At 27.5% G+C, this 144179-nt stretch overlaps 31 protein-coding genes across 31 annotated transcripts in view; 19 read left to right on the top strand and 12 right to left on the bottom strand.

Moving 5' to 3' along the window:
- Window positions 1-2398: 2398 nt before the first annotated feature.
- GO595_007439 (Autophagy-related protein 18a) lies at window positions 2399-3364 on the top strand (the record flags this gene model as incomplete). Its single annotated transcript, XM_067920903.1, has 1 exon — window positions 2399-3364. The coding sequence occupies one exon, from the start codon at window positions 2399-2401 to the stop codon at window positions 3362-3364; it is 966 nt and encodes a 321-aa protein (XP_067772349.1).
- Window positions 3365-13404: 10040 nt separating this feature from the next.
- Window positions 13405-15780, top strand: GO595_007440 (TKL family protein kinase; the record flags this gene model as incomplete). Its single annotated transcript, XM_067920904.1, has 1 exon — window positions 13405-15780. The coding sequence occupies one exon, from the start codon at window positions 13405-13407 to the stop codon at window positions 15778-15780; it is 2376 nt and encodes a 791-aa protein (XP_067772350.1).
- Window positions 15781-16555: 775 nt separating this feature from the next.
- Window positions 16556-18400, top strand: GO595_007441 (uncharacterized protein; the record flags this gene model as incomplete). The annotated part of the gene is made up of 1 exon (XM_067920906.1): window positions 16556-18400. The coding sequence occupies one exon, from the start codon at window positions 16556-16558 to the stop codon at window positions 18398-18400; it is 1845 nt and encodes a 614-aa protein (XP_067772351.1).
- Window positions 18401-18705: 305 nt separating this feature from the next.
- Window positions 18706-19302, top strand: GO595_007442 (Rpl16ap; the record flags this gene model as incomplete). The annotated part of the gene is made up of 1 exon (XM_067920907.1): window positions 18706-19302. The coding sequence occupies one exon, from the start codon at window positions 18706-18708 to the stop codon at window positions 19300-19302; it is 597 nt and encodes a 198-aa protein (XP_067772352.1).
- A 188-nt stretch (window positions 19303-19490) lies between these two features.
- On the bottom strand, window positions 19491-21731 carry GO595_007443 (VWA domain-containing protein; the record flags this gene model as incomplete). The annotated part of the gene is made up of 1 exon (XM_067920908.1): window positions 19491-21731. The coding sequence occupies one exon, from the start codon at window positions 21729-21731 to the stop codon at window positions 19491-19493; it is 2241 nt and encodes a 746-aa protein (XP_067772353.1).
- An 8410-nt stretch (window positions 21732-30141) lies between these two features.
- On the bottom strand, window positions 30142-31542 carry GO595_007444 (translation initiation factor eIF-2B subunit gamma; the record flags this gene model as incomplete). Its single annotated transcript, XM_067920909.1, has 1 exon — window positions 30142-31542. The coding sequence occupies one exon, from the start codon at window positions 31540-31542 to the stop codon at window positions 30142-30144; it is 1401 nt and encodes a 466-aa protein (XP_067772354.1).
- A 1167-nt stretch (window positions 31543-32709) lies between these two features.
- GO595_007445 (uncharacterized protein) lies at window positions 32710-34248 on the top strand (the record flags this gene model as incomplete). The annotated part of the gene is made up of 1 exon (XM_067920910.1): window positions 32710-34248. The coding sequence occupies one exon, from the start codon at window positions 32710-32712 to the stop codon at window positions 34246-34248; it is 1539 nt and encodes a 512-aa protein (XP_067772355.1).
- Window positions 34249-34689: 441 nt separating this feature from the next.
- GO595_007446 (uncharacterized protein) lies at window positions 34690-35430 on the top strand (the record flags this gene model as incomplete). The annotated part of the gene is made up of 1 exon (XM_067920911.1): window positions 34690-35430. One exon carries the CDS (start codon window positions 34690-34692, stop codon window positions 35428-35430), a length of 741 nt encoding a protein of 246 aa, XP_067772356.1.
- A 789-nt stretch (window positions 35431-36219) lies between these two features.
- GO595_007447 (DENN (AEX-3) domain-containing protein) lies at window positions 36220-37659 on the top strand (the record flags this gene model as incomplete). Its single annotated transcript, XM_067920912.1, has 1 exon — window positions 36220-37659. The coding sequence occupies one exon, from the start codon at window positions 36220-36222 to the stop codon at window positions 37657-37659; it is 1440 nt and encodes a 479-aa protein (XP_067772357.1).
- A 452-nt stretch (window positions 37660-38111) lies between these two features.
- Window positions 38112-38603, top strand: GO595_007448 (uncharacterized protein; the record flags this gene model as incomplete). The annotated part of the gene is made up of 1 exon (XM_067920913.1): window positions 38112-38603. The coding sequence occupies one exon, from the start codon at window positions 38112-38114 to the stop codon at window positions 38601-38603; it is 492 nt and encodes a 163-aa protein (XP_067772358.1).
- Window positions 38604-39192: 589 nt separating this feature from the next.
- Window positions 39193-40368, bottom strand: GO595_007449 (Kelch motif family protein; the record flags this gene model as incomplete). Its single annotated transcript, XM_067920914.1, has 1 exon — window positions 39193-40368. One exon carries the CDS (start codon window positions 40366-40368, stop codon window positions 39193-39195), a length of 1176 nt encoding a protein of 391 aa, XP_067772359.1.
- Window positions 40369-40776: 408 nt separating this feature from the next.
- GO595_007450 (uncharacterized protein) lies at window positions 40777-41244 on the bottom strand (the record flags this gene model as incomplete). Its single annotated transcript, XM_067920915.1, has 1 exon — window positions 40777-41244. The coding sequence occupies one exon, from the start codon at window positions 41242-41244 to the stop codon at window positions 40777-40779; it is 468 nt and encodes a 155-aa protein (XP_067772360.1).
- A 6784-nt stretch (window positions 41245-48028) lies between these two features.
- GO595_007451 (uncharacterized protein) lies at window positions 48029-49147 on the bottom strand (the record flags this gene model as incomplete). Its single annotated transcript, XM_067920917.1, has 1 exon — window positions 48029-49147. The coding sequence occupies one exon, from the start codon at window positions 49145-49147 to the stop codon at window positions 48029-48031; it is 1119 nt and encodes a 372-aa protein (XP_067772361.1).
- Window positions 49148-49436: 289 nt separating this feature from the next.
- On the bottom strand, window positions 49437-50339 carry GO595_007452 (putative NAD synthetase; the record flags this gene model as incomplete). The annotated part of the gene is made up of 1 exon (XM_067920918.1): window positions 49437-50339. One exon carries the CDS (start codon window positions 50337-50339, stop codon window positions 49437-49439), a length of 903 nt encoding a protein of 300 aa, XP_067772362.1.
- Window positions 50340-54805: 4466 nt separating this feature from the next.
- Window positions 54806-55771, top strand: GO595_007453 (uncharacterized protein; the record flags this gene model as incomplete). Its single annotated transcript, XM_067920919.1, has 1 exon — window positions 54806-55771. One exon carries the CDS (start codon window positions 54806-54808, stop codon window positions 55769-55771), a length of 966 nt encoding a protein of 321 aa, XP_067772363.1.
- Window positions 55772-56606: 835 nt separating this feature from the next.
- GO595_007454 (dnaK protein) lies at window positions 56607-58517 on the bottom strand (the record flags this gene model as incomplete). Its single annotated transcript, XM_067920920.1, has 1 exon — window positions 56607-58517. One exon carries the CDS (start codon window positions 58515-58517, stop codon window positions 56607-56609), a length of 1911 nt encoding a protein of 636 aa, XP_067772364.1.
- Window positions 58518-58626: 109 nt separating this feature from the next.
- GO595_007455 (small GTP-binding protein) lies at window positions 58627-59214 on the top strand (the record flags this gene model as incomplete). Its single annotated transcript, XM_067920921.1, has 1 exon — window positions 58627-59214. One exon carries the CDS (start codon window positions 58627-58629, stop codon window positions 59212-59214), a length of 588 nt encoding a protein of 195 aa, XP_067772365.1.
- A 709-nt stretch (window positions 59215-59923) lies between these two features.
- GO595_007456 (uncharacterized protein) lies at window positions 59924-62366 on the top strand (the record flags this gene model as incomplete). Its single annotated transcript, XM_067920922.1, has 2 exons — window positions 59924-61503; window positions 62015-62366. The coding sequence occupies 2 exons, from the start codon at window positions 59924-59926 to the stop codon at window positions 62364-62366; spliced, it is 1932 nt and encodes a 643-aa protein (XP_067772366.1).
- A 399-nt stretch (window positions 62367-62765) lies between these two features.
- On the bottom strand, window positions 62766-64232 carry GO595_007457 (uncharacterized protein; the record flags this gene model as incomplete). Its single annotated transcript, XM_067920923.1, has 1 exon — window positions 62766-64232. One exon carries the CDS (start codon window positions 64230-64232, stop codon window positions 62766-62768), a length of 1467 nt encoding a protein of 488 aa, XP_067772367.1.
- Window positions 64233-64449: 217 nt separating this feature from the next.
- On the bottom strand, window positions 64450-65124 carry GO595_007458 (Signal recognition particle receptor subunit beta; the record flags this gene model as incomplete). The annotated part of the gene is made up of 1 exon (XM_067920924.1): window positions 64450-65124. One exon carries the CDS (start codon window positions 65122-65124, stop codon window positions 64450-64452), a length of 675 nt encoding a protein of 224 aa, XP_067772368.1.
- A 652-nt stretch (window positions 65125-65776) lies between these two features.
- GO595_007459 (exportin1 protein) lies at window positions 65777-68524 on the top strand (the record flags this gene model as incomplete). The annotated part of the gene is made up of 1 exon (XM_067920925.1): window positions 65777-68524. One exon carries the CDS (start codon window positions 65777-65779, stop codon window positions 68522-68524), a length of 2748 nt encoding a protein of 915 aa, XP_067772369.1.
- A 16087-nt stretch (window positions 68525-84611) lies between these two features.
- GO595_007460 (FAM45 family protein) lies at window positions 84612-85598 on the top strand (the record flags this gene model as incomplete). The annotated part of the gene is made up of 1 exon (XM_067920926.1): window positions 84612-85598. One exon carries the CDS (start codon window positions 84612-84614, stop codon window positions 85596-85598), a length of 987 nt encoding a protein of 328 aa, XP_067772370.1.
- Window positions 85599-95049: 9451 nt separating this feature from the next.
- GO595_007461 (TKL family protein kinase) lies at window positions 95050-97034 on the top strand (the record flags this gene model as incomplete). Its single annotated transcript, XM_067920928.1, has 2 exons — window positions 95050-96653; window positions 96992-97034. The coding sequence occupies 2 exons, from the start codon at window positions 95050-95052 to the stop codon at window positions 97032-97034; spliced, it is 1647 nt and encodes a 548-aa protein (XP_067772371.1).
- A 15054-nt stretch (window positions 97035-112088) lies between these two features.
- GO595_007462 (Adaptor complexes medium subunit family protein) lies at window positions 112089-113300 on the top strand (the record flags this gene model as incomplete). Its single annotated transcript, XM_067920929.1, has 1 exon — window positions 112089-113300. One exon carries the CDS (start codon window positions 112089-112091, stop codon window positions 113298-113300), a length of 1212 nt encoding a protein of 403 aa, XP_067772372.1.
- Window positions 113301-113371: 71 nt separating this feature from the next.
- GO595_007463 (ras-related protein Rap-1A-like) lies at window positions 113372-113977 on the bottom strand (the record flags this gene model as incomplete). The annotated part of the gene is made up of 1 exon (XM_067920930.1): window positions 113372-113977. The coding sequence occupies one exon, from the start codon at window positions 113975-113977 to the stop codon at window positions 113372-113374; it is 606 nt and encodes a 201-aa protein (XP_067772373.1).
- A 6878-nt stretch (window positions 113978-120855) lies between these two features.
- GO595_007464 (CCR4-NOT transcription complex subunit 7) lies at window positions 120856-121551 on the top strand (the record flags this gene model as incomplete). Its single annotated transcript, XM_067920931.1, has 1 exon — window positions 120856-121551. One exon carries the CDS (start codon window positions 120856-120858, stop codon window positions 121549-121551), a length of 696 nt encoding a protein of 231 aa, XP_067772374.1.
- Window positions 121552-124580: 3029 nt separating this feature from the next.
- On the bottom strand, window positions 124581-124982 carry GO595_007465 (Histone H2A; the record flags this gene model as incomplete). Its single annotated transcript, XM_067920932.1, has 1 exon — window positions 124581-124982. The coding sequence occupies one exon, from the start codon at window positions 124980-124982 to the stop codon at window positions 124581-124583; it is 402 nt and encodes a 133-aa protein (XP_067772375.1).
- A 149-nt stretch (window positions 124983-125131) lies between these two features.
- GO595_007466 (Histone H2B) lies at window positions 125132-125518 on the top strand (the record flags this gene model as incomplete). Its single annotated transcript, XM_067920933.1, has 1 exon — window positions 125132-125518. The coding sequence occupies one exon, from the start codon at window positions 125132-125134 to the stop codon at window positions 125516-125518; it is 387 nt and encodes a 128-aa protein (XP_067772376.1).
- Window positions 125519-133376: 7858 nt separating this feature from the next.
- On the top strand, window positions 133377-135020 carry GO595_007467 (putative E3 ubiquitin-protein ligase MYCBP2; the record flags this gene model as incomplete). The annotated part of the gene is made up of 1 exon (XM_067920934.1): window positions 133377-135020. One exon carries the CDS (start codon window positions 133377-133379, stop codon window positions 135018-135020), a length of 1644 nt encoding a protein of 547 aa, XP_067772377.1.
- A 296-nt stretch (window positions 135021-135316) lies between these two features.
- Window positions 135317-136432, top strand: GO595_007468 (RIB43A-like with coiled-coils protein 2; the record flags this gene model as incomplete). The annotated part of the gene is made up of 1 exon (XM_067920935.1): window positions 135317-136432. The coding sequence occupies one exon, from the start codon at window positions 135317-135319 to the stop codon at window positions 136430-136432; it is 1116 nt and encodes a 371-aa protein (XP_067772378.1).
- A 7423-nt stretch (window positions 136433-143855) lies between these two features.
- GO595_007469 (p1/s1 nuclease) overlaps window positions 143856-144179 on the bottom strand; it is a gene marked incomplete at both ends in the record, with an annotated part of 894 nt that continues 570 nt past the window's right edge. The window contains one exon of the mRNA XM_067920936.1: window positions 143856-144179. This exon is cut by the window's right edge and continues 570 nt beyond it. Coding sequence (XP_067772379.1) covers window positions 143856-144179 — 324 coding nt within the window.

Genomic DNA, 144179 nt, shown 5'->3' on the forward strand with positions numbered 1-144179 from the left:
AACAAATAGTATTAAAATCAATTCCTATTTGTTCAAGAAGTATTTTGACGATTTCTTTGTATCCTTTTTCTGATGCATATAGAAGTGCTGTCTTAAATATTTTTAATAATTTCCAAATATTATTTTGAAATCCAAAATTATTTTCATAAATTTGATACAAAACAAATGAATATTTTTTGCATTAATATCGATTTCTTTTTGTGCAAGAAGCAATTTGACTGTTTCTATATAGCCATTGTTAGATGCATATATAAGTGCTGTTTCAAAGAATTTAAATAATTTTTAAATGTTATTTTGAAATTAAAAATTATTACAATAAACATGAAATTAAACAAAATAAAGATTTTTCGCATTAATATCAATTCCTTTTTGTTCAAGAAGTAATTTAACTATGTCTGTATAACCACTTCTAGATGCAAAAATAAGTGCTGTATCAAATAATTTAAATAATTTCCAAATATTACTTTGAAATATAAAATTATTAGAATGATTTACATTCAAAACAAACAAATATCTTTAGCATTAATATAAATTCCTTTCTGCTCAAGAATATATTCAACAAGTTCAACATTTCTTGATTCCACAGAGGTAAACAAAGCACCTTTTGGAATTGGATTATTTTGTATAAAATATTTGGTGATATATAGGTTTCCAAGTTTTTCTGATTCGGTTATAATAAAATCATCAATTTTCATTCCTAATTCTTCTAAATATGAAAAAATTTTATAATTCCCATTTTTTATACAAATGTATCCTAAATTAATAGCATAAGTATTTAATTTTTCGAGTTTATTTTCATAAATATATTTAAAGACATCATTTCGATGAAATATAATTGCAGTTTCATATGTATTTTCAAATTTAGAATGATTTTGTTCACATAAATGAATGATCTCTAAGTTTCCACCTGCAATTGCATATTTACATGTATTTTCTATATTAGCACCATTCACAAGTAAATGTTTAAAACATTTAACTGATGAAAAAAATGCTGCATAATCAATTAATGTTACATTAAATTGATTAATAAAATCACATCTTTCATAAAGTGATGGCTCAATTATTTGATTAAAATCAAAATTTGTTTGTGATGAAATTTCTTGAAGTTTTTCGATTTCATCATTTCGAATTATTTTTGCTATTTCATTCGGATTAAAACCTTCTCTAATTAACACCCATTCAATATTATCATGTCTTTCAAAGGTTTGATATGCATCATCAATTAAATTACCAACTTGAATATTTTCAAAGACATCATTTAAAGTAACACCACTAAATTCATCATGAAATTTTCTAGTTCTTACAAACAAACTTACATGAATATCATGTCTTATTTCTTTTGTTATGTTTATATTTTTTTCAATCAAATTTGCAAGAATATAATATGATTCATTTTTGTTTTTTTGAAGAAGAAATTGGATAAAAGCATCAAATATTTTTGTTTTATTATTGTTGGCTTTATCAATTTCATTAATAAAATCCAAATATATATCAAAGTCAGTAATTCTGATAATTAATGCAGAATATATCATTTGGGTAATAACAATGTTAAAAGAGTTTTTAAAATTATCATCAAAGATATCAATTAATGAAAGAGTTGATTGAGAAATATTTTTCTTTTCTAAACTAAATATAATTTTTTGTGCATGCTGAAGTATATTCAATTCATTTGGCTTTTGATTCATGAATCTATTGCAAAACAACTAATGCCACTTTTTGTATTCTGAAGACAAAACGTATTCTAATAACCACATTCTGATTATGAAATTATTTAAAAATTAAAACATGTGGAGTACAATAAAAATATTTTCCCATCTTTTTTACATTTTTTAGTAATCAATCTTTATATGACAATATTTAGATTTAAAAAAAAATTAGATTATAGTTGAAAAATTAAAATAAAACGACAAATGAATTGGAAAATTTCATCATGTTGTTGGAAGCCTTATAACATATGAACAAGATTCTAATTTAAGAAAAAGATTATCACATTAAAATATACAAATATGATTCTAATTTTCCTTTAAAGGATTTTTAATGTATATTCAAAATCTATATCCAAACAGTATTACTTTTTAAATTATTTTTTATTGTAAACGTTAAAATGGAATTTTAGATATGAATTTAAATGCAATCACCACAAAGCGCATACGATATTACTTTTAGCATTGAGTGAAAACAGATCAATTTAAAAAAATATACGTTAAAAAAAGTCGGACACGTTTCCTGAAGACAAATTCAGATTGAATTGGTAATAATTTAAGTTTTTGAATTCTTCTTTAGACACATAGAGCATGAAATATAGATTTTTCTTATCTTTTAATGTTTTTGGATCAATTAATATCTTACACAATTGTACGTTAAACCAATTGACATGTGAAGTAAAAAACTATAACAAATGAACCAGTTTTTTCGTCATATTGCTTTTGACCAAAGAATCGAGCAGGTAGGTGTAACAACTTCCAACGGATTTATGATATTTGAGTGTGCTTCATCAGTTGTTCTGTATGAAGCTAAATTTCCTGATGGTGGTGCTGATCAAATTTCACTTTTAAGTGATTCTAATGTTGTTGTTGTTTCTGGCGATGATTCACCTGATGGTTTTACTAGAAGCACTGTTGTTCTTTGGGATCGAAACATTGATAAAGTCATGCGATTATTTGATGTTGAAACGCCAGTTCTTGGTCTCGTTCTTCGAGCTGATGCTCTTGTAGTTGTTCATGGCGCAACCATTACCTTTTACAATACATGTGATTTTACCCGTTATTGTGTTGTTAATAACCCCACCAATTCCATGAATTGTTTTTCTTTGGTTCAATCCATTGCAGCCAATCTTGTATCTTATCCATCTGATGACGGGAATCATATTAATTTATGTGATTATCATGATCCCGAATATGTCTTAGGAACAATCAGTATTTCTACCTCTCGTGTTGTGTGTGTTGAATTTTCACGACAAGGCGAACTTATTGCTATTGTTGTTGATGAAGGTAAAACCATTCTTCTTTATACATTAACACCACGAATTGAACTCATTGCAACATACCATCGAGGATTTCGTTCTACTGAAGTCACTGGGATAACATTTGACAACTTATCTAATTACTTTTTGCTTACATCTAAACGAGGTACTTTGCATGTGTTCGCCGTGCCACCTGCAAATCAGCCTCCTGCACCGAACGTAACGCGCAAATCAAGTTTTACATTCGAGCTGCCTAAGAATAGCGAAATCCAGTGCCAATTCGATATTGCGGGTTATTTGATAATCGGAATGACTTTGAATGGCGTCTTGAAGCAGATGAGATTAGATATCGAAAGAAAGGCAATTTTGCCTGTGTCAGAAAAGCAAATTGACATTTCTTAGTGTCTTTAGTTTGATTGTTAGTAATGACTGAAATTAAAGAATATATTTTTAAACATTTGTTTTTATATGTGTTCGCTTATCCGTTACTTATTTCAGAATTAATTTTCATTATTTTTTTCTTTCTTTGTAAAATAAAACACTAAAAATTTAATTGAAATACAATATGTATTTGCATATGATTTGGTGTTGTTTGAAGTTACAAAATACTTCGTTAGATAAATCAAATGTTGCAGTATAAACTGAATACCAATTTTTGACTCAAATTTGCAATCGAGCTCGATAAATTTGGAATATTAACGGTCACCAGCATAAAATGGATAAAAATGATGAAAAAGAAGATCCAAAATTATTTCTTGAAGAATTTGTTTCAACATTACATTTAGTTAGTCAAGAAATAAAAGAAAAATCAGAATATTTAATAGAAGAAGAATTTAATGTTGAAAAAAGAAATTCAAAATTATCAAAACAAAATTATTCATATAATTCAACGCGAAAAAGAACTTCAAATATATGCAGACGAAATTATTAATATTAAAAAAGAATTTCAAAAATTAATCAAAACTGAACGAACTAAAATTCGAGAAAAAATTGAAACACTTGAAGAACATCGAAAAGAATTATTAAATCAACGAGAAGAAACACAAGAAAAATATAAATATTATCAAGAACAAGAAAAAGAACTTATTAATATCCAAAAGCAACACAATGAAATCGGAAAAGGAAACGAAACATTATCAATATCTCAAACAAATGAAAATTTCATAAATTTTACTAATATTCAACAACTAATTCAAAAATATTCACGAATGTCAAATGAAATAACAAATCAAGAATATGAATTAAATCATTATGCAAACAAATATAAAGAAATGAAATTTTTATATGAAACTCAACGAAAACGATATGAAAAAGAAAAAGAAAAATATTTTCATGATATTCAAACACTTCAAACACTCGAAAATCACGAAAAGAAATGTCTAGAAGAGATTAATAAACGAAATGAAGAATATCAAATAATAATTAATCACGAAATTCAAAAACTTAAAGAAATGCGAAGAATAATGCGACAAGAAAAAGAAGACATTCGAAAGCGACGAGCAGAAAACGACGAAAAAGAAACGAAAATAAAACGAGAACAAAAGAAAGCACATCAAAACGAAATTGAAAGATATTGTAAAAGATTAATAGGAACGGAAATCAAACGAATTCGAGGATATTTAAAAGAACTCGAAGTAAACAATAAACGACAACAAATCAATATGAAAGCGAAAGAATATTATGATCAGATAAATTTAGCATATTCATATCATAAAGAACTTCAAGGACAACATCGACAACATCTGAAAGAATCGAAAACCAATTTCCAACATGATTCTGAAGAAGAAAACGAACGAAAAGAACTTCAAATGCGAATTCTGAAATTAGATATTGAACGATGTCTATTAAAACAAGAAGAAAATAATTATGAAATGAAGAAAGATATTCTGAACGAAATTCTTCAAGAAGAAGAAAAGCGAAAATTAAGTTGCATTGAAGGACCGCATCGACAAGAAGAAATTTTATATGGGATTGAAAACGTTGTAACATATCAAATGAAACTTTATGAAATTGAAGAAGGAATCGAAACGATTTCAACGAAATGTCAACAATTAATAGGAAAACTTCAAAACATTCGCCGAAGTCAATATGAAGAAGAATACGAAACATATTTACAACATCTTGAAACTAAAGAATACGAAATAATTAATGATAAAACATAATAACACACAAATGAACAAACATTTTTAAATTCACTATAAGTATATTAAATAAAAGTAAAAATGAAACATTTATATTTATACATTTAAGATATTATATGAACATAACAATAAAAATTTTTAACATTTCATTAACCCAAAAAATTCTGCATATAATCGATAACAGAAACATCATTCTCATTAATGAGCGCAAATATGACATTCTGTGTTTGAATCATTGAAATTCATAAAACAGAACTATTGTAATATAATGTAATCTTAAAACAAACTCTACTAAGTGTTCCTTAATATACGGACGAATAAATTCGGTGAATTTCTAATTGCATCAAAAAACAACAATCTTTAAATAAATTGGATAATTTCCTTTCTAACTCAGAATACATACTTCAAAGTTCTTTTTCTTGGAATACCTTGATTTTTAATCTGTAAATGTTAACGTTGGAAAATAGAGATGCGGTACAACTTATGATGAAGACACCAATAAAGTACATGTACGGAATGCAGTCAATTAAGAAAACTTGAACAAGCCAACCATCAGCTTTTAACTAAATCTTTCTCATTATAAATGCTTTAAATCTAAATTTTAATTTTAAGTACACTTTTGTTTGATCATTTACACCATTTTGTAGACACTAAAATGAGAATATTAGAAATACTCACGAAATATCAAAGTTTTTGAAAAGTGTTGCGATTGTTTTTTGCACTAAAAGTGAATTTCTCCTTCGAACAATTATCCAATAATTGGAAACTTAAATGAATTCAAATAAATAATAAAAAAAAATAGGGTAAAATTAATGTTATTATATCTCAATTTTTAATATTGAAACTTTATTGTTTCTTGAGATTTAAATTTAAAAAAAAATTGTAGATGAAAAAAGTGTCATTTAGTAAAAAATGAATAATAATTCTTCAACTACAAATAATATAAAAAGAGATAATATTAATATTGAAAGCCACACCATTAGTCTAGAAGAACTTATTTCTCTCAAACAATTAATATTTAATTTAACAGAAGAGAATCTTGTTTTTTTCAACTCAACAAACAATGAAATTCTTTGATTTAACTTTTCCATATTCATTTAATTATATTATAAGTAATTTAGTTTACTTTGCATTTTATTCACAACATAAAGAAATTTCGATTTATGTTAATTATTTACAATTAATTCAAAACGAAGAAGAAATATATAAAAACATTCCAAAAATCATTGAATTTTTTTGTAAATATATTTCTGAAATTAAATCACAAGAAGCATATTATCTAATTGATAAAATGATTGAATACAATTTAATCCATAAAGATATTATTAAAAGCATTAAATCAAAATATTTTTCACATTACAGAGGAAAAAAAGAAAACAAAAAACGAAAAAAATTTCATGATAAATTTTATAAATATTATAATGATAATTATATCAAACTTTCAAAGAATGATTGGGAACTTCATAAACAATATATTAAAGAAGGTTTTAATCCGAATGAAATAGCAAAAATAATTCGAAATGATGAAATCGAAAAACTTCAAGAAATTTCATCACAAACAAATTTTTGATTTTAATCAAATAATTGAGCCATCACTTTATGCAAGATGTGATTTTATTAATCAATTTAATGTTACATTAATTGATTATTCAACATTTTTTTTCATCAGTTAAATGTTTTTAAACATTTACTTGTGAATGGTGCTAATATAGAAAAATACATGTAAATATGCAATTGCAGGTGGAAACTTAGAGATCATTCATTTATGTGAACAAAATCATTCTAAATTTGAAAATACATATGAAACTGCAATTATATTTCATCGAAATGATGTCTTTAAATATATTTATGAAAATAAATTGGAAGAAAAATCAGACAATGATTTGATCGTTTATTGTATTAACGGTGGAAATTATGAAATTCTTTCATTTTTAGAAGAAAAAGGAATGATAATTAATGATAATATTATTAATGAAACAGCAAAGATTGGAAACTTATATCTTCTTAAACATTTTCTCAAAAATACAAAAATTTCAAAAAATATTTCAATTTTTGGTATGGAATCAGGTAATGTTGAAATGATTAAATTTCTTCTCGAACAAAATGGAATTGATATTAATGCTAAAAGTATTTATTTTAATAATTTAAAATTTCAAAATAATATTTGGAAATTATTTAAATTTTTTCGGACAGCACTTATGTATGCATCTTTTAATAATCATATAGAAATGGTTAAATTACTTCTTGAACAAAAAGGAATTGATATTAATGCTAAAGATATTTATTTGTTTTATTTGATATTTATTTTAATAATTTTATATTTCAAAATAATATTTGGAAATTCTTTAAATTATTTAATACAGCACTTATGAAAGCATCTTTTAATGGTCATATAGAAATCGTTAAATTACTTCTTGAACAAGAAGGAATTGATATTAATGCTAAAGATATTTATTTGTTTTATTTAAAATTTATTTTAATAATTTTATATTTAAAAAATAATATTTAAAAAATTTTTTCATTATTCCGAACAGCACTTACATTAGCATCTGAAAATGGTCGTACAGAAATCGTTAAATTACTTCTTGAACAAGAAGGAATTGATATTAATGCTAAAAATATTTATTTGTTTTATTTAATATTTATTTTAATAATTTTATATTTCAAAATAATATTTGGAAATTATTTAAAATATTTGAAACAGCACTTATGAAAGCATCTGAAAATGGTCGTACAGAAATCGTTAAATTACTTCTTGAACAAGAAGGAATTGATATTAATGCTAAAGATATTTATTTGTTTTATTTAATATTTATTTTAATAATTTGGTAATTCAAAATAATATTTGGAAATTATTTAAATTATTTGAAACAGCACTTATGAAAGCATCTTTTAATGGTCATATAGAAATAGTTCAATTACTTCTTGAACAAGAAGGAATTGATATTAATGCTAAAGATATTTATTTGTTTTATTTGATATTTATTTTAATAATTTGATATTTCAAAATAATATTTGGAAATTCTTTAAATTATTTAATACAGCACTTATGAAAGCATCTTTTAATGGTCATATAGAAATAGTTCAATTACTTCTTGAACAAGAAGGAATTGATATTAATGCTAAAGATATTTATTTGTTTTATTTGATATTTATTTTAATAATTTGATATTTCAAAATAATATTTGGAAATTATTTAAATTATTTAGAACAGCACTTATGAAAGCATCTTTTAATGGTCATATAGAAATAGTTCAATTACTTCTTGAACAAGAAGGAATTGATATTAATGCTAAAGATATTTATTTGTTTTATTTAAAATTTATTTTAATAATTTTATATTTCAAAATAATATTTAAAAAATATTTTCATTATTCCGAACAGCACTTACATTAGCATCTTTTAATGGTCGTACAGAAATCGTTAAATTACTTCTTGAACAAGAAGGAATTGATATTAATGCTAAAGATATTTATTTGTTTTATTTAATATTTATTTTAATAATTTGGTAATTCAAAATAATATTTGGAAATTATTTAAATTATTTGAAACATCACTTATGAAAGCATCTTTTAATGGTCGTACAGAAATCGTTAAATTACTTCTTGAACAAGAAGGAATTGATATTAATGCTAAAAATATTTATTTGTTTTATTTGAAATTTATTTTAATAATTTTATATTTCAATATAATATTTGGAAATTATTTAAAATATTTGAAACAGCACTTATGTTTGCATCATTTAAAGGTCATATAGAAATAGTTCAATTACTTCTTGAACAAGAAGGAATTGATATTAATGCTAAAGATATTTATTTGTTTTATTTGATATTTATTTTAATAATTTGATATTTCAAAATAATATTTGGAAATTCTTTAAATTATTTAATACAGCACTTATGAAAGCATCTTTTAATGGTCATATAGAAATAGTTCAATTACTTCTTGAACAAGAAGGAATTGATATTAATGCTAAAGATATTTATTTGTTTTATTTGATATTTATTTTAATAATTTTATATTTCAAAATAATATTTAAAAAATATTTTCATTATTCCGAACAGCACTTACATTAGCATCTTTTAATGGTCGTACAGAAATCGTTAAATTACTTCTTGAACAAGAAGGAATTGATATTAATGCTAAAGATATTTATTTGTTTTATTTAATATTTATTTTAATAATTTGGTAATTCAAAATAATATTTGGAAATTATTTAAATTATTTGAAACATCACTTATGAAAGCATCTTTTAATGGTCGTACAGAAATCGTTAAATTACTTCTTGAACAAGAAGGAATTGATATTAATGCTAAAGATATTTATTTGTTTTATTTAATATTTATTTTAATAATTTTATATTTCAAAATAATATTTGGAAATTATTTAAATTATTTGAAACAGCACTTATGAAAGCATCTTTTAATGGTCGTACAGAAATCGTTAAATTACTTCTTGAACAAGAAGGAATTGATATTAATGCTAAAGATATTTATTTGTTTTATTTGATATTTATTTTAATAATTTGGTAATTCAAAATAATATTTGGAAATTATTTAAATTATTTGAAACATCACTTATGAAAGCATCTTTTAATGGTCATATAGAAATAGTTCAATTACTTCTTGAACAAGAAGGAATTGATATTAATGCTAAAGATATTTATTTGTTTTATTTAAAATTTATTTTAATAATTTTATATTTCAATATAATATTTGGAAATTATTTAAAATATTTGAAACAGCACTTATGTTTGCATCATTTAAAGGTCATATAGAAATAGTTCAATTACTTCTTGAACAAGAAGGAATTGATATTAATGCTAAAGATATTTATTTGTTTTATTTAATATTTATTTTAATAATTTGGTAATTCAAAATAATATTTGGAAATTATTTAAATTATTTGAAACAGCACTTATGAAAGCATCTTTTAATGGTCATATAGAAATAGTTCAATTACTTCTTGAACAAGAAGGAATTGATATTAATGCTAAAGATATTTATTTGTTTTATTTGAAATTTATTTTAATAATTTTATATTTCAATATAATATTTGGAAATTATTTAAAATATTTGAAACAGCACTTATGTTTGCATCATTTAAAGGTCATATAGAAATAGTTCAATTACTTCTTGAACAAGAAGGAATTGATATTAATGCTAAAGATATTTATTTGTTTTATTTGATATTTATTTTAATAATTTGATATTTCAAAATAATATTTGGAAATTCTTTAAATTATTTAATACAGCACTTATGAAAGCATCTTTTAATGGTCATATAGAAATAGTTCAATTACTTCTTGAACAAGAAGGAATTGATATTAATGCTAAAGATATTTATTTGTTTTATTTGATATTTATTTTAATAATTTTATATTTCAAAATAATATTTTGAAAAAATATTTTCATTATTCCGAACAGCACTTACATTAGCATCTTTTAATGGTCGTACAGAAATCGTTAAATTACTTCTTGAACAAGAAGGAATTGATATTAATGCTAAAGATATTTATTTGTTTTATTTAATATTTATTTTAATAATTTGGTAATTCAAAATAATATTTGGAAATTATTTAAATTATTTGAAACATCACTTATGAAAGCATCTTTTAATGGTCGTACAGAAATCGTTAAATTACTTCTTGAACAAGAAGGAATTGATATTAATGCTAAAAATATTTATTTGTTTTATTTGAAATTTATTTTAATAATTTTATATTTCAATATAATATTTGGAAATTATTTAAAATATTTGAAACAGCACTTATGTTTGCATCATTTAAAGGTCATATAGAAATAGTTCAATTACTTCTTGAACAAGAAGGAATTGATATTAATGCTAAAGATATTTATTTGTTTTATTTAATATTTATTTTAATAATTTGGTAATTCAAAATAATATTTAAAAAATATTTTCATTATTCCGAACAGCACTTATGAAAGCATCTTTTAATGGTCATATAGAAATAGTTAAATTACTTCTTGAACAAGAAGGAATTGATATTAATGCTAAAAATATTTATTTGTTTTATTTGAAATTTATTTTAATAATTTTATATTTCAATATAATATTTGGAAATTATTTAAAATATTTGAAACAGCACTTATGAAAGCATCTGAAAATGGTCGTACAGAAATCGTTAAATTACTTCTTGAACAAGAAGGAATTGATATTAATGCTAAAGATATTTATTTGTTTTATTTGATATTTATTTTAATAATTTGGTAATTCAAAATAATATTTGGAAATTATTTAAAATATTTGAAACATCACTTATGAAAGCATCTTTTAATGGTCATATAGAAATAGTTCAATTACTTCTTGAAAAAGAAGGAATTGATATTAATGTTAAAGATATTTATTTATGTTTAATACTTTAATTCCAAAATAATATTTGGAAATTATTTAAATTATTTGAAACAGCACTTATTAAAGCGTGTGTGAGAGATAATACAGAAATAGTTAAATTACTTCTTGAAAAATAAGGAATTGATATTAATGCTAAAGATATTTATTTATGTTTAATACTTTAATTCCAAAATAATATTTGGAAATTATTTAAAATATTTGAAACATCACTTATGAAAGCATCTGAAAATGGTCGTACAGAAATCGTTAAATTGCTTCTTGAACAAGAAGGAATTGATATTAATGCTAAAGATATTTATTTGTTTTATTTAATATTTATTTTAATAATTTGGTAATTCAAAATAATATTTGGAAATTATTTAAATTATTTGAAACAGCACTTATGAAAGCATCTTTTAATGGTCATATAGAAATAGTTCAATTACTTCTTGAACAAGAAGGAATTGATATTAATGCTAAAGATATTTATTTGTTTTATTTGATATTTATTTTAATAATTTGATATTTCAAAATAATATTTGGAAATTATTTAAATTATTTGAAACAGCACTTATGAAAGCATCTTTTAATGGTCATATAGAAATAGTTCAATTACTTCTTGAACAAGAAGGAATTGATATTAATGCTAAAGATATTTATTTGTTTTATTTGATATTTATTTTAATAATTTTATATTTCAAAATAATATTTAAAAAAATATTTTCATTATTCCGAACAGCACTTACATTAGCATCTTTTAATGGTCGTACAGAAATCGTTAAATTACTTCTTGAACAAGAAGGAATTGATATTAATGCTAAAGATATTTATTTGTTTTATTTAATATTTATTTTAATAATTTTATATTTCAATATAATATTTGGAAATTATTTAAATTATTTGAAACAGCACTTATGAAAGCATCTTTTAATGGTCATATAGAAATAGTTAAATTACTTCTTGAACAAGAAGGAATTGATATTAATGCTAAAGATATTTATTTGTTTTATTTGATATTTATTTTAATAATTTGGTAATTCAAAATAATATTTGGAAATTATTTAAAATATTTGAAACATCACTTATGATAGCACCTTCTTATGGTCATACAGAAACAGTTAAATTACTAAATGAAAAAGGGGCATAAAAATTTTTTATATGAACTGGTTCCATGATCCATCATAAATTGTATAAATGCTCTTTCAAATACCTTATCTTTTCGCATGTTGAAGTTTTTTTTCATGAACAAATAACTATTGGTATCAATATGTTTGTTGTTCTCCATATTTCTTCGATTTTTTGTTTTATTGGATCGAGTTTTTTTTTCTTTTTCTTTTTCTTTTCCAACTTTTCGATCTCATCATCCAATCTCTTTATGAGGTTTAACTTCTTGTTGAATTTTTTTGATTCCAATTTAAATTCTTTGTGCTTTACATGATACATAGTCAATTAAGTTCAGCAACCAATTGAGTAAAATATAAAAATCTGATTATCAAAATTTTCGAAAACCAATTTTCAACATGACTCTGAAGAAGAAAACGAAGAAAATGAACGAAAGGAACTTCAAGTGCGAATTATGAAATTAGATATTGAATTTTTATTCAAATATTAGAAATTTTAACATGATTTCACTCAATTTTAACATAAAAATAAGATTTTTTTGCCATATTTTTCGGCGGCGCATATGATGAGCTCAATTACACCAACGTATATCTTCTTTTGATAATTATAATTATACCTAATCGAAGAAAATAGCTCTCAAAACAATCAATTTTTTAAATATTAATCAATAAATTGTGTTTCTTTCGGCTTGCAAATGTTTATAAATCTATTTCTGATTGGCATTACCACACAGTAAAATACAGAAGAACATACCACTTTTTCATAAAACATTCAATCCAAAAATGCCGTTACTACATGTAATTGACAATGTTTGTTCGATGCATAATGTATCAAAATGAGAAACGAACTCCAAAAGATTTTATCTTCGAATTCGACAGAGTCCTTCACGAGCTCGAGCAGCTTGCAGAGCAGGTAGCGGTGCACAAGAAGAAATTCGAATATTCAGTCAATCAATTTCGACGTTTTCTTACACATTTTACCATTTCCGCACGTTCCACGTCACCGATCACTGCATGCGAAAACAGTGCAATTCACGACATATTTTCTAAGCTCAATGAGTTAAATCGTTTACTTACACATCATCAATCAAATTGTTGGGCACAAACAACACTCGAATATCCAATCAATTCAATACCATTGCAACTTTGTAACATTGCACAAAACCTTCGGAATTCAACTTATCATTTAGATCCAGAAGGATCCTTATTTTTCGAGCCTGATCCACAGAAATGGGTACAGTTTCATATATTAGATCTGAAAGCTATTTCAGTATCATTTCATAATTACATTAATTCCAATGGAAATGAAGATGTTGTTTCATTAATGAATGCACGCTTACGTTCAATCAACATATTCCTCAAGCAGTATGAAAACGAATCAATTATTGCTCCTGGCATCCGAATATTTTCGCCTATTCCAGTCCATTATCAGTCATGGCGCGTCAAATATTCTGACTTTGATCCCAAGGAAGAAATTGGCTCTGGGATTTCTGCTAATGTATATTATGGATTTGATAAACGCACTGGGAATGAAGTTGCCATCAAAAAACTTAAGTTCAAAGAGTTAACGGGCGCCGAGCTAAACGTCTTCCAGCGGGAAGTTATCGTTCTGTCAACTGCCATTCATCCAACGCTTGTCGGTTTTGTGGGTGCCACCGATACGCCTCCATATTGTATTATCACAGAGTGGATGTCAGGCGGGACGTTATATCAAGAATTACAACAGAATAAACGTCTTAACCCTACGATGCGTACGATAGCTGCGTTTGACATTGCACGTGGAATGGAATTCTTACATTCGCGTCATATTATTCATCGCGACCTCAAGTCGTTAAACGTCTTATTTGATTCCAAAGGATTTGCACATATATGTGACTTTGGGTTTTCACGTAATGAAGATGACGTAATGACTGGTAATGTCGGGACGCCCCATTGGATGGCACCTGAGTTATTGGGATGTAGTGTTAATTATACGTCTAAAGTCGACGTGTATTCATATGGAATACTTTTATGGGAAATTGTAAGCGAAAGTTTACCATATGAAGGAATGGCATCGTTACAAATTGTCCAACAAGTTTACATTAATAATTTACGCCCACAAATACCAAAGAATGCGCCAACGGCAGTAAAAGAACTGATCAAGAAATGTTGGGATAGAAATCCAGACGTTAGGCCGACGTTTAAAGAAATTGTTTCAATGTTTCAATCAGGGAAAATTCTATTTAATGGCGCAAATCATGACGAGTTCATGCGATATGTGAATGATAAAATAGGAAACGACGAAAAGAATAATGAAATAGAATTAGAAAATAAGTTAAACAAATCAGAAAGTATAGAAGATATAGTAAAAACATTACAAAAAAATGGAATACCTTCAAACTTACAAGAGAAATGTTGGGAACTAATCGAATGTTGTACCAATTCCCCAGAATATGTAGCTAAGGCTGCAATTTTGTTCTTGAAAACTCCTTTAAAAACTAAAGCGGCATCATTACTGAGATCATTACCAATGGGATCGTTGTCTCCGAAAGAAAGCGCTTCGATTGCAGAGCTAATCCCAAGTGGTTCAGATGAATTCGATGATGATATTGCAATTACTGCTTGTAAAAATGGGGCTGCTGATGCAATAGCTGTGTACGCAGTTTCTTTAATACATGTTAAACTTGCGTTGGAATTGGTGGTAAAACAAGGAGTGGACGTAATGTTGAAAGCTGCCGTTGCCGATCGTTGTGTTCAAGGTGTTTATTCGAATGATGAATCTTTGGCTTGTATATCATTAAGATGTTTGATTAGTATTGGCGAATTTAGAAGAATTCCTTTTAACGCAATTCAAAAGTTCTTGAATACAGAAGATAACGGGTTAAAGGATTGTATATTCACTGCTATAATGGCGGCTTCGAAAGAACAAAATGTTTCAAATGAAATTATGGACTTCTTGTTAAAAGAAGTAGAAAAGAATTCTATAGCTGTCCCCGCATTGTTGGCAATATGTAGAGATGAGAAGGTGGCGTTGTATGTGCTGGAACGAATGAGCAATTATTCATTTGATGAGGAAATCATTTTAAAGTTGATGTTTTTGATGTGTCAAAACCGCGCGCTGCATTCAAATGTATTGAATGCGTTGGAACTTTTTAAATTCAACGATAAAAACTATGAAAATGTTGCGTTAGAGTTAATGAATTATATTAAGTCTTTAACATAATATTTGTTTGTAAACAAAAATAGAAATAGTTTTATTTATTTATATCATATGTATATTTATTTATTAAATAGGGACTAACGAATTGTGATAAAGTTTCGTCTTTCTGTAGAAAATTAATTATGTTTTCCGCAGTTAATGTGCATCCATTCGGTTCATCTGTTAAAATTATTGATTTCTTTAGTATTATTAGAAGTAAATGATAAAGAAATTCAAATAAAGAATGAGTTGCAGTATGATGAATAGATAATTTGATCTGTCGGATTTGTAGCAAAAATATAATTCTTCGTTTAATTTCATATTCATGCGGAAGTCGATGAAGTTCTTTCGATGAATATGTCATTATATCATTGTTCAAAAAATCAGGTGATTCTGTTCGAGGATAAGGAACTTGTTGTTTTGGGTTTATTTTTGGTTTAAATCCTGGTGGTGGAATTGATGAAAAATGTGCATTAAAAATAATTGCTCTAACAAATTCATTATGAAGAAGTTTTGCTTCATTTGTCGTTAAACATTCTTCCATGGTTTCATCAAAGTATTTTTTATTACATTTTCTATGTAGAAAATCATTAAATGTTGTCCAATATTTTGGGTTATCAACCAAATTTAATAATTTTTCTTTTATTCCCAGAACGTCTTTTCGGCAAGACAACAACGCTTGTTGTTCTTTCATCATTCCATTTAAAAATACCCTTTCATCAAGTTCTCTTTTATCGCTCATTGTTTACAACGGATTTATTTTTCAATAGTTTATAAAATGTATTGACGTTCAAAAGTAATGATTGAATTTAAAGAAGCACCTCCTCCAAAGCTTCCAAACAATGTTAAAAATTCGAGGCGAACAATTGCAAACATATACCCAGATGAATCTATTCTTTATACTTTGGTATCTACAAATAAAACAGAAATTCAATTGGTAAAAGCAAATGGTGAAACTATAACAGTAATTTCTTTTAATGCTTACATGGATATTGTCTCAGCTGATTTATCCCCAGATTTTGAACTCGTAACATACACAGAAAGAATCAGCGGTAAAAAAGAAAATAATTTTGCTTTCCGAACAACCCTTTGTCAAATACATTCGTTTGAGAGAGTCAAAGTTGTGGAAAACGCTAATCCTATACATTCTTTTTTCCTTGAAAAAATTAATTTTTTGTATCAAATCGTTACAATAATCGGATCTAAAATAACACATCATCATGTAAGCTTTGTTAACAAGAAAATACGAATTAAACAATATAGAAATAACATCAATTTAGCAGGATGTATGAAATGGTTTTATTGTCAACCACATAATTTCTTTTTTGCCATTTTATCTCAATCCGTAAAAGTATTTAAGCTTGTCAATACAGGAGCCCAAATATTATCTTATCCTTATAATTCTAAAAAATCATCACTTCTTCCAACGCAACTTGCACTCATGCCTACATATCCTAGTAACTTACCACACTACCGTTTTTCCCGTAACATTTGTTATTGCCTCCCATTTAAAAATGATTTTGGCATCATCGAGCAACTTTATTCAGACGAATTCAAAAATTTGACTTTTTCAGTGTCAACCGTCGTGAAGCCGTTTAGTCAAGTCTATGAAGTTGAAGGAGTTGATCCTGGACTTCCTCTTAACTTTATGTGTTATGGTTTATTAGTTTTTCCTTTTGTTGTTAATTCGTTTATATATATGATCAACTTTTCTAATTCACCTCCATCAGTTCATATCCTTCCAAAAGTTCTTGCAAAAGGGCCATCAAGTAATTGTACCATTTCCATTGGCACTTCAAATTACATTGTTGATATTGTTACACGCAAAACGTTTCTATGTAATTTATCAATATGTGATATCAAAGAAAAACTTGACTTTTCAGACAAATCTCTTCTCCATGTATTTGCTACAATATATGGGAAACTTCCCCAGCATTTTTCTTTACCATGGCTTTTAAATCAATTACCAGATGACATTGCAAACATTCGTTACTTTATCAACTCATCCCTTAACATTGGGCTCAAACTAAAGTATTGTCTTCGTAATACTGTTTCCAAACATTCTCATCGTCGTGTAGAAGATCTTCTAATGAGCAAAGTTCCACTCACGGCTTCAGAGATTTCATTTCTCAATAGCATTGATGCTGATTTCCCATCTGCAGGACCTACAAGTCGAGTTGAATCGTTCTATAATTTTCTTGTTTGTTCGAAGCATACAAAAATTCAGAACCCCATTGAAAAAGGTATTCAACTTCTATCATTCCAAAACCGCTTCATAACCGTCGTGCGACAAGGACTTGACGAATGGAAAGAGAAATATAAACCAAGCTTACTTCGACAAATGATCATATACACGATTTTACTTAACGAAACTGAAATGCTTTCAACACCTGCGGTCCCGTGTTTGAAAGAAGAATGTCAGGAACTCGCATATGAGATTTGTACAGATACACTCTTGCGTCAAATGGAAGATAGTGGACTTATCGATAGGTGCTCGGGTGATGCAAGATATTGGACTGGAAGATTGGGCGAAGAAGACGATGAAAGTGTAAGTGAGAATGGATCTCATAGCTCTGAGTCGAATTGGAGACAATCAGAAATATCAAATGATGAAATGTCAGCTTTGACTTCATTCGGATTGTAATTAGTTTCTTGAATAAAATATATACTATCTTTAATTAGAAAAGTAAATTGTTTGTAAACATTAACTTCATGAAACGTTTGTGTAATTCTGGTTTTTAGACATTAATTAAAGTCCAAATTTTGATATCAAAATATTTTTTTTTTTTTGGTAAGAATTTATATAATGACGATAATTTTACAGTGCATTTCTTTTTAATTAGCAAGTAAAGTTATAATATATTTTTAAACAGCTTTTATAAGAACTTTTTTAACAAAGGATTAAAAAACCGCCACATTAACGGTTTCGGTTTGGCCTTCCTTTTCCTCATGTCGATTGTTATTGACGGAAAGGGCCATGTTTCTGGTCGCTTAGCAGGTGTTATTGCAAAGCAATTGCTCAACGGAAGGAAAATCGTTGTTGTTCGTGCCGAAAGTATCGTTACAACTGGTGATCACCGCTTCAATTATCACAAGTACCGCCGTTTCTTAAGAAAGACAACCAACTCAAACCCACGCCACGGTCCATTCCATGAACGTGCCCCAGCCGAAATCTTCGCACGTACAGTTCGCGGCATGGTTAATTATAAGACAGCTCGTGGTGCTGCTGCTTTTGCAAGGCTTAAGGTTTACGAAGGCATCCCAGAGAAGTACGAAGGTGTTAAGAAGCTTGTTGTTCCAACTGCACTCCGTGTTGTTGCAATCCGTACTGATCGCCCAGTTACAACACTCGGAAAGATATCAACAACATTCGGCTGGAAGTATGGACATGTTGTCAAAGCACTCGAAGAAAAGAGAATCGCCAAAGCTGCTGAATTACACGAAGCCAAGAAAGCCGAAAAGGAAAAGAAGCAACGTGCCATTGCCGCTGCCAACAAGCAGCTCGGTGAAGCAGCTGTTAAATTCCTTGAAACATACGTCGAGTAAACTTGCTTGCATTCACCAGTTTTGACACTTTTGGAATGTTTCCACTTTCCGAATAAACAATTCAAAGTCTCTTATCGGCTTTAAACGGTTCCGAAATTTGTTTCATTTGAAGAAATTAATTTTTTTACTGATACGAAATCTTAAAAAAAAAATTTATTTTACAGTAAACAATTTGTTGTGTTTCAGTTTTACATTAATTCTTTCATAATGTTTTCGATGATGGAATCCCAGTCCGTTTGCGGGTCCTCATTGATCAAGTAGCACAAAGCCTTCTCTATCACAAGTTCCCATTTGTCTTCATCGTCAGGTGCTCTTGTTCTGACACATGCGATAATAAATGCTGTGACAAAATGTTCTCTTTTCAGTCCTTTGGAGTCACTTGGTATTGGGTATCCGCACGATGCTTGCAAATTTCTTTCGTTTGTCCACGAGCCATTTGCATTTTGTAATTGCATCACTCGCAACAAGAAAAACGGTTTCTTGCCACTTTTGCTTACAATAACCGTTTTATGTTGCGGCTGTACAAAAGTGTTCAAGTTGACAACGATTGGATTTGCCCTTGCTGTTGCTGTACCAAAGAACGCCCTCTGTCTTTGTTCATTATTTTGGTTTTGTTGTCCATTGTTATTATTTTTATTACTAGAAAATTCGAGAATTACATCGTCACCTTTGAACATGTTTCGCGGTGTTCGCCTTATCGGATTTCTGATCTGGTGAATGCGCCTAAATGGGCGTATAGGGAATGGGAATGGCCGTGGGCGAAGATGAGGCGGCGCCGGCGGTTGTATCGGTAACGGCATCGGTTGCGGCGGTTGTTCTGGCGGTTTCGGCGGTTCTTCCTCTTTTTCACCGATCCAACCGACGCCGTATTTGCTGACGCGCGAATCAACGTGCGAAACATCGCCTTCAACTTCTTCGTCGCGCTCAAAGGTGATAACGGACGCATTGTCGGGCGTTAGAATTTGGTTTGCTATGGAAATTTCAAGCGCTTCTTCCGGTGAAGAATTTTTCATCTTTTCAAATGCCCAAAGACTATGAAGTATTGGAAGCTGCGATTGGATCACTGGCAACGAGATCTCCACGTTGAGGTATTTGATCTTGACTTGCTTGATTTCTTCGATATTGTCTTCGATGGAAAGATATGACGATATGACATCTCCTGGTAAGAATGATGGAAGAGTGATTTCGTTTTCGCCAATGCAGAGCTTGGCATTGTCCAATGGCTTCGAGGCTGTCATTTTGATGATGGAAAGAAGAGATGAAATAATTGATGATTCATCAGATGGTACATAATATCCTCCTTTCACCTGCGCAAGCTCTTTGAACTCGCCGATTGAAAACGTGTCCATAAAGAAATGGATATGATCTGGTGATAGTTGAATATCATCATTTAATGATGAACCAAAAATAATAATTACGGACTCCATGGCATTGCTGTCTATTTTTTGGGTGGCTTTTGTATAGACATTTTCGAAGGTTTCAGTTTCATTTTCCCCACTTCCGCCATGAAGAAAGTCAAGAACGGTTTTGCGGTTTTCGTCGGTTAATTCAATTGGACATTCAAAAAGTTGACGATGCGCTTCGCCAAATGTGGAAATGTTGAAGCGGCAGCCATGCGGAACAGAGAGGACAAAGAACTCGATTGCGCGCATGGCAAGTGACGTTTGCGAGCTGGTCATTTGGAGACCGTTTTCAAGCAAAATTGTAAATTGTGATGGATGACTTCTCATGACACGAGGTGTTGGAGAGATCATTCTAAGGTATAAGCGATTGTTGAAGTGTTGATAAAGACATTTTCCAACTAAGGTTTCAAGTGTGATAACCATGCGTATCGGTTTTAGCATTGAAATTGAATCAGATGTAACAAGACCTTTCGCAACATCAATTTGTGAATCAATGGAAGGAGTTGTTATCGATTTGATTTTTGAATTATCTGTAATATCAAATCGAAGTTTAAGTGGAGGAGGATTCAAGTTAACTTGAAGGTCTTCAGGAATACCAACGATGGATGTAGGTAGAATCATAAGGTATCCATTGTGTGTAGGTGTTAATCCGAATACAAAATAAAGAGCAATCTTGCAAACTTCTTTAGGTGCTAAAGCTCCTATATCAATTCGAATTTCGTTTTTGTCGTTTGCTTGTGCCATTACTGCAAAATCACTTTGTGCCAATGCATCATCATATTCAATTTTTGCTGATTCATCTTTTGAAACTCTTGATGTTATTTTTTGCCCTCCAAAATTGACCTTAAATGATGTGGTACATACTCCAGAAGGAAGAGGAAATGTGAATGATGTTTCAACAGGATGATCTTGTTTATTTTCAAAAGTTCCTTTGAAGGCAGCACGACACACACCATCTTTTATGTGACCAACAAGACGCAGTTCTTGAACTGGTTGAACTTCACCTGTTAACAGAGATGCTTTCATGATGTGAAATGAACAGAAATTTTAATTCAATTTGACAAATTTCTGAATATCTTTGATAAGTTTACGAAAATCTGTCATTTAAGGTTTTCGTGTCTTTTCATCATGCTTGGAATTGCGTTTTAGATAATGATATTTTGTTATTTTTATGGGCAAATGATGAAAGACATAAAGGAATTGTCAATTGAAGAATTAGATGCTAAATATCCTAAACAAATGATTCTTCATAGAAATCAAATTTTATCAGTTAGAAGAGATTCAATGTTAAGAAATGTTGCAACTAGAGGAACTTATAATGGAGATTTACAAATAAAGAATTTATGGATTTTTGGTAAAGCAGGTATTGGAGAATTCTCTCTTCTAAATGGGTCTACCAAGTCTCACCACTGGAGATATACCCAAAGGCATTTAATAAGTGGTGGGACGGGTATATATTGAATGATCATAAAATTGTCTGTATAGATGACTTCCCTTGGAAAGGGGATGCATTAACTCAGCATATAAAAATTTGGGCAGACAGATACCCATTTTTAGGAGAAATAAAAGGAGGATCTATGGTAATTTATCCTGGTACATTTAGACTTATTATAACTAGTAATCATAGTATTGATGAATGCTTCCAAAATGCTTCGGATGAAGATATTCAAGCTCTAAAACGTAGATTTAAATAAGTGCAAATATTGACTACTGACGATTTATTCCTACAGTCGAGGGTAACTTTTGAAATGATCCAGTAATCAATTCATTTGACTCAATAAAGAGCCTCCTAAAAATTACTTTTAGGTACCAGTCACTTTTTGAGTTGACGACCGTTATGAGCAATTTTTTTTGGTGACGGTTGATGATCAAAATGAATTAAATATAAAAAATAAAGTATTCAATCCAAACTATCGGGCGACCGTTATGAGCAATTTCTTGTAATTTTTGCTAGGTAATATAATCTTGCTCAGGTACCACTAACGTCCTACGCAATATGAAGGCCTAGCAAAAATTATTCTTATTTTTAAACGTACTAATATAACGGTCTTTCGAAAAATAAAATTTGAACCTGACCCCCACCTTTAGTACACTTTATACTGTTCACCTGTCTACGCCCTTTTATAAAAAAGTGCTCCGCGGAGTCGGGCTACGGCAGTTTTGTGATAAATGCACTCATTCGCCATTAGGGCTCTCTTTGAGGAAGGGGGTACCTTGGTTTAAAGAAAAAGAAAAAAAGAAAAAAGTTCTCAATTGCCCATAGAGCGAACTACGTTATTATCATATATGTGCTGAGTCGAAAAGAAAAAAACAAAATTAACCAGAAAAACCGATAGGAAAAAGAAATTATCTTAAAATCAATCGAATGGTTTACATTTCACAATTAAAAATTAAATGAATAATTAGAATTAGGAACAATTAAAACACTGGGTGCAGATACTTCAAAATTGGTTTCACGAATATAAAATACAAGAGAATTAAAAAAAAAAAAAAAACCAACTGTACGATTATTAACTGATGGAAAAGTAGTACCAAAATCATATAAATAATAATAATAAGTACCTGAACTAGAAATAGATGATTGATGTAAATAATTGACATATATCTCAGTATATTCAGAATTGGGTTGATTAGGTTCAATTTGAATAATAACATAATAATGTGTTGGATCTATTGTCTGATTTAAATTAGTGATATAAGTAAATTGTGATAATGGAATAAAACCAGGAATATCTGAAATAGATATAAAAGATATTGGTATAATAACCTTAATAGTAGATCCAATTTCATAAGCAATCCTTTTAGTACTAGAACCACCAGGATAATTAACAATGGTATCTTGAATAGTATAATCAGGAATCCTACCATTGTTCTTAAGAACTTCATAAGCACGATTCAAATCATATTTAGTAAGAGGTGGATTAATAGGAGGTACCAACTTACGTTGTATAACACGTCCCTTATTACGTGAATAATAAGATTCACTAATAGGTCCAATACGATGTGGATCAAACATAAAAATAACAGTGGGAAAATTTTTTATTCTGTTATTTTTATGGGCAAACAGAAAACGATCATATTGTTATCAATTTTTTGTTAAATATTTAATCGTCTTATATTTCAAAAAAATTGTACGTCTTGAAACCGTTTATTTGATTTCATTTGTGTGCTACACCAAATGTAAATTTTTCATTATAGTTGTTAAGTAAATTTTGATGATGCAAAGCAAAATCAAGTGTTGTCTTATAACTTACAGTAATATTGCAATCTAAAATTTCTGATTTGATCTCATTGGCTTGAATTCGCTAGTGTTAATTTTATGCGTTTTATGATGATTTTTTTGATATAAGACACATATTTATGATGCCTAAATGAAAAGCCTCTCAACATGTTTCAAAAAAAATTTCTAATAAAAATTAAAAACAAAATAAAGGATATGAAATATAAATTTTTATAAATTAAACGCATTTTTGAAGACATAATTTTTTATAACATCTAGATTCTTTGAGTTAAATTTCTTTTTCGATTTTTTATTGTTTAAGTAATTTAACTATTTCTGTATGTCCATTTTCAGATGCATACATAAGTGATGTTCTAAATAATTTAAATAATTTCCAAATATTATTTTGAAATAATAAATAATTAAAATAAATCTTAAATAAAACAAATAAACACCTTTAGCATTAATATCAATTCCTTCTTGTTCAAGAAGTAATTTAACGATTTCTATATGACCATGAAAAGATGCATACATAAGTGCTGTTTGAGATAATTTTTTTTAATTTCCAAATATTATTTTGAAATTTCAAATAAATGAAATAAATAAATAATATTACAAATAAAAATCATGTTCATTAACATTTGTAACTCCTTTTTTAAGAAGAATTTTGACTATATCGAGATATCCTTTCAAAGATGCCATAACAAGTGCAGATTGAAATGTTTTTAACAATTTCCAAATACTATTTTGAAGTTCCAACATATTAAAATCAACTTTATTCTTAATAAATAAATACCTTTAACATTGATATCTACATCTTTTTGTGCAAGAAGGAATTTTACGGTTTCTTTGTGATCATTTTCCAATGCAAATATAAGATTTGTGTTAAGTGCTATGAATATTTTCCATAAGCGTTTTAAAAATATTAAATTATTGTATTAAATATTGATACTAAGAAATAAACGCTTTTTACTATTATTATCAATTCCTTTTTGTTCAATAAGTAATTTGACAATGTCTATATAACCATATTCAGATGCATACATAATTGCTGTTTTAAATTATTCGAACAATTTCCAAATATTATTTTAAAACATCTAATTATCAAAATAAAAATAAAACAAAATAATTGAATATTTATAGTATTAATATTAAATCCTCCATGTTCAACAAGTAATTTGATGACTTCAATATGATTTGTTTTGTTGAATCCTACCATTGTTTTTAGAAGCTGTTATTAGTGCTATATCAAATTTTAGAAATAATTTCCAAATATTATTTAAAAATCCAAAATCATCGAAAAAAATTTTCAACAAAACAAATTAATGTTTTTAATATTGAGATCAATTTTCTCTTGTTTAAGAAGTAATTTCACGATTTCATTATTTCCATTTTCAGAAGCTCTAATAAGTGCTGTATTAAATATTTAGATTATATTCCAAATATAATTTTAAATCATCAAATTCATAAAACATATTTTAAAAGTAATAAAAAAATATCTTTTTCATTGATATTTATATCTTTTTGTTCAAGAATATATTTTACTAGTTCGACATTATCAGAACAAGAAGAAAACACCAAAATATCTTTTGGAATTCGATTATTTTCAATCAAATGTTTAGCAAGATAAAAATTCCCAGTTTTTGCTGTTTCATTTATAAATGAATTATCAATTTGATTATCTTTTTCTATAAATGAAAAAATTTCATAATTTCCACTTTTAACACAAATGTCAATTATTTTATTAAAATTTTTTTCTCCAAATTTATTTGAAAAATTCGTGTAATTCATTAATTGTGATTGATGTTCATCTTGAGAATCTTCATAAAAATATTTAAAAATATCATTTCGATGAAATTTAATTGCGACCTCAAATAAATCGTCAAATGATGTGTGATTTTGTTCACATAAATGAATAATCTCTAAGTTTCCACCTGCAATAACATATTTACCAATATCATTTACATTAGCGCCATTCATAAGTAAAAATTTAAAACATTTTATAGCAGAAAAAAATGCTGCAAAACCAATTAATGAAACATTTTCTTGATTAATAAACGAGTATCTTTCATAAAGTGATGGTTCAATTGTTTGATTATAATCAAAATCTTCTTGCGATGATATTTCTTGAAGTTTTTCAACATCATCGTTTCGAATTATTTTTGCAATTTCATTAGGATTAACTCCTTCTTTTACTAATTGTTTATGAAGTTCGAAATCATTATTTGAAAGTTTGGAATAACTATCATAAAATTTTCTAGAGAATGGATCATTTTGATTAATATTTTTATTTTCTAATTCTGTCTTATAATGAGCAAAATATTTAGATTGAATATTTGATGTAATATTTTCCATTAATTAAATTTTCCATAATCATTCTTTCTATAAGATAATGTGCTTCTTGTGTTTCTATTTTAGAGATATATTTACCAAAGATATCAAATATTTTAATATTGTTTTTCTTTAATTCTTCTTCTTTCGATTGAATTGATTTTAAATATTTAAAATATAAATCATAATCATTCCTTAGAGAAGAAAATGCTGTATATACTAATATACAAACAACAATATTAAATGAATATACATAATTAGGATCAAATATGTTCATTGCTTGATGAATTGATATATTGAAATTTTCTTCATTTAAGTTAAAAATTATTTTTTCAAGTTCATTTAAAATTTGCATAAAGATGGTTTCAGCTTTAGAACATTCCACTTTATTTTCCAAATGATTTTCTGTCTGTGATGCATTGAATTTTGTTTCATTCTCGCACATATAGTAATGAAAAAGATGAGCCTTTTTTTTATGAAATGGTGTGCCCCAATCATCTTTTTTTTATTTTGTGTGTGTTTTAATCGTCTCCGAGTTCAGACAACCGTTATTTTATAACATAATTTGAAAATTCCAACCCACTTTCGCGGTTTTGACCGTATTTCACTGAAAAAGCTCGACTTTTTCAGTGAAATACGGTCAAAACCGCTTATCACATAAAAAAAATCGTTGTTGCGTTGTATACTCTTGTGTTTTGTCAAAACAAATAGATTACTGAACATTTCAACTTTTTTTCTGCCGAAAATATTGTTGTATTCTATTTGACACCTTTGTGATAATGATTCCTGCATATTCCGATTGTAAACGGTTTTGGAGCGTTCCACAAGAATTCTTGACTTCAGTCTATAACGGCCGCTCGTGAGATGGAGAAAAAAATATGTATTGAATAGTTTACTCATAAATTGGATGATTTTTGATAATTTCAGTAAAAAGCTAATTTACTCCGACTCGTAATGAATTCAGATTTTTTTTTTTTTTCTATTTATATATTTAACCTTTTAACAATCGATAATTTTCGATGGTTTTGTTAGCACTATTCTTAGAATAGTTTCTCATATTTTGATATTATATTTTTTTTATCAGAATCTGGCGTTTTGCTCCTTTTATATATATATATATATATATATATCAAATTTAATCACAGCAAAACGACATGGTTTGTCTGTAGCAAAGAACGATTGGCCTAAACATTCTATATTAAAATTTCATAAAGAATTATTTTTCCAAAACACTGTTTTGTTTTTTAATAAACCAAATCTTGTGAGTAATTCTTCAAAATATGAACTGCAGTAACTTGTTTATTATGATAATAACAAAACTATAGAACGATAGATCACAACTCATAGTTAAAATTATACCGACACTTTTTGAGCGAAGCTCAAAAAGTGTCGGTATAATTTTGATTTTCAGAAAACTATTTGATAATAATTATGTGTAACAACTTTTTCAATAGACCAGTGGTCCATGAGCTACCACATGGATATCAATAGTTTAGTTCAAGCTACTGTATCTGTTGAACAACAAAGGATTGCTGAAAACACACAAAGAACATATAATTCTTCGTTGCGTTCATATGAAAATACAATGAATCAAATTCCTAATGCACCCGAATTATATCTTATTACTGAGAATAAATTACGTGCTTTTTTGAGATCCTATAGAAGTCAACACCCTCAAACAATCTATTCCTATGTTAAATCATTCGTCTCAGCTGTTGTATCTTATTTAAAAAAAATAACTTAGATGATTTTACGAAAACAAATAATTTTAAGTCGTACATGCTTGGCTTGAAAAGAATAATGAAGGGGGATACATCTCCAAATGCGAAAAAGTATGTCACAATACAACTTATGATAGAACTTGCAAAAAGTACTAATCAAAATGTAAAAAATGATATAGAACTTATGACAATAGAAAGTTTGTGCTTCTATGGCTTTTTACGAATTAGCGAGGCGTGCAGATTAATGTGAAAAGATATAACGTATGATCAGGACGGACGTTTGGTATTATTCATTCCTTATTCTAAAACAGATCATACAGGGAGGAGAGTCAATGTGCACGTTTGTCGTTCAAACACAATATATTCCCTTTTTCTATGGTTACCAAAATGGAAAGAATTAAGTTATATAAATGAAGAATCGAATGTCTTTACATTATGTAATAGAACAGTTAGGAGAAAGTTTAAATTGCAACTAAAAAAAATTGGAGTGAATCCAGAGAGTTATTCAACACATTCTTTTCCTAAAGGGGCCGCTCATGAAGCATCATTGGCTGGAATTGCTGATTGCGAAATTAAAGCCCAAGGAAGATGGATTTCTTCATGCTATCAGCGTTATACTTCTATCCAAATGGTTGAGGCTGAAGATGCGATTACAGTAAAAATATAATAAAAACTCAATTTAAATTTGTCCATATAATTTTATATATGAGATTGAAAAAGTTGTTACACAAAATTATTATCAAAAAGTTTTCTGAGAATTAAATGTTTTACACTATAATGATAGATGAAAAATAACCTAAGTTAATTCAGAAAACTAGAGGATTCCGAATGGGTAATAATATTTCTGAAATTGACATCAAAAAATAATAGTTTTAAATTTAAATCGAAGGAATAAAAAAGGAAATAAAAATATGATTATCCCCTGTTTTATTTTTGATTAAATTTTCGAGCATCTCTACTCTTATATGGCCATTTAAATAATCAAAAAGCTATAGCTGATTTCACTGAGATTATTGATTAATATCTATCGTTTTTAGAACTCAATTTCGATTTCCATAATTTAATTCGTTTAACTAAAAACAAATACTTCTCGTAAATTCAAATCAAAAGGTGCAATCGATTGAGTTTTGATACCTCAACATTAATATTACTCCTAACTCAAAAATAATAAATTTATTTCCTCAATTTCTACTTAAAGAAAACACACAAGAATCATTTTATTTACTTAATTACATGATTAACTATAATTTACTTGAATCAAAAATCATCCAAAATATACATAAACCATTTTTTGTTCATATTAATCAAGATAAATTTGATAAATATAAATATTCATTTTATCCAGAAAATATTGCTTGTGAAGAACTTTCAAAGAATGATTTTGCACTTCATAAGCAATAAATGAAATTAATAAATATATGAATTACTACATCTTTCATATTCAAGGATTAAATTAATAAGTTCCAAATTTCCAGATTCAGTCGCAAATAATAAAATATTCTTTGGTATTGAATGATTTTCAAGATAGTAATTAACAAGAAAGAAATTCCCAGCTCTTGCAGATTCAAATTATTCTTTTATTGATATTCATTCCTTCTCCATTTAAAAAATTAAGAATATCAAAATTATTATAATTAATACAAACTTCTCCTAATTGACAAAAATCACGCATTTCAAATACAATTTTAAAATGTATAAAGTATATACCGATGTAGGGTATGACTTTTTTTTATGTAAATATTTTCATTTATAAAAATAATTTGTTAAACAAATATTTATTTTAATTTTTAAAATTTCATTGTTCCAAAAATCAAAGCTTATTTGATAGTTGTAATGCTCATTCCCTCTCCAACTTTATGTTGATATGGATTAACGAAATGATCAGGTGTTAGCATCTAAAAATTTAAAACATCCTATCAAAACCTCATGCGATTGATCATCAACATGGTTAAATATATATAATATATATAGTACTATGTTTCTTTCCATGTAGTCAAAAAAGTTCCTCAAAACTATAGTTTTTCAAATGATTTCTAAAAATAAAAATCGATTTATTTGATATGAAAAAAGCATATAAAAACATGTACAAGTTTTAAAAAATCGATCACCAAATTTTTATTAAAATCACCAAACATATATCAAATTACATCAACATTTAATTTTTTTATTGCTTATTTTGGACAGTACATTTTTCCTCTTTTATTGGTTTCGTACCTTGGAAATGTGATGCCACAATACATTGTCTTAATTTCGATCCAGCAAATATAACAGAATCCGATTCCACAAGACAATCACTTAGCTCTGCTCCTTCTTGAATTGTCACTCCTTCGAACAAGACTGTGTTTGTTATTTTGGCACCTTTTCCAATTTTACAATTTTTACCTATGACTGATCGTTGAATTGTTACATTTTCGTTTGGTATATGAAGGTTATCTCCATATACATTACATGGTAAAAACCTAAATGTATTATGTACACTTATATCTCTCCCAACATAATAACCGTTTGTGTTTTCACCGTGCGGTGTAAACCCTTTCAATTTTTGAGAGCCGCACATCAAATTTGAAAGGAATAACGATGCGTAATCTGTGACACGAAATGCAAAATTGTCATCGCCAATGCAATAGATAGATGCCTTATGGGCTACCTTCCGACGGCTAATGTGATTGTTGACAAGTTGTGATGATTCAACATCTTCACGACATAAATATGGAATCAATTCAGATTCAATAGAATGAATCTTTTGTCCACTGGAAACATCTTCTTTGAGAAGAGCAACACATTTAGGAGATAAAATATAAGCATTTGTTAATTGCATCGAAGAATCGACAATAAGAGATTTGCTATTTCGCAAAAAGATATCTTGGATTTCCATCCCTTCATTACTTTCTTCAAATGAAAATTCTGATGAAGCAATTGACTCACTAGATGAATCTCGATCAATTAATGTCTGTTTTAGAGAAAGATCCAAATCTTCATTAAGAGATTCTTGATCAGAAAGTAGTGTAACCAGTTTTGTAGGCTCATTTTCGGGATAGACAAAATATCTGGTTCCGTATGGATTTCGAACATTAATCATATAGCCCGGAACTTTGGATTTGGACTTATCAAGGCCGTGTTTTGTTGTGATGACAGTGATTTCGGAGCGTGATGAAATATGGAAATCAATAATTTGGGTTAAATTTACGGAAGTTAATAAATCGATTGGAAATATGAATGTATATTTGTCGGCTCCTATTTTACGAACAATATCACCTGTAGTGACAGTACCATCAACAGGAAGAAGTGAAAGATTAATATTTAAATTATTATGTGAGGTATATTGGGCAAGATAATCTTCGTACTCTTTGTTGTCCTTACTTAAGCAAACAAGAGTTATATTCCTTAATCCGCAATTTTCAAATTGTTTAAAAATGTGATGAGCAATTGGCTTGTTACCAATTGTTACACGACCGAAAAGTTTTTCACTAAGTGCTTCTCGTGTAAAAGGTGGTCTGTTTGCCATTATAATTACATTGATATTCGAATAAGGTGATTTATGAAGAACTTGAGGTGTAGGTATCATGTCTTCTGGGCCACGTGTAAAATTCTGAAAACTTCTCCGATAGAAATATAAAAAAATGAAATGTTGGGAATCGGACCTTGGCAAAGCTGAAGAAAACGGTCGTTTTAAACATGCAGGGAAATTTTTTTCCTTACTTGTGATGAGACATTTGAATCAATAAAAAAAAAATTCATTATTAGGTTTGCACAAAAACAAAATAATCGTTTATTTTGCAAGCAAATTCAACTTAAACAATCTTACTATTGACCAAAAAATATTTATGTCTGCTTCAAGACATGAAAACTTTTGGATCACAAACTTCATTTCCCTCCATTTTCTCTGTCGTGAACTTTTTGCTTCTAATTTTTCATGTTATTCGATTTCTGTTCAATAATCAAAGAAGACATTAAATTCTTCTTTTCTTTATATAAAAGAATAAACAAAACAACATACTGCTAAATTAAATGAATATAGAAAAGATCACAAAAAAGTTCGCAATTGAGAAAATGCCAACATTAAAACAGCGTTATTTTTCAATAAAAAGAAATTTTAAACATCTTTATCTCGAACTGTATCAGAAAATAAAATATTCAGAAAATATCCTATGTGATCTCTGATACCAAAATTTCAATTACATGTTGTGCAGCCATATGAATAATATAATTTCTGTAATATTTTTTATTTAATAATATTTTTGCCACTATATATTTATATAAAGCTTCTCTAAAAAATGTGAAGATTTGCCTGAAAAAAATGTAAATATTTTTTTGGATTCATTATTTTTCCCAATATATCCATTCTAACATCTGTGTATATTGTTTCTGTTCATGAGAACATTTGAATATCATATTAAATATTTTGGTAATATTTTATATAAATTGCATTCAATTTGAATTACTATATTATTTAGAATATTTTTGTAAATGTTTTAAAAACATTTGGTTTCAAAGATAAAAGTTATTTGATAAAATTTAATTTTTCCAGAATATTTCACACCATACGGTGTGTTAAGAGATGTTATGTGACTTTACGTTAAATTGAAAGCCACCGGATAATCGATTAATTAATTATTTAAAAGTGAAAAATTGAAATACGATAGAACATAATTGTGAGAGGACTAAAACTTGAATGGACTTTTTCAGCCAAAATTCGGTCGTATTTAAAATTGATTTTTCGTACCAAAACCATATGCCAACCCTCGGAAGCGGAGGAGAGGCTACATACCAGCGAATTGATAACACTCGGGCACGTCCCGAATGTTTGGCTTTAGCTTTGATGGGCATAGTTTTAACAATATCTTTTGGGGGAATTACAATCTATTGGTTTGCTCGAAAACATGGACAAATTCTTGCTTTAAGTTCCTTACGATCAATTAGCCCATTATATGAAAAAACAATACCACCATATTTTATTGCTTCATCAAAATCTATAATTCCAAATATACGAAAATATCAAACAGATTATTCAAATATAACCTCTATCGCTTATGCTTTAGAGGTTAGTTATCGTAACAAAGGACTTTCTTCAAAATATCTTGATGAAAATCAATTTCTTCAACTTTCTGAATCTTCCATTTCCAATATACTTCAAACGTTTTGTAAAAATAACGAAAATAATAGGATGTGCAAAACCAACAACAGTATATTATTTTTCTCTTCACAAACGAATTCATCTTCAAATGTTTATCCAGCATCTTTCAATAAATCCGAAACATTTTCTAAGAACCCACTTAAGTTTAAGACTAAAGATCAAAGTTTTATCAAAGGAATTTCAAAAACAAAGGGAAAACTCATCAACAAAAATCGTCCATTCTTAATCTCATCCCAAATTCCAATGAAACGATTTTGGGCATCATGTGGCTCTTCTACAAGCAGTTGCTGTCTCAGTAAATTGTATCCATGCCACAATGGAGATTTTTGTTATCCAAATAATTTCCAAATGAAATCAGATTTTATTTCAGCCCCTTACCTTCATTCTGTTCCCGGTAATTATAATACTTTTCTTCTACTTGGCTATAATGACAACTTTGATTTTTCCAAAAGTCAGTATATTACAGATAATGGAGGTTTCATTCTTCTTAGTAACTGGGGTTACATTGGGCATTCCATAGATTACTTACTTAGTCTCATATCAATTATGGAAGAACGTCAGATTTGTCCCAATCCAAGCGACATCTCAACTTGGACTCCATCAACGTTTGAATGTGCTGTAAACCATTCAAACAACATATCGTTCTGCAGCGATGAAATCACTCAAAAAATCGGCAACACAACAATACAAGGAAGCATTGAACTCAAGTGCATAGATTCAGCGCATTGTAAAGTCAATAATAGATATGTCATGTTACGTGATACGAATCAATTTGCAGTTACAGAGATTGATGGTATTCCATATGGAAATGTTATTAACCTTGATGAAAAGCGGATAGAAACCATAAAAAGCCTTCCTTTTGATATGCTTGGATATGCATTTGAGCCAGTTGAATACCCAAAGCCTCCAAATGATGACGATTGTGGCTTTGTGCTTATCCCTTATAGTGAGTTCGAATGGGTCGAAATGAACACAGTGAACGGGTGGAACGCATTCGACCTACAAGTGCTATGGGAAGAACAGAGTTTTGACAAACAGAGCAAAGAATTCGATTACACTTATGTAAGGAATTCGCTGAGAGATTTTAATTTTACGACAGCAAAGTTCCTTAAGATGGAAGACGAAATACAGATATAGTTTGTTTTTGTATGTATTGATAAAAAATTGATTATTGTATAAAATTTTTTGCCAACTTCTTTAGAAAGAATGAAATGAGTTTTCAATAGGACTTTTCAACACATTGTTGTTACAATTCATTTAATAGGAATGAAGCTGTTCTTGATGCATAAGTCTAGAACATATGTTTAAAAAGGAAAATTTATACTAGAATAATTGTTTTTTAGGAAAAGGTTGCTGGAGATATGTCTTTCCTTGGTTTTGTTGTAACAAGGTTTTCATTTCATCATTTTCTTGAAATCAATTCAACTTTTGTTCCATATTTTTTTTATTGAAAATCTCCTTTATACGCAAATTTTGCTTTATTACAACTAAACTTTGGCTACCTGAGAAAGATTTTAGTTTTATCCTTGTGAAATTTTGGGGTGCCCTAATGATCACACTAACCGTTGTGATCAGCCAATGGCTGAAAAGCAAACACACGAAACTCAAAAAAGCTTATTCGAAGCAACTGTTCCAATTCGTTTTACTATACAAGAATTAAATGTCCCTTTGTGCTTCAACGCCAACCGTAACATGTCATTAGGATATTTTGTATTTAATTTTTTGGGCAACTTTATTGAAGAAGAAAATTTGGACGACATGTGGTTTTGCTCTGAGGGTAAACCAATCAAATGGGAATTACCATTAGGAGTAATATATGATATCTTTATTCCTCAAGATAATATTTTCACACCATTAACTATCGAAATCCGCTTTGAAGATTTCCCGGAAGACAGGGTACAAAAATGTGATTCGTTACAAGTCGTAAAACAAATCTTCATTGATTCTTTCAAAGAATCATGTTCTCTAACACATGATACTAATTTTGCTCAAGCAAACCCGGACATCCAAGGGAAAATATGGAGGTCTATTGACAAAAAAGACTCCAAAGAGTTTATCTCATCATTCGAATTATATACAAAAGACATCAATAGCTGGAAAATGTGGCCCATCAAACTCATTGACAAAGAACTCAACATTACGGACATCTCAGTTAATGTTGAGGAAGGACAAAATTTCCGAAATTTGTTTGAGTTAAAAGGAGTTAAGGCCGATGCAGTCAAAATACAAGGAATAAATATTCCATTAGAGACACCTCTTAAGAATATTGTGGAAACCATGTTGTATCCAGATGGTTTTCTATATGCGACAATAATTTAATAAAATTTGAAGAAAATCTTTTTTTGTTTCTTATACAGTTCGCGATAAATATGTTAGAAATTTCTTTTCATTGATACTAATTTAAAGTTGTCATTTTCTCTGTTATGAACGTATCAAGAAATGGTAATTAAATTCTAATATTTTTTAATAATTTGAAACAGCACTTCATATAGCAGTTAGAAATAATAATATAGAAATAGTAAAATTACTTTTAGATAAAAAAGGAATTGATGTTAATGCAAAAAATATTAATTTGAATAATTTCGAATATGTTTTAATAATAATAATTACACTATACATTATAATATTTTTACATATTAACAAATATATTTACAAAGCAGAATGCAAATATGAAAATACAATAATATATTATAAATTGCATAATAATAAAAACTTCAACAAAAAATAGTTGGTAACAACATGTCAAAGATCATGCTTGGTTTTTTATAATTATCTTCAGTAAGCGCATAAAATAGACATACATATTCGTTTACCAAAATAAATCTGAATTTTTTGATAACAATTTAGTAGATTTTTTTCTTACCTTTGTGATATTATATTGTTAAATTAAAGGAAAAATAAAACCAAGATAAATCTTAAATGTTATATTCTTGAAGAGGTAGAATTAATTTTTCAAGAAGAACCTGTGATAGGTTGTTTCCACAGATTAACGGTCGAAAAGTGATTAGTCGTTATGGAACAGGAAATTGAATGGTTTATTCTCCCAATCCAATTTTTGCCCATTATTCAATATTGAAATACTTTTTTATTTTTGACTTCATTTTTAAAATGTATGTAAATCATTATGAAACTCAAACACTTATACAACTTTTTAGTCAAAGTGTTCGAAATCCTTCAACTTTCCAGCCAGATGATGCTTTAGAATATATTATCAATAATGAAGAAGTTAATCATATTGTAAATTCAATATTAATTGTTGGATCTTATCCATGGGAAAATGACACAACGCCAAAAATTCTCTATTGTTCACATGAAAATCCCCTTAATGATGTTGAAATTTCATTAGCTTTGGATTGTTTCCCCAAGGGAAAGACAGAAATTTATGATGTAATTATCCCTAAACAAGAACTAAATCCACATGTTATTAAAGAAGTCAAGCTTAATGATTTAGAGTTTTTTGCTATATCATATTTAGCAAATGATGAAGCTCCATATGTTTTTTGTTATGGTTATGACGCTTCTTCATTTACGTTTCCATCATTTGCACATAACTTAACAGCATCTGAAATCGTAAGTCAATATGAAAACGAAATATTAATGATGACCAAAATATTTATTTGTTTCCTCACCAAATTTCCATACAATGATATTTTTAATGAAATTGTATTATGGTTACTTCGAAGTGAACGTATTGGGCGATTCTTTCTTCATGATTATATCATTCAAATCACGTCAACTCAAACAATTTCACATGTTGAAACAGATAATGATTATCCAATAACACAACGAAACAAAATGAAAGAAATTATAACAGAACTTTGTAATAAAGCGCCACCATTGCCAGGACAAAAACTTGAAATCGATCTTATTCCATATCCACCATTAAGTTGGGAACGTCCAATATTAGATCAATCATCATTTCCGATATATACAATGGCGTCATTAATTGAGACAGTTAGGCCACCATTATTTCTTGCAATATTTAAAACGCTTTGTCTTGAGAAATCATTTGTTGTCTATCATAGTGATATAACAAAAGTTTCTAATTTCATTTGGGCATTATATTTCGCATTAAAGCCATTACAATTAAATGCAAAAGTTATTACTGTTCTCTCAACACGTTATATCGATTTTATTGATTCTCCTGTTCCAATGATATTTGGAACAACGTTTAAATTAGAGGATTATAATAATATAATATTCTTCGATCTTGAAAGAAAAGAAGCTAAGGGAATTAAGAATTTTGGTAAATTTGAAATGTTTGATAACTTATTACCAATATTAGAATCGAAATGGTCCCCAGAAAATGCACAGCTAATACTTAAAATGTTAAATGATGTTATGCAAAAAATTATTGAAAGAGTAAAAAAATCAATAATTACAAATAGAAGTGATAATAATGCACATTCAATGTTCGAAAAAAATCTGTTCTTGGGAAGGTTTGTTCATGAATCAAGACCTTTCTTAAATGAAATGTGTAACACACCATCATTTAAACTTATGGTGGAACAGAAATGCAGAGAAAAAAGTGAATCATGTAATCAATGATTAAAAACTTTTTTTTTGTATATGAATAAGATCATCTGTTTATATTAAAAAATCTATTTGATGATTGATTAGTTTGTCCTCATAATATTTAAACTAATATACTGATTTGTGTTTTTAAACACGTGTAGTAATTAAATCTATGGAATGTAATGATGTTAGTGGAAATAAAAACGAAAAACGAGCTTTCGATGATTTTTTCTCTTAACGTTTCGAGTTAAAGGAATATTGCTATAATTCATAACAAATCCACTTAGAAAATTTGTAGAAATGTGTATCGTTGACAAAAATGACACGATGACGACGTTTATAACAATTTGAAATTCTTCAATTAAATTACTACACTTAAGTAATTAATACTTAACGAGTATTTGAAAATTGAATTTTTGAATGGGTAATTGAAATTTATACAGTATAAAAAAAGATGAAATGGAAATTGATTTCATTTTGTCATTATGTTATTTGCATTACTTGCATTAAAGTCCATTGAGCTTCCACCAAAGGGAACCGCAGTACCAACAAGACCAATTTTGAAAACAAATAATGATGATGAAGAACTTGGTTACATTTATGTACTTGTTCCAGATCCAGAACATCCAGGAGAAAACAAATTCAGCCTTAAGAAAGTTGTTTCAACTGTTAAAAAAGTTGTCGATGTTGTTGACAAAGTTGTAAATGATGACGAAGACGAAGATTCAGAATATGAAATCTATTACGAAATTGAAGAGGCTCCAGAATATGGTGAAAATAAATTCAGCTTCAAGAAGATCTTCAAGAAGCTTGGAAAAGTTGTTAAAGTCGTTACTAAAGTTGTTAAAATAGGATCCAAAGTTGTCAGCGCCATCACAAATGATGAAACAGTCATAGCTCATCACAAGGGACGTAACATCTGCAAGTACTACCAAAAGCCCGGCTTCAAATGCCCCAAATTCTGTGATGCCAATTAAATAATGACTAACTGCACCATTTATTATTTTATTGTGAAATCATTCATTGTTCATTATGACTATCTATTAATTGTATTGACAAAAATTTCTTTTTGAATAACTTTCTTTTCCAGTATATAATTACAATACATCGAAATATTTAAAATATATATACGCAGTGAAAAACTGTCTACATTGATAAGAATGTCATTCATAGAAGCTGTTTTCAATATATAAAAAAGCATATATTTAATGAATAAATATTAAATAATATCAAAATATTTCACTCACAATGCCTTTTTGAAGAATGCATTTTTAACGCTTCCAATTTGATGCAATTGTAAAAGTTAAATCTTCTGAATTTTAAGCAGCAAATACCTTTTAATGCATTATTGAATATTTTTTTCCAAGCAATTATTCATAGTTGTATGTAAGTAGACAATTTTATACGTTGTCTTTTCTTATTTAATATTTTTACATAAAACCAATGTTAAAAACCAACAAAAAAGTATCAAATAAGATTAAAAACAAGTTTTGATTTTCCGATATAAAATATTAAATATTTTTATTTTATTAAAACATTTTTATTTTTTTTAATAAAAAAATCGAATTATTCTTCTTGTTGTTGATTTGTAAAGTGAAACATTTCATACAAATCACTTCTAATATGGCAAAAACTCAGCGCAGTGTCAATTGTAATCTTAAACACTGGCGCCGGCTCGATAAACTTCGAACCCATTACACTTACCAAAGCTCTTTGAGCCGGAGAATATATCACAGACGCCGAGTGCTCTCTCGGCAGCATGAAAAGGCCGGAGTTGTTGACGATGCCGTCGTTAGTCGACAACGTTTCGTTATCGGGACGGATGTGGAATGCAAACCACCATTGGCGCTTAACATCGAGCGCAAATATGTGCATATACTTTTGGTTCGATTCGCCGCCGATTAGAAATATATACTCATCAGCTGATACTAATGACGCATTAAGTAAATCGGTGGGAGGCTCAATGCCTGTGCACTTTGGGGCTTCAAATCGATATGTTTTGGGATCAAATGTGGTAATGGCCGTTTCAGAAGATCCGCCAAATATGTAATACTTGCCTTGGTAAAAACACCAGGTGGGAGTGGAGGCACCAGAGTGTGACGTGTTAGCTTTCTGCCAGATTCGTTCGCTTAAATCAACACGGTATAAGCCATTATGAATTCGACCATCATATCCAGACCATAAAATTAAATAATTTCCATACGTAAACAAACATGGCTTAGTACGCGCTACGGGAAGTGTTCCACCGGTTTCAATTATACCAACTGTGCCATTATCTAAATTGATATAATGAAGATCAGAAAAATATTGATTGCCTTCTGCGCCACCAAAAATAACCATGTTGCGACGAACAAGACATGCTGAACAATATTGTCGTGGAGATAAAAGACTATTGTTGATTAATCGCCATTCCATGGTTTTGAGATTTAGGGCCCAACAATCATTCAAACAGTTTCCATTAACATCAGCACCATAGGCAATGACAATAGAATCTGTTACAGGATCATAGACATGACATTGTCCAAGTCGAGCTGCTGGTGCTATGCCTTTTCCTAAATACATGGACCACTTACCATAGTATGCAGTTTTCATTAATGGTGTTGGTAGAGAATTATTTGCAATGGCTTTTATTTGAGTGGAATAATTAGCTTCAGTTCGCTTTGAAGTAACTGGAGCATATGAAAAAGAATCAAACATTTTTGCGTACGTTCTTTTATCAGCTTGGCTATTTGTATTACCCATTGGAATTGCTAAATTTTGAAATGCCAAAAGAGTACGTTAATTTAAACGGGATTTTGCATGATTTAATGTTATTAATTTTTCTTTCCATTTTCTTTAAGTCACAAACAGACGACAAGCATTAAAAACTTGTTTTATCCCAAAAATTCTAAAAATTATAAACTTATTTTCATATTATGGAAAATATGATTTATTTTATGTATTATAGAAAATGCGCTACGAGAAAGCAATATTGCTTTCATAAGTGTTATTAAGCATAATTTTGAACCTTTCTTCGAAAAATTGAAATATCATAAATGTTTATCTTAATGCAATAGGGGTCCTGGCTTTGTTGGTAGCCCTTATGTAGAAATTTTTGAAAATTTCAAATTTTTGAATCAATGTGATAAGATGCTAATAAAATTATAGTGACTATGATACCGCTACATTGCTGCTTGAGTTCTCTTTGATAAAGTCAAGGAATGTCATTAGTTCTATAAAATCGTCGTCATCTTCTTCAACAATAATTTGTGGCGTGATAATTTCAGTAGGTTCCTTTCCACTACATAAAGGAGCATCTAATTCACAGAGGAAATCTGTATCTGCCAAAATGCTATAATATCCATTAAAAATTAAATCCATTTCTATGTTGTCATAAATACCAGTAAACTTGCTTGAATTTGAGCTTTGGTTTTGTTCTGTTTCCAAGCTTCCAGAGGAAAATCTTTGTTGTTCAAAATCATCTATTGATGAATTTAATTCCAAAAGGACATAGTTTTCTTGCTTGTCCAGCTGTTCTTCCTCTTCATTAAAATTTAATGCTTTGATCAATTCTTGTTTTTCTCCCTCGTTTTCCTCCATGTGTTGCACCTCAAACGATAGCTTTTTGATGAAACTCATAGAAAAAATTGAATATAAAATCGTTATTCGCAGCGCATGCAAAAAGGTCTGTATATAAAAATTACAAAGTGGACAATTTTTAATGTCAAATGGAAAGCTTCAACACCAAAAAGACGATCAAAAATTTGGCAAAAAAAGTGGACAATTTCTTAGGTACGACTGGACACTTTTAATGCCAAAAAGACGATCAGATATTTTTGTGGCCGGCACTATAAAATGGATAAGATGGATTTACTCATGTACATCAAGCAAACAATTTTTAAATTAAAAAAAAGAAAATATTCCACAATCAGTTACTTCATTAATCACTAAATTTGATGAAAGCCATATTTATTCACTTAACCTTATTATCAGTCAAATGATATTTGTACTATTTCATATGCGAATCAATAATTACAAAATATATTTTGATTTTTTAAAAGAAATGCAACTTAATGAAGAAAATAATTGCAAATCATCTAAAATTTTTGATGTATTTACAAATCTTTTTGAAAATATTGTTAAAAATCAATACATTAATCCCAAAATTATTCAAGATTTAAATATTCTAATAAATTTTATACATTATTTGTCTGAAGAAGAAATCAAAATGGAAAATTATAATAATTTGATTCGAATCAAAGCAAATTATAATGAACTTTCACAGAATGATTGGGAACTAATTAAAGAAGGACATAATCCAAATGAAATTGCAAAAATAATTCGAAATGATGAAGTAGAAAAACTTCAAGAAATATCATCACAAACAAATTTTGATTTTAATCAAATAATTGAGCCATCACTTTATGAAAGATGTTCATTCATTAATAAAGAAAATGTTTCATTAATTGATTATGCAGCATTTTTTTCAGCAGTTAAATGTTTTAAACATTTACTTGTGAATGGTGCTAATATAGATAACACAGGTAAATATGCAGTTGCAGGTGGAAATGAAGAAATCATTCATTTATGTGAACAAAATCATTCATCATTTGAAGGTGCATATAAAACAGCAATTAGGTTTCATCAAAATGATATTTTTAAATATATTTATGAAAATAAACTTCAAAATTGTAATTTAAATGAATTAGGAATGAAATGTATTTTATATCATAATTATGAAACTTTTTCATTTTTATTCAAAAAAAGAATAAAATTTAATAAAGATATAATATATTTATCAGCAAGAATCGGTAATCTATTTTTAGTTGAATATTTTCTTCAAAATAATCAAATTCCAAGGGATATCATGACTTATTCTCTAACATCAGGAAATATTGATCTCGTTAATTATTTTTTAGATAAAAAATGTTTAGATATTAATCACAAAAATATTTATTTTAATATTTTAAAATTTATTTTAACAATATGACATTTATAAATATAATTTGGAAATTATTTAAATTATTTGAAACAGCACTCATGAAAGCATCTGAAAATGGTCGTATAGAAATAGTTAAATTGCTTCTAGAACAAGAAGGAATTGATATTAATGTTAAAGATAAAATTTATTTGTTTTATTTAATATTTATTTTAATAATTTTATATTTCAAAATAATATTTGGAAATTATTTAAATTATTTAATACAGCACTTATGAAAGCATCTTTTAATGGTCATATAGAAATAGTTAAATTACTTCTTGAACAAGAAGGAATTGATATTAATGCTAAAGATATTTATTTGTTTTATTTAATATTTATTTTAATAATTTTATATTTCAAAATAATATTTGGAAATTCTTTAAATTATTTAATACAGCACTTATGAAAGCATCTTTTAATGGTCATATAGAAATAGTTAAATTACTTCTTGAACAAGAAGGAATTGATATTAATGCTAAAGATATTTATTTGTTTTATTTAAATTTTCTTTTGATGATTTTGGAATATTTCACAATAATATTTGAAACAGCACTCATGAAAGCATCTGAAAATGGTCGTATAGAAATAGTTAAATTGCTTCTAGAACAAGAAGGAATTGATATTAATGTTAAAGATATTTATTTATGTTTAATACTTTAATTCCAAAATAATATTTGGAAATTATTTAAATTATTTGAAACAGCACTTATTAAAGCGTGTGTGAGAGATAATACAGAAATAGTTAAATTACTTCTTGAAAAAGAAGGAATTGATATTAATGCTAAAGATATTTATTTATGTTTAATACTTTAATTCCAAAATAATATTTGGAAATTATTTAAATTATTTGAAACAGCACTTATGATTGCATCTGAGAATGAGAACACCGAAATAGTTAAATTACTTCTTGAAAAAGAAGGAATTGATATTAATGCTAAAGATATTTATTTGTTTTATTTGATATTTATTTTAATAATTTTGTATGTCAAAATAATATTAGGAAATTATTCAAAAAATTTGAAACGGCACTTATGAAAGCATCTAAAAAAGGTCACACAGAAATTGTTAAATTACTTCTTAATCAAAAAGGAATCGAAATGAATTCTGTATAATTATAAGGAAACTAACAATTTTATATCTAATATTTTTATAAGTAAGAGATTTGATAATACAATTATATCAAGAAAAGTTAAAAACCAATTAATTGCATTATTTATTGAAAGATGTTCAACAAATTGTAATACATCTAATAAAGTTGAATATAAAGAAAAAATTTGTTTTTATATTATGAAAATTTAAAAATTTTGATTAAAAGAAGCATTAAGAATTCAAATAATAATATATTTAAAAAAATATGGCAATATGGTCTCAAAAGTATATTGAATATTATAACTATTAAAAATCAAATTAAATTTAAATTGAAAATTGATTTTAAATAAAAGATCAAATATTTTATTTTAATTTTGTATACAAAAATATTTTGTTTTCAATAATATCATTTTTGATATCTTAATTTTATTAATCAAAAATCATAATGCTGCTAATAATATTATATATAAAATATATTAAAGCAGAAAAAACTCAAATAAATTTCACTTATCGAGATCAATCACCATACAGAGAAAGACGCATTTCATGGACTCATTATGGAAATAATGTTTTCTATGAATTATATTTGAAAAAAAATGATCAATGGTATAAGGCGAAAGGTTACGAACATGACAAAATCAAGGTATTAAATATTGTTCCTACAATTGAATATCACATTTTCCCATTTTCTTCCCAAAGAAGATTTTTAAAGTATCTTAAAATATGGATGGAAGGTGGAGAATTACAACTTGAAAATGGAGTAAAAATTAATATAGAAGGAAAAGGAAAAGATATTAATCAAAACCAATTAATAAGCGTAACTCCTATTCCAATGGATATTTTTGAGAAAAATCCAAAAATAATATTCGATTATGATGTTACAGTAATTGCAAAATGGGGAAAGCAGAATTGGGATAAATTTAAAAATAGATATACATATGATACCATCTTAAATTACATTGATTCTGGTAAAGGCCTACTTATTGATTGTTTTGCATTAACAGAAATTTTTCTTATATATATTGGGGCTGATGTAAAAACCCTTAAAAAATTTGGTGTGAATTATTACGCTCCAAAGGAAATGATTAATTCTGATAAAGTAATTCCTGTAAAAAGTAATTCATTAATAACCAAATATCCGAACCTCATTGAAAATGATTTAAATATTCCTTTTGTTAGTACAATTTCAAATTTTTATCATACTGGCGATATATGGTTTTCATTTCCCGAAGGTAAATCTCCACAAAGTAGTTACTTTCTTGCAATTCATAATAATATAGGATTAATACAAACAGGAGTTTCGTTGAAAATGAATGATGATGAAGCTAAAATAATTGCTAATGCAATTTATTATTTAAAAAATAAGGATAACTTTTATGAAGACAAAATTTTATTTAAAGAACCAGATATTAAAACGAAAATTGATGAGAAAAATATGATTATAACTTGGAATGATGTTAGTTATGATGCTTCATATTGGTATAAAATAAGGGCAATACAAAAAAACAATGGAACTGTCATGAAAGAAATCGAAAAACTTTTTTATACTAGTCAACGATTCGAGAAATATTGTTTCTTTATAAGTGAATCTCAATCCCCAATTTATGAAACATATAAATGTGATAATTATAATTACATTACTAAAGAAAAGTCATATCAATACAAAAAACAAGATATTATGAAATATGCTCATATTTATCTTTTAGATAGTTTTCAAAGAAGAGTCGCTGAAACCCATGTTTTAATTCCTGGAAATATAACAAATAATTATATACATGTAGAATCACCATTAACAAAAAAATCATTGCCATATGAAAAGAAAACTATTTTTAATAATAAAATAAATAACACAAATAATAGGAATTCAAATTTAATAAAAAAACATGAAGAACAGATTAAAATTCCTTCTAAAGAATTAATAAAAAACTCACTCAGTGAAACTCATAATATAGTACCTAACAAAACACTTAAAGTTTCATCTAATAAAACATTAAAAATGTCGGTTAATAAAGATCAAAATACATTATCTAAAAAAATATTGAAAGTCTTACATAATGATAAATTAAAATCTTCAACCAATGAAGATCAGATTTCATTTTCTAATGAAACACAAAACACATCATCCACTGAAACAAAGAAAAGTTCATTCAATGAAGATCAAAATCCTTTATCTAAAGAAGCATTAAAAATACTATTTGATGAAACACAAAATAAAATGAAAGAAAAGCGAAATTCATTATCTAATGAAGTATTAAAAACTTCAAATAGAGAAACATTAAAAGAATTAAATAAAAAAAATCATATTACATTTATTAATGAAACATTGAAAACTTCATCTGATAAAATTCAAAATACATTATCCAATAAAACAATAAAAAATTCTACCAACGAAGAACAAAATCCTTCATCCGAAAAAATATTGAATATTTCATTTGATGAAAAACATAATACATCTAAAGAAATGCAAAATACATTGACTACTAAAACATTAAATAACTTGTCTAACAAATCAATAAAAGTATCTGCTAATAAAGCACCACATAAAGATTTTATCCACCTAGCAGAAAAAGCCAAGAGTTCAACAAGCTCCTCTTATTTTATTGTTGTTATTTCAATAATGTGCGTTATAATTCTAATTGTAGTTGTTATTTCGATAAACAAACATATTCATAAAAAGATCACTCAGTTTGAAGAAAGTGCTGAATCAATATATAATTTAGAGACACCAGTAACATATCATAACCCACTTTTTAATCTTCAAGATGATCCATTTGATGAAGATTTTCAGAACATTTCAGAATAGTACATAAGATGTACTAAATTAGGTTGAACTCTTTTATTAAAAAAATTGATTCAAATTTTTTTAATTATGGTTTTATTATTAAGCATTCACCAGAATAATCTGTGTGTTAAATTAAATATATATTTCGTCAGATTTTTTAAGTCTTCAAATATCAGACATGTCGGCTATTAAAAAATCATCAGAGGAAGTCGAAAACTTTCATTATTTTTTAATCAACAATATTTACGTACAAGTGCTTTAGAGAAACAACAATAAAATAATAAATATTATTAATTAAATAACCATTCAATTAATTTAGGTAACAAAACAATAATACAATCCTTTTTTTATTCAAATCACAAAAATTTTACTTTTAATAACAAAACACCATTACACCCAGCTCCTAACAGTATTAGCTTTTTGAATTTATTAAAAAAATTCTGGTGAATGTGGCCCACATATTACACTTCACACTAGTGTCCATGATCTTTAATCTGCTTCCAAAAGATTCTAACGATTATTTTTGATGATTTCCAATCAACAACCATTCAGATGAATGTATTATGAAGTAATAATGATTTGATATTATCGTAATTCACGAAGCCGCAAAATTTTCTCTCTGATAAGTAAAAGCAGATGAAGAATTCCTCAAAATCAGACTTGGGCAATGTTGGCTAATTTCAATTTACGGTTATTGAAAATTGACCAATGTTGAAATAAGTGCCAAAATAAATTTGAAAATTGTTTAATTTAATTAACCGTAAATTGGAGTGGTATTGTGACACTTTTAATCTTAACATATGAAAATTCGCTTCTCATAAGTTGATTCAACAATTTTTTCTTGTTCTGTACGGAAATTCAGAGTGGTTCCGACTCTTGGATATGTCCCTTCAGAAAATTTGTAATTACTTTTTCGAGCATATACACTTAAAATATAAATAAAATCTTATAGTAAAAATTATTCTGCTAGATTCGGATTATTTGAGTATATGACTTTTATTTATATAAATTGATTTATACATAGGCTATTCATAAACAGTCGCTAAAAAGCCATTTTGCTATTTTTCATTGTGTTAAAAATATAATCAAAAACCAATAGAACTATATTCACATGCAATATTCCATTTTGTAAGTGAATTGGGCACCCAAGTGGACCATTAAAAAAGGACGGAGTCAACCAAATCAACGGTCGCTAAATAAATTCAAATAAAACACAAAAATTCTATTTATAAAAGGCTCTCCTTCAAGATCATAAACATTGATAATACCATCATATCCACTAGTTGCAAAAAGTTATGGTGAACATGATAGAGCAACTGCACGATTTTTGTGTTGATTGACGAGCAACATCCCAAAATTCAAAAAATCCTTTAGCTGATAATGCATGTAGATCAACACTAAAATTTATTAAATATGATAAAACTCTGCTTTCCAACAATCTTATACTTTTAAATAACGATCTCAAAGCCATTGTGTTTATGTTGCTAGAAAATGCGCCTTAACTAAAACACATTTTTTAAAAAAATGAATGATTTGAAATATTTAACGATTCACGTCAAACTGAACTCATCTTAAGTAACTGAGAAAAAGAGTTTTGATATCGTATATCGAGATCTGCTATGATGATCGAAAATCACTTCTTCACAACCTTCATCGCCGAACTTAGGAACCTTTCCACAGCAAGAGTACTTCACGAATATCATCTTGCTACCGTCTGGCATTGTTTCTTCCATTTCCATTTTTCCATTTGGCATCACTTTTCTTTCACCTTTATGCTCGAAATGCCTACATTCGACGTTATCAGCGTCAAACATTTCGCTCATTAGATACTTATGGCAAAACTCGCACTGGATTAGTTGCATTTTCTCGAAAATTTCGTTGCATTTTGATTCGAAAATTTTTCTGTACTTTACACCGGGCTGATTGGGAATTGCCCAAATTGCGAAAGAAGCGCTTTCCTCGTTTTGGAAGTCGTCTGTCCTGATCATTGCGAAGCCTAATTCATTGGACATTTCTTGGACTTTATAAATATCACAACATGATGAATCAACATATAAAAATTGTGCAACTTCAAGTTTGATGGATGAAAATACATTTAATGCAAGTTTAACTTGGCTTAAGATTAATTGTGCAGTGGCAATATTTGTGTCAGCAAAGCTTATCTTGACAGATTTGTTGGGCTCTGAAACTTCAAAAGCAACTGGAAAATCTGCAAGAAGTGCGAGATTGTAGATAGTCTTTTTGGCTTCAAATTTTTTATGGTAGTTGCATTGCTCTTCTTTAGTTTGGTTAGTTGCAAATATCTCTATTAAAAATAATGCTTGTGGATAATTAATAACAAATTGATTTAAATGAAATGCTTCAATTGGTACTGGTTGAAGCGTTTTACCAAATAGTTCAGGTTGAAATTCTGGAATCTTTCGAATATCTGAAAAATCATCAATCGGAATTTCAAGGCAAAGAGATAAGTATGAAGCAGCACGCTTTTGGAAGTTGTTCAACACAGGAGCGCCAGGCACAACCTTTTCTGGTTTAGGACTTTCGATTTCTTCAAAGTTGAATTGATAAACAGAATCATCAATTGGAACGCCAAGTTTTCGGAAAATACACTCCCTTACCTTCGAAAGAATTTCATCATTTGAAGAAATGGTGAGTGCATTTCCAGATTTTGAGCACGAAATATTTTCCATCAGCTGTTTGTATTTATAAAAAGTGGCAATCAAAAAGTTAGAAACGGTCAAATTTCATACAAATTCTCCAATTCAATTTAACGGTTTCCCAAATCCAAAAACGAAAAATTCATCTTAGCTGTTGGCGTTAAACAAAAAGAAGGTTTACAATAGAACAAATTTAATTCTTACTTTCGGCCTCAAACAATTTTGTAAAGTAAATTCTAAATTTAATCATTCAAATACAAATATTACCATCAAAGGAAGTGCTCTCTCTGTGAATTCTTTTGGTCATCTTATTGCTTTTTACTTATTTAAATTGAAATTTGATTCCATTTGGGCAAATCAAATCAAGATTAAGAGGCCATACTTCCTTGTGGCTGTTCCTTCTATGTACACGGTCAATGGTTTCCTTCCATTTGTTCCATTGCTCAAGGTTTTCGGCGTCAAGAGTTTTGACCCAATTTTCGCAATCTTCCTTTTTGTTGAGAAGCTCAATGTAAAGCTCAGCGAAGTCGTATGGGAATCCGAGTTCATCTTCGTCTGTTTGTCCTTCCCATAAATCTGCTGAAGGAGGTGCAACAATGATTGAATCGATAACTCCAATTTCCTTTGCGACTGCTCTAACTTCAGACTTATGAAGATCATGGATTAGTTGTACATCACTTGTTCCATCGCCAGCCTTGCAAAAGTAATATAAGTATCCGTCTTCATCGTAATTTCCTGTTCCAAGAACAATGGATGGAATCTTTTGTGAGCCGAGTAATTGGCAAATGTAGTAAGCAACAGGAGTTCTCATGTAAGAGCGAAGTTGACCAGTAGCAAATGCTGGTGCTTCTTTAATTCCAAGCGCTTGATCAACAATTGGATGGAGAAGATCGAAAACAGCTGTTTGGTCAACAGTTACATAGTCAATTCCAAGAGCTTCGCAAAGGTCACGACCACGATTTTGAATGCTAGCTGTACTATGGATTGGTTGAAGAATTGCAAGTACCTTGGTGATTGGACTTCCTTCCATTTCCATGGCTTTTTTGGCAAGAACAAGAGTGACAGCTGAGTCAATTCCACCACTGCAATTAACAACACATCCTTTTAATCCAGATCTCTTCATGTATTCGTTAAAGAGAGCACACTTTTGTTGTACCCATTGTGAAGCATTGAAGTTACGAGAGGCACGGATTTCTTGGAGCTTTGCTTGGAGCTGAGGAAGCATTTGTTTTTTGTGCTTTTGAGTGGTCAGAAGCTTTGAATCGGATATCAACTTTTTGAACTACTTTTGACCGTTATTCCATTTTTTGTTTATATATAAACGGGATCGTTCATAATAATTCATCACAATGCAGTAGAATTATCTGCAAAAAAAGGCAAACTAAACAATGCATATATTAAAATTTTTATCAAATATTTTTAGATTTTGAGATATTATCAAATCATGAATTTAACTAAAAAGACTAAAAGATAAATTCGATTTTAATTGCATTTATCTAATCACATGGATTACCAATGTGTTATTTATCCTATTTTAAGAAATCATAATATTATATATTACATATTTAATATTCTTGTTTTATTTTTAACACTTATACATACTATTAACTTTTCGTTGTTGTTTAGGCCTCAGATGCTTTACAAAATATAACAAAAATTTGATGAAAGATCGTTCATTAGCAATAATTGGGATGCACTTTTTGAGGGCAGTCATTTGTCAACTAGATTTGAGAAAAGATTTTTTCTCCTTCAAAGTCACAGAAAAAACTAGACATCCTGCCAAAATTGTGACAACAGAAATTTATAACCATTTCATCGTCGTGAAATTCAAATCGATGCCTATCGAATGTTATCGACCAAAAGATCCCCCAACAAAATGTGGTTATTCTAACACTTTAAACTCTTTTTTATGGTTATAACCGCATAAGATAACACGTGTGTGTTTTTCCTCGAGAAAGTGATGAGCGTATGTGTTGTTTTAATATTAATACATATCTTAAGATACTCATTGAGTTTGACATAATAGCCACTTAAATCAAATATAATATTCGATTATATACAAATAAAATAGTGTCAATGATAAAATCTGAAAAATATTCTTATTTTATTGCATTTTCAGGAATTTTGCACAGTTATAAATTTCTGTTTTTTTTTGTAAATTGCATGTATTCAAAAAAGTCGATAATTTGAAAAGTTTATCAATTTAAAACTTTTGATGAAAATTTTTGAATGCTTTTGAGCAGTTTTTTTGTAATACAACTCCATCGATTCAATTCGAAGCTACAAATATCATGGAAAAAAATTCAACAAATGCAACTGCAGGTGATGAAATCATAAAAAAATATGGTGAAGAAATTTCAAGCTATTTTTCACCATCTTCTAGTCACAAGATATCTTGGTGGGGAAGAAATTCAGCAAAGTCATCTATTTTGAAAAACATTATCAACATGAGGGACGAGGTTATTCAAAGAAGAGATTTGAGCATAGACAATTTTAGACAAGTTCTATCACTTTATTCGACTTTTTTTGGAATGACTTGTGACCAAGAGCTTAAGAACGAAGCGTGGTGCTCCATGGTCAATGTTATAGGTGCCATTAAGTATCCTATTTTTAATGAAATTTCAAATTTTCTTAAAGGTCCATTAACAAGTAAGAATGGTTCTACCCAAAATGACGTCAAAAAGCGATGTGAATTGTTATTTCAAACAGCGGAAAATCAAATTGATCTCAGCGAATTTCAATATTGGTGGAAAATCATTGGGATATGTGTTTTACCACGTTTTTTTGACAAAGGCGCCGCTGAAGATGTACGTAATCTTCGTGAGGAAATTGCATTTCGTTTTGTCAAATTAATAGTCAATGTCATAGGCAACAATAATTTTACTAAAGAACAAATATTCATCACGGATGACGACGGCAAATTACACATTCATAATTTTGAAGGTATTTTTTCATCTATTGCCAACTGTCTCCAACATTGCACAGATCGTCAAACCTTTTATCTTCTTTACAACTTTTTCTTCTATATGTTTCCGATCAGGTCCATCTGTTCATATGATAATGAGCCCATTCGCGAAGAATATCGATTTTCAGTCTATCTTCCAGATTTCTCAGCTTCCTCAATTTCTCAATTTTTACTTCTTTTATCGCCCACAGAGTCCACCTTCTATATGGATTTGATGAATATCAGCTTTCTAATCATCCATTTTTATTTTAATCAAATTCAAATATGCAAAAATAGCAAAATCGAAAACATATCCAATCACTTAATGGCGCAACTATTACGTACATATGCATTATTTTGCAGTGTGTTAAACTTAGATTTCTTTAAGGACAAAGCGGAAAACATTTTTTTGTATATATTTAGTTCACAAGAACATGAAATGATTCCATTTATGATCGATTTCTTTCTTTCGATTTTATTATATCAAGACAAATATAACTTTAATATGGACGTCTTTGTATCATTTTTAGAGAAAGCGAAACTTAATGAAGAACAAAATCAAGTATCGACAATAAAATTAATGCAAAAGATATCATCACAATTAGCAACTGTATTTTCGTTACGTTTATATGAATTAGAGAAAAAAGAAATCGTAAATAATCCAATTCTATTCGAGTTTCATCATGTTCGTTCAACTTCAAATATAATTTTCGAAAACAAAAAAATTTATTTTGTTAATTTCCCAAAAATTAATTGGTCAATTGACGTCATCAAGTCATTTTTATATAAGTTCTTCTCAAAATGCGACCCTATAGTTGATGGCATTGTTAGCTCTTCATTTTCTAATACATTATATGAAATTTCACAATATTTTTGTGTTCAGAACATTGAAATCATTTACGAATTTTTTATTCCTTATTTATTGAGAAGTTTACAGCAAAAGTGGAACAGCTTACAAATGGAAATTGTTTCAAACCTTATCGAAAGTGCTTATGAATTAAATTATTTAAATTATGAAATGTCGAAAGATTATATATTATTATTAGAAAGAGAATTAAAAAAGAAATCAACTGAAGTCGATGTAATATTTTATTCGATAAATTCATTTTTAAAAGTAATTCCATTATCACTTGGATTAATTAATTATATAATTGTACCAATTACTAATATTCCGACTTTTAATCAAGAACAAATATCAATAATTATATCATTTTTAACTTCTTCGATATTAATATCAATGTTTTTAAAGAATAAAAATAAAATTATCGAAAAAATTATTTCGAATTCAAGTTCTTGGTTTCTTTTACCTTTAGAAGAGAATAAAAATAAGGATGAAATAGAAAATATTTTCTTCCTTTTATTATTAGGGTTAATATTCTCTGATGAAACACAAAATTATAAATTAACTAAATTTAATACTATTTATCAAATATTTTTGGATGAATTTGGTAACAATTTGAACTTCATTCAAAAATTAACAATATTAATTCAATACTCTGAAATAATTTCTAAGAAAATCCCAAACTTTTTCAAAATGTTACTCGACGAAATTGACAGGTTTATCGAAAAATTGGCTGACGTTTTGTGTGAGACGTTAAGGCTACTTGTCAACTTTTTGATTGATTTGATGACGGTTACCAAAGAAAAAGAAATATTTAACAAATGTTATGATATTATAAATCATTTATCACATCATGTTCAAGAATCAAACGCTATAATAGCGAATAATATTGATTTGTTCTTATTGAATTTCCAAAAGACAAGATGGGAAAGTAATAATATCAATTATAATGATCAAAAGAATAAAACACCTAAAAACGATAAAAGTAAAAACAACAAAAATGAAAATGTCGAATATTACATCGCTAAGAACAATCGAATTCATCATTGTCGAATCAAAGAAAATGAAATTTATATTGACTCATTCAATACATTAAACTCATCATCATATAAAATTCAAACTGAAGGAAACTGTATATCCAACTCGCGACTTTATCTGTTAAATTCCACGTTTTTATCTGTTGATGGTGTTGAGCCAGCATTAAATACTGAAGAACGATATTCATTTCTATCAAACAATTCACCGAAATTTAGAATAAACATTGGAATATTATTATATGGGTACACTCAAAAGAATAATTTGAAACATTTTATTCAAGAAATTCGAAAAATTAAACATCCAAGATATGACATATCTTTCTCATTAACTGAAAAATCAACAGACGTATTGATTGTTTGGTTGGACCCTTCTAAAAGAATATCCGAATTTAGGATCACTGATGACTTTAAATATGTAAAAATTTTCATTTTCATTCAAGAACGATCAAAAGGTTTACTATGGGCGAACGTTTATAACTGCAACGGTTATCGTGTAAACTATGGAATTCTGGGTCGAAAGCCAATAATATTACCAATAAGAATTTTGCCTTATGTTATTGGTTGGTCAAGTGTACTTTTGTCTTTAGACCTTATTAACACTAAGAATAGCACAAATAGGTTTTATTGAAGCCTATATTATAATAATAAATTTGATATATATAATTTTTTGTTTATTTAATTTTAATGAAATATTTTGTTTTAGATGTGAAATAGATATGAAAACTATCAATAAATCGAATCTAAATACAATGGAAAGATGTATGTGAAATGATAACATTTTCCCGAAGTAAATCATATAAAAAGTTATAAATTCAGAACTATAATTTTTCGTTGTATTCAAATCTGCCGGTTATAACCACAGCATAGAAATGGTGTGCGTAGACAATATCAACGGAAATATTCTTAATCGATGTATTACCGTTGAGGATTATGGCCCCCTTAGAGAATTTACGCAGACATTCTTCAATATAGTTTACCCAGCAATCTTTACATCTGTTATTATTATTCTGATAACTTTACTTCCATTTATTTTTGAGCTTTCATCAAAGCAATTATACAGAAAGTCACTTAGGTTATATAACATCGTAAGATTTACTCTTTTATCTCTGTTCCATCGTGTTGCGTATTGTTACACAGTTTGTTCTATTCTTCGTTATTTAATTAATCAACCAGCTCCATGTTCATGCGGCAAAATTTCTAGCAGTAAGACACAGAATCAACCTTATATGTATACATGTACAGCAGTTATGGTTGCGATGACCCTTTTTGATTTCCACCAATTTTCACCCAAATTCTTCTATATCCTTGGCGCCTTCATTCTTGTTTTCCCAAGTCTTTTTTACATGCTTTCCGGGTGGGCCTCATTAGGGCAAATATTATTTACCACATTTCTTTCCATAGGCCTTCACATATACTCATCCAAGACATCCAATCGTGTTATGTTTGTTGAATCCATCATTCTTTTCCTAGCAAATTTGATTGGCATGATTGTAATTACATACGATAAAAAAAATCTCACCAACTTCTCAGTCAGAGATTCACCGGCGTCACTGATGATCAGAGGTGCATTGTGCGCTCTTTTTGTCGTTGCACATGACCTTCTTTTCCTCATCGAGAACAAATGGGGATATTTCACAATAAAGTCCGGAATGCTAATTGTCGAAAATGAGCAGACAAATATCCGCTCTGCAATTATGTCTTCCGATGATGAGGTTGCTATGTTCCATAAGACGCTGAAAAATGATAAAACTTATGGAGTGGTCTTCTTTGTCGTAATGATCCTTTTGAAGTCGTGTGAATATATTGCGAATAATGAGGTAAATAAAAGAAACTAAAAAATTAGCGCGATCTTAATAAAGCAATTTGCAACGAATTTTCTTTTTCATAATTTTATCTATTTGGTGTGAATTTAAGAATTTTATAGATTATAATTACCAAAAATTGGAATTAATTCATTTCTTTTTTCTTATTATGAATGTGATTACTCTAAATTTTTTTGGTTATATTAAAGTCTTCTCTCAAAATTTAGATATAAATAATGAATCGTGAGCATAAAATTTTGAAATTTAGTGGATTAAAAAATTAAAACATGAGATGTTTTTTAAATGATTTGGATCAAAAACAAAAAATCAGTGAGGAAAATGTATTTTATGAAATTTTTTTGTTTGTTTCAGAAAAATTGATGAAATAGATACACGAATATGGATGAAACGTTTATTGAGCATTCTTTCCAAGTTCATTGCATCGAGGAATGGACTAAAACATCACAAGAATGCCCACTTTGTAAGGCTAACTGGGAACCACAAAATTAATAAAAGAATCAATTAAAACGGAAAAATATTTCTCATGCATAAAATTTTGTTTTCTTCAATAACACAGACAACACAAGAAAAGTACTCAAAAAATTTTGATCAACACATTTAGTTTACACTTCAAAGAAAAGCTTTCTGCTCATCATAACGGTTTTTGTTTGCGTGACTGCTTAAGCACAGAAATTTTTTGAGAGGTTATTTGTTCAAGCAGATTTCAGAATTATCGAAAATTAAAAAATGTGTTTCGAAGCCAAGAGAAATTAATCTCAATACTGAAATATGTCATTGCCACCATTCTAATTGGAAAGTTAAGTATTACTTCATAACTAATTTTCTCTTTATTTAAACACATGTTTTCTTACAGATCATCTTGCGTCCTCAGTGCCATTTCCTTCAGCACCCTTATCTTACTTCTTATTTCATCATTCGATGCTGTGTCCATTTCTCTTTGTTCCCATCTCCTTATGTCATATGTTGCGCATCCGAGCATTTCGCACGTAGTCATCCACGTGTGATATCTCTCGATGAGGTGGCGACGTTTTCCATCTTCGTCAACGTTCTTTTTCGGCTTTAGAAATTCATATATTCTTCTGAACTTGTTTGCCTTAAATTCGATTTGTTCAGAGCTTTTATAATTACGGACTGCTTTTTCGAGCCAACCCTTGTAATATGAAATAAGGAACCTAATTGCAATGTTTCTAATTGAAAATCCTTTGACTGAACTTGAAGCTTCATCAAGTTCTATACCAAAGTCGCGTGCAATTTTGCAACGGCGAACACTTCGACCATTGCTAACGAGCGAATCAACACGACGTTGCGAATCAGCGAGTTTTTCGCTCGTGACTTCCCAGCCGATCGTTTTGTAGTCAATTTTGAGTGGGTTGCCGTTAGACGATAGAGCTGCTGCGTTTGGAATGGGCATCAAGAAATAGTTCGTCATGAAAGAGATATCAACATTTTGATACCTATTGGTAGGAACAGCAAACCTTAGGAATTCATCGCCACTTGCTTTATCCACAATATGAAAGACTTCATCAGTATGAACAGGAATTTGAATTTGACGTTCGGTAGCTTCGGGTTCACCTTTTTCAAAGATGACAAAGTCATTAATGTATTGAGATCTAAGTGTTGATCCATGAGTAAGTTTTGGAATTAGTTGTAAATTTCGCTTTCCACTTGTGAAGAATATGTTCTTCTGTGCAGCACCTAGATAGCAAGCGCCTTTTGCATTTGTTGAGAATGAGTCAAGTGTGTGATGAGCTGAAATACCAAAAGTTGCACTGATACATGAAGAAATTAGTGGTGATTTTGTGGAATCTCCTACAACCTCAATTGAATCCATTCTTATATTTAGTTCTTCGATAGATTTATGGGCATCATATAGAAATTGGTAAATATCACCTAAACAAGAGTCAAGATCTTTTCTGTTGACATTGATCGTTCTGCCATTAAAAGAAAAAGTGACGGAGGTTTTTTCCGATAGTTTCTCTTTGGCTTGATGAACCTTTTCGAGAAATGATTCGTAGTCACGAGACTGCCTTAAATCAATAGAGTAACGTGCTGAAAGCATGTCGGCAAACTTTTCATCAATTGTTTTGCCTCCAATTGACTCGTCAAAAAATGATGCTATTTCTTCAACTGTATCTTGTGTAAATTTTGATATTGTAAATCGAGTTCCCTTAGAACCAATATCTAAAAAGCCAATGGTTTTTGGTTGTGAACTCTTGAAGTGTTCATTCCCATAAACAGCTGATGAAGTAAAAGTTGATGGAACAAATTGAATTGCGTTGATTTTGGCTATTGTAAGGGCAGAGTAGAGGAAACTCTTCTCGATTGCTGAAGTTGATGGAGGAAGGGCTATAACAACATCAATTTGATCATTAATTCTTTCAACTTCTTTTACCTTATTTATAATGTGAAGTAATTTTAATGCTGTTATTTCGTACCCATAAATGTAATCATAATATCGTTTGTTGTTAAAAGTGTTTCCTTTTATAACTGAATCTGGATATCTTAATAAGGAATTTCGAGCTTCTTTTCCAAATTCCCAAGCAACGTTACTTAGTAATGTTTGTGGTCTTAAGCTTCTTGAGTGATCACGATTATCCCAAAAAGAGATAAAATTAGGAAACTTAGAAGATGAATCAAAAACTTTAACAATATGAATAGGTCTTCCTTGAGAACCACATGCTACTTTTATTGTACTTTCTCCCATATCAATGCCAATAATTGTTGATAAACTGAGAACAAGAAAAACACAAGCGAACATATATGTGAAGTAATTTAGAATTTGTTCAAACCGTTTTTTAATTGGTTTGGCGGTTTCGTTGTATTAGCGGTTGAACTTATTGATGATCGTTCTTAACGTAAAGCTTTGAATGTACAAACGTCTTTATATGAGCATCGAAAAGGAAACAACTGGGCAAAAAGTCGTTTTACTTGGCGATTCAGGTGTTGGAAAAACAAGCATTGTTCTACGACTTAGTGAGCGTGTGTTTAGAAGAAATACAGCTCCAACAGTTGGATCTGGTGTTATTACAAAAGAAATTGAAACACCATCAGGCCCAGTTACACTTAGCATATGGGATACAGCAGGAGAAGAAAGGTACAAAACTTTCACAAGTTTGTATACTCAAAATGCAGTTGGTTGTGTGGCTGTCTTTGACTTGACGTGCACAGAATCATTTGATGCCCTTCCAAACTGGATCGAAATTTTTGAGCAAAATGCTGAACCAGATCACATAATCTGCGTTGTTGGTAACAAATCAGATATTGAAGAATCAAGAACAGTTGATTATAATAAGGCATTTGAATGGTGTGAAAATCGTGGTTATAAATACAGTGAAGTTTCTGCAAAAACAGGCGAAAACGTCGACCTAGTTTTTTCAGGAATTGCTATTGCTTTAGGCCCAAGAGCAATGGCAGAAACAAGGATTGAACCTAATGATGAAAAAAAGTGTTGTTAGCACATTCTCATGAACATAATACAAGTAGTCAATAAACCTCTCCAACTTTTAGTCTTGAGCAAAAATATCTAAAGTCATGTTCTCATTCCTAAACATTGTTATAGGGGAAAAAAACCAATATAAAGGAGGAAAATTACTTACCAAAACCAAACATTGTCCCACAGAATTAGCTGTTAACCTCCTATTCAATTACGAAAAATTCATACGAATAAACTATTCAATAATCGGCGCTAAACGGCGCGACCTCACACCTTCACCTTATCTTTCTTTGGTTTAATATATTCGCATCATATTTCTCTTGAATGATTTGTATTTGTGAAACTAAGTGACCTCGCTATTTGAGATGTATTCGAGTTTAGTATTGAATGTGATATTTTTATCCAATTCAATATCCAATAAATTGATATATGAAATCTTAAAAACAATACATTTTTCAACAGACGCAATAAATTGTTTAAAATATTTCATATTCTTTCCATAAAATTAGGACATAAATACAAATTAACAAATGAAAGACCAGCATGCTGTTTATTAATAAAAACCAATAAAATTCAACAAAACGGTAAGCTCTAAAGTGACATAGTGACATATAGTCTTATGTAGCTCTTCCTCTTCTTTCAAAAACTATATCAAATTTCCTGTTTTGTTATTGTGTTGGTGGAGAAAATTTGGGGTACTCCAAAATACGATAGATTATTCAAAAGTGAACATGAGCGAATCAGGCAGCTACCAAAGTGATTCAAGTTCATATCAAGAAGACGATTCAACTAGCACCAGCGATTCTAGTCTATTCCTAACAAGTAGCGAACAAAGTGATTCCACTTCCAAAGAATCTAGCTCAAGCGAATCTTCAATAAGTAGCGAACAAAGCGATTCAACCTCAGGTAAGAAATCTAAAACCAATGCCCAAACAAAACCTGTTCCAAAGAAACCGCCAACAAAGAAAGAAGACAAAATCTCTGATTTAAAGCCACAAGGTAATACCAAAGCAAAGCCTGTTGCGAGTGAATCTTCATCAGATAGCGAACGAAGTGATTCCTCTTCCAACAAAAAATCAAAAGGTGCCAATAAAGCAAAATTTATTACAAAGAAACCACCACCAAAGAGCGAAAGTAAAAGTCCTGACGCAAAATCCAAAGGTGATGCCAAAAAGCCTGTCAAAAAGGAATCTTCATCAGATAGCGATTCCACATCAGACAAAAAGCCAAAAGCTAGTGCCAAAGCAAAACCTGCTGCAAAGAAGCCACCAACAAAGAGCGGAAACAAAAGTCCTGACAAAAAATCAAAAAGTAATGCCAAAAAGGAATCTTCATCAGACAGCGATTCTACTTCCGACAAAAAACCAAAAGCTAATGTCAAAGCAAAACCAATTGATAAGGAATCACCAGCAAAGAAAATTCCAAGTGCAAAACCAAAAGCTGAAGCCAAAGCAAAGACAGTCAAAAAGGAATCTTCATCAGATAGCGATTCAACTTCGGACAAAAAGCCAAAAGCTAATGCCAAAGCAAAGCCTGCTGCAAAGAAGCCACCACCAAAGAGCGAAAACAAAAGTCCTGACACAAAATCCAAAGGTAATGCCAAGAAACCTATTGTAAAGGAGTCGTCATCAGATAGCGATTCAACATCCAATAAAAAGCCAAAGAGCAACACTAAGGCAAAACCTGCGAAGAGTGATGCAAAATCCAAGAAAAAGCCTGCAAAGGATTCTCCAAAGAAGAGTAAACGCGAGACATCAGAAGATGACGTTCCGAAGTATGTTCCCGAGTTCCTCAATTACAGGTGCATGCGCCGCGTCAATTCGATGCCATCTGGCTCCAAGGTTACCTTTGAATTTTCTCTTGATGATAACGATCTCTATCACTGCAAGATGAGGAAGAAGCACCAGCTTAAGAACGTTCCCATCTCTGAAGGATCCGAAACGCACATTTCCTCGATTGATAATTATCTTCTTTCATCATCACATCATTTTCACAACTTTACACTCATGAGCGGCTCCGATGTTTTACTCAAAATTAAGTTTGACAATTCAAAAGGTGGGAAAAAACCGAAAGCGATCAAAGCCAAATGGACACCGAACGATGGGACAAGAGCGTTTATGCTTGTAAGCAAAGAACCTGATTATGATGCAAAAACTAAAACGTGGAGTCTTGACTTTGGTGGAAGATATGCAAAGCCAAGTATAAAGAATGCGATTTTGGTCGATCATAAAACACATGAAGTACAGGCTATGTTTCGAAGAGTGGACCCATGGGAAATGCACGTGGATGCAAAAGAAGGCATCCCGCCATTGTTTTTATTTGCTGTTTTGGTGAGTTTGAACATTTGTAACTTTTGAAATGAAAGAGAACTTTCGATATTTATTAAAAAATTTTTATGAAGTAAATGTTTTTGAATCAAGAAAAATATTATTTGATAGCAAACATCATTTCATTTGAGTCAAATAATATAAAAATTAATATTTTTCATTCGCATATTAAATGAATACAATATTATTATCCTCTCAAAGAGATAAGGCTTTGCCCCAGTCTGGTTCTAGATTGATTTGTAAAAAAAAAATTTTGGCATAGCAATGTTTCGTAAACGTTAAAATGTCATTTGGAACCACCTCAGCCTGGGGCTCAATCAGTAAAACAAGCAACCAGCCCCAGAACTTTTACAATAGCAATTATTCATACGGACGTCCATATACTAGATATTATTCATATTATTCAAAAACTTCTAATCAAAAAAAATGAAGCCCGAAGTGTATCAAGCAATTCCCCCAGTGGGGAGAACCAAACTCAGTTAATCCATGAGCTAGTGGAAATAATCAAATATCATTAGGATCTAATATTGTTAAAAAAAATAAGCCAACAGCTATAGCATCACCGCCATTAAGCGCAGCTAAAGCGGACACACCAACATCTCGGCCCACTGTCCAACTCTCTGAGTCGTACGTAGTTTCATACAGCGCCGCCGATTTCGAAGAGAGTGAACGCACTCCGCAGCCATATTCATCTCCACTCCAAACTCCGCTTGTAATCGTAAATGTTTCGTACCCAATGAGTTTCTCCCCTCCGTATTATTACTGGCGAATGTATCCTTGTGCATTTCCACAAAACTTCATGATGCAGCCTCTTATGTACGCACAGCCAACAAATGTGTCCAAGTAAATATAGTTAATGCATTTCTTTAACCAAATATCATTTATCTGATTGCATTTACTCATTAGAAATCTTTTTGATGATATTCGAATAAAGATATTGAAGAAATTTGCTTTTGCTTTTATTCACATATACAAAACATCTTATTTCAAATAAAATACCATAGATAACATGTTTAAAACTTAGAATGAAAAATATCAAATTTTTAAATTTTGACTGCTCCTATTTTTTTATAAAAATATTTCGATTATAAACAGTCAATTTTGATTTGGAGCCCAAAATACGATTTCGCCAGTGTTTAATCATTTTAATCAGCCAGCAGATCAAAAACAGTGAAATTTAAGTGACAATAAATTATTTACAAATTGATAATAATAAAAATTATAATTGAACATTTATTAACAATTGTCAATTCATTTGATTCCTTATCTCCTGAATGAATGATTTTATGTTTACATTTATATCTTTTTCCTTCAATATTGGTATACACAAAGGCGAATTACATTCTCTTTTGCCGCTATAACATTCCTTCGCATATTCATCCAACTCATCTTTAGTCACAAGTTCGTTTTCATCTTTCGGATGGTAGCTTATGTACTTAATTTTAGATAATTTCGCGGCTTTTTCATACCAATTTCTACAATTAAATCCATAAGGAAATATTTCAATTACTGTTTTACCTTGTTCCATCCATAATAAATTAGCTAAAGCACTTCCATGTGCACCAACAAGTACATCAGCATTTCCTATCTTAAGTATTTTTGATTTTACTGACATTGCTGAAATGTCAATAATTTCGATATCACAATTATTATCATATATCTCTTTTAATGCATCCTTGACCTCATCTATGTTGGTTATTTTTCGTGGTGACTCATGATTAACCAAAATTATTTTCTTGTGTGATGAATCTTTCTGTGGGAAACTGTTTATATCGAAAAAGTTGAAAATAATACGTTTAAAACCCGTTATGTCAACGTTTGATGGGAATACGTATTGTGGATCATTCGGCGATTGTTTCGATTCTGTAACTTTATGCATCCCTAAAACAAGCTTCTCAAAACACATCGGAATCCCAATGGTTGACGTCTTGTAGTTAGAAAATGCACTTGAAATGTGTGGAACATTTCGTGAATTAAAAAATGGAAAGAAAATTCGATGGTCTTTTTGGAATTTACCTTCTTCTGTAAGGGTAAGGTACATTGGTATTAAGAAATCATAGTAGAGTTGCCAATCATGATCAAGCATTGATCCAGCAAACATTACATTGGTGGTGTTTCGAACATATGGAAGACTACCAAGGAGGTCACTTTGATCTTGGAAGTTATGAATTCGACCATGTGGAAAGTCAGATGGAGCTCCATGAGATCCAAGTGTTAAAAGTGGTGTATCAAATTTAATGGGATATGGTGAAGTTAGCGAATAAATATCGTAGCCATAACAAATATCATGGGCAACACAAAGACGAGTTGACCAGTCATTTGATGTACAATAAAATTTTTGTTCCGAAAGTTCTAGATTTTCTTCATATAATAATTTAGAACCTCTAACAAGTGTAAACTTGACTTTTCCACCAATAATTAAAGGGATTTTACACTTTTTATTTTCACAAAATTTCGATAATTCATAATCAACTGCTGCACCAGAACCATTAAATTGAAAATTAATGTCAGTTGGATCCAAGCGAAGTGTAAATTCTATGGCTTCTTTGTTATCTGTAATTGTTGGAGGGTTTTGAAATGAGACTATATTTGGAAGTTTAAAAAGATCATGGCAAATATATACTTCTAGCACTATTATGGTGATTGAAATGATTTCAATAATTATAAAAGCCTTAAAATTTACCACCAGGTTTCTGCTTTTATTTTGCTCCATTTTGGTTGGAGAAAAATTGCCAAAAAAATTTAAGAACATTTAAAATTGTCATTTTTTTTATGAAAGTCTTTTGCAAGAATCTTGAAACCTAAAAATGTTATATCATGAACAAATCTTGTCTATACCCAATGAGAATTGCAATCTTAAAAATTTTGTTTCTTTAAAAAATCATTAAATTGATTTACGTAATGTGATTAGTTTATTCCATTGAGGTCATTTATGCATTTTCTTGAATGAACTTGAGTACTTCTGATATATCTTCATGTACCACAGAACATGTAGCAAATTGAACATTATTATTCAATTGAGAAAATTCAAACTCTTTACCTTGCTCTCCAATGAAAATGTTTTCGTTATTTTCGACGAAGTTTGATTGTTGGCGATTTGCACGAATATCATCAATTTCACGTTCGAGTTCACTTTTGATGATATCAATTGAGCGTGATCCTGGAATATCGTTCTTTGTAGAGAGGATCATGATTGGAATTCTTTTTGTATAGATTTCTGGAACACATAAGATATCATAAAGAAAGTTTGCAATATCATTTATAACCCTAAGAACTGTCTCACTATCGATGGTGAAAATGATTGCATCTGCGTTTTTGATGGCTGCTAACACTTCAGTTCTAATTCTAGGATGACCAGGAAGATCAACAAATTGAACTTTCTTTTTTCCAACATCTAATTGAAATTCATTTTTAACCTGTGATGTTATTGTTGGATATGATTTATTTACGCAAACATTATAAAATAATTTTGTTTTACCTGAACCACTTAATCCGACCATGTATATTGTTTTGTTTTTATTCGATCTACCGAATATCATGTATGCTGTGAATAAAATTCCGATTAATAGAAGTGCTGAAGTCGTGATAATAATCCACAAGTCCATATCTAAAAGTGACACATGACCAAATCTGCATATTTTGAATAAACGGTCTCCAATAAGAAAACTTTAGTGAGATTTCATTGAGAAATTACCAATTATTAAAGAAATTTTTTGGTGTAATATTGGAAACAAATTATGATGATTATGTTCGAATTTTTAGATTAAAGCTCAATTTCAAAATTATGATTCAGAATTTATTCACATGTGATAGAAAACTATTAGTAAAAAAGTAGAATTATGTCAAAACTTGGTGGCGATTTTGGTGGTTGAAGAATGAAACAAATCGAAGGCCTTCTTCCCTCCTAAATTGACCAAAATTGTAGACAGATTGAATCTAAACTTTAGAATTCCTCTGAAAAAGTTTGGTCGACCAAAAATAAAGGGAAATAATTTCCGGACTAAAGCATATTAAAAAGTATCTATTTTATCCAAAAGTATGAATTTACATCAAATAATAATATTCATTTTTAAGTAAAATTCGGATTTGCCAAAAATTTGAACTCAAAATTTTTATTTGATTGTAGCGTTCTAAGCCCTCGCAACTATAGTTAGAAAATTTTCATTCTTTCAAAAGTAGGCCACTTTTATCAGAAACGTGATTTTTCAATATGGGTTATTTTTTCTGGGTAATTTTATTCCTTTTCTGGGCTCGGGAATGAACTACACGCAAGAACAAATAGAACTTGCAGAGCAATATATGATCTCCCCTGATCCTACTGTTGAACAGGCAGCTGCAGATTTTATCGAGCAATGGAGAATTAGTCCTGAATCATATGTTCTCGCATTTAAAATCCTCACAAATTCTACACATGTGTACGCTCGTTTCTACTCTTTGGTAGTAACGAAAGAAGCAGTTGCTCAAAAATGGGATCAACTTCCAGATACGTTTAAAGATTCATTAAGATACTATCTAACAAACAATTTATCAACATTCTACTCAAAATCACATCTTCTTAGTAGCGCTTGTGATATTCTTTCACTGATAGGAGCTTTTGATTTTCCAGAACGTTGGCCAGATTTTGTAGATAATTTACTTGATCCTAACCTTATTCCGAAAATCCAATTAACCCTTTTAGATCACTTTACTTCGATTGTTACTGATGGTATTTATGTCACACATGCCCGCCGTGCCAAATTACTCAACGTTATTCTTCAATTAACACCACAAATCAATAAGGCTATCAACAGAGGTCTTACTCAAGAAGATTCTATGTCTGCAGCCTTTTCAGTTCTCGATACACAACTTAAAACCGTTGCTTTAGATTATTATCTTCAATTTGGAATCATTGACACCTTACTTCAACTTCTAACACAACCTGTATCACATAACAATGCAGTTCAGTGTCTTATTACCATTTTTATTGATCAATATGATTATACAAAATTGGCAAATTACATTCCAACACTTATACACTTTTTTGCTAACTCAGTTAGTACTATAGATTCATCATCATACCACTTTCTAACGCTCAAAGTATTACACAGATATTCTTCATTTATCATATACCTCATCAGCGGCATGGTGCCCGAAATAGACGTTAACCATGACTTCAAAAACGTTTCTGTTGACAAAATCGAAGTTGTTCAAGAGGACATTTTGACAACTTTACGCGTTACGCTTATGAATTTTCCTGATGAAAAACAAATCGATGTTTTTTTAGATTTATGGAAATGTATATTACCGCATTTGTTTTCACCACCAATTATTAACTTACCAGTGTTTCAATATATTAAATTACTTCAACCATTAATATATGAATCATTATTTAATGTCTTACCACTTGCAATTGTTGAACATGAAATGATTGATACAGTTGCACGTATTTGTTGGAATACATTAGTTTATTTGTTTCCAAATGATGTTGTTGAATTTTTACGTAAAAAGACACCATCAATAGCATTATGTTATGCGATTGGAGTCGCTGAAGATACATTACCACCTGAATTATTACATAATATTGTTCAAGAACAAATTGGCCCACTTCTTGAATTATATTCGCAAACTAATGATACTGATTATATAATGACATTAAACTTTGTCTTATCACATGGAGGACGTGAACAACTCAGTGACATTAATTATTTCCGAAGTTATTTAGATGTAACAATGAAATGTTTAGAAAGTGGAGATGAGAATTTACATACAGAAGCGACACGAAGTCTTTATTATGTTGTTCATCGACATACATATTTATTTCTTCAAGGGGATTTAGGATTAATTAAAGCTTTATGTGAAAAGATACCAATGTTAATACAGAACTTAGAAGAAAGTTCATTAATTCGAATGTTTCAAATTTGTTGTTTTTTAGCATATCAAAGTAAGTCAGAAGAATTATTCCAAATCTTGTTGCAACCTATTTCACAAATCTTTAATACATTTATAGGATCAATATTACTTCAAGCGCCAACGCCAACAGATTATGGTGAATTTATATTAACATTAATTTCAGAAATTGTATGTTATTTTCCACAAAACGCTTTAATTAACTTCGAAGCGCCATTATTCCAATTATTACGAACAGAAAACATTGATAAAATAATTGGAATTAATAAATTCGAATTAGTCGCTAAAGCTATAGCTTCAATTATCTCATGTAAACCTAATGAACAAATTGCTTTACCTTTAACACAATTATATGAAATATTATCAAGCAAAGAACCATTTAATTATTTATTGTTTGATTCAATTTCAATCATATGTGAAGCACATGATGATTTAGATTATTTATATAAAAGAATAGAAGCAGAATATATATCAACTATATTAAAAAGACCTATAGATATTGAAGGAATTACTTCTTTATTTAGAATGATTTCAACATTTCCATTAAAAGCTTTTGGTGATGTTTCGGTTTTAACAAACTTATTATCATCTGGAATTTGTCATGAATTAAGTATTGTAGCATCAGCTGCAGCTAATTGTGCCTGTAATATAATTAAAGATTTAATTGATGTACAATATTTGGATCACTTTATTAATACATTAATCCCTCCTCTAGTACAATCTTTAACAGATGGTGTACATATCACTGCTATTCCAACTTTAGTCCTCTTGTTATACGACGTCTTCTTGAAACATAGGGAATTCACTGGAAAAGATTTCAATTTGATCGCTAACGTTCTCTTGAATAGTTTCAGTACTTTATGCCCTGAACCGTGTCAAAACTTTTACGCAGAATTCGTTCAGAGATTGGTGAACTCAATCGATAATGAATGGCATTTTTATAATGCAGTGTTCGATGTCCTAGTGAATTTAAGATGCGCTACAGCTGTAGATTTGGCTACTTTTGATGTTAAAGATGGTCCTCCAATGTGGATGCCAATGGAAGTTGTGGCATCAGTTAATGAAATTGTAGAAAAAGTTGAAAGAATGCATAAGGATGAAGACTTCCAACCATTTTAGAATAATGTAAATAAATGTGATCCAAAATTATGTTAACATATTTTATGGGTATTACCATAATAAAAAAGATAATTTATTCGTTAGTTTATAAATTCATAATGATATTACAGCATTGAACTTAATTATCATGGAAAACTTTTCTTAACAAATATGAATATGTTGATATTTTTATATTTGTACCATATGAAAAAGTAAGTTTGATTTTGACGCCACCGTACACCAGGATCTGCTATAGATGTAACAAGCTCATCAAGTTGATGTAATACACAAGCGTTATTATATGCTTTTTGGAAGTCATATGTCCAAAATGTTATAGCTATTGAAAAATTTACTGATGATCTATATATATATGAAGCACTTTCAATAGTATGTATTGGTAACACTGCACAAAGAAATATTATTATTGGAATCTTTATACATATAACAATGTTTTGATCATTTGATTATTTTTTACTTGTTGTAAAGAATGTGAATTGGAATTTGTATGATAAATTGGCTAATGACGATTTTAAATAGTTTATTTAAAAGTGATATTTAGGGGAATCACAGAATTTATAAAAAAGTGCGAGTTTTGTGTTTTGCTCTTCAAATCACCAAAAGCAATTAAACCAAATGCAAAAAGCAAATTCAAGCGGTTCAACAAAGGTGATGAGGTGATTTTTGATGAAAATGCAAAAGCGGAATTTTCTCAAATTTTATTTAATTTGGAAAATAATTGTACTGAGAATTTTGCTGAATATTTCTTACGTTACTTAAGAGAGATAAATTCTTACTTGGGCAAATTCCAACAAATTCCTTTTGATATATTTTTTGAACAATCCAATATTTTTAACATTTGCTTTCATTGTATCCAACGAATTTATACGAATTCGGACTTTGGTATTATTTCAGCAAAAATCATAATTCAATTTCTCCAAAGTTCACCAATTTTTTGTCAGCATCTTTTAAAGCAATGCATAGAAATATGTTTAAACATATTAAGCCAAAATATATATTTTCCAAAACTTTATTTGTTCATAAAAATACTTGTTATCCTCATCCAAAACAAGACTACGCAAGGATTTTTTGTGCAATTTCCAATTGATGTTATTCTTAACGTTCTCCGCAACACATCACTTCAAAAAATTCAATATCAAATTTTCTCTTTTTTATTAGAATATATCTCACTTTCAAACACTAAAGAGACATGTGATCGAATTATGGATTGTATTTATTCCATTTCTGATAAAATCGAAACAGTTAATTCATTCCAATATGTATCAGAAATTTTACAACATTTTTTAAATAACAATTTTCTTGATCCTTTACTTTATATTCAAAGTAATTTATATAAAGTATTTCAAGAAGTTTTTTTTAATGAAGCAATTTTTATTTATTATTCCACTTTTTTTGTTGATTTACGTAATCAACTTCGTTATATGAATACGGAATTGATTATAATTCCAATAAATCCGCTTTTGAGTTGTCTTGAGAGTAAAAATAATTATGTTTTAGCTGATGCTCTTTTATTGTTAAATCAACAAATTTACTTTAGTCATTTTATTCCTAATGAAATAGTAAATTTTGTTGAAAAAGCAATTGATTCATTTGATGAAATTGATATGTTATCAAGAACGCAATTTTTAATTCTTATTTTGATTTTAATTTGTGGAAATCCATCAATGTTTTGTATAGATAAATTCGTTGATAACTTTGTGAATGTGTACTTGTGGGAGTTTGTTGAGTCGTATTTCTCATATGATGTTGTGTTCTTCGGAATGAAGGCATTGATAACAATTTATAGAAATAATGGAATAGAAAAAATTGAAGATAATAATATGGATAGTATTAGTCAATGGATAGAAAACAATGAAAGTGAAATAACTGATGAGGAATATAAAAGCCAAATTGCAGAGTTCATATTGGTAAGAAATGAAATGTTAGAAGTTATTAAGGCCAACGATGAATCATAAGCGATTAATTTTGAAATAAAATGTAAATTTGTTAACACTTTTTATTAAATACAATTTTTCAAAACTGAACATTTTACACATGGATCAAATCATATTAATCAATATAATCTATGGCATAAAATATGAATTGCATCCTAATGAAGATCCACAATGATATGATGATCATAAATATTTATATCATTCTCTCTACCAAAAATAGAATTTTAATTCAGTATTCGTTAATAAAAAAGTTTTTTTTAATCAAAAAAATGCATAAAATGATATTAAAAAAATATAAACAAATATATAACATTTATTCTAAATTATATCCATGGAATTAATATAGAAGAAGTACAACTTACAGATCTTTCTATTAATTCCTTAATATTTTCTTCCGCTTCATTATCATTATTTCCCAATTCCGCATAATTTTCCACATTTTCGTATACATTAATTTTCATATCGAAAATTTTTTCCAAATAAAATTTAATTTTTGCTGATTTCAATGCGAAAATTTTTGCATTTTCTTTAATACCATCAGCAAAATCACCAAACAACAATACATCATCGATCATTTTTCTAATTTTACCACATAATCTTAAAATCATTTTCTTTTTCCTTTGTGAATTACTTAATGACTTTACAACAATTTCATTACATTTTTCATCAAAAGTAAAATCGAAAGGATTAAAAGTATCATTTTTTACCATAATTTGCAATAATGATAACAATGAATAATTCGAAGCGAATCTTGAAAAATATTCGAAAAATTGTTTTTTATTTTCTATTTTATACTTATTTTTCATATTTTTCTCATTATTCTCATCTAAATAATCCTCATAATTAAATAATATCTTAAGTTTCGATGTTTTTATAAAAGGTTCAGCAGTAGTTTGTGATATATAAAACCCATCATTAATTTCCATTGTTGGGAACGTACATAATTTTGATGGGAATTTATTACAACAACAATTTTTTATTATGTCATTAATTAAACTCGAGAACAAAGCCATTCGAATTGATAATGTTTCATTAGAAGTAATTATATAAGGAATAATTTTACCATTACTACCAAGAACATTAACAGAAACAAATTCACTGTTTTCATATGAAGTAAAAACACATAAAGAAACCATAATACATTCATTACAATTCTGATAAAGTATTGGTATTGATTGATAAAGATTTGTAGAATATATATATTGAGGTTCTTGGAATTCATCATTATAAAATTCTTCTGATTTAATAATATAAGATTTCTTAATAGAATTCGATTTAATTTGTTTAATAATATTTTGTTCATATTCATTTTGAGTTTTAATATGTTTTAATTGTGGAAGTTCAATGATTTTTTGTAACTCATTAAGGAAAAATTGATCAGTAAATGTAATTTTATATTTATCCGTACATATAATACTAAAAGCAGGATGAACAATGTTCGAAAATGAATCATAACCAAGTTGCGCAAATAAATGTGAAAATTTATATGGAATCGGTGAATTAACTGAGTAAATATGTTCAAAGATTCCTTTTGCTTCATTTATGATCGAATATCCATATAATATTGAAAAACTACTTTTCGGATTAATTTCAAGTGACTTCTTTAAGTCATTGATTGATTTGATCGAATTAAGTAATGTTTCAATACGTTTTTGATATTCATTAACATCATTTTCTGTTATAAAATGTGTTTGTTTTGATTTTTCATATAATTTGTGATGATTAATTTCACGTTTATTAATTATATCTAAAAATTCTTTATCATCAATTATATGATTTATTATATTTATAATGTTTTTACGTATGTTTAAATATGTTTCATGATAAATTGGTTCAATGTTTGGTATTAATTCAAATGAAAAAAGTTTCGATTTAGATTTTTCTTTATTAATGTTAATGAAATAATTTAATTGATGAATTATTAAATATGAAAAAATTGTTTCTGATGTAATAAATGATAAACTTTTAATTATTGGCTGAAGTTCTTTTTGATAATATTCAATATAAGAATTAAAATTATAAAAATTTATGTTTTCAATTATTATATTATTAATTTGATTAAATAGTTTTGTATTAATTATTGATGAAAATTGGAATTTTTTCATTTCTTTTTCATTATTATTATTCCAATTATTTAATGATTTATTATAAAATGTTTTAAGTCCGAATTTATATTTTATAAAATAATTATTCGAAAAATTATTTTCGATTTGTTTATAATCATAAAACAATTTATTAATAGTTTTTATTGGAAGATAACTTACGAATTGTAATATATCGGAAATTTTATTATAATTTGTAAATTTCGAAATCAAAACAGATAAAAGATAATAATTTTCTTTTGAAACATTAATAATATTTTTCATTGGAATTTCGGATAATTCTTTAATTATTTCATCTTCGAAATTATATATTAAGAAATTAATATTATTAACTTTAGTTCTTAATGAAAGTAAATCATAAAAATTTTTATCTATTTGAGAACATTTTGCTTTTAATAATAATTTTGATATTTCATTATTTTCTAAATAACTAAGTAAACGCTTTTGAAGGAAAACATCTTCTCGCTTCGATTTTAAACCATAAAACAAAACTTTTAATACGAAATTTAAGTTACCTTTATCATATAAATTATTTTTAGCGTTATCAAAAGAATTTAAAATAAAATGAATTGATGAGTTATATGGATAATTAAATATAAATACTAATGTTGACTCTGATAATAATGCATCGATTGGAGTCATATTAATTCCTCTTGAATATTCTAATACAAATGGTATTAATGTTGAGATTCGATATGATTCATCCGAAAATTTCCATAAAATTGGAAACGAATATTTCAAATTTTCATTTTTCTTTAACGATTTTAACTTTTCAAGTGTTTTCGTTTTATAATTCGGTGATTCGACTAAATAATAAATCGTTTGATAAATTATTGGCCAAATCATTGTATTTATTGTATTATTTGCAGCTTTCATTAACATATCAATTAAGTTATCTAAAGCAGGTAAATTAATATTACTATTTGTTATAACTTTTACTAAATTCGGAAGAACATGAATTAACATATCAAACACTAATTGTTCATTCATATTATTATTATTATTATTTGTATTAGTATTTGTTTGATTTGACGTCTTTTGATACATTTCACATGTTAAATTTATGAAAATCGATGGAAAATCTTCTTGTGGACCAAACGTATCGCCAAGTTTTAAAATGGAATTAATTCCATTCATGAAATCACCTTTTAACTTTAGAAGTGTTTCACATTTTTGTGCTTCATTTTCATTAGCAAATTTTAATATTTTATTAATAAATGATATTAAATATTGAGAAAGTGCACTTTTAATTGTTAACTTATTAATTGTAACAATTTTAGCTAAGAAAACAAATGTCGATTTAAATGTTTGAATAATTGGTTTTTTAATATATCTCTCAATGTCTATAGCTTGTTCTTCTATTACAGACCAAACTTTTAATTTAATTGATTCGAAAATTTCTTGATTATTAATATAAATTGTAATGATCGATGCTAAAATTGAACGATAACTAAAATATTGATTTAATAAACTGATTAAAATTTGTGAAATTTCTTCTTTTTCTGGAACTTCTTTCGGAATTATTAAATTTTCACAAACAATTTGAATTTCATTTGATAAATATACATTAAAATACTTCGAAAATTCTTTAAAAATATCATAAAAATGATTTTCTTTAGTAACATAAGACCAATATTGGAAACATTTAACTTTAATTTCATCTGTTTCACAGTTAATAAATATTTCATAAGGATCATAATTAATTGGATTAGTTAAAATTCTTGTTTCATATAAAGTATTAACAAAATTAAGGAAAACTTGAGCAGGGAAATTATTATAAATGAAATCAATTAATTGATCCGAATATTCGAAATGTTTTTGAATATATGGAACTAAAAATGTTTCGAAAAATGAAATATTTATAAGAGGATCTTTACTATATTTTAAATCATAAAAAATATTAATTGGGAAATCATTAATTGTTGAAAACAATTGTATGAATAATGATGTTAAAAGTGGTGATTGAATTTCAAATGAACGAAAACTAATTTGGAGAAATATTTGATAATGATTTTTACTAAAATATTCAACAATCTCTTGGAATAACAATGATTTAAATTGGATAAAATCGGAATTATAATTATCAATCATTGAATAATATACAGAACGAATAGAATCTATCATTTTAATGTCATCTTTTTTAATTATATAAGTAGATATTACTGCTAAAGAGAATTGTGATTGAATTGGAATTTCATTTGTTGTTAATATTTCAGGTGTTATATTTAATTTATTTCCAACTTTTCGTATGAATTTTTTCATTTTTTTATGATGTAATAAAGGTATAAAAGATGAAATTAAATTCGAGTTTTTAATGTTATTATTAAAAAATATTATAAATTGTTTTGATGAAAATGTGAAAAATAAAATTATATAATAATCAATTATAGAATGTCTTAAATAAGAGAATAAATTATTAAGTGATAATAATAAATTTGCTGTTTTCATATATAAATCAATATCAATTAAATATTTTATGACTGATTTCGATGATATAAAATTTAATAATGATTTAATACATCTAAAAAATTCAGTTGGATTCGATGATTGAAATTGTGGTTGCAAAATATTGTGTCTAATGTTTTCTAAATCAGAAATTGCGATAGATATTAATTTATTTGGAAAAATAGGAAAAAAAGTAAATGAATTGTCCATAAAAGATGACCATTTTAATATACCATTTTTAATTCTTTGTTCAAACATCACTGAAATTTTACTTTGTATTTCTTTAGATCCATTTTTATATAAGCTTTTTAATATTAATTGAGCTTGATATTTTAAAAATGAAAGTTGACAATTTAAAAGTTGTTGAATTTCTTCAAATAATACATTTTTATCAATATTAAATTTCAAATTATTTTGTATTATAGGGTTTATAAATACTAAAAATAAGCCTTTTTCTTTAGTATTCATTTTAGTTAAATTATTATTTAATTGTAAAAATTTACTTATTTTATTGAAATGTTTATCCAAAAGTGACGGATATATTCGAAAAAGTGGTCCAATGATTGGAGGCAAACAAAATTCAAAGTTAATATTCTTTTCATTTAAACATTCAATAACAAATTTATCAATAACTTCAATGTTATTATATTCAGATATTAATTCATAAGCAACTAACACTGGAAACAAATAAGAAGAAGATTTAATTATATTTAATATAAGTTGAATATCATTTTCTGTATTTTTAATTAATTCTCTACAAAAAGAAATTAATTTTTGATGTTTCCGTGGAATAATATTTAATTCTGATAAGTTCATAATTTGATCATCTCTTTGTTCATTTATCCATTCAGAAGAATACATTTCGACAATAGATTTATGTACAATTAAACTTAAATAAACAGGTTCAACACATTCAACTAAAACTTCTTTCGATAAAACTTTACATAAATTTAATAAACAATATTTAGTTGGATGTAATTTTAAATCCAAAATTAATAATAAACATTTAATTATTTCTTTATATGTATCTTGATCTTTAATAATACTTAAAAAATGTGATAATAAACTTATCGACGGATTTTCAAACCAACAACAAATCGCAAAAATTATATGTGCATTTATTATAATCGAATTTAATGTTGTTAATTTTATTAAATTTAATTCAACAATTTTTGTTTCTTTCGTATAATATAAAAGCCAATTCATAAAACTATTATGTAAAAATATTTGTGTTTCATGTGTTAATTCTTTTGAATTATACGATTTAATAATTTCATAATATATTTCCCATAAAAACAAATTATTCGGTTGTTTATTTAAAGCCGAATTTAATGATATCATAAATTCGTTGTATTCGAAATTTAAATAATTTTTATTGTTCTTAAAAGTGATGATTTTTCGATTCATTAATGAATCAAATGTTATATTCATATTTTCGAATTGTTTTCTTTCGATATGTTTAATGAAATATAAAATGTTTTGTTTAGAAGCTATTGAAGATTTATTCATATTTTGAAGTAATTTTATATATAAATTTGATATCGATGGATTTGAAAAAAATAAATTTTTATCTAATTTTGAAGCTATTTTTAATATATTTAATATTTTTTCATTAGAATTCGTATCGAAATTTTTAATTAACATATCAATTAAACATCTTAACTTTAAAACATTTTTATTCTTTTTCATACAAAATAAAATAAAATCTAAAAATTCATCAAAAGAATTTTTTGCTAAATTAATACATATATAATTTATAAATCGATCAGTAATGATATAATTTGAAAAATTAATTTTAGGACAAATGATATCAACGAAATTACAAAATGTAGAAATTAATTTTAAAATATCTTTACAATATTTTGTTGAATAAATTAATTCTTTACAAGCAGTTAAAAATCTTAAACATTGTTTAGATATACCATCTATACCATCAAAGTCAATTATTTTATTATTAGCGTCAGTTATTTCGAATAATGATTGTAAACATAAAATTAAATGTGACAAATCAAAACCTTTTTGAAATTTTATTATAGCAAATTGTAATAACGAAGCAATAAAACATGAAAACATTTTAGAATTAGACAAAACATTTTTAAAAGTACAAGGATCAAATAAAATTTTCTCAGGCAACTCAAAAAAATTCTCAAAAAAATCGTCCCAAATAATCAAAACAAAAGAAGATGGAACACTTATTATACAATTAATTAATTCTTGTGTAAAATGTATTTGATATTGACGAACTCTTTCAGATGTTTTCATTATTTTCATTTGTTGTAAACATAATCTATAATGTTGTGAGATTTTATCAATTGGATTTAGTTTCATTATTTTATAAGCTTTTTGAAGTATATCTCTATATTTCATAATAATAATTAAAGCGTTTCGAAACAGATTTAAAAGCAAGTTAAAATCAAGGATATCAAGTGGTGCAGCAAATGAACCTAATAAAGGTTTACCTATATAACCTAAATTATGTATAATTGTCTTTAAAAGTTGTGAGAAAATTTTTATTAATCGATAATAACTTTCTCCAATAAATAATAAAGCTCCAAATATATTAACAACTTCGTTTTGATCATTAGCTTTTAGTTTTATTCGAGAAATTTGTTGTTCAACTTCTAAAAACCCAATGTTAAAAGCAAAAATAAATAATGAAACAATTGAATTCCTAAGTGGTGATTGAATGTTTGATATTTTTATTATGGAAAATAATGAGTTAATTCGTGTTGAACACTGATTAAATGTTGATTTCCTAAAATGAAGTAAACTCGTAACAAATTTACAAAATTTGATTATAATATCATTGTTATTCTTTTGCTTTAATTCGATTTGTTGGTAAACTAATTGAATAAATAAAGTAAACGATTGAAGATTAGATTTCGTCAAATATTTAAAATCTAAAAAATCAGAAAAAACTTTTATTACAGGATCAAGGCGAGTATCTATATCTTGTTTGACAAATGAAAACAACGTAGAAACTGAATTTACAATGAAATTTGAATTAGATTGTGGGGTTTGAAATATGATTCGGATTAAACATTGAATTATTTCATTGTCAGGATCAATTTTGGACAAAACAAATATGGCTTTGCTTTGTAATATAAATAATGATATTAAATTTGGTAATGGAATTGAATCTGGAATGTATTTAATGATGCTTAAAAATTGGGGTTTAAGCATTAAGAGAAGTTGTTGAGAAGCAGAAAGAATGGTCGAAAGGGATAATAATGGAACTAACTTTTCTGGAGTAATTTGATCTAGATTTTTTAGATAATTTTCAAAACGTTTTCGAAAGTTAGGAATAAGCTGTTGGATTAATTGGTCCTTATCTTCTAATGCGTTGCGTGCCATTTTAAGATAAAACGATAATTCTGAATCTGAAGATTCATTAATTTCCTTTTGAACAAGTTCAAATATTTCTTTTGTATTTTTTGAATTGAAAATTCGAAAAGATATAAAAGAATAAAATGAAAGAAAATCCATTCTTGTGGTTGAAGAATCAATTTGCATTTTCAAAAAATTAATAAAACTATTGGAAAGCTCATTACGAAGGCGGTCAACGTCATTTGATGAAGGATAATAAAATAATATATCGCGAATTTCATATATTGTTGCAACTAGATTATCGGGGTCAGATGATGTATTCATTTTTTCGATTAAATCTCTTAAGCGAGGTTCTTCTGGTGGCCTAGGCCTAGGGGACTTTAATAAATTAATTTTTTTGCTTTGGTTTGAAATCATCTCCCCCAATCCCAATGAACGTTAGTTGAACGATACGAGATAAACAAAAGTACGATAGTAGGAACAAGCTGAAAACAAATTATAAGCAAACAACAACTAAGAAAACAAAGCAACTTACTCATTTAATTGCTGCAGAAGAGGAAGAAATCAAGGAAAATTGCAAAGACAACGAAGAAAAATCATTTTATTTAATACAACATTTATGTCAAATATGGGAAGAAAAAGATTTCTCTTCTTTGACTGGTGTTATTAATAGAATTGCTAATATTTCAAGTTTACCTGGTTGTAATCTATCAATTTTTTTCAACGATTTTCAAGCATTTCCACAAATTTTACTTTCAATAGTTACATCCCCCCCTCAAACAGAAGGGCTAACTAATGTATTAGCCAGTACATTTTGTATAATTGCAAATATTTTGAATTATGATAATCCAGATTTCCAATCATTTTTAATTAATAATAACTTTATTCGAATATGCTATGACTGTTTGCAATCAGACACTTCCAGTCAATTTGTTATTTCTTGTGTTTCAAGGCTTTCAGATATGGAATCTTGTATAATCATATCACAAGTATTTCCTCTTGATTATCTTATGCGACTCATTATAAATATAAGTGATTGTGATCCTCCAATTATTTTTTTAAATTTAGTTCGCAATAAAGTATATGAAAGACAAGTTATATTATCATGTTTTGATTATATTTTACCATTATCAAATCCTCTCCATTATGAATATTTTTTAGATGCTATTAGAGAAATCATTGATGACCCGGAATGTTTTGAAAATTTATTGAAGATGCCTTCTATTGGAGGATTCCTCAACAAATGTTTGAACGATAACAACCCCAATTCAAATAGAAGAGCGATAAACCTACTTTCAATATTTTACACCAGTTCAAATTGTGAATTTGGCTTCGATCTACAGAAAATCATTGAATTTGCAGCGACAAGTAAGTGGGATACTGCCAAACATTGTTTATTATTATTATTAAATTATGGTGATGATGAAATTAAAATTGAAAGCCTGATAAGATGTAACATTATAGATTTAATTAACAGTATATTTGAAAAAGGCACATATCAATATAAAGTATTAACTTCAAAAATTTTAGTTAATATTGCATTACTTGGAGAACAATCATTAATAAAACAAATGTTGTTTCAAGATGGCTTAGTCGAAAATTTACTTAGCACATTAGGTTTTTATAAAGATGATAACGAAATTTCTTATTTGTTGGATGCTTTGATAAGGTTATCCGACATTATATCTTTCGATTTAGAAGGAAAAAATTCGTTTATTCAATTGTTTGAGCAATCGGAGTTTCAAGAGTTTGTGATCGGATTACAAGAAAATGAGCACATTCCAGAAATACACGAAAGTGTTGAAAAGTTACAAGGTTTTCTAAGCAGTGAAGAGCAAAAGAGTTGGTCATAGGAAATGCAAAATGATTCACATTAATGTTAAGTAAAAATAAGTTTATATTGAACTATTTATAATTTTTCATAATTTCATGAAATTATCACAATTATTCGCTTTAAAAATCAATATTTATAAAATAATTTCATTTAAAATCTAAATTAGAAAAGTTTATCGATTTGGTTAATAATTTTTCCAAAGAATATCTTCATTAAAATTCAATTACAATTGTGAATATTTTAGTATCATAACAACTAAAAGTTTATTATTTTAATGTCTTTACAACTTTATTTTAAAGACTGATGTATACTAGAAATAATAAAACCAAAACATTAGAGATCGCAATCACAAGAATTAAATGATTAAGTTATAACATATCGTCTATGAAGTGAATTGTAATAATAAACTTCTGAAAATAAAAACTTGTTCCAAAATTCATTTGTGCCCACTTACATGCAAAAGACGAATCAAAAGTTTGACCACTGGGAAATGCTAACATCATTTAAGCAAATAATTTTTAATTTAAACAAAGAAAATATTACACAATCGGTTAAATCAATAATTAAAAATTTTGATGAAAATTATCCAATATCTTTTAATATAATTATCTGCCGAATGATATATATAGCGCTTGGAATAAAAATGAATGATTTTGAATTATTTTTGAATTTTATGCAAGAAATTGAAACATTTGAAGATGATAACAAAACAAATTCCAGAATTTTAGATGTTTTCGCATGCTTTCTAAACAAATTAGTTCCCACTCCAAAATCATATTATCTTAATTGTTTGATTGAGCAGAAAATCATTGATCCAAAAATCGTCAAAAGCACACATAACTTATTTTTTTTACATTATATGTCTAATGACCAAAGAAATCGATTTATAAATGATGAAAATCCAAAGCGACTAAATTATGAAGAACTTTCAAAGAATGATTGGGAACTTCATAAGAAATATATTAAAGAAGGACATAATCCAAATGAAATTGCAAAAATAATTCGAAATGATGAAATAGAAAAACTTCAAGAAGTGTCATCACAAACAAAATTTGATTTTAAGCAGATCATTGAACCAGCAAGTTATGAGAGATGTTCATTTGTTAATGGCTGGAATGTTACATTAATTGATTATGCAGCATTTTTTTTCTTCTGTTAAATGTTTTAAATATTTACTTATGAATGGAGCAAATGTAGAAAACACAGGTAAATATGCTGTTGGAAGTGGGAATGAAGAAATTATTCATTTATGTGAACAAAATCATTCAACATTTGAAGGTGCATTTGAAGCAGCAATTAAATTTCATCGAAATAATATCTTTAAATATCTTTATGAAAATAAAATTAGTGAAATTGAGAAATTAGAAGAATTAGGAATTAAATGTATTTCACATCATAATTATGAAATTTTTGAATTTTTGCAAAAGGAAGGTATGAAGATTGATGATGATATTATTAATGAATCAGCAATAATTGGAAATATATATCTCATTGAAGATTTTCTTCGAGAAAACAAAATTCCTAAAAAAATTTTAGCATTTTCTGCAATATCAGGAAATGTCGAACTTGTTAAATATATTATAGAAAAAGATGAAATTAATATTAATACTAAAGTTATTTATTAATCACATTTTATATTAATTTTAATAATTTTGGGATATTTTAAAATAATTTTTAAAAATTATTTAAAATATTTAAAACACCACTTATGTTAGCATCAGAAAAAGGTAATTTTGAAGTAGTTAAATTACTTCTCGAGCAAAAAGGAATTGATATTAATGCTAAAGGTATTTTTTTGTTTTATTTAATATTTATTTTAATAATTTTTTATTTCAAAATAATATTTGGAAATTTTATATTTTATTTGATACAGCACTCATTAAAGCATCTGAACATGGTTATACAGAAATAGTCAAATTACTTCTTGAACAAGAAGGAATTGATATTAATGCTCAAAATATTTATTTGTATCATTCAATTTTTGTGATAAAGATTTTATGTTATATTAAAATCATTGGAATTTTTACAAACTATTTTTAACAGCACTAATTTGTGCATCTTTAGAAAGCTATAAAGAAATAGTTAAATTACTTCTTGAGCAAGAAGGAATTGATATTAATATCACAGATATTTATTTATAAGATTTTGTATATATTTTAAAATTTTGATATTTTAAAATGATATTTGGAATTTATTTAATTTATTTAATACAGCACTTATGTTAGCATCTAGATTTGGTTACATAGAAATAGTTAAAATACTTCTTAAACAAGAAGGAATTAATGTTAATAATAAAGATGATTAAATATTTAGTTTCATATTTGTTTTGATAATTTTATGAAATTTTAGGATATTATTTGGAAATTACTTAAAGAATTTAAATCAGCACTTATTTGGGCAACTAGAAATCGTAATACAGAAATAGTTAAATTACTTCTTGAGCAAGAAGGAATTGATATTAATATCACAGATATTTATTTATAAGATTTTGTATATATTTTAAAATTTTGATATTTTAAAATGATATTTGGAATTTATTTAATTTATTTAATACAGCACTTATGTTGGCATCTAAAAATGGTTACAAAGAAATAGCTGAACTACTTCTTGAACAAAAATGAAGTTAGTGCGTAAAATATATATTTGAATAATTTGATGTTTCAAAATCATATCTGAATTTTTTTCATTATTTCGAAATTTACTTGCAGAATTAATAAACAGAAATAGTTAAATTACTTATTAGAAAGGATACGTTCCTTGATACCAATTCTAATAATATCCCCCTTAAATAATTTAATAACAGTTAAAACTCATTATTATGGGATAAAAACATATACAAAATTTAATAATAAAACAATACAGTGTATATTTTTTTTTCTTAATAACCACTTTTTGGTGTCTGTTTGTCAACTTTCTCAATATTAAACGTAAATAATGAGGAAAGGTGAAGAAAATATGAAAAATAAACAATTTTACTGTGAATGGGAAATACTTTTATCCATTAAACAAATAATTTTTGATTTAAATAAAGGAAATATATTACAAGCATCAAAATTGGTTATTCGTAAAATTAGTGAAAAATGCTCATTAACTTTTAGTGTAGTGGTTGCTCATATGTTAAGCTCATTATTTATTGCAATAAATATTCTGATATAATTTTCAATTTTATTATAGAAATTGAAACATTAGAGAAGGAGGATAATATTAAATTAAATATTCTAAATATATTTACCCAACATCTTCTTCACTATGAAATTGATGAATCATATTATCTTATAATGAAACGATTTCACATCAATATTTATAACTAAAAATTACTAATATAAAAAATAATCCTCATTTTACATTCTACACATATGAAATAACACAAGATATGTTTTTATACAGTGGTGTCAAGCATTTTAAATATATAAAGCAAATTAAAAATAATTATGAAGAACTTTCAAAGAATGATTGGGAACTTCATAAGAAATATATTAAAGAAGGACATAATCCAAATGAAATTGCAAAAATAATTCGAAATGATGAAATAGAAAAACTTCAAGAAGTGTCATCACAAACAAAATTTGATTTTAATCAGATCATTGAACCATCAATTTATGAGAGATGTTCATTTGTTAATGGCTGGAATGTTACATTAATTGATTATGCAGCATTTTTTTCTTCTGTTAAATGTTTTAAATATTTACTTATGAATGGAGCAAATGTAGAAAACACAGGTAAATATGCTGTTGGAAGTGGGAATGAAGAAATTATTCATTTATGTGAACAAAATCATTCAACATTTGAAGGTGCATTTGAAGCAGCAATTAAATTTCATCGAAATAATATCTTTATGAAAATAAAATTTGAGAATTTAGAAAAATTATTTAAAATGTTTGACACAGTAATCATTAAAGCATCTGAATGTGGTTATATAACGAAATAGCTAAATTACTTCTTGAACAAAAAGGAATTGATGTTAATGTTCAGGATATTTATTTGCTTTGTTTATATTTAATTTTAATAATTTAATATTTCTAAATAATATTTGGAAAATATTTAAAATATTTAAAACAGCACTTATTTACTCATCTCAAAATGGCCGTACAGAAATAGTTAAATTACTAAATGAAAAAGGGGCTAATTAAAATTTTTAATATTAATCGGTTCCAATGATACATCATAAATTGCAGAAATGCTCTTTCAAATACCTTATCTTTTCGCATGTTGAAGTTAGATTCTTTGCTTTATTGGTTCGAGTTCTTTTTTCTTTTTCTTTTCCAACTTTTGGATCTCATCATCGAACTCTAAAAATCAAACCCAACATTTTTGCTCTAAAATGTTATAAATTACCAAGTTTATTCATGATGAAATACTTTATAATTATAAAACATAATTATTTTTGGGTTTAAAAAAAATTAACAAAGTTTGTTTTACTTGAAATGTGACATTTTATCGTCTGTCAGATGAAGACAACAGGGTTCTGCCTTTTCGAATATGATGACAATCAAGAAACATTAATAACCTTTATATACCCAAGCGTAGATAATGATTTGAGAACAGTTATTCTTGAAACTGCCAACTTTCTTATTTCTTCCAATTCACTATCCTTATTCTCATCATATAAATCGAAGTATCTATATTTTGAGGCGCTAAAAAACACTAACAAAACAAATGATGTACGCCTTTATGGAATTTGTGTTATAACTGATGATCTTCATCCAACAATGTATTCAACATTTGCACAAATCTTATGCAAAATGTACGTAGACACGGAAAATTCACCAAAGATTCTTCGTGCTTTTTTATCAGCCCAAACAGATGGAGTTTTGGAATATCAAAAATTATCATTTTCAGATGACAATTATGAGGATTGCTTCCATGAGTGCTCGTTTGACGTTCTTCTGGATCGTGTATTACAATACATCCCAATTATTTGGCAAGCAGTTGTAACCGGAAAATCTATTGCTGTCTATTCCCCTGAAGTTGCCATCCTTCAGTCATGCGCTGTTCCTATCCTTTCCCTTTGTATCCCAGGAAATCGTCCATTACTTCCACTTGTCATCGAAAATTCAAGTCTTCAAACAGAAGCAGCAGAAGACCTCAAATACCCGATTTGGTGCTCCTGTGATCCCTCAGTTCTTTCCAATCGCTTTGATTTGGTTATTGATTTGTCTTCAAGAAATGTGAAGTTATCTCCATCATTTGCTAAGGAAGCAGGAAAATCAAACCTTTTGGAAAGCTTAATGAATTCTATCAATGAGACAACAGCATCTGATGCGAGTGTTGCTGATACTCTTGAACAATTCAATCAACAAATCATTAATATGTTAAGAATGGTTAAAACAAGGCTTGGTGACCTATCACCTCAGTCTATTTCATCAGTTAATCTACCAGCAAGCACAAAGCTGGTCTTAACAGCAATTGCCTCTTGTGGCATATTGAACATTTAAAAATCTTTTTACATAACATTTGTTTTTCACATAACATGTCATGAGGACAAGGCGTTTCCGTATCGTTATTATTTTTGAATGAGCGAAAATAATTATTCAATACTTTATAAAACGGTTTGATGTGTACAGGTTCAAGGCAAAGTGACTTCAATCACACCATATTTTGAATCAAATCAGCTTTGTTATGAGATTCTTTCTTTACAGTTAACTCAAAGTGCTCCAATGCTAAATGATATTCCTTCATTTGGTATAAAAACATTTTATCAAAATTATTCACAAGCTGAACTTAAATTAATCAAAAAGGAATTGGAGAAAACAGATTTCATTAATATCTTGCTTGCACATAAATTTCCGTTTACATTTAATATTGATTTTTTACAATCAATAAATGATTTTTTCCAAAAAATTATCCCACATATCAACAACGTTAGTTTATTAACATTATATTTTTATCTTGCATGGCAAATTTTATCGAGCGAAAACGAAATTGTAGGATTTGATCAATTGTTTAATACATTAATTAAACTATCATCTAATACAAGTGGGAAAATTCAAGCTCTTCTTATTTCTGCCTCGTATCATTCACTTTGCAAATATTTTGACTGCACAGTTCAAAGTGAATCAACAAATCCTTTACCATATTTCAAGCAATTTTTCTCATTAAATGTAAAATTTGATAAACGATACTTTAATATTTTGCCGTCCGTTATTAATTATATTCTCAATCTTAACGATTCTAATTTAGAAATTGAATTTTTGGAATTTATTGGAATTCTAATTGAAGAAGAGTCCAAAACAATTTCCAAAAAAGTTTCTAATGATATTTTATCTATCATAATAAATCAACTTTCTAATCAATTCATTATTATCTTACAATTTTATTTACATTTATCGAAATGTCTTCCAGAAGAAGATAACATAAGTGTCATATCAATGTTTATAAGTTCAATTTCACATAGTATTACACAAGGCGAATCTTTTTTAAAAATTAATTGGACAAATGAATCAACAAAACATATTCTTCCAAAAATCACTAAATATGAAATCTTATTAGAATTTAATGAAAAAGAAACATTTAAAAATGGAATCGATTTAAAGTCAGTAATTATCTTTCCTGAAATTATTGATTTTAAACATTTGATTCGTAATGATATACTTCATCGTTTATCATTAATATTATTCGCAACTTCTAATAATGAAAATGTTTTTCATTCTTTGTTGGATCATATTAAAATCATAATAAAAAGTTTGAAAAATGATAAATATAAATTAGATTTTTATTGTTTGTTTTTATATCTTTGTTATAATTCTAATGATTTATTACGTGAAAATGATATAAATGATGTTCTTTTAGAACCTCCTTTTTTTGACCCGAATTATACTGTTTTTAATAAAGATGAAAATTATAAAATTATTAATTCGTTACGATTTTATGTTTTTAATATTTTAACTTCATTAAATCAAAAATATTTACATTTGATCTTATTAAAATGGAATCAAGAGCCATATTTATTTGCTGAAATTTGTCATCGAATTATTCAACATGTACAAAATTTCCAATTTGATCGAATAACAATTAAATCTTTAAGTAAATCCTTAATGAAATCATCGATATATTATCAACATTTAAATTATGAAATGAATAATAACACAATTGAAATTGCTCGTGGTGCACTCTTGTTATTAATATCAAATTTATTATTAAATCAAGAAAATTTGATATTATTTTTTAATGAATATTATTTCATATCTTTTTTCTTATCTTTTTTGTTTGAGAAATCACTTTGTCAATTTGTTTTAACAAATTTATATAAATATTTCACTAATAATAAAACTGGTATATCAGAAAATGTAATAAATTTTCTTCAAAAGATTATTCAAGTTTGTTTACCATTATTTCCTGAAGAAAATTATGTTAAATTAGTCACAGAAATTATTAATGTCATGAATAATACATTTATAATATTAAAAACTTTTCAAGATTCTTATGATTCATTTTGTTTTTTATTATTAAAATCAAATATTAATACAAATAATTCGGAATCAATGAAAAATTTCGTTTTGCAATTCTTACAATTTTGTGATTATATTTTTTCATTTAAAGTTTTAAATGAATCTCAATTAAATTTCTTATTTAATTTGATTCAAAATACTTTTGGTAATAAAATACCAAAAAAATTATTACAAAAAATAATACAATTACTTGCTGGCGAATGTATAACTTCATTTGAACCAATTTTTACTATACGTCAACCGAACATATTAAAATATTTAATAAAAATAGTATTAAATAATTCGAAATTAATAAAAATCATAAAATTTATTAATGATTTAGTTCTATTTAGTAAGAAAAATGCAATTCAATGTAATAATTCTAAATTTGATTTATATTTAATTGATTTAATAAAATCCCAAAATAACGAAGAAGTAATTAAAAGTTTATTAAATTTATTCCAAAATATAACAATTTTAGTTTCATCAGTAGATGTAGTTCAACATTATATTACATTATTTTCACCAATTAATAATGAACATATCTCCGAATTTTATGATCTTTATTTACAAACAATGAATTCGATTATTATGTCATCAACAAATTATCCAACTGCTTCAATCCCAATGATATATAATCAAGCAGCAATCGAAATAAATGGAATAACAGGTGTTGAATTAGATGAAGGCTTTACATTTACGTTTTGGATATATTTAGAATCATCGATATCACAATATACTCCATATATATTTTTCGTGCAAGATAAAACTATTAAAGATAAATCAATTTTAGCGTTTATATCTGAAGGACATTTATTTATTAAATTCCAAACTTATCAAGATGATTCTACTGGAAAAGTTGATTTAGATATACCAACTGAAAAATGGGTATTTATAGCACTTAGATTTTATTCTAATGAGAATTTCTTATGTTTAGTTCCATACATAGGTTGTAATCAAGGCCGACCTTTAGAATTCGAATTATTTCCATTCCAACTTGATAATATTTCGTTTCATATTGCTGGCTCTTGTATAAATTCTACAACGCCTTTAATTCCATCAAGATTTGGTACATTTGGAATATTCCCTGAATTAAATAATGAGACAATTACATTAATTTGGTTATTAGGACCACATGGTAAAGGTAAATTACCAATAAATCCATATGTATTTGTAACAATGGAAGAAGAAAATGGATTTGTTAAGTTAAATCCTTTGATTAATAATAATAAAATTGATGTTAAACTTAAACAAAATGATATTAAATCCGAAATTAATTTCTTTACTTCATTAATATATTTATGTAAAATTGAAATTTTATTACCATTATTTGAACAAGTTAATAAAATTACAATGAAAAAGAATTATTTCCCTTTATTATTAAATATAATTGTTGAATTATTTGGAAATATTTTTTCTCTTTCGACATATGCACAAAATTCATTTTATAATTCACATGGATTTCAAATTATTTCATATTTATTATTAATATTACCTGATAAATTTATTAATTATTCATTGTTTATACAATTTAATAAGTTAATGTTAATATTAACAAATGAAAAACTTCAATTAGATTTATTATATTATATAATACTTGAACCTGAAATTTGGTTAAAAACAGACGCCGAAAGTCATTTAAAAATACTTAGATATTGGGATAGAACGATCTTTCCTTCGATGTTAAATATTTTGTCGAAACAATTCCAACAAATTCTTTATTTCATGAGAGTTTATTATTGGTATAATATTTCGAATGAAGAAAAAGAATTTATTAAATGTGAAAAACGTGTTCGAGGCGAAGTATTAAATGTTTTGGAATGTCGACAATTATTATCACATATAGCGATACTTTTAGCTAATGAAAGTTTTACTAATTTGGATTATCAATGTTTAATGAGTCATTGTTTAACATGTTCTGATAGTCGACAAGTGAATGATCTTTTAATCATTATAAAAGGAATTTGTGAAATAAATTATCAAATTTTAATTTCGGATGAAATTGATATTGTTTCATTTCTTTATATGTTATTACCTCGACGTAATCATGAAATGATTTGTTTAATAATAGAAATAATTATTTTGTTCTATCATAATAATATATTATTTGACCCTCCGTTAAATTATCATTTAGAAAACATTATAAGTCAATTGTCTCCTTCGATTATTAATAAAGAATTCTTTTATAGAGTTGGTGAATCAATACAAAATAATTATTTCGAAATGTTCCAAATACTTTGTTGGATTGGAATTAATAAAAAAATCGATGACGATGATATATTATTAATGATACAACAATTAAAACCAAATGAAAAATTTGTTACTTCATTTAATTGGTGTTTTTGGCCAATTGTTTTATGTATTTATAGAAATTCGTTTAATATACAATATAATGTTTTAATGTTTTTGAATTTATGTTCCAATTCTCAATGGGAAAATATTTATTTGTTTATTCATATAATATCTTTAGCTTTAAATATTAATTCATATAATATCGAAAATTTGTTTTTAAATTGTATTGTTGAAATAATCGAAAATAATTCGAAAGATAAATTTAAAGAAATTTCAATTTTTTCTTCGATTTTATGTACATTTTTATTTAGTAATAATAATAATTTTGTTTGTAATGAAAAACTAATTAATGATTATAAAGAAAGTCCATTTTTTTCCCAATATACACTTCAATCACTTAATAAAACTAATTTAAATCAAATTAATAAACAAAAAACAAGGAAAAACGTTCATAAAAAAGCATTTTCATATATACAAAGAAGTCACCATGACTTAATTGATGATATACTTATAAAAATTGAAAGTAATAATAAACATAATGTTAATAATAATGATAAAACACCAAATGAAATAAAAGATATAATTTTAAATTATCAATATAATTATCATAATTCATTTCATATTAGAATTGATTCAAATGGGAAATTAAATGATTCAGAACTTATCGAATCAGCAATTAATTTATATATAAAATATCCTAATAAACAATATTTAAAATTCTATTTATATATATTATCAATTTTAATACATGAAAAACCCGAATTTTCGATTAAATCGATAAAAACAATTTTATTGAATTTAACAAAAGAAGATATCCAATTAAACATAAATTATTTTTATTTCTTTCATAAACATTGTAAAAAAATCGGAATAAAATTTGATTTATTTAATGAAAATGTAATATTTAAAAAGAAAGAGTTTAAATCATTTCAAAAAGAATTAAAAAATTTACCAAACTTAAATAAATTCGCATCACAAATTCTAATTACATTACAAGAAATATTTAATTCAACAATTGATTTAATTCATTCTTTAAATTATTTTCAAGATGATTTAGTTTCGATTTCATTAACTAATTTAACATTAAAAAATGAAGAAATTTTATTAAAACGAAATCAAAGTCAACATTTTTGGTTAAAGTTATGGAGAATGTATTCATATAATCCGACATCTTGGAGTAAAAACTTTTATAAAAACTCGAATTTAAAGCGTGACAATACATTATGTAATGATTTATTACCAATTAAACTTAAAATTAATTGGAAAGAAAAATTAAAATTTAAAGAAATTGAAGAAGACGAATTAAATCTACAATTAAATTATATTACAAATGAAGAAAATAATGGACTTTTATATTCGAATTTACAATGTAATTTAATAAAAACTTTTAGTACTAAAAAAATTTCATTTGATTTATATCTTGATCGAATAGAAATTAAATTTTCTTCTTCTTCTTCATTCGAAGATAAAATTAATAAAATATATTTCCGTGAAATTAAATATTTATTTTGTCGTTCTATAAATAATATACAACAAAATTCCATTGAAATATTTACTTATAATGGGAAAACTTATTTAATACAATTCGATGATGCACAACAAGCATTTTTAATATTAAGAAGAATATCATTTATGCATGTAACTAATATAAAATTGATACAAATAAATCCATTTTTACAAAACTTTCATCAATATACTTTAACACCTTTATGGGTACGAAATAAAATTTCTAATTTTTCTTACATTATACATTTAAACTTAATGAGTGGTCGAACATTTAATGATTTATCACAATACCCAATATTTCCATGGGTATTAAATGATTATAATTCATTAACATTAGATTTAACTGATAAAAAAATTTATCGAAAATTCTCTGATTCTATAAATAAAGAAAATGTTTTAAGTAAAGAAATTGTGTTAAAATATTTATCTAATTTAGAACCATTTAAATCAAAAACTAATGAAAGAATTGATACAATTAATAATTTGTTCTTAAGTAAATCATTCGAATTAATTCCCGAGTTTTATTATGATTTCGATTTCCTTAAAATCGAAAATTTACCAAAATGGTCAAATGATTCGATTTTCGAATTCATATATATCATGAGAAAAGCACTTGAAAGTGATATTGTATCAGAGAATTTATGTTTTTGGTTTGATTTAATATGGGGAATTAATAATAATAATAAAATTCCAAAATTATTTACATCTGTTCATCCATATAAACATTTAAATCAAATCGAACCATTAATCATTAATAAAAACTTTGTTATGTTTCCGAATGAACAAAATTTAAATATTTTATTTGTAAAAATCGAACGCATTAAAAAACTTACGTATAAAATCTTCTTAATTAATAACAATGGACAAATTGTTATACATTTATTTGATTTTATTAATAATAAACGAAATAGAAATATACAACGAAATAATTCACAAAATATTATTCCAATTGTTAAATCATCGAATTCATTACATTTTTCTGGATCTGATTCATCATTAAAAATTAATACACAAAATGAAGAAGAAATTGAAAATAAAATTAATGTAACTTCTTCAACTAAAGAAATAAATGATTTAACAAAAATATTAAAAAATATTAATGTTATTACACATATTAATAACTCATTAATCGGTATAATATCATCAAAACAATTATATGTTATCGATTTAAACAAATTTATATTCGAAAAAATTAATAAAAATATTATCGGAATATGTTCACAAGGAAATTATATAGTAACAATTAATATAAATTATACTATTGATATTTATAAATATGATTTTAATCATTTGTTATGTAATATTCCTTATTGTGGTTCTATTTCTTGTTATTATATTAGTTCAAATTATTTTGCATTTGTGTTTGGTACTAACGAAAGTAATTTAATAATTTCTTCTTTGACTAAAAATGAAATTATTAATGTAATAAACTTAAAAAATAAAAATTTGAAACTTATAACCATTACTAATGGTTGGGGTTTCATTGTTGTTTTCGCTACAAAAATTAATGAATTAGAACATAAAAATTATTTGTACGTGTTTTCGATTAATGGAAAATTTATACGGAAAAAGAAAACCGATTTCGAAATCGTTTCGTGGTGTAATTGGACATCGAAAAAAGGTTTCGATTACTTTGTGGTGTCTGACGAAGATGGTAATATATATTCGTTTGAGGCTTTTTATTGCGATATTGATAAGGAAATATATCGATGCAGAACAAAAGTAAATGCATTAAATTATTTGGAAGAAATTAAATGCGTTGTGGCATCTACAAGTGATGGGAAAGTTTTGTTTTTACCACATGACGAAAAATAATAAACATTATGTATAATTTATATATTTTGTTGTTATTATTATTTATGTGAAATACCAAAGATGAGCACAATGAGTTGAACTCAGGCGATCTCGAGCAAAAGTACATGGACAAGATCGAGAAGTCGGAAGAGTCCAACCAAATATTGGTGGAGACGAAGAACAATAACAACAATTCTGATATAGCTCAAAGTTCAAACAATACGACTGCAAATGAAGTGGGCATGTGTGTGCCTGTTATCATTGATATGGTTAAAGAAATATACCAATGTCAGTAGAGATAAAGATGATGAAGTGCATACTGAACTTCTTACGTTGAAATAAGTTAAAAAATATTTCATTGTGATGAAGTAGAACTATATCAAATAACTTTTAAGTATTACTAAAAATCAATTTAAATACCCTTGCTCATTCTTTATGAAGAATTTCCTTTTATTTTCAAAGTAACGGGTAGAATAATATTTCAGAAGTTACATAAATTAAATGCAACATTTATTTGAGGATCAATATTCTTATGGTGTATATCAGTTTAAAATGTTTTATTGCATCTATATATCGTGAAATTATCAAATAATTTTTACATATTTAATGTTTAGAATTACATAACATTTATTTACATATGATAACATATGAAAGTTTATTATATTAATCAATTTTTGGGTTTCTGTTTTTTAATGTTTGCACAATTCCTAATGACATTACGATCACAAACACAAATGCAATCATTGCATACAAAATGACTCCATATATTCCACCTCCACTTTCGACGATATCGAATATGTTTCCCATAAATCCTATAAATCCTGCTCCAGGGCCTGCAGCTCGTGCATTACCATCTAAAACTCTATTTACCCATTTAATAATTTTATTCTCAGTTTTTTTCTTTCTATAATACCAAACAAGTTTTAATGAAGGATTATACATTAAAAGTTGTGATCCTTTATCAGTTGGAATTGCTAAGTTTAGACAAATTTTTGGGTTATCGCCACAATGAACGATAGCGATTCTTAACGGTTCCGGAAGTTTTGATGCGATTTTAGTTAATTCAGGTTCATAATATGGGTATTCATCAGAAAGAATCAGAACCGTACTGTTAATAGTAATACAATAATTAATGAAAAGCTGTGAAATTGAAGAAATCGGAGGAAAAACACGTTTAGAAATAAATGATTGTAAATTAAATTTGGTAAAATGATCTTGAAAAGAAACAGTAAGATTAAATGGTCTATAATGATATTTTAGAATTGGTTCATCACCAGTGAAATATACAAAATTAAGATTAAAGAAATAACATGGATAAATCTCATATTGAATTGAAAGGTTTTCTATAATAGAATATATGTATGTAGAATGAAGACCTTGGAAAAGGAAAATTGATGATGTATTATGTTTTTCAATTTCTTGATTAAGTTGAGATTCATTTTTAATATTTATAAATGTAGGTGATAGTTGTTTCTCAACAAATGTAATAAGATCATCTAATTCAATAGCACCTGTGTATTGTTCAGCTTCATCAGGTGTAGTTTTTACTAAATAAAAACCTGGTGTTAAAAAATCTGGAAATTGTTTACAAAGTTGATTATCATAATCACAAGTAATTGTTGAAATCAAGACATTTGTATTATTTTTAAAATGATCTTCAAGCATTTTCCATGTTGGAAGCATTTCATGACAATATGGACAATATTGCGAAATTAAAGCCACAAAAACAGGACAATGTTTATAGCTACCAATAAATATCGAAGAGTTTTCTCTAGTAATCGGTACTGAATATGATAATTGTATAAAAATTAGAATCATTTGATTTGATACAGATTTTACATAAGAAAAGTGACAACAGTAAAGCAGAATGACACAACTTAGTTCTTTACCAACAACAGCATCAAGTTGGGCACAAACATTTAATGAAAGTTTCAAATATGTTGATGAAGCATTAAGCTATGTTGTATTTAATCGAAGTAAATGTACTTTAATAGCACATGAAATGAATGAATTTTTAAACGAACTTGAACGTAAAAGCGACAACGATTTAACACGAGCAGAGGTAACTTCTTTATTTGAATTTTTAAAAGCAACAGCAGCCTTTATCGGAATAATATATTCTTATACCCCAGAAAATTGGTTAAATTTTTTCCTTACAAAAGAACTCAATCAAAGTTATAATGATCTTTCAATTCTTTGGGATGCCTGGTCTGATTGTTCCACAGTATTATGCTTTAATTCTTTTGAAAGTCTAGATCAATTAGCGTTTTGTCATTCCCAAGATTTAATATCCATATACACAGTCATTACGCAAGGTTTCAGTCAGTTTCCGCATCAAGCCCAAGCAGTTGTCCGTGAAAAACTTGAAGAAATTGTATCAATAATTCAATCACCACAATTTGTCAGTAACGACGAATCGAACAAAAGCATTTTATTACAATCTGATTGGGAGATCATCAAGCCTAACATTGGTCGAGGTGGTTATGCGACTGTGCATTTAGCCAAATTATTATCAACCGGCGAAGAGATCGCAGTTAAAGAGCTTCATGCCACACAACTCAACAGCCGCCGAATCAACTACTTAAAACGCGAAATTAACTCCATGACACATTTGCATCATCCCAATTTGCTTACACTTATTGGTGTCACAGTTACGCCTCCTTTTTGCATTGCGACGCAGTTCATACCGAATGGCTCATTACAATCGTTGATATATCAATCGGATGACTTGAAGCCATTATTAGCCAGTGAAATAGCGTTAGATGTTGCACGCGCAATGGAATATTTACATGCGCAAGGAATGATACATCGAGATCTTAAGCCATCGAACATCTTAATGAGCAAAGATTATCGAGCTATTGTCTGTGACTTTGGGTTAACACGAATGATAGCACCTATTATGTCCAGTGAGTTAGGTACATTACAATGGATGGCACCTGAGATCCTTATTCCTGGCGGCGAATATGACACGTCAGTGGATGTATATGCATATGGAATTATTCTATATGAAATGTGCTCGCGGAAATTCCCTTATGAAGGATGTAAACAAGTACAAATCGCAGCAAAAGTATTACAAGGAGAACGGCCTGAAATACCGGAAGGAACTCCATATCAATTAAAGGACTTGATCACGAGATGTTGGTCACAACAAATCGAGAAAAGGCCAACGATGCATCAAATTGTGGAAGAATTATCAAATGGACAAACATTATTTCCGGGCACGAATTCAAATGAGTTTAGACAATGGGTTAAGAAGACATCGCCTGCACATGTTGACGCAATCGAAGCATTATTAAAGCAACAAAATGATTCAAATACTTTAATTGCAAGATTAAGTAACTTAAGTCCTTTGGACCCATTAACATTACCAACGTTAAAGAATATATATGAATCGAAACTTGAAAACCCATTGATGATTAATGATATTATTAACTTGGCATTACAAAACGTATCAGAGCCAGTACAAAACTTGTCGTTTAAGATAATCGAACGAATATTAACATCGAATTCTTTGGATTCAAACGTATTAATACAATCAATATTAAAGATATGGACAATTAATCCAAATTTTATCATTAATAATATAAATAAATTCGTTAATAAACTTGAAGATAAAAGTTTGTTAATAAAAGGAATATTAACAAATGGTAATCAAAATGATCAAACTATTGACGTCATTGAACAAATAACTGATATTAATAACTTTCAAATTGTGTTTGAACATTTGAAAGATGAAAACTTATTAAACAAATTATTAATAAAATGGATTCGTAACTTCGGCGTCAAAATAGAAATGGCGCCTGCTGCAGTATCATCGATATCTTCTTTGATTACCTTCATCCAAAGTGTTGAACAAACTTCAAAATTCGATGCGTTATGTTTAAATGAAAGAGATAAAAAACGAATTCAACAAATTTTGACCAAGTTGAAATCGGAAAAATATAAAAATTCAATTGAAGATATGAACTTGATCATTAATACTTTGTTGCCTTTCTTTATTAAAGGTGGTCCTGGTGTTGGTACATTGCAAATATTAAATTATGGAGCAAAACTTCCACAAATTGCTGAGCTAATATCGAAATTAGACTTCTGGGATTTGTTTTCGCAATGTTTAAATAATAATAACAAAGAAATAGAGAACTTAACTATAAAAATTTTGCTCAAATTGGACATAATTCCATTGGACAAAATCAAGAAGATTTGGAAGCCGTTAATTCTGATGTTTTTACATCAGCAAAATTTGAATACATTGAAATTGATCAAAAAGTTGATGAAAATTAAATCAAAATTGGATATAACGATATACATTTTGGCTTTGATTAAAGGTTTACAAACGGAGAATTCTTCGGTTTATACGAAAGTGCTCTTTAAGTTAAAACTTAAAAAATTCGAAGTACATTTAGATAAAAGAATTTGGAGAAATATAGCACAGGAAATTAAGGATAATTACGTGGTTAACGCTACAATTGCTTTGTTTTATATTAAGGTATATAATGAAATTGAAAATACAACAGTATCATACGAATTGATAACCGCGTTGTTAAACTCATTGTATGGAAATTCTCCCCCATTTAACTTGATTGTGCCGATTTTACAGATGATAGTTTTGATGATTAGTGATCCAAATATGATAATATTTTTGGTACATAATAATTTCATACAATACTTGCATCAACTACCTGAAAGATATCCTAACGAGGACAGAATCACAGCGGTGTTACAAAATTTTGCTGTTGTATTTAGAGGAAAATCTGAATAAAATCGTTTTAATTTGTGTTTTTGGTTTTATAAAATAATATTAATGAAATGAATTTACTTCATAACGCTTAATTATAGAAGTATTTGGAAAAAAAAATTTGGCAGAAAGGTTTCACAAATACATCTGAAGAAAAATGTTTTACTTAAAAGATAGTTCTTATGACAAGTGAACTCATGGGAAATAGGGTTTACATTTTATTTTGTCATATTTAGACGCCAAAAGAAGTGGTGCAGAACATTATTTTCAGTTATTTTAATAAGTGTTGTTGCAAATGATTCGAATAATTTTCAAATTTTATATAAAAATATCAAAAAATTTATATAAAAACGAAATTGAATAAATAAATATTTTTAAACTTATCATCAATTCCTTCTTGTTCAAGAAGTAATTTAACTGTTTTTGAATTACCATATTTAGATGCTATAATAAGTGCGCTATCAAATATTTTAAATAATTTCCGAATACTATATAGAAATATCAAAATATTAAAATAAGTTTTAAATAAAACATATAAATATTTTTAGCATTAATATCGATTCCTTCTTGTTCAAGAAGTAATTGAACTATTTCTATATGACCTTTAAATGATGCAAACATAAGTGCTGTTTCAAATATTTTAAATAATTTCCAAATATTATATTGAAATATTAAATTATTAAAACAAAATTTAAATAAAAAATATAAATGTTTCTTTCATTAACATCAATTCTTTTTTGCTCTAGAAGTGATTGGACTGTTTTTATATCATTATTTACGATTAAAACCATAAATGCTGTATTAAACAATTTAAATAATTTCCAAATATTATCTTGAAATAAGAAGTTATTAAAAAAATTTTTAAACAAAATAAATAAATATTTTTAGCATTAATATCAATTCCTTCTTGTTCAAGAAGTAATTTAACTGTTCCTATTTTACCATTTCTAGATGCTAAAATAAGTGCTGTCTCAAATAATTTAAATAATTTTCAAATATTATTTTGAAATTTCAAATTGTTAAAATAAATTTTAATTAAAACAAATAAATACCTTTCGTATTTATATCAATTCCTTCTTGTTCAAGAAGTAATTGAACAATTTTTATATAACCATTTATAGATGCATACATTAGCGCTGTATAAAATAATTTAAATAATTTCCAAATATTATTTTGAAACTTCAAAATATTAAAGTAAATTTTAAATAAAACAAATAAATATCTTTAGCATTAATATCAATTCCTTTACGCTCAAGAAGTAATTTAACGATTTCTCTTCGATCAAATGAAGATGCCCACAAAAATGCTGTTCGATACATTTTTAATATTTTCCAAATATTATTTTGAAATCACAAATCATTAAAATAAATATTAATTAAAACAAATAAATATCTTTAGCATTAATATCAATTCCTTCTTGTTCAAGAAGTAATTTAACTATTTCTGTATAACCATTTATAGTTGCATACATTAGCGCTGTATAAAATAATTTAAATAATTTCCAAATATTATTTTGAAATATCAAATAATTAAAACAAAATTTATATAAAACAAATACATATCTTTCGTATTTATATCAATTTCATCTTGTTCAAGAAGTAATTTAACTGTTTTTATATGACCTTCTCTAGATGCTAACATAAGTGCTGTATAAAATAATTTAAATAATTTCCAAATATTATTTTGAAATATCAAATAATTAAAACAAAATTTAAATATAACAAATAAATAACTTTCGTATATATATCAATTTCATCTTGTTCAAGAAGTAATTTAACTATTTCTGTTTTGCCACTTGAAGATGCTAAGTATAATGGAGTTTGAATTTATTCAAACAATTACCAAATATTGCTTTAATATAATATTTTATTGAAATATACATAAAATAAACAAAAATGATATTTTTACTATTAATATTTCCCACCTTATTAAGAAAGAATTTAAACACTTCAACATTATCACTTTGTGATGCTAATAAAAGTGCTGAATTAAAAATATTAATTAAATTCCAAATATTATTTTAAAATCCAATATCAGTATAATGAAAATTGAAAACTATAAACAAATATCTTTGGCATTAATATTAATTCCTTCTTGTTCGAGAAGAAGTTGGATAATTTTCATATATCCTTTTAATGATGCTATTAATAATGGTGTTCTAAATATTTGAAATGATTTTTAAATATTATTAATATATATCATAATATTATAACAAACTCGAAAACATTATAATAATCATCTCTTTCATTAATATCAATTCCTTTTTGTTGTAATACAAATTGAACAAGTTCGATATTTCCTGATTCTGTTGCATATAATAAAATTTTTTTAGGAATTTCATAATTTTGAAGAAAATATTCAACAAGATATAAATTACCAATTTTTGCTGATACATTAATTATATATTCATCAAACTGAATTTCTTTTTCTAATAATGAAAAAATTTCATAATTACCTTTGTTAATGCAATAATAAATTAATTCTTGTAACTTTACTTCATATAGTGTTTGCGTATTGTTTACATAATACCCAAATTTTTGGAATGGAATTTGTTTTGTATTTACATATGTTGTTGCTTGTTGATTTTTATCTAATTTTTCGATTTTATTTTCAAAAAGATATTTAAAGATATCATTTCGATGAAATTCAATTGCTGTTTCATATGCATCTTCAAATGTTGAATGATTTTGTTCACATAAATGAATAATTTCTTCATTTCCACCTGCAACTGCATATTTACCTGTGTTTTCTACACTTGCTCCATTCATAAGTAAATATTTAAAACATTTAACAGAAGAAAAAAATGCTGCATAATCAATTAATGAAACATTTTCTTTATTAATGAATGAACATCTTTCATAAAGTGATGGTTCAATTTTCTGGTTAAAATCAAAATTTTCTTGTGATGAAACTTCTTGAAGTTTTTCTATTTCATCATTTCGAATTATTTTTGCAAGTTCATTTGGATTTACTCCTTCTACAATTAATTTTTTGTGAAGCTCCCAATCATTCTTAGAAAGTTCATTATAATTTTTTAAAAATGTATCTTCAATTATATCATTTTTATATTTTATTTTGTTTTCTAATTTTGTTTTATAGTGTGCAAAATATTTAGTTGTAAATTTTTTTGTAATATTTGAATCAACTAAATTTTTTTCGATCATTTTCTCAATAACATAATATGTTTCTTGTGTATCAAATTCTGATATATAATTAATTAAAATTTCATTAATTGTTGTTTTGTTATTATTATTAATTTCATCTTCTTTTGCTTGAATTGTGTGTAAGTAATTAAAATATGTTTCTATTGTTTCTCTTCGAGTTAAAAATGCAGAATAAACCAGTATGATTAAACAATTATTAAATGTATAACGAAAATTTTTATCAAATAAAAGAATTGTTTGTGCAACAGTGAAATCAAAATTATTATCGCTTAAACTAAAAACCAGTTGTTCAAGAGAATTTGGTTTTAAATAACAAACCGATTGATTGTTTTCATTCATATCCTTTTTATGTATTTTGAATGTTTTACATGCAAAGTGAGCACTTTTTGCTGAGTCTTTTTCTTTCAATTATTGTGTCTGAGATAAGTGATAAATTATATTATTTCATGTTCTGAACAAAAAAAATTCACTCATTTATGAATAAGCCAAAATCTTTACTCAGTAATTTACGATGGATCTCACATTTTTTTTTTAACAAATTAAAAATAATTATCCTTAGATATATTAAGAAGGATAATTTATTGTATAATGTATTATATTTCTTCTTTATTTCTAAATGAAAAAATGTTAATTGAAGGATTACCTTGCAAATGATTTGATTAGAAAATTTCAGTACTTACAGAAACTCTTATCGTTATTCATTTTTTTGATGCCAAACAAACCGTCCAAAGGAATTCGTTGCACTTTTTGTTTTTGAAAACAATAACCGTATAATTAAAAACATTTCTCAATGTTCGAAAAAGATATTACTTACAAGTGTACTAAAGCAAATCTCATCATTATACTTCTTGCTCTTCTTTATTTTGGTGGATTATTGTGGTCAATCTTTATAACAGCTAAATGGGTTGCCACAGAACCTTATTTTTATATTTCTTATCATGAAAAGTCTGACTATTACAATTATGAACTATACTTAGATGCTTACGCTATTTCTTTGATTTGTCTGGTCTCGGTAGAACTTTTCTTTGCAATAACCACTTTAATGATTTTCTTATGCTGTTCTCATAAAAAGGTTTTCAAAATATTTGTTTACATTACTACTTTTTTCAGCATTCCTGTTATTGTTCTACATGCTGTTTCTATCATTAAAACCAATCCTACTGATTGTTCTGCATTTTACAATTATTCAGATTATTACAAGATAAAGAGTGTGCCAGGTTGCTTTGAAGCTCATTCAAATAATGCTACCATATTGCCTTATTTAATATTTACTCATGCGATGCTATTAGTTTACTTAATACTTACAGACTATGGTTTCCCACCAGATGAAACGGAACAAGTTTCTTCACAACCAATGACATCAAATGTTAATACAAATAATTATCAAACCAATGAACAAAGACCATCTACACAAGTAACAAATTATAGTCAATTCTACTAAGTGATTTGACTTTTTTGGGAATAGTAAAAAAATCAATATACATACTCAAATTTAATTTGGTTGAATAAAATTAACATCATATGACTGTTGTGATTTTCATTCTGAGTTGCATTTCTTTATTAATAACTGTGATAGTAACCTTGGAAGTTTAAAGCACTGCATAAAGTTTTGTTTCCATTTTTTAATAATCACTTTTTTGTAATATAAATAATTTTTAAGTTGAAAACGATCGTTAAAGAACTAAGTTTTGCAATATGAATAGCAGCAATCCCGATGGCGCTAATTCCAAATGTTATTCCATAGAGATAATGTCCAAACTTGAACGCACGATTTTTAATTTAACCCAAGATAATCTTGAAAATGCAATCGACATAGTAATAGAACTATTTGATATAAATTTCCCATATACATACAATTTATTCATTAGCAATTTAATTTATTTCGCATTTTATTCAAAAATAGAAGTGAGTGATTTGTATTTAAGTTATTTAGAAAGAATACAAAAGAAAGAAGAAGAAATTGACTCAAAAAATTTAAATATCATTAAAATTTTTTGTGAGTATATAAGTAGAATCAATTCACAAGAATCAAATTATTTAATTGAACAAATGATTGAACGAAATTTAATCAATGCAAGTTTTACCAAAAACATTTCCACCCCGTATTTTTATCATTATAAAACAGAAAATGAAATTTTTGCAAAATCTGCTCATATAATGAGTCAAAATCTTAATTTTTTTAAAAATTATAAAGTTTTATCAAAGAATGATTTTGAGCTTCATAAGAAATATATTAAAGAAGGACATAATCCAAATGAAATTGCAAAAATAATTCGAAATGATGAAATCGAAAAACTTCAAGAAGTGTCATCACAAGAAAATTTTGATTTTAATCAAATATTTGAACCGTCAATTTATGAGAGATGTTCATTTGTTAATGACTGGGGTGTTTCATTAATTGATTATGCAGCATTTTTTGGATCAGTTCAATGTTTTAAATATTTACTTATGAATGGAGCAAAAGGAAGTAATACAGGAAAATATGCAGTTGCAGGTGGAAATGAAGAAATTATTCATTTATGTGAACAAAATCATTCATCATTTGAAGGTGCATATGAAGCAGCAATTAAATTTCATCGAAATGATATCTTTAAATATATATATGAAAATAATTTAGAAACCATGTATCAATATCCACCAAGGTTTGGAGATCAATATCCACTAAAGTTTGAAGATCAATATCCACAAACGCCTGAATCATCCGAATCTTTAAGCAGTTTTTCATATTTATTTAGAAAAATGAAACAAAAGGATATTAATGATTTGGGAGACATATGTATCAATAACGGAAATTCTGAAATTTTTTTATATTTACTTGGAAAAGGATTAAAAATTAAAGAATCCACAATCAATGAAGCAGCAAAAATTGGTAATTTATATCTTGTTAAACATTTTCTCCTAAATAATTCAATTCCAAATAACATTTTAAAATTTGCTTTGAAATCAGGAAATATTGAACTTGTTAAATATGTTTTGGAACAAGGAGTTGATCTTAATACTAGAAATATTTGGTCATTTTATTTAAAGTTTATTTCTATTATTTAAAGTTTCAATATAATATATGGAAATTATTTAAAATATTTAATACATTTCTTATGTGTGCATCTAAAAATGGTTATGAGGATATTGTTAAATTACTACTTGATCTAAAAATATTTAATATTAATGATCAAAATATTAATTTGTTTTATTTAAAACATGTTTTATTAATTTTATGTTTCAAAATAAGATTTGGAAATTATTTAAATTATTTAAAACAGCACTTATTTTAGCATCTGAATATGGTCATACAGAAATAGTTAAATTACTTCTTGAACAAAAAGGAATTGATATTAATGCTAAAGATATTTATTTATTTGATATTATGTTTGTTTTAATGACCTCGTGTTTCGATATAAAATTTGGAAATTATTTAAATTATTTTGGACAGCACTTATATGTGCATCTGAAAATGGTCATACAGAAATAGTTAAACTACTTCTTGAACAAGAAGGAATTGATATTAATGCTAAAGATATTTATTTGTTTTATTTGATATTTATTTTAATAATTTTATATTTCAAAATAATATTTGGAAATTATTTAAATTATTTAATACAGCACTTATGATTGCATCTTTAAAAGGTGATATAAAAATAGTTAAATTACTTCTTGAACACAAAGAAATTGATATTAATGCAAAAGATATTTGTTTGTTTTATTTAATATTTATTTTAATAATATAAAATTTCAAAATAATATTTGGAATTTATTTCAAACATTTCAAACAATACTTTCGCGTGTAGAGCAAATTTTACATTCAAAATGTTTTAAAAAAATATTCAACATGCTTCACGAAAAAGGTGCAAAATTGTAATGTAGCAATACTCTTTACAAATAAAACAATATTAATATATATTATGAAATGATTTTATCGGAATATATTTTTATTATTATTATTATTAAAAACTGCTTCAAAAAAGGTGCTAATAATAAAATTTTTGATTCATTATAGATTTTTTTTGTATTTAATTAAAAACAAAATTTAGGGAAATTATCTACAAAATACAAAGTAATTAAAATTCATAGCAACATTAATGTCAAAAAAAATTATTTTACTCATAACACCGGCCAATTTCCCGAATGAAGGCCAAGGATATAATTTCATTATGCCAGTAGAACAAATCTTCTGTATGGCATTGTAATGAACTTATTACTAATTAACTTTACAAAGATATTATGTCACTATCAGCATACAACAACTTATGAGTCACATATAACTGGATTAAATTTTGTAAAATTTGTACTGCCCAAAAATTCTTATTCCATGATAAGGCATATATTTTTCATAAAGCTCGAAACATAAAATCTCTTAATTCATGTGGACTGATGAAAAAATGGCTGGAAAGGAAAATTATTATAAACGGCCTCTTGATATGAACCAATGGATTTTATTTCTTTCAAACGGCAATGAAATATATATTGAACATCCAGAAGACTTAGAAGGCGATGAAATAGTATCTGTAACCTCGGGGAAAACATGTAGACCAAACATAGAAACATTTTATTTTGCTACGTTATCATTTTCAGGAAAAGTTCACCTCTTCTCGAACACCGGTGATGGCAGTCCACTGTTTTCTAACTCAGAACTTATTCAAACAGATGTAAATATAATCAAATCCTCATACGAATTTTTATACACTGTAAGTGATAAGACATTATTTCGTTGGCAAATCATGCCTAGTGGCGCACACATGATGCCTACTTCATACAAATTTTCTTCATCGATTCTTAAAATTTCACATTTATATGATTTGGGGAAGCGTAATGAAGACGAAAAATACCAAAAAGTTTGTATTGTTCAAACAGTGGATTATAACCTTTATATCACCAGTGATAAAGTATATCATTTATTAAGTAATGTTTTAACCTTTGATACATCAGGAACTGAAATTGTTTATCTTACAATCAGTGACAACAAATATCATTATGCTAAAATCAGTGATCATAATCTCATTACATGTCCTATTCCACGAGATTTACCAAAGGAATTTGAACACTGTCCTGATAACATTTATCTTCATGACTATGATATCTTTATTGAGAATCGACTTGGTTCACTTCAAATTATAAATCGGAAAAGTATTGATATTTATAAATTTCAAAGTGAATCAAATTTGATATACATTTCTAGTGATCGAAATAAATTATTATTTCTTCGTCCACTTGACTTTGAAGATGATATTATATTCCAAACACAACATCAAATCATTGATTTCGATGAACTTAAAATGAATGAGCCATCTTTCATTATTATTATGAATGATTTATACATTGAATTTGATATTGAAAACATTGCATCTATAAATATAGATAATTTATATGATTCTCATTTCCTTTGTAATATTGTATTTATTGATTTATATAGATCACTTTTTCATTATCAAATGAATGAAAATATTTATCAAATTGTTGAATTGATTGCGAAATTGATTCTTTATATTAATTTCCAAATTCCTTTAATTAGAATTTTAAATTATGATTTCTTTGAATATGTTTTAACGAATATAAATCTTGATGATAATAATAACATACCAATAATCGCTTATTTACTTATACTCATTTCTTATTCTTATTCACATTCACCATATAACTTTAATAATAAACAAAAAATTCAATACTTAAAGAGCCAAAATAGAATTCGGCCTTATTTCTTCCCACCAAGTCAAATGCAAATAAAAAGTGTTACGCAACTTTTATATCGAAATATTAATTTTTTTAATAATGACGAACGTTTAATTTATCATTCTTTAACTTCGTTAATGATATTAATACGTTTCACTCAAATTAATATAAATTTCTTGTTAACAAACCTTATAAAATATGATTTTATGTTCGATAAAGTCGAAACTGAAGATGTTTCTCTTCTTCTTGAGATTTTACTTTCAAGAAAAATTAATGATCGAAATATCTTCATCGAACATAATAAAAAAATTGCAAAGTTATCTTTGAGGTTTTATAAAGATTTACAATTAAACCCAAATTGTCAAAAAATACTTCCGAAAATTGATGACTTTTGGGAAAGAGCAATGAAAGGAAATTGGTTACAATTCAAACAAATTTACGAAGATTTTGTGAATTCATTAAAAGATGACGTCTTCGAATTGATAAACTCAATAACATTTATGGCGGAACCTGATATGAAATCGAAAATAAGTGACTTTTTGGATTTATATTTCCCAAAGCCTTTGATGGTTAAAAGGAATTTCTCTTTTCAAAAGGAAATAACACAAATGATTAAAGTGCAAGAGAAAATTTATGAACAGATAAAGATAATACAAATATTTCAAATAACTCAAAAATGTATTGATATGCTTAGAGAATAAAAAATTATTATATATATTTTAGTTGTGATTTTAATAATAGAATTTTTTGGATTTTTTGGTCATTATAAATTATTATAGAGTATACCGTTCCTTCATATGTCTGTAAATTTTTGAAAACACTTAATTTTCAACATTACTCCCATCAATTAAAATTTATGATTCTATTATTTTCTTCAAGAAAGTATATATAAAAAGCATTATTTACATATTTTTGAATTTCATAAATTCGATTTTTTTTTCATCAAACATATGATTTTGATTATTTTTATAATATTAATTTGCTAATTATATATTATTTTAGTATTTTTGAAATTGATTTACAACAACTTCAATAATAAACGTTCAAAAACAAGTGCTAAACGTTTTTCACAAGAAAAATTCTGAGGATTTCCTTCTTTCAAATAATTCTATATGATCATAGAATAAAAATTTTTTACTGAATGTAATTTTAAACGTTCTTTGGGTGAAGTCACCCAAAATGCACACCATCAATGAAGAATTCGAAACCGTAGTACCAAAAGGACTTGAGTGGCTTTGCGAACTTGGTGTAGGCTTTACTAAAGGAGGTGATGTATTTTTTACAATACCTACATATCTTATTACCGAAAATTTAGAAAAATGGGTGAACCAAACTCCATCTAATGAATTAGATGAGGCCAAAGAATCCATTGAAAAATATCTTGTTGAAAAAGACAGTCTTTATCAATGGCTTAAATCTGAAAGTAATTCATTACCATCACTTGTTCATATTTTAATTCGTAATACAACATTTCAAAACGAGATTATTAAGCTTCTTTGTCAATTTCTCTCAATGACAGGTTTAGAAGGTATTCCCACAGAAAAAACAAAACACATAGTTAATCAAATCATTTCAGTTTTTTCATTTCTTCCCAAAGTTGTTGATCAAGACTATTTTGAAAGTACGATTTTTGATAGTTTAAGTACCACAGAAGAATGTTTTTGTCAATTATTAATTCAAAATTTCCATCATTTTTTTGATAATTCTGATACTATCATTAATCGTTTAATTGACTTAATGGATCAAATGCCGAAATATGCCAAAGAAGCTCTTTCTTCATTAGAATGTTTTAATCTTACACAAGAAAAAAAAGATGAAGTTCGTGATAAAGTCCGTAATGACATGCTTTCATCAGTAAGTTCTAATGACTTGCCGACATTCATAAGGTTTCTAATTAACTCGACTGATTCAAATAATGCTGCGTCTACGGTGAGTGCGATTCGTAATCAAATCATTATTGTTGACAACAGCATCAAAATTCAAATTGACACTCTATCGTTGGACGATACAAACGTCTTCCTCCTAATTCAACTTAAATCTGCTTTACAATTTAATCATGATTTTTGTAATGAATTTATACGTGTATTAGATACGTGTAATGATTTATGTATATTAGACGTATGGATATTATTTTGTTTATTTTCTATTCCATCAAAAAGGATTAAAGCAGAACAATTATTAACCAAATTATCTGAAAATGGACTTTTCATAACTAAATTAACAAATTCAATTGTTGGTTATATAAATGTATTAGAAACACTTATAACTACACTTACAGAAATAATCCCATGGGCATTAAATCATACTTCTAATAAAGTTGTTGAAGTTGGATCAACATTAGCAATCATATTATTTAAAGAAATTGATAAACCGGAAATCCAACAAGATATATTAGCGTCATTAATACGACAAATTAATATCGGCATTGATAGTAATAAAGAAAATGCATCGAATGTCCTTATACAATTATCGAAAGAAGCGTTACCAAAGTTAAGTTATCATTTACCATTACTTCAAGGCATATTATATTCATATGATTCTATTCCAGTATATATATTTAAGAATGTAATTAATGTAATAGTTTTAGCAACATTTAAAGAAGAAGGCGATTATAAAAATGGATCACAATTATCAATATTTTATGAGAAATTAATACAATCTAATAAACGAGAAACAAAAGATATCGGAATTATTACTGCGTCATCAGTCATTAATCGATTATCATCAATTAACATTGAAAACATTGATATCATATTACAATATTTTAATAGTATTTTATCAAGTTTAAAAGATGATATTTTAGGAATTAATTTATTTTTAACTCAAATTAAATTAAATAATGATCGAAATAATTTATTTAATGAATATTTAATTAAAATATTAACAGAAAGTTTAAAGTCAATTAAAATCGAACGTAAAAATGATATAACTGAATGGTTTTCATTATCTGAAGAAACAGATTATGCTATCGATTGTATAACAGATGTAATTAATGGAAGTTTTTATCAAAATCAAAAGAAATCGATTTTGTTAGTCGATCAAGTTCGACAATTACAACAAGGATTAAATAGTTCATTTGTTATCATGAATTCAGGAATCCAATTATTATTTGATTGTCATATTAAATTAAACCATAATATCATTGAAGTAATGGATGATTATATTCATATGCCATTACATTTATTTGCACGTGAAGAAGATAAAGATGAAAACAATTTAACACATAATCAAAAAATTCAATGTTTATTATTAGCACATAGTTGGATATGTTCATTAATTAATTATATTTATGATTATAATGATATCTTTGATATAATTATTGAGAAATTTAATAATCGAATTGAAATAGAAAATGAAATCTTAAATTATATGAATCAAATAAAAACTTTTACACATCCTTTATATGGACAAATGTTTCCACGTTCTAAAGCTTATATTAAAAAGATTTCATCATCAATAGATCGATCATCAATGTTTATTAGTAAATTTAGAGGATCATTTATAGCACCACGTTATGAATCATTATATATCATTAAGAACATTGATTTCCAATATGAACCAATTATCCTTCGATTATTAGATGATTATATTTATATATTAAATCCACCTAAAGATCCATTATTTAATGTCATAAAACCGGACGAATTTGATTTAGATTTATTACAATATATATCAAATGATTTATTAAATCATTTTTGTTCAACAGAAACAAAATATTCACAAATGATTATTGAACGAATTTTAACAATTATTAATATACAAATCCAATTACCGATTTATAAAGATAAAAATATATTTTCATTGTTCTTAAGTAGTATTAGTTTCCAACTTACACGAAAAGATTGTTTTTTACATTTCTCTCAAATGATATGTAATTCGATGCCATTAAATAATAAGTTATTAATGATCACATTATTAAAGAACATTATTCATTGTGGACCTGTTCAACGGAATATAATGGAAATAATGAACAATGAGTTTAATATCTTATGTAAACATTGTTATGAATTACTTTCTTCACGCCAAACAATATTAAACAAAAATGGCGTGAAACAAATTCTTCCGATTTATTTTGAACATCATCAAAATTGTTTAAATGTAATAAAAGATTTAGTTAAAAATATACTGAAACCAAATATATTCTCAAATGAACAAAGTGAAGAATGGACTTCTTTAACAGAAGATACATATGAATTTTATTTAAATAATTGTTTTAACATTATAAATAAAAAAGTTAACGAGTTTAATAAAAGAATTAAAAAAGATGACATTACATTAGATGAACAAAACATTTTGGTGATGATGGAAAGGTTAATATTATTATCCGATTTAATAAAAGAAATAACTAAAAACGCATTGGACCCAAAAATCCCAGATAAAACTTTAAGAATCGTAATGAGCTCAGGTTCAACGTGGATGGAATATTGTTCTGCGTTGTTGGAGTTCCTAAAAGACGCGTATCAAGTCGACAATAGGAAAGTACATAAGTTCTTGAATAATATGACAATGATACAAAAGAATTTGCAGAAATTATCAAATTACGTAAGAAAAGACGTGCCGCAATTACAGAAATATTTGCCGAAGCTGAGTAAGGCGCTGTCGCAGTTTAACTACGATTTGAAATGCGCATTCTCAACAGTGTTCGGTGATGAGGACGTAAAAATTGGTATATACTCTCAGGGGAACTCACAGATAAGCAATGTACAGGATGAAGATGACGAATGAATTGTTAAATAATAATAAAATGTTATTATGTTTTGATTTATGTTGAAATAATAATATTCTTTACGAAATATTTTATGTTGCGAAAAGACATAAATTCCTTCAATGCAATTGTAGTTTCGGAATTTTATTAACAAAAAAACAATTTTTCTAGCAAATGATGAAAATGGGAATAAAATTTTATGTTGAGAAAAGACATAAATTCCTTCAATGCAATTGTAGTTTTGGAATTTTATTAATAAAAAAACAATTTTTCTAGCAAATGATGAAAATGGGAATAAAATTTTATGTTGAGAAAAGATATAAATTCCTTCAGTGCAATTGTAGTTTTGGAATTTTATAAACAAAAAAACAATTTTTCTAACTATTAATAGAATAAAATCTTATGTTAATAATAGAAATGTGTTTAAAATGAAAAAATATAAACTGTGTATTTTTGATTTCATCTTAAAAAAGCATTTCTCAAAAATAGAATTATCGCTTCCATTCAAAACATTTGGACGATAAAAAATATATAGAAATAACCGATAATTGATTTGAATTTTATGCTTTGAATCCCTCAAACGTTTAAGCTTTTGACGGCTAAACGATAACTCATTTGTAGCGGTTATAACAGTTCAAATGATATCAGCTGTATTCCTGGTCAACAACGAAGGAGTCATTCTAATCGAAAAGCAATATCGCGAAAAAATAAAAAGAAGTGACATAGATTCTGCCCTAATTGCAATTAAAGATCATACAAAGGTTACTCCAGGAATCATCCAAAATGATGACTTATCAATATTACTTCTCCCTAGAGAAGATATATGGATTGTTGGGGTATGTGAAGGAGATGAATTTGCTTTATTTGGCGTTTCTGTCCTTCAATACATTGGAAGACTTCTTCAAACCCAACTAAAGAATGGCGTTTCAGAATTTTCCATCAAAGATGAATACCACGTAGTTTACAGAATCCTTGACTATGCTGTTGATTTTGGTTATCCACTTTTCGATGAATGCAATTTAGTTAATACTTTATTGAACCGCCAAACATCAGATTATTCCAAAGGAGAAAGGCTACAGCTTGATCTCGAAAAGCCATGGCGTTCATGTGGCTTTAAACGAACACCAAATGAAATCTTACTTGATGTCATCGAAACTATCGACGTTTCTGTCTCTGAACATGGACGTATGGACTTCTGTCATATCCGTGGGAGTATTGAAGCCACAAGTAGACTTTCTGGAACGCCAACATGCAAACTTGTATTAAAGCCAACAACTCATTATGAAGACGCATCCTACCACCGTTGTGTCGACAACACTTACACAGGCAAAACAATCACATTCATTCCACCAAATGGCCAATTTACTCTCATGAGATATCGAGTCACGGCCGCCCAAGTTAATTTACCTGTTTGGATCATACCAAAGTTCACTTGGGATCGCAGTAGTGTTTCATTTGAGATAATTCTTAAGCCCGATCCAAATCTTCCGAAATTTATTAATAATCTATCGGTAAGTTTTGATCTTCCTGACGGCGTTACAATGCCTTCCTTCGCCCCTCAGACCGGAAGAGCAACATATGACTCCGCTACGAGGGAGGCGACATGGACGATCGGAATCTTCTCCGGTAAAGACCCGATCACACTTAAGGGAAGTGCGTCAACGCCTCCTGGCTTTGAGTTGGGCGGAAGGTTCCCCATTGTTTCTGCTAAGTTCTCTACGGTTGGTGTTGCACCATCCGGTTTTGCTGTTGAAAGATTAGATGTTGAAGGAGAAAACTATAAATCTTTCAAAGGGATGAAATATGTTACTGCATCTGGAAATTATGAGTTTAGAACTGGTTTATGCTAAATAAACAAAGCAAGTAAATGCTAGAAATATGTAATAGATTTTATATCTTTGTTAAAGTAAATTTCATTTATTTAATATGTTTCACATTTGGATTTTTTCGTTTTCTTTTTCGTTTCCTTTTGATCCTTTTGTAATAAAATATGTGCAATTCCTTCAAAGAGTTCTTTAATGTTCTTATATTCTCGATATGATACTTCTAACACTGGACATCCAAGTTCTTTACCAAGTGCTTGACCAACTTCAATCGGAACTGAATCGGGAGTTCGTCGTTCACAATTGTTTGCTGCAATAATGCATGGAATCGTGACAACTCCTTTAGCTTGAAGTGCAGTTTTATATAAATCTTTTACACTTTCAACAGAGGTTGGATCTAAAATTGAATAAACAAAAATAAATCCATTAACAATTTTCATTTCCCTATTCCTTGATTCCATAAAACCATCTTGTCCAGCTGTATCCAATATTTCAATAGTGACTGATTTCCCATCAACTTTGATAGTTTTTGTGAATTCATCTTCTATTGTCAGCATATAAAGTGGTTCATATTGTTCTATAATATATGCTTTTGTGATTTCAGTCTTATCAGAGCCACCTCCGCCAAAAACACCAATCTTATAATAATATTTTTCTTCTGATTGCGTTTCATTTCCAGGTTTCTCATCTTGTTTTTGACTCATTTGGAAAGATAATAATTTTGTGATATCAACATATTGAAAACTTTTCAAAGAAAATTCAAAGAAATAATAGAATGAAGTGGGCAGAAAAACATTTAAATACTTATCTTTATTACTGCATTTAACTTCATAATATATCGAAATATTAAATTTTTTGTTGTGACAAATGATTAAACAAAAAAAAAAATATATTTCAATACTTCTATTTATTAATTTATATTTTACATTTCATGTTCATAATAATACTGGTGGTGTCGATGCTCCATATAATTTGTTTTCAACGTCCATGTTTTGAATATTTTTATGGAAAACTTGCGTTTGTAATTCAATAAATACTTTGTACGTCACAAATGAGTCTGAGCCTGCTTGATGTTCTTTGCCAACACGTTCAACTGAATATTGATCCGCAATGCCTTGTAAACCATTCGCAATATTAGGAAAACATGACGTATAATATTTAATATCATAAAAATGTGGAAAGTAAATGTGAAGCATTTTGAAAAAACTTTGAGTTGTCGCTCGGGAGTGGTGAACTTGTAAGTGCTTTAAGAAGATATCCAAAATCTGAAATACTATGAAATGTAATCCACGTGATTTCATTGTTCATAACAAGACCACTCGTAAGAACAAAACGTCCAAAATCATAAACATCAATACCTTCTTCATTAAATTTGGAAAAATCAATACCTGATTGTTGTAATAATGTAATGGCACGTCCAAAATGTGGATCTTTTTCAATATTAAATTTAAAGTTAAATTGCCACGTACAAACTGGACTTGGAACTTCTCCTTTAGAATTACCTAACGTGATCCCAATTTGAATGATTTTTTAAGATATCAACATTACATCGCATTGATTGATACTCAAGTTCTTCGGTGAATTTAAAACAACCTGATGGTTTAGCTACAACACCTGGAAATTCGGTATCCATCCCAATAAATGGATAATCTTGAATTAAATCACTGATAATTTTCATTTCTTCTTCTAAATTATTTGCCCATACTTCTCGAATCATTTTTTTGTGTAAATAAAAGTGGAGGACGTTAAAATTCAACTCAAAGCAGTTCTTTTGTTTACCCCGATAAATTCTTAAAAGAATACTATTAATTATCTAAGAAAAATTTTATTTGTTAATTTAAAGATAATTTTTTCAGATTTACTCAGCAAATTTATAAAATTAGTTCATATATTTATTATCTTAAAATTATTAATTAATTATCAGCTGCCAATTTTTATTAATATGAAAGCAAATAAAAAATAAATTTAAATGTAATGTTGACATTTCGAAATGATGAATATTTAGACAATTATATTTTAGAACATAATTTTTGATTATGTAGGATAATAATTAATTTTAGATAATGAAAGGGTGATTGGTCTAGGGGAATGATTCTCGCTTTGGGTGCGAGAGGTCTCGGGTTCGATTCCCGAATCGCCCCTAAATTTTTGTTTTTTTTCACCTTCAGCCAAAGGAAGTTCAAATGGACATTCGAAACAATGAAAGAACAAAAAATCGTAAAAAAGATCAAAAACTTATTCCAATGTATTAAACTACACAGTGTTGCTACCAATAGCTCTAGCAGATCAAAAAGATTCTTTAGAATCTCTTAAGAGAATTTATCATATTTACAAACATCTCAGGAATCCGAATTTAACCAATTTTGTTTTCATTTTCCATATATGGATTTTTTTTTTTTTTTCATTTCTCACATAAATTCAGAATTGGGTCAAATTGCTTTTGGGTGTTTTTCATGTGCACTTTACTCCAGTGTTAAAAAGCCCAATTTTTCCACTCCGGAGAACATCCAGTTTTTTATTTCTTTGTTTCAAAGCAATAATTCTTCGTTGATATCGTCTTCTCTTTCTGTATTATACAATATTTGTGCTATCAATGAAGGAAGCCGCAAAAGAAATCCCATTTATTATCTTATTGACAATGGAATAATATCAATTCTCAAAACTCTTCCACAATCTGTTCAAATGATACAATTCATTGAACTCTTAAGCACCATCCAAAGTCCATTTATACCCGATTTATGTTTACTCATCATTAATTATTTGAATTCTGATGATGTTGAATTTCTTTATCACGCAATGATTGCTGTTTATAACATCTTCAAAACATGCGTCACGAATGTGAAAGAAATCAAAGAAATATTTTGGCCAATTTTTACGAATAATATTATACGTTATTTTTACGTTAAAAAAAACAGATTTTATATTAAATTCTTTCGAGCATTAAATTGTTTTGATGGACTTCCTTATGAATATGGATCAACAATTCTTGAAATCATTTTTGCTTCTAAACCAAAACGTAACACTAAAAGAGATAAATTGGTTGGCGTCGCAATGTCATTATTTTTATTTAATAATGAAAATTGGGCACCATTTTTATCCGAAAAATTTGTTTTTACTTTCTTTGCTCCGAATGAAAAGAAATCGATATACGAAAAATCGTCGTTTAAAGTACAAAATTTTATCATTGAGGGTTTGGTTCATTATTTTAAGTTTGAGGATGGTAAAGATGTGTGTTATGGTATAGTCGGCGTGCTAATAGATGCTTTAGAACGTGATGGATTAGAATTACTTTGTTTAAGTAAATTGATTTCGATTTTGGTAATGAATGAGAAAAACACAATTTTGCTGAATTTGTTCACAGAAAAAATTCAAATTTTTAATGATTTATGTTTAAGTGAAAATGATAAAATACAAGAAATGGCTTTAAAAATAATAGAATGGATTGAACAAAGTTAAAATTATTAAAATATATTATTGCATTTGTTTTATTTTTAAATTTTTTGGAATTTTAAATTATGAAAATTGTAAAATTTCTTCGATGATATAGCTAAAAAATGTTTAGATTATTTTTGAAACAAAATGTGAAGTTTGTTCTTTTATTTAATCAGAAAACTTTAATATTAAATTATTTTTATGTGATATTAATACAAATTATTGAAAATGACTTATTTAAGCTATAACTTCATTTCTTTTTAATTAATTCAATTATTTTTTGATGATTATACAAAGATGCATAAGTGATGTATTAGATGTTTAACTATTTTGGGGCCTGGCTAAGCACCCCTACGGTTTTAATGGGACCAACTCTATTTATATGTTGCTAGATTGCGTGAAAAATTATTATTTTATGTTACATTTTCGGGAATTTTAGATGATTGAACAATTTTTAGAAGATATTGATGTAAATTTCTTTTTGAGATTGATTATTTTTAAAATCAGTTCGAAAAAAATTTGACTAAAGAAAAAAAACAAAATAATACATTGGAATAAGTTTTTGATCTTTTTACGATTTTTGTTCTTTCATTGTTTCGAATGTCCATTTAAACTTCCTTTGGGTGAAGGTGAAAAAAACAAAAATTTAGGGGCGATTCGGGAATCGAACCCGAGACCTCTCGCACCCAAAGCGAGAATCATTCCACTAGACCAATCACCCTTTCGTTATTTGAAAAAATACATTATTTTTTATTATAATAATTTTTATCATCTGTTTTTTTGGTTATTTTTCATATTATTATTTAACATTTGTCTATCAATCTTTTGAAAATATGGAATTAAAACATGTTGCCAAGAATCAATGTATAGAGAATAAACAAATAAATGATGATATTATAAATTTGATCAAACTAAAAAAAATTATTTTCGATTTAACAAATGAAAATTTTGATACATCAGTTAGACAAACATTAAAACTATTGGATTTAAATTTTCCAAATTCTATTAATTTTATCATTGCTAATTTAATTTATTATGCGTTTTATTCACAAAAGAAAGATGTTTATCTTTATTTAAATTATTTAAAAACAATTCAAATCAAAGAAGAAGAAATAAATAGTAATAATAAAATTACGTTAAAGATAGTTGAAATTTTTATTAATAAATTACAAATTGGATCACAGGAGTCATATTATTTTATTGACAAAATGATTAAATTAAAACTGATAAGCGAAGATATTGTTAATAGTATTCAATCTAATTATTTTATACATTATCAAACAAAAGAAAATAAAAAGATTAAATATAATGCATTTGAAAATAACATTGAAAAAAAATTCAGAGAAAATTATTTAGAATTATCAAAGAATAATTGGGAACTTCATAAAAAATTAATTGAAGAAGGAGTAAATCCAAATAAAATTGCAAAAATAATTCGAAATGATGAAATAGAAAAACTTCAAGAAATATCATCACAAACAAACTTTGATTATAACCAAACAATTGAACCATCATTTTATGAAAGATGTTCATTCATTAATAAAGAAAATGTTTCATTAATTGATTATGCAGCATTTTTTGGATCAGTTAAATGTTTTAAATATTTACTTACGAATGGTGCAAATGTAAAAAACACAGGCAAATATGCTGTTGCAAGTGGAAATCTTGAAATTATTCATTTATGCGAACAAAATCATTCATCATTTGTAGATGCATATGAAACAGCAATTGAATTTCATCGAAATGATATTTTTTATTATCTTTATGAAAATAAATATCAAAATATATATAAACATAGTCAAAAGTCACCTCCAAGATCAGAAGATATTAATCCACTTTTCTTTATAGATTGTGGCACTGAAACATTAACAGAATCTGAAAAAAGGCAAAAGAGCATTACTAATTTTGTATACTTTTGTATTATGAGTGGGAATTTTGAAATTTTATTATTTTTAGAGAAAGAAGGAATGAATATCTTATTAATATAGCAGCAAAAATTGGTAATTTATATCTTGTCAAATATTTTCTTCAAAATTATCAAATTTCAAATAAAGTTTTGGTTTTTTCATCTGAATCAGGAAATATCGAACTTGTGAAATATATTCTTGAGCAAGAAGGAACAAATATTAATGAAAAAGATATTTGTTTTTAAGAAATTATGTCTATATTAATAATTTATTATATTAAAATAATATTTGGAAAATGCTAAAAATATTTAAAACAGCACTTATAAAGGCATCAGAAAATGGATATATAGAAATAGTGGAATTACTTCTTAAACAAAAGGGAATTGATATTAATGCTCATGATATTAATATTTTATAATAATATTCAAAAATTATTCAATTAATTTAATACCGCACTTAAGTCAGCAGTTGAAAATGGTCACATAGAAATAGTTAAATTACTTCTTGGGCAAAATGAAATTGATGTTAATACAAAAAATATGTATTTATCTTATTCAAAATATATTTTATTAATTTTATATTTCAAAATGATATTTGGAAACTATTTAAAATATTTAATACTTTACTCATTGAAGCAGCTAAAAAAGGGAACATAGAAATATCAAAATTACTTCTTACACAAGGAAAAATTGATATAAATGCCAAAAATATTTAATTGTTTTATTTCAAATCTATTTGAATAATTTCTTGTTTCAAAGAAATAAATGGGAAATATTTGAATTGTTTTGGACAGCACTTATGTATGCAAGTGAAAAAGGTCATACAGAATTAGTTAAATTTCTTCTTGAACAAGAAGGAATCAATATTAATGCTAAAAATTTATATATTTTATATTTAATATTTGTCTTGATAATTTGATATTTTAAAATATTATATGGAAATAATTTAAAATATTTGAAACAGCACTCATAATTGCATTTAAGAATGCTCAGGCACAAATAATTAAATTAATTCATGACTTCATCCAAAAGTCAAAAGATATAGATGATATCATCTAAAAATATTTTTTCGAATGTATTTTTTTTTTAAATGATTTGTCTAGACTATTCTCCCACGTAACAAACTTTAAAATACCAAAAAACGTTTTTTGTTTGTGGACTTTGGATGGTGCTTAAGAGTTCAATGAATTGTATCATTTGAACAGATTGTGGAAGAGTTTTGAGAATTGATATTATTCCATTGTCAATAAGATAATAAATGGGATTTCTTTTGCGGCTTCCTTCATTGATAGCACAAATATTGTATAATACAGAAAGAGAAGACGATATCAACGAAGAATTATTGCTTTGAAACAAAGAAATAAAAAACTGGATGTTCTCCGGAGTGGAAAAATTGGGCTTTTTAACACTGGAGTAAAGTGCACATGAAAAACACCCAAAAGCAATTTGACCCAATTCTGAATTTATGTGAGAAATGGAATATTGGAAAAAATCCATATATGGAAAATGAAAACAAAATTGGTTAAATTCGGATTCCTGAGATGTTTGTAAATAATGATAAATTCTCTTAAGAGATTCTAAAGAATCTTTTTGATCTGCTAGAGCTATTGGTAGCAACACTGTGTAGTTTAATACATTGGAATAAGTTTTTGATCTTTTTACGATTTTTGTTCTTTCATTGTTTCGAATGTCCATTTGAACTTCCTTTGGGTGAAGGTGAAAAAAACAAAAATTTAGGGGCGATTCGGGAATCGAACCCGAGACCTCTCGCACCCAAAGCGAGAATCATTCCACTAGACCAATCACCCTTTCATTATCTAAAATTAATTATTATCCTACATAATCAAAATTATTTTCTAAAATATAATTGTCTAAATATTCATCATTTCGAAATGTCAACATTACATTTAAATTTATTTTTTATTTGCTTTCATATTAATAAAAATTGGCAGCTGATAATTAATTAATAATTTTAAGATAATAAATATATGAACTAATTTTATAAATTTGCTGAGTAAATCTGAAAAAATTATCTTTAAATTAACAAATAAAATTTTTCTTAGATAATTAATAGTATTCTTTTAAGAATTTATCGGGGGTAAACAAAAGAACTGCTTTGAGTTGAATTTTAACGTCCTCCACTTTTATTTACACAAAAAAATGATTCGAGAAGTATGGGCAAATAATTTAGAAGAAGAAATGAAAATTATCAGTGATTTAATTCAAGATTATCCATTTATTGGGATGGATACCGAATTTCCAGGTGTTGTAGCTAAACCATCAGGTTGTTTTAAATCTACCGAAGAACTTGAGTATCAATCAATGCGATGTAATGTTGATATCTTAAAAATCATTCAAATTGGGATCACGTTAGGTAATTCTAAAGGAGAAGTTCCAAGTCCAGTTTGTACGTGGCAATTTAACTTTAAATTTAATATTGAAAAAGATCCACATTTTGGACGTGCCATTACATTATTACAACAATCAGGTATTGATTTTTCCAAATTTAATGAAGAAGGTATTGATGTTTATGATTTTGGACGTTTTGTTCTTACGAGTGGTCTTGTTATGAACAATGAAATCACGTGGATTACATTTCATAGTATTTCAGATTTTGGATATCTTCTTAAAGCACTTACAAGTTCACCACTCCCGAGCGACAACCAAAGTTTTTTCAAAATGCTTCACATTTACTTTCCACATTTTTATGATATTAAATATTATACGTCATGTTTTCCTAATATTGCGAATGGTTTACAAGGCATTGCGGATCAATATTCAGTTGAACGTGTTGGCAAAGAACATCAAGCAGGCTCAGACTCATTTGTGACGTACAAAGTATTTATTGAATTACAAACGCAAGTTTTCCATAAAAATATTCAAAACATGGACGTTGAAAACAAATTATATGGAGCATCGACACCACCAGTATTATTATGAACATGAAATGTAAAATATAAATTAATAAATAGAAGTATTGAAATATATTTTTTTTTGTTTAATCATTTGTCACAACAAAAAATTTAATATTTCGATATATTATGAAGTTAAATGCAGTAATAAAGATAAGTATTTAAATGTTTTTCTGCCCGCTTTGATATTAAAAAATAAATCAAAAAAATTCTTCCGATACGGGGAGTCGAACCCCGCTCCCGTGGATGAAAACCACATATCCTAACCGATGAACGATATCGGAATTTCGAATTTAGGAAATATTTTAAATATAAAAACTTATCAAATACTATTTAAACAGAAGATTCAAAATTGCTTCATAAGTTTTTCCATATTAATTGTTGAATCAGCTCAAGTTATTTCACACGAAAGTGTACATCTACCAACGAAATGCAATCGAACAAAAATTTTTGTTTGAATTGAACCATTTGGAAATGGTGTTGAGACATAACAAAAGAGCTTGAAATTGTCTTTGATGTTTGGCTGGATACATGTGAATCATTTTAGCTTCTAGAGAAATGAATATAGCAAAAGGGGGTTGTGCGTGGTTTCATGTCCAAAATTTTATTTCCCCATACTAAAATGACCGTTTAAAAATCCTTATTGGTTGGAAATTTAAAACATGGATAACTCACTCACAATGGAACAAATTGGCGAACATGTTCTTTCACAAGCAATAAATGGTGCATTGCTTTCAGAAAATTATGATCAAAGTCATATAATTTCCACCATCATCAATCAGATTATTTTACTCGGGAATTCAACTACTGACCAATCAATTAAAGAAGATTTACTATCACTCGAATCTGAATACAAAAACAAAGACTTACAATATTTCGGATTTAAATGTTTTGAAGTTATCAAAAAATCACTTATTTTTCTTAATAAACACATTAATGCTAAATCTCAAAATGAAGACAATTCAAGCAAGTTGCAGAACTTAATAGCTGAAAATTCAGAATTGAAAAAACAATTGTATGAATATCAAAAAACCATATCAAAGCAAGAATTATCGCAACAAAGACACTCTCTTGACAATGCCATTTTTTCTCGTCAAAAAAGTAACAACAATAAATCAGTAAAATCTGATAAAGCGAGCTCAGATTATTCCAAACTAAAGCAATACAAGAATAAACTCAAACTCCTCAAGCAAGAAAATTCCAAGCTTAAGCAAGTTGAGCAAGATAACCTAACACTTCACATTGAAAATGAAAAATTACAAATCGAAAATCAACAACTTCAACTACAAACTAATGACTCCCATTTCCTGAGCAGCTCCCATGATGATCATACCATCACAGTACTGCATTCTACCATTGATCTTCTACAAGATCAAATATCTCGACAGCATGACGAAATATCACGTCTTAACTCCGACAGAAACATTCTTATCAAGCAAGCGAATTCACTTTTGTCCCTTAGCCATAAATATGATACGATTATTAATGATCAAATAATCAAATTCAAAACACAAGAAGACAATCTCCAACTTCAACTTAACCTTGCCAAAGACAAAATCTCCACGTATGAAGAGCAACGAGCTCATCTTTTCAACAATTTGAAATCATTCATTAAAACCAAATACAATGACAATTCACAATTTTTCATCACTTTACTCGATGAGAACAACGTTAATTCTATCATTGATTTTATAAAAGAACTTTCCAACTATGAAAATGAACATGAAACAAATGAAAAATTTGAACTTATTAAAGAAAATGAACATTTAAATAATTATATTAAATCTCAAAATTTACAATTAATTACATCATTAAACATTAACAATTTAAATAATTATATCAAAGAAAACATTGATAAATCACAACAATATATATTTAATGAATTAATATCAACAAAAACAAATTTAAATATTACAGAAACACTTCGAAATATAACGAAATTTACTTCGAACGAATTATTTGAAATTATAAAATTTTCATTTGTTTCGAATTTAATGTTAAAAACAATTAATGAGAACAAAGAAATGGAATATAACAAAACAATAAACGAATTAAAAGTTGAGATAAAACAATTAAATGATAACGAATTAAAAAATCAAATCAAAATGAAAAATATTAAAAACAAAAAAGTTCAAATCTTTCAACAATTAAAAGAAATTTCGATGAAATATAATATTCTTAAAGCTCAATTTATGCAATTAAATGAGAACAATAAAAAGAAAAAAGAAATTGACTCAAAACAAATAAAAAATCTTCAAAATATTAATGAGAAAATGAAAATGAAATATAATAATCAAAAAGAACAAATAAAAAATTTGATACAAGAAAAACAAATATTAAATAATGAAATTAATTCATTACAAAATGAAATTAAAGATAAAAATGAAAACGAAAATACAAATTCAAATGTTGAAATTGAAAATGTTCAAATTAATAAAGAATTAGAAAATGAAAATAAAACACTTATAAATCGAAATAATAATTTGGCGGAAATACATAAGAATTTGATGATAAAATTCGAAGAAGAAAAAATTATTAAAAATAAAATGAATAAAGAATTAAAGAAAAAGAATAAAAAACTTCAAAAAATTGAAAATGAATTAGAAAATCAAATTAAATGTAACGAAAATAATAAAAAACAATTCGACGAAATTAATAAATTGTTGAAACAAAAATTAGAAGAAACAAGAAATAATTTGTTGGAAAGTAGAAAAGAATTAATGAATAAAAATAATGAAATTAGTGCACTGCAATCGAATTTGGTGACTTTGAAATACGAAAAGAAATTATTGGAAGATAAATGTGCAAAATAAAAATATAATAAAATAAAAATCCTGTTAACAAAATATATTTTTAAATGTTGTGAATTATAATATTTATTCATATTAAAGAATTTTCCTTTAGTAACAACTTTACAATATTTCTTCTGTTATTGTTTCACATTTTTTCTCTTACAACAAATATTCTACTTCAGAAATTTAGGAATACGGGAAAAAATCTTTTGTGTAAAGTTCTTTTTATGTAATCGTGTGAAATTTGATATGAACATGTGAAAGCTTATTCTTCCTTCTTCTTTGTTTGCCCGAGAAGAACTTTATGAATGTGTGGAACAACACCTGCAGATGCAATTGTAATGTTGGAAAGAAGTTGGTTCAATTCTTCATCATTACGAATTGCAAGCATGATATGACGCGGTGAAATTCTTGTCTTCTTGTTATCACGAGCTGCATTTCCCGCAAGTTCCAAAACTTCAACTGTAAGATATTCAAGAACTGCTGCCATAAATACTGGAGCACCTGCACCAACACGATCTCCATAACGACCTTCACGAAGGAAACGATGCAAACGACCAACTGGAAATTGAAGTCCTGCACGACTTGATCTTGTCTTTGGATGAGCGCGTTCTCCATCAACTGCTGTCTTTGTAGCTGTTTTCTTAACACCTTTCTTGGCTGGCATTTAAAATAATGAAGTAATCTTTAGTTGTTTCTTGCTCGTTAAACCCCGCGGTCTCTATTCAAAATTACATTCAAATATTTTGGGATTAAAATGACATCATCAAAAGAGCGCGCAAATAATCGCGGGAAAAAAGTAAATCATTTTTTCATATGTCAACCAAGAAACCAGCTTCAAAAACACCAACAGAAAAGAAGCCAGCTGTAGAGGGAGAAGCTCCAGCAGAAACTGAAAAGGAAAAGAAACAACGTCATAAGAAGAGGAACGAATCTTTCTCATCTTACATTTTCAAAGTTCTTAAACAAGTTCACCCAGATATTGGTATTTCCAACAAGGCAATGCTGGTTATGAACAACTTTGTTACTGACATATTTGAACGTATTGCACGTGAAGGTGCTAGACTTGTTGATATGAACGATCGTAATACATTAGGATCCCGCGAAATCCAAACAGCAGTTCGTCTTGTTCTTCCAGGAGATCTTGCTAAGCATGCCGTATCCGAAGGTGGTAAAGCAGTTGCTAAGTTCAATGCAGAGTAAATGCCTTATTAATATACATGAAAAAGAATATTTTTTCTCACAATCATTATTGTTAAACTGATTTGTTTATTACATGCAAGAAGAGACTTAACGTCTTCCTTAATATGGTGTGTATTCCTCCTTTGCATAAAAAATAGAATTCTCATAATATGTATATATTATATTTGTTTTGTTATATATTTCCTTTATAAGTTATTGCACTGTATTTATTCGAATGATTTCTTGATTACCTCCATAAATATTTTCAAATCTAAATAAATTCAAAGAATTTTATCAAAAAAACTCAAAAAATTAAACTAAATAATACTAAGTATTATATTTTTATATAAAACATGTATTTATTAACAGTCCTATCTATGTGGTCATCTAGTTTTCAATTTATAAATTTATAAAATCTTCTTAATCGTTGGCAAATGGATCTTCTTCAGCATGTGAACAGAGAATATCCTTTACATTGTTACAACAACAGGGGAATTCTCTTATTTAAAATGATGATTCTAAAGTAAAATAAATTAACAGAAATTAATATTTACAAACAATTAATTCTATATAAGTACACATTTTATCTATCGCTTAAATACAATTTGTGCCTATTTATTTGAAGCTCTTTTTCTAATCTTGCGTTATCTTCTTCTTCTTTTTCCAAGTTATTTTGTAATTTTCTATTTAAATCCTTTAAATTCTCGTTTTGACTTTGCAACTCTTTAATTGTTATTAAATGTTGTTTTTCGATATTTTCTTTTTCATTTAACTTCGCTCTAAAAGAATTTTGTATTTTTTCACATAATTTTATTTTGTTTATTTTAAATTCTTTTTTAATTTGCGCCACTTCGTTTTGATGATTTGCTGTAACTTCATCAATTTGTTTCTGTAATTCGATCATTTGTTTAAATATTTTCTTCGTCTTCTTCTTATATGATGCCAATGCTTTATTTAATTCATTTTCTTTTTCTTGATAAGAAACAATTTGTATTTTTAGTTGTTCGATTTCTTTGTTACTCTCTTTAATAACATTTTCTTTCATTTCGATGGTTTTGTTTATTTCAAGTATTTCGGAGTCATATAAACTCTGCGTTTTATCTTTCTCGTTTTGAAGAATATTTATATCTTTTTGATATTGCAAAATATTTTGTTTCGCATTTTGTAGTTCAATTTGTTTTTTGGACTTAAAATCTTCAAATTCTTTTTGAAGTTTTGCGATTTGCTTTAGAAGACGATTTCGTAAATTGTTTGTTTGCGATGTTTCTTCATTCAAATTTTGTAATTCGTTTTCTTTTTCATGAAGTGATTGTTTATAATTATGATTTTGGGTAGAAAGCTCGTTGATTTTTTTCTCTTGTGACTTAACAAGTTTTTCTAGCATGATATTCTTTTGAGAAATTTCATTGATTTGTGATTCTTGATTTGAAAATTTGGTATGTATCGAATCTATATGATTTGTAAGGTCTTGATTTTCTTGTTGTGTAGATTTAATTTGTGCATTTGCTTTTTTCAATTTGTGTTGTTGTAGTTGACATTGATCAGCAATTTTTTTGTTCGTTTCATTCTGATCTATGATAAGTGTAAAAACAGAATTTAAAGTGTTTATATTTGCGTAACCAGCTTGATGTAATTTTTGGAAAAAATTGGTAAGTTGTTCTGATTTTTGTCTGGATTGAAGTAATGATTTTCTTAATGTTATATTAATTGAAAGCTCTGATTTAAACAGATCGAACAATGATTTCAGGAAAGTTAAAGAAGCTGAATCTTCTGCTTGATTTGAATTTCTAATAAAATATTCAATATTTTCGGATTCTTTCAAAATCTCATCTTGGAGCTTGGATATTTCAGTGTCAGACATCGAAAAAGTATCTCCAGAAGAAATGAATTGGGATAAAGTTGAGCTTGTTTTCATGCAACTTTTTACCGCCTTTTCATAAAGGTGGCCGTTAACAGATCGGTTAACTAGTGTGGGGTGCCCCCAACAAGGTCATTAATTCTTTGTGTTTCTTTATTAAGTAACAAAATATACCACCAATATGAAAATGATAAATATATCATTTATTTTAATTATCAATTAAAAAAAATATTGTAAAATATCATCCGATCCCATATGAAAGAAATATAACACTCAATCAAATTCAAATAAGCATTAAAATATCTGAAATGTCTCATATCTATAATTTCTTAAATATATCTGTACATCCATCATTGCGATAACAAGAAAAAATAAAATTTACTAAACTAAAATTTTTATTAAAGGCGATCAAATTAAATTTGTTCAATAATGTTATCTTCTTTAAAATCTTTTGCAAAAGGATCATCTTCGATATTTTTCATTTGGAGTTCTGATGAATATGTTGCTTGTGTTTCTTTTTCTTCTTCATTTATATCACATAATTCGTTACTTTTTTGTTCTTTATTTAGAAATCGAATTAATAATATAATAAGTAATACAATAACAACAATTAAAATGAAAACAACAACACAAACAATAATAATAACAATCGTATTATCATTTTTATTAAATTCATTTATATAAAAAATAGTAAAAAAATCAGAATAAAAACTATAATAATTTGAATATATAAATATTGTGTAATTATAATAAATAAATTCTGTTATAATATAAGTGAATATTGAGTTTATATTAGAAATTGAATATGAATTTGTTAAAAAAGAATTGAAAATACTTAATGTTTGGCTATATGATAATGAATATATCAATGTAAATGAACAAGAAATAGTTGAAACAGATTGAAACATTCTCGAAATGCTTGTCTTGGAATTGATGTTAATTTATTTCCAATAAAAATTGTTTCTAAATTAGTACAATGAAAAAATGTCGCTTCTTCAATTGTCTCAACGTTTTCACCAAGATTTAATGCTGTTAAACTTGAACATTCTCAAAATGCTTGTCTTGGAATTGATGTTAATTTATTTCCAATAAAAATTGTTTCTAAATTAGTACAATGAAAAAATGTCGCTTCTCCAATTGTCTCAACGTTTTTACCAAGATTTAATGTTGTCAAACTTGTGCATTCTTGAAATGAATTAACACCAATTGATGTAATAATATTTGGGCAATGAAATGTTATAGAATTCAATTTGATACATCTACTAAATGCAGGATTTGGAATTTGCCTAATATTTCCAAATATTTCAACTGCTTCTAAATTAGAACAATCACTAAATGAATAATTTCCAATTTTTGTAATCGTTTCGCCAATTTCAACTGTTTTAAGGGATTCCCATTCGGAAAGAGCATTGTTTGGTACTTCTGTTAATCCAGCTGAAAAAATGATTTTTTCTGCAATAGCACTATACTTATTTATGAAACTCGAATCTAATTTATCTTCACTGACTATTATAAGTGTTCTTGTAGTTTTATACTATTCTTCTGATTTTGTTCAAATGAAAAAAGTTATAAATTAAAAATGGATAAAAAAATTGAATTTTAATTTTGTTGACATTATTTTTGTGATTGCAAATGAATATAATGAATAAATTAATAAGAAAAATAAGATTTATTAAATTTAAAAATTTATTATTATGAAGAAAATTCATATTTTTTCGTTGATTTTTAGACATTTTATTAAGATCATTTTCAAATTGTTTCAACATTTTTGTTCGTGAGATATAATATTTAAAAAATTCAAATGATTTTGCTTTAAATAAATTATTTCTTGCATATAATGAAATATTACATGATGAATTTATCACTAAAAATGAATAAAATTGAAATGAAAATATTTCTTCGGTAATATTATTTCCAGTAAATACAATATTTTTGTTTAATAGATTGATATTATATTTTAGCATTAACTTATTTTGGAATGAGAAATTTTGTTTTAATTTATCATTTTCTTTTCGGATTAAAGATGAAATTACTATAATTTTATTGCACATAATAAATTCATTTGCTATTATAAAATATGGAATTATGAAATTTTTTATAGAAGCAACAAAGGGAAAGTATGAGGTCCGATTGTTATTAAATTTTCTTTAATTTCAACAGAAATCAAATTTTTCCAATCTGAAAAATCAATGTCTGTTATTTCAACTTCAATTATTAAATATTTTATTTCATTTGTGTATGAATTTAATTCTTTAAAATCATTAATATTGCTAATAATGTGTGTTGATGTTGAAAAATCAATTGTTTCAAATGAATGAACAAAAAATAAGCTGATAAAAATAGAAGTAAACATCGTGTTATGTATTTCTTTTTCTTTTCCTTGATAAAATAATAATTTTTTAATAAAAAATATTTTTACAAATAAAAATAAAGCAAAATAAATGAAGCTATTAATCAAAATATTAATGTCACCATTATAGATCCAATCATTTTTTATTTGATTTTGATTTTTAGGTTGAAATAATGAATCAGTTTTTCCAAAAACAAATTTTCTAGAATTCATAATAGATTTGATGAGATAAATATTTAACATTGTTAATAATAATGTAAGTGATTTCCCTTGTTCGATAACTACTTAAGTTTTTCAAAAAATAAATTTGTTTCTTTTTCGGTTAATGTTTGGGGTTTCACATCACATTAGGGCTACCCCAGAAAAACTGACTTTTCATCGACTTCACTTTTTGAACGGTTACTATCGTATTTTTTCAAAACCAAATTATGTTGAGCACAAAATGGAGTGAATTATATGCATATAAATCAATTCTACAAACATCAAGAAAAGAATTAAAAGTGATTCCTAAATTATATATAATAGTTTTACACAAATTAACTTGAATATTTGTATTTTTATTTACACAAGAATAAAATTAGATACAACAAAGGATTAAATTTATATACTAACAAATATAAAAACTTTATTTTTATGAAACAAACAAATTTAAGGAGAAAAAAATCATTGTTATGCTTTTGTTTCGCTTTCTAATTTCTTAATTTCTGCTTCCAACTGTATCTTTAGGTTCTGCAAGATAACAATTGGATCAGACTTTGGTCGAGCAACTTTACCTATGAGCTGAGCTTGGTCAATTTGCTCATGAATTGGGTGTTTTACTTTGTCATTACATATGATATCAATTAATTTTTGCTCTTCTCGTTGCAAATTATGTAATTCCAACGTTGCTTTATGCATTTCCTTTTGCGCTGCTTCATAATCAGCCGACATTTGATCAATATCACTTTTTATCGATTGCTCCAAATTAATTAATTGTGAAATCATAATTTCATGCTTTCTGTTCCAGGAGTACGTTTCTTGCTTTATTTTCTTGAGTTTTATTGAATATTTCTTCTGTTTGTTTATCAAATTTTGACTATCTTGACTTATTCCGAATTTGGGTCTGAGAATATACAAAGTAAAATCTTCGATTTCTTTTTGTATTTCGTTTTTTTTCAAGTTAAGATTCCTTGTCTCTTGTTCAATATCTTCGTTATCAAGAGTTCTCTGAATAAAAATCTCATTAGATGTCCTAATAGAAGCTTCGAGCTGTTTAATTTCTTCTTTAATTTTTTTGATTTGTTTTTTGTGCTGAGCTTTTGCAGTCATTTTTTTTTTGCTGGTTTCTAACGGTTGTTTATATTTGGACAAATATAAACGGTTTATTAAAACCCGTTTAACTTCAAGCTAGAAAAGAAAACGTTTTCTTCCTGAAAGTCATGGATGTAACTGTCCTACAAAAAACAACGCTTCGTGAAAGAATTTATTTTCGATATAATATCTGACTTCTAGATTGATGAAAAATGAATCATTTATAAATATTTTTAAGAGAATCTTAGGAAGTAAATAAAAAAGACAAAAACTTTGAGATTATTATATAGATAGAATTCAGTTTCAACACCAGGAATTGATCGGGGCGCACAAGCTGTCAAAACGATGACAATTAATTCAAAAAATGTCAGTGTTTCCAGTGCAATTTTATCGAGGCTGAAATTTTGATTTTTTTTTGTCTTACTGTTTCTGATTCTTTTCGGACTTTTCGAATGAATTGGAAAGAGACACCCTCGCAATATGTTGATAAGAGAGGGTACAAACCAATCGATGAATGTTATCGACTTGATGTATCAATTCAAGAGCCAGATAAATATGGTATTTCAGACATAACAGGCAATCTTACTAACACTAATTCCTTATATTGGGGTGAAAAATCGTCGAGTTTTTCTTATTACGGGATAACATTTTATAATCAAAGTTTTTTTGTTCTGTTTGGTACATTTGCAAATGGCGATAAAGTTGACCCTGGGTGGGCACGTTCATTCTTTCGTAATCGAAGCATTCAAACCAATAATCATAATTATTTTAATCATCAAAAAGAGATATATAGTTTTTTAACCGGTTATCCAGAAGCCCATCTTGCCTTTCGTCTTGTTACCATTTCCTTTATAGTTAAACGAAGTGATCAAAATATCAGTGAAAAATCGTTTTTATTACCGAACACAATTCAAGGCGTTGTCTATGAAGGCCAAAACCTTCGCCATGAGATTCAAGGGACCGAGATCAACTTTGATAACTTTTTATCCGAATTGCGAATATATGGAGTCCTTAACGGGCTCTGCATTATTTTTCTTCATTTTGGGTGGTCATCTCTTAAAACGGAGCTTACATCAGTCAGTAATCTTCATTCCATATCATATTGTTCATTATTGATTACGTATGGATTTGATTTATCGTTTGCGAATATCTTAACGAAACGATATAATTTACGTAATTTTCCTTCGTTATTGTTTTATTTTTTGTTTACTATCCAAATTATATATTATATTATATTACAATTTCCAATTTTTATAGTTATCTTAAAAGAACATATGTCGAATCCGATCTTTGTCATTTTGGATGTTTTCATATTTTTCACTTCTTTTTTCTTTTCTCCATTTAATTGGAAATCTAATTCATATTTTTTTGTTATCTTTTCATTATCGCAATGGCTTCCACAAATCATCAAAAATGTAATTGTTGGGCAACGAAATAACATAACATTTAAGTTCTTAATCCCAATTTCTATTGAAAGGTTCATCATAATATATTACTTTTATATATATTCCAATAACATATTTAGTACGACTTCTGTTCCTTTGGGAATTGTCGCGTTCATTTATTTGCTGTTGCAGTTCCTTTTGCTGTTCGGACAAAGCGTTTTGGGGCCGTCGTTCTTCTTGCCGACAGTGCTACGCAAGCAGCCGTACAACTACTGGAGATGCCCGCCCGAGAGCCAGGCAACGTGCTGCATATGCCTGTCCCAGCTCGACGAGAGCGATCAGGACGTCGTGGTGACGCCTTGCGAACACGCGTTCCACTATAACTGCTTGAACACGTGGATAAAGGAAAAGGACGTGTGCCCAATCTGCCAGAAGGAGATCCCCCCGATAGAGCCGAAGCCGAAAAAATAAAAATTGTTTGTATCAAATGTTGTGTTTTTTATGAATAGAAATGATTTATAATTAATAAGTTATAGCATCTTTGGAACATAATAACTATGTTATATACCACATAATTATTTCTACTTAAAGAATAAGTTATAGCATCCTTGGAATATAATTAACTCAATGTTGGAACATAATTAACTGCGTTATTATTTCACACAATTATTTCTCCTTAAAGATTAAGTTATAGCATCTTTGGAACATAATTAACAGCGTTTAAGTTTATATTCAGTTGGTATATTATTTACAGCGTTTACATTGCACATGGTTATTTCTCCTTAAAGAATTGATTATAATTTATCATTTTGTTGCAAGTGATAAAATGTATTTCACTTTTTTGTTAACTTTCAGAAATTTGTTCTGTTTTCTGAAGTTTATATAAAAATTTGAATGGTATGATAAGATTGGTGGTTTCAAAGTGATTTGATCGTGGTTATTTGAATGATTTACTTGAATAAGACGGTTGCAATTCAATAATCTATCGGTAAAAAAATGGTGCTGTCGAGAACAAGGAAAAAGATGGACATTAAAGTGGTTTCGCATGTGGACATACCTGACGAGCCACAAGTTAAAACAATGCTATCTAACTTTAATGACGACGATTATTTATCTCAATTAACATCTGATACATGTATTTTTTGCGGTTTTAGTATTTATAGGCAATCTGACACAAGTGGACATCTTCTTCAAGACCACAAATGTCTTGCACCAATTTGTATCGAATGTTTAAAACGATGTTTAGAACATCAATATCAATTTAAAGTCGATCATTTATTCTGTCCCATCTGTCTTTCCAACTTCACAGATGAAGAAATATCACAAATCCATCCCAAATTATCCACCAAACTTCAACAAGATATCATGCTTCGTAATGTCAAAAACATGGTCAAATGTCGTTTTTGTCCAAATTATTTCATTTTCGAGCCTGGCTCAATTGACGAAGTCCCTACAATAGCTAATGGTCAATATCTCACACTAGCACAACGCGAATGCTGTGCCAAATATATGGTCACCTGCAACGAATGCAACATTTCGAGCTGCATCAATTGCGGTGCTGTTCCGTATCACATTGGGGAGACCTGTGCCGAGCATCAGCTCTGGGTACAAAGTTACGTATGTCGAATTTGCGACAAGCCCGCCAAAGATTTTGATCCATTACATGATAACTTATCTTTACTAACATGTGGCGATCCATATTGTGTTGAAACCTCACGTGCCATGTGTAAACATGTTCACAAATGCGGACATGCATGTGTTGGCATTGATGGAGAAAAATCACATCCTCCATGTCCTGAATGTTCCGACAATGGGTCAGTCTGCCCGTATTGCCACAAGGACTTATGGGGCAACATCTGTTTGCGCTTGAAATGCAACCACACGATACATCAATCGTGCGCATTTGACATCGCATTGAAATTTGATGCGAAACAGAAAAGTGGCCAACTTACGTTACCGTTATGTCCTGTTGACGGCTGCGGCGAATTTGTGAAGCACGACTGCTTATATACGAGTGATATCCTTGAGTACACCAAAGAAGAGTGGAATGAATTCGAGAAAATTGTAGACAGAATCGCTCTACAAAGAGTTATGGCAGAAGGAATTCAATTCCATCCTGAAGTTACTTCAAGTATGTCGCCATATGCTCATTATGGAAGTAAGGCTGCTTTGTATTGGGCAAAGAACAATTACCGATTTATGATATATGGCGAACAACATATTTATGTCGACGGAAGGATTTCGGACCCAATGGATAATGAGACTTCATGCCCATTTAATCCTTTGTATAGATTTCCTGTTTGTACTTTGCACGGATATAATTACATGCAATATAAATGCGCGTGCTGTTGTTCAATTGGTGTTAGAAAATGCCCGAATAAGGACGTGAGATATAAAGATGACCCATTCGTGTGGTACTGCGACATTTGTTATCATATGTTGCCTGGAAGAGAAGAGGCGGCAAAGGCTTGCAAAGGAAATTGCATGTTCTCCCCACACGCAAACTTGAAGAGTGAATACTATGGAAAATGCGCAATGTGCGGAAAGGTGGTGTCGAAGGTAATATATTCTTCGAGAAGAGCGGAATTAAAAGAGAAGTTACCTTCGCCTGTGATATCAAGACCTTGGAATTCGTTGTGATTGTTTGATAAACAAGAAAATAATAATTTGTTTTTATTGATAACTAAAAATAAATTTTTACTTTTTTTTCTTCAAAATAAATTTATTTCGTGTTATTCATAATATAATTCTGAGCTTATTATTGATCATAGATGAAACTATGCATATATATTATATGTTCATAATATCAAGATCGTAGGATGATCGCTATTTTAGAATAGTAAGAATCGAAAGTCAATATTGACATTAAGAATGAAATTAATAAACGTAAATAATTTTAACGTGCTTCTTATAACGTATTTTAACGTCTCCTTCAAATGGATACATGGGTTTCTCCAGAAGATAAAGAAATAATGCGTGCAAACGCAATGAGAAAACGTATGCTTGATCGAAAGGCTACTTTGCTGGATCCACAAAAAAGACGAATTGGAATTGATGTTGCTGCAATTCAACGCCAAATACAAGAAAAAAAAGAACGTGAAGCCATGGAAAAAGCACGTGATGAAGCTTTTGATCAAATGGTATTAGAACAACAAGCACTTGTTCTTGAAGCACAAGAACGCGAAAGAATGCAAAGACGGCAAATAGCCGAAGACGATGATTTATATCGTAAAAACTATCAAAAGCCATCTCAATCACGTGAGTATGACATATGGCGTAAAGATATCAAGCGCATTTCCAAACCAGCACGAAATCCCGAAAATGAATCCACACTTGGTCCTAGTTCAGGCCAAGTATTTGAAGGCGAAGATCCTGGTATCTCACAGCGATTACTAAAACAAGCTCAACAACGTGAAGAATGGCATCGTGAACAAATGCGTGAAAGAGAAGCCATCAAACAAAAGGAACAAATGGAAGATTTACAATACCAATTAGCAGAACTTGAGACTCAAAAGAAAGTTCTTGAATATATGGAAGCCACAGAACGCGCCAAGTCGGAAGTCGATCGTGAAATTGCAAATGAAAACATTCGAATGATGAATGAGAAGAAACGACGCGAACAAGAAGAAAGAGAACATGAGCAACAAATGAACGATGCCGAGTTACGTAACAATGCGCGCTCGCGTACAATAATGGAAGTAATGTCATCGCGCAAAGATTCGCCGCAAGAGTACAGAGGAATGACAATTGATGAGCAAAAAGCTGTTTTTGATGAGCAAGCGAAACAAATCGAAGAAAAGAAACGAATTAAAAATGAAGAAAAAGAACGAGAAAATCAATGGGATCAATACTTCGAATATTTAAGACAAGAAGGTGATCGAAAAGAGGCGGAATACTTAAGAAGAAAACAAATGGAACAAAAGGAACTGTTCGAATTCCAAAAAAGACAAAACGAGGAATTCAAAAAACGACAAAGATACTTAAATAATGTGGTTTATACAAATGTGCCTGATGATTCTTATTACAATCAATGGGGACATGATACAAGATAAGTAAATGAAGTTATTTTTGTTTAAATTACAAACAGATTTACAAAATTGAAAAATTCACATGTTAAAGGTAATAAAGAGTGTTAACAAGATATCATCTTTTTAATTTATGATAATAGTTTTTCTAGAAAATTCTATAAAATTAATAAATAAGTTGAAAAAAATTACTTTTATGTTATATATTATATTACAAAGCTTAAGCTGATTAACATATATAAACATGTTTAAAGATGTTTATATAAAATATTTAACTACACTCACAATGAGAGAATTTTATAATTGAATTATGCTTTTGTCACAACTTGTAATATATATATACAAAATACAAAACACAAAATATATTATAATAATATTTTCAATATAAATAAAAAATTAAATTGATTATGAATTTAATATGTTTAAATAAATAAATAAATAAACAAAAAAATTCATGGAAAAACTAATTTTACTGTTCCTTACATAATTCAAACATTTTAAAATGTTTATAATGGCTGACAAAATAAATAATCTTGAAAAGATCCAACGAATCTTTCACTATGATTCCCAAACATTAACTCAAAATCATTATCATCCATTAACATTTCTTGTTCTAATGAAAAAATTCCAGATTCTGTCTTTTTTTGTTTGTCAATAGATAATAATGTTGGTGAAATTGTTTCATTTTTGATGTTAAAAATTTCATGAATTTCTGGTGGAATTATTAAATCTGTTCGTTTCTTTGAGATTATATTCTTCCCAAATTGTAAATAACAATTACTTCGAATTGGATAAATATTAATGCTTTGTGAACATAAACAACAAACGAGTTGAAATTTAGAAGAAGATATTTTTGTTGATTGAAATCTTTTTTCCAATCTTTAATATAAATTGATGAAGAATTAATTTGAAGTAATGGAAAATTTTGTTGATTTCAGAATAATTTCTTTGAGTGATTTGTTATTTAATGTTGTTTTATGATGAAGATCAACCACTTTCCCATTCACATCAATGTTATTACAATGACAATAAAAGTGTTTGAACTCCATAATCTTTTAATGAGATGCCAAATGAAATTATGAACGTGGCAAGAGACAAAACTCTCGTTTTCTCAAAATTGAATGTACAAAATTTCTGGTTTATTTTTAATATAGCTTTTACAAAAAGAAACACAATTTTTGAGGGAGGTTTCTGCGAATAATTCATTGAAAAAGCAATATAAACAAACAAGAAAATAATTTTTTCTTTTGATATATAAAGTTTAACAAGAAATCAATAATATAAATGAACGAAACAATTAAATTTTATTATATATTTTATCATTTTTCTCATCAATTACAATTAGTTCTTCTAAATCTTGACATGGTGATATTTCTATCGTACTATAGAAAACAACGTATCAACTTTTTTGAACGAAATGGATGATAAGAACCTAACGGCGAACAAACATAGTTAAAATCCGACGGTTATTCCAACATGCAAAGCAACACAAACAATGAAATAATTGAACAAAAATCTCGAGCTGCATTTGCTTTTTCATCACTTTCAAATTACAGTGTTATTCTTGCTAATTCAAAAGCTTATGGTTCTTCAGTTCATCGAATTCGGTTATCAAAACATCAAGAGATTTCCGGAAGAACTCCACATTACACGTGGAATCCAAGCGAAGGTTTGTAGCTTAAATTAACTGATAAATTCAACATCTTTTCAGTTTTGAAGTTCTTCATTTCTTTCTCAATTTACATCATTTAGATACTATTACTCAGCTCTGAGTAAACATTAACTATTTAGTGCGGTTTTATCTACTATCATTTTTGTTCATAATTCTTCTATTATAATAATTCATGTCTTTGCTTGATCAAGCAAAGGAAAGTTGCGACCAAAACAAAATATCACCATCATTGAAAATGTATGCCATGCATCTGCATTAAATCTTTTAGTTACTGGAATTTTCATCTTTTAATTAGAAGAAACATTAAAAAAATTCCAAAACCATTATCAAATTCACAATAAATAACGATTCATGTAAGTAAATGAATATTGTTGATAAAGATTTCAAAAATTTATTTAAGTTATAAGGATCAATTGAACAAATATTTAATTAGAAACAAACTTTTTTGTATGTCATATAGTAATAAAAACTTAAAATGTACAACATAAATATTATTCATAAATAGCTTTATGTTTTTAATATGAGCTATGTTTCAAGGTATAGCGTTCATCTTAATGCGTTATCAAAATAAAAGAAACTAAGTTAAATATTTTTTGCTGGCGATTTAAAAATATCAAAGCAACAATTTTTTGAGTCTAAACTAATAAGCATGTCTATAGATAACTTAAAGAAGTTCGAAATGAAGTTTTGGCATGAAAGAAATAAATTTTATGTAAACTTTTTAAATATTGAAATTTTGGGATTTCAATTTCCCACTTTTTCAATACAACGGTGCACCGGAGAGCAAATGTTTAACTTTCTGCAGTGGCCTTCTAATAAAACATCATCAACAGAATCCCAAATTCCATTTTCGCCAACTCATCCAATGATTGCAAATTTGCCTGTTATTTCAGGTGTTTCAATTCTATCAAACGTTAATGAAAATCCTTCTTTAAATAAATTACATAACTGGTTTAAAAAATATCCTGACGTTGCCCAACACGTTTTTTTTCATGTTTACTCTCAAACGTTAGATCAAAAGTTTTATGAATTTCGGAATTTTGCACTTACTTCGCAAATTGATGAAGGAATATCTTTAGTTTTAAATAATGAGCATCAGATATCAGAATTAGCTCCTAGCAATTTTGCAAAGCCCGAAAAACTAAATCAACAATTTCAGAATTTAATTGAAATGAGAAAATTACATACATTAATAATGGAAAACGCTATTGCTTCAAAGCACCTTGAAGACTGTCGAATAAAATGCATAAAGACAGAACTCCAAAATTTGAATCTTAAAATCACACGATTACTATCTCTTCTCACAGCAGTGAATGCTGCTCCTCTCAGTTACATCCCTGTTGTATATTTTCAGCAACTTTCACTTACGCAAGACTTCATTCGAACACATAATAAGCATTGCTGTATAATTGAGAATAAAATAGCCCAATTAAAACAAAACACTTCCAGCTTACATCAAGGCATGCTCAAATTAAGCCAGAAGTATCAAACCGATGAAGAAAATCAGTATCATCAGCTTGCCTATTTCCACACGTTAATTGCATCCTACAGGCAACAATATGACCAAGACAACAAGTGCATCAATCTTTCTGCAGATATTTCTGCTTTTAGTGATTTCTTAAATCATCCAAATTCTATTGCATATCCATTAATGGCTGAATTCATGGAAACCCAAAACTCAGAATCATTTCATACCTTAGTTAAAGGATTGATCAAAAAGTTTAACATCCAAAGCAAAGAAGAAGAGCATTTAATTCACTCACTTTGTTCGATGACTGTATCGGAAACCGTAACCGTCCATATTCAATTCTGTGGAAGTGGCACTTTTGACAACGATCAAATTTTGTATGGCATTGAATTGTTTACAACAAACGATCCACTGAATTTGTTAAAGTTAATATCTAATCATAATTCAGGAGATTGCAAAGCAGTAGTTGAAGAAACAGCAAACATTATGAAAATGTTTTCACCTAATTACAGACAAATTTTACTTATCATTCACGAATTCTCAATTTCGGAATATCTTTCTGAGAGAACAAAAGAACTGCGAAACGAAATTGGTAAATATATTGAGCAATAAATACTTTTGTATAGCTTTTTTATTTAATTCATTTTTTACTTATGAATACAATTATAAGAGAAAGAAAGAATTGCTCATAGACCGACAACAAAATTTGAGATAAATCATAAATTTTTATATAATTTATTACATCAGCAAATAGAAATTATAACATATGTTCAGTCCCAAAAATATGAATTAATTAAAATATGTAAAGAAAATAGGGAAAAAAGTTTATTTCGTATTAACATTCTCCTTAGTGAAGTGAGTGAAAATTGGAATATTGCTAAAATTATAAATTTAAATCTAAAAAAATTTATTAAATATATATTACTAAATATGTTCTCTATGAATAATGCTACGGTATAGGCGTGGGTTATATTAAGGTGTCTGTGCACAGGCTTTTCTAGAGATATTATGCACTGTCATGCATTTTAAGTATATTACCAAATACATAAGTAGTAAATGTTCGTTACAATTCATTCGCTTCATATAGCCATTGATCTTTATCTTCTAAAATCATTTCTTTATCCATTTCACCAATTTCATTCGTTTGCACATCTCTGATTTCTTCTGTTTCCGTTTCTTCATCCAATTTGTTCGTCTTTTTATGACGCTTCAAAAAGATAACAACACCAACAAGCAATAGAAGTATAAAAACTGCTGAACAAATAATTGCAATTATACGCCGTATTGGAAATACTTTTGTTGTTTGTTTCATTTTGTGTTTCAGAATAAAAGAAAAAATTTGAATAATAACTAATATATGTCGAAAATTGATAAATTGTAAATATGTAAGTTGAATTGTGTCTGAAGGTAATAAATACTTGAAGAAAAATATGAAATAACATATGTATTAATGACAGATCTATCCAAAATACTTAATGAATGTGAAATGGATATCGCAAAAATAAATGAAAATGAATAATTTGAATTCACTAATGGATATGAATTACTGCTTCCGAATGAATTTGATTTAGTGAACGTATTTGACTACGAATATGTATTTGACTGCGAATATGTGTTACTTTGTGATAATGTATTACTCATAGTAAATGTATTTGATTGTGAATATGTGTTACTGCGTGTGAATGAAGATATTGCTGGAATACATTCATCAAATATCGTTTTGCTAATGTTAAGTTCTCCAAATGATTCACTCTCATATGATGTTGACATTACAGTAACTGTATCTATTCGTGTGTTTTGAAATGCATTCGCTCCAACAATTGGTTCACGCGTTCCATAATAATATATACATTTAAGTTGTGTACAATTAAGAAATGATGAATTGCCAATATTTTCAACATTTCCTTTAATATAAATTGATGTTAAATTCGTACAATTTTCAAATGCATAGTCACCAAGCGATGTAACTGAAGTCTGAATGCTGAATATTTTTAAACTTGAACAATAGCCAAATGCAGTTGACTCAATTGTCGTTAATTTATTTCCAATAATAATTGTTTCTAATTTAGTACAAAAATAAAGACCATATTCACAAATTGTTTCAATGTTTTCTCCAAGATCTATAGTTGTTAAACTTGAACATAGACTAAATCCATAAGCACCAATTGTTGTTAATTTATTTCCAAAAATAATTGTTTGCAAACTTGAACAATAATGAAATGCACAATATCCAATTGTATCAATATTTTCTCCAAGATTTAATGCTGTCAAACTTGTGCATTCTTGAAATGAATTAACACCAATTGATGTAATAATATTTGGGCAATGAAATGTTATAGAATTTAATTTCCTACATCTACTAAATGCAGGATTTGGAATTTGCCTAATATTTCCTAATATTTCAACTGCTTCTAAATTAGAACAATCACTAAATGAATAATTTCCAATTTTTGTAATCGTTTCGCCAATTTCAACTGTTTTAAGGGATTCCCATTCGGAAAGAGCATTGTTTGGTACTTCTGTTAATCCAGCTGAAAAAATGATTTTTTCTGCAATAGCACTATACTTATTTTTGAAACTCGAATCTAATTTATCTTCACTGACTATTATAAGTGTTCTTGTAGTTTTATACTATTCTTCTGATTTTGTTCAAATGAAAAAAAATATAAATTAAAAATGGATAAAAAAATTGAATTTTAATTTTGTTGACATTATTTTTGTGATTGCAAATGAATATAATGAATAAATTAATAAGAAAAATAAGATTTATTAAATTTAAAAATTTATTATTATGAAGAAAATTCATATTTTTTCGTTGATTTTGAAACATTTTATTAAGATCATTTTCAAATTGTTTCAACATTTTTGTTCGTGAGATATAATATTTAAAAAATTCAAATGTTTTTGCTTTAAATAAATTATTTCTTGCATATAATGAAATATTACATGATGAATTTATCACTAAAAATGAATAAAATTGAAATGAAAATATTTCTTCTTTTCACTTTTTTACCGGCCTGAGTTGAACGACGTTCTTGTGGAAAAGGACCGTAAAATTGACGCAAAAAGTTGATTCGTATAGAAATAACGTTCTCTCATTCCGATGCCACAGATCGAACTAATTGTAATTGATGAGAAAAATGATAAAATATATAATAAAATTTAATTGTTTCGTTCATTTATATTATTGATTTCTTGTTAAACTTTATATATCAAAAGAAAAAATTATTTTCTTGTTTGTTTATATTGCTTTTTCAATGAATTATTCGCAGAAACCTCCCTCAAAAATTGTGTTTCTTTTTGTAAAAGCTATATTAAAAATAAACCAGAAATTTTGTACATTCAATTTTGAGAAAACGAGAGTTTTGTCTCTTGCCACGTTCATAATTTCATTTGGCATCTCATTAAAAGATTATGGAGTTCAAACACTTTTATTGTCATTGTAATAACATTGATGTGAATGGGAAAGTGGTTGATCTTCATCATAAAACAGCATTAAATAACAAATCACTCAAAGAAATTATTCGAAATCAACAAAATTTTCCATTACTTCAAATTAATTCTTCATCAATTTATATTAAAGATTGGAAAAAGATTTCAATCAACAAAATATCTTCTTCTAAATTTCAACTCGTTTGTTGTTTATGTTCACAAAGCATTAATATTTATCCAATTCGAAGTAATTGTTATTTACAATTTGGGAAGAATATAATCTCAAAGAAACGAACAGATTTAATAATTCCACCAGAAATTCATGAAATTTTTAACATCAAAAATGAAACAATTTCACCAACATTATTATCTATTGACAAACAAAAAAAGACAGAATCTGGAATTTTTTCATTAGAACAAGAAATGTTAATGGATGATAATGATTTTGAGTTAATGTTTGGGAATCATAGTGAAAGATTCGTTGGATCTTTTCAAGATTATTTATTTTGTCAGCCATTATAAACATTTTAAAATGTTTGAATTATGTAAGGAACAGTAAAATTAGTTTTTCCATGAATTTTTTTGTTTATTTATTTATTTATTTAAACATATTAAATTCATAATCAATTTAATTTTTTATTTATATTGAAAATATTATTATAATATATTTTGTGTTTTGTATTTTGTATATATACTACAAGTTGTGACAAAAGCGAAATTGAAGCATAAAATTCTCTCATTGTGAGTGTAGTTAAATATTTTATATAAACATCTTTAAACATGTTTATATATGTTAATCAGCTTAAGCTTTGTAACCTAATAACACAACAAAATAATATTTACTTTTCATAAAAGTAATTTATTTTTTAACTTATTTATTAATTTCCACAAAACTTTTGGAAATATATTACGAGTGTTATTGGGAGCAAAAATGCAAATATTGTCCATGCAACAACTTCTGTTTGGCGAACACTTGGGACACTCACAACATATTCAGAGAACGATGGAATAGCTATTCGTTGGAATGCTTCTGCTAGTGCGTGTCCTGCTTCTGAAATTTGCTTGCGACTGATTTGTTGGCACTTTTCGATGTAAGCATCATTAACAGTGCTTCCGTTTGTGAGCTGTGCATAGCCATACTCAATGGTTAAGTTCTTTGTTTGTGCAATAATTTCGGTGGCAAGTGTGGTTGAAAATGTTGT

Source organism: Histomonas meleagridis, assembly GCF_020186115.1.
Source record: "Histomonas meleagridis strain 2922-C6/04-10x chromosome Unknown contig_53, whole genome shotgun sequence".
Taxonomy (NCBI): Eukaryota; Parabasalia; order Tritrichomonadida; family Dientamoebidae; genus Histomonas; species Histomonas meleagridis.